This window comes from Diospyros lotus, chromosome 7 (assembly GCF_014633365.1).
Source record: "Diospyros lotus cultivar Yz01 chromosome 7, ASM1463336v1, whole genome shotgun sequence".
In the NCBI taxonomy this organism is placed as follows: domain Eukaryota; kingdom Viridiplantae; phylum Streptophyta; class Magnoliopsida; order Ericales; family Ebenaceae; genus Diospyros; species Diospyros lotus.
The window spans coordinates 17,460,689-17,604,867 of record NC_068344.1 but is presented as its reverse complement, the minus strand read 5'-3'; the positions used below and the strand labels follow the sequence as shown (position 1 = coordinate 17,604,867).

Below are 144,179 nucleotides of genomic sequence, written 5' to 3'. Positions count from 1 at the left end.
AGGAGTGCAAGGTAGCTGTGTCTGCAGCTGCCTGCAGCCCCATGGTGGCTGCCGTGGTGGCCGCCGGCAGCCCCCGCTGCATAAAAGGGAATCACGGCGGCGCCTCCTGTGCTTGGCGTACGGTGATTTCCTTCCCTAGGCCCGCCGGTGCCGATGGGTCGGCCTCCTTTGGCACTAAAAGTGGTGATTGCCATACTTCTCCGGTGGCCTAATCCATTTCCGCTGCCACGAGTAGAGCTAGTGTCTTCCTTCAAATGAGCTGCTGCTGACAAAGAACACGGGTTATTGGGACGAGTACTTCGTCATCAACTATGATAAATAGAGTTGGACAGAGCTCTAATGTAATTTAATTTTGGTTTTAATTTAAATACTCTATCCTAATTAATTACACAAAGTTTTTCTTTTGGCGATGAAAAGAGGATTAATTATATAATTTTTTAACAGTGTTTTTTATAATTAAAATTATGAAAAATACTAATTATAAGAAAAAACACACTAGAGTGTGCTATTGTGACATTAATATAAGTAATATTTTTCAAATATATATAAATAAAAAACAGAAGAAAATTGCCCTTAAAACAAATGGATTCTTTAGTTAGTAATTGGGTAAACGAATCAGTACTACCTTGCAGACAAAGGGACGTTAGTTTCTAAAATTTTCGTATCAAGAATTCTAAACAGCATATGCTACACAAACTAGTGAAAGAAGAGATACGATTATCTTTTGCTTGATTATGTATATTTATGCCATTTATCTCTATGTAAAAATAAATATATAAAGTGCATACAACTTTTCTTTTTTTTTGTTCTTTTCGAATGCCATATGGCCCATATCTGTTTAATATAGTTTATGTAAAGAGTGTCTTAACTACCGATTCATAATAATCGAATTATGATGGCTCCAAGATACATGTCAAATGATTGGGTCACGATAAGTTAAGATTCGTATCAGTAAGTCGTGAGTTTAATTCTTTGTCTTATACAATGAGATAAAGTCTCTATTGTGATTTATCGCATTTGTAAAAATTAAGGACAACAAGTGATAGAGGAGCATGAGCAGTAATCCCATGAGAATCGAATTAGGGTTTGGCTAGCTGCAACTGTGTTATGTTCAGCTTAATTTCTGGGGAGTGGAGAAGCAGCTGCAAATTAAGTGTCTACTCAATCTGGGTTTCAAGAACACAATCCATGCTTGAAGCCGGATCCCACCAAACCAAAGCATGGATTAATTTATCTCGGCAACATGGCACAGGATCATAGAGAGAAAGAAAGACATATATAGGTACAAACTGCTTTCAAATCACATCTTGAGTTGGCGAAACCTTGAGTGATCATGCTAAGCTAGTTCACTAAAGAATTCATGTTTTCCCGGGAAACAAACAACTAAAATATTTAGTCGAATCATTAATCGAGTGAAATAAAAATAAACCTGACGGCGAGCTCTCTGCCATAGAAAGAGGAGAATAGAAGTGGAAGGAAAGCATGAAGAAAATCAATATGAATTCCACAGAGCCCATTCTTGCTTCCTTCATCGTAATCCCACGCAGATTCGTTCCGGTGCTTTGTCCTGTTATGCCCCTTTCTTTGTTCTTCTATATCTGAGCCCTCACTTTCCTTTGGGAGTACATGTATCTTTGCTGATATCTCTTAGAAGGGAATATTTTATAGTGGGTAACGTCCCTAGAATTCTCATATAAGATAACAATCCTAATATATATATATATATATGTAGAACTTTAACAAAAATTAAAAATACCTGAATTATTGTGAAATAATCAAAATTAATTTGTTTAATGATCTTGTAAAAGAAAATTATAAAAAAAATTATACGTTCACCTCTTGTTTGTCCGACACTCGAATAGTAATACTGGAGACAGTATATGAACGATAAAAAACTAATTTTAATTATTTTATTTCTATTAAATTCTATATCTATTTATCGATATCACACACAAATATATATATATATATGTACAAACATATATCGTTAAAATTCAAACAAGTATGATAGATTCAAATTTGAATAACTTATTTTATCATTTTGTTAAAATTTAAATATAGATAAATTTAAATTCTAATCATTTATCTTATGAATAAGTAATTATTTGAGTGTAACCGCAATTAAAAAAATACCCATTAAAACTATTTGTGATTATAAAAATGCCAACGCCACCTTGGGAGGAGGTTATGGGATTCAAAACAACCGGCCATCCGATCTTGCAAACAGATTTTACAACTTTACTTGAAATCAAATGGCGTGGAGAGAGAACTTAAAAGTTGAGTAATCGTAGTTTGACAGTTGTACAATCGTTTCTGTCTGGGCCACGATTCTTTCTCCTTTGGTTTGAATATATATATTAGTCTTTAACTTTAAGGTTTCAAGGTTCCTTACGCCATTTATGGAAATCTGTAGATTAATTTGGACCCACATGCATGCTGCTAATCAAAAGCCGCCAAATCGATTAAACAAACTTCTGTTCAACAAAACCGACAGCCGAAAGATAAAAACTTTATGTAGAAAGTAGTACTAAAACGCGGTCTCTGTCTCCTTTAGCCTGCTTTTTCGATGGATGAGATTTGTCAGCCGACTCTACTCTCTGGAGGAATCAACTTTGTTAATTTTATGGTTCCTTTTGCATCAATAAACTGTTGGAGATTAAACTTGCACAGAATACGAAGCAGAGAAGATAAATCTGGAAGATGAAGAAGAAGACACCAAGGAAGCTCGCGAGGTCGAGTGGGGGCAGATCTTTTTTTTTTTTTTTTTTATATATATATTATTTTTATTTTAAATTTAATTTTTAAAATCAATCCAAAATTATTATATTAAATCTTTGTCCAAATAATCTAAATTCACTAACTCTTATGTCCTAATTTATTTTATTTTTAAATTTATCTTATTTTTTATTTTCTTTTATAATTCACACTTCCCTTGCTATTACTATAATTAAGAATAAATATATTTTTTACTATAAACATCAAGACTCGATCAAGACTTGATTGTGTAATAAAATTAGAAATTAATAAATGAATGATAATTTAATTACCTAAATTAAAAATTATATATTTAATAAAATCATTATATCACTTTATTAAAATATAAAAAGTGAACAATTATAAAATTTTTTATATTTTAATATTATTATTATTATCTTATTTTTAAAATTATATTTTTTATATTTAAATTCGTTTTTACTAAATCAAAAACCTAAATCTGTCGCTGTCCAAAAACTTTTAAAGCATTTTCTGAGTGCGATTTTGTTTACCCTTTTAATGGGATGACTATCACTTTTACTGATCATCTCACCTTCACTAATTTTGTGAGGATAAAAAATAATGAGACGACAATTAAATTTTACTCTCATGTCGTTCTGTTATTTTTGACCCTCATAAAATCAGTGAAGGTGCCGTCTCATTATTTTTTACCCTCACAAAATTAGTGAAGGCTCACAAAATTAGTGAAGGTGCCATCCAAAATCAGTGAAGATGATAGTCACCCATTAAAGAGAGTGAACAAAATTATACTCACAAAATCAGTGAAGGTGTCGTTCAAAATAAGTGAGGGTGATAGTTACACCATTAAAAAGAAGGGTAAACAAAATTGCACTCGCATTTTCTATCAAAGATTTCTGACAGAAAAGAAAAGCTCTTCACCATTTATTTGGTCTTACGCACACAACACCCACACAAACTGTTGAGGAAGAGGGAAGGAGTACCTTCCAACATCTGGTATCAGAGCTCCGGAAGACCGACCCGTTGAGCCCCGGAAGACCAGACGCTGTCGAAAGAACGAAGCCGCCAGAAGCAGATACCACTGCCAACAAAGAAGACGAACAGCGTCGGAAGTGAAACAGTCAAGGCACCGGAAGCCGAACAGTAGCCGGTCAAGGAAGCTGTAACTGCCGGAAGCTTCCGTCGCCGATCATTAATAGCCGACCATTGCGTGCGGAGGAAAGAAGAAGAAAGAAGAGAAGCAGTTGCAGAAGAAAGTGGTCTGGAAAAAAAGGCGGGCGCATAGGATTGCGTGAGTTCAAGAACAAGGAAAGAAATTAAAACATAAAGAAAGGAGAAGAAAGTTGAAAAAAAGGGAGGCAGAGAGCATTTGGGAAGACAAATTGCCCACCAAGAAAAAGCCTGAAGAAGAAGAAAAGCCCACGCCACGTGAAAGTGCAGAGAAAGACACAAAATATTAAAGACAAGGCGCACATCATAACCCCAACCTCATTGGAGAGGAATGTATTAATATATATTTTTTTATTAACACATCGTCACGGTACCTTATTGTTCGGTCCCATAATTTCAGTAAAAGAGGTAAATTAAGAAATTCAATAAGCTGGTTTCGACTTCTACCACAATCACAAACGTAAAAGTGACAAATATTTTTTATTTTTCAGAATTATTTTTTGTCTACTGATCTATCTCCTGGGCAGGACTTAAACATGAAAATTGAAGATCCAAAGAGTAACACCCCATTACATTCTTACTTTACCGGTTGATCTAAAATATATATATATATATATATTAATATTAATTGAAAAACAGAAGGCGGCTTGCAGCAACTCAAAAAAGAAAGGGGGAAAATTAATTAATAAAATGGCAACAAACGTATTTGCTGCTTCAAAATTAACAAAATAAAATTACGATATTTAGTGTATCTAAATAAAAGCACCTTTGTTTCAGATGGATACGCAGAATCAGATAATATCGAATTTGAAGCCGTTCTAGCACAAGAAAAGAAATGGAGTTGAAGATAAAAAATTAATAGATAAGAAGGTTTTTTTTTTTTTTTAAATAAAAAATTTATTAACAAGAAAAAAGTATTTTTCTCTTGCTTGTGAGGTTTTTATTTTTTGTCCCTTGTCCTTCTACTTACGGAGTCCCTATATCTTGTTGTCGCTATAATGATCAGATTTTTTATGTATTATATTTTCTTAAGAAATAGTGTTGACTTCAATGGATGGTCTCTTTTAAATTTGATGTGGGCAACCTTTGCACACGAGAATTACATCCTCAAATAATAATTTCATTTGAATTAAGATACTAAAAGTCTAAAATTAATAACTTAAAGCTTATTTGATAAAGACAATTTTGTCCTTGTACCCTTATAGGAGCTTTGTTTCATTCCAAAACTACTTCAGAGTTGACTCTTATGAAAAATCAGACCCCTTTCAAGATTTCGTTGACTTTTCAGGAGTCTTCTATGATGATTCGATTTTTTAGCTTGAATCACAACTACTAAGGAAGTTTGAGGGGCTAAGTTAAGGCGAGTAAAATTTTTTGAAAAATTACAAAAGATCAGGAAAATTATTTTATGAACTGTTATAGAGAAATATTTGAGAAATAATTAGTTTAAATTTATTGAGAAAAAATAGAAAGAAATAGGAGAAAGTTATGAGAAAATAAGAAAAAATAGAATATTGATATTCTTGAATGAATATGATGGCCAGGGTATGTTGAGATTCCGAATTGAGTACGTTGGAAGCCTGACACGAGAATCAAGATGTTATGAGATACGTATGAGGTAAGTAGTTCAATCCAAAACCCAATTTTATGTAAATGATTTAATCATGTTGTCATGTCTTGATGTGAATATGTCATATAGTTTGTATTTACATACTATGATGAAATGTGCATACGTACACGATATTATTATTGGTCATGCATTGCATAGGGTTTGGGATTATGGACTGGCACCACTACTCTACCAAGAATATACCCATACACCTCGGCCTAATAAGGAGGCTGTAAAAATGGGGAGCAACAATTGGGTACGATCGACTCAAACTAGAAAGAAATGATGACATTTTGCATTCATGTACGAAATATGTTTATTGTTCCCTTACTTAGATGATTTATCATCTAACTTGATTTTTGCCCTTAGAATATTCAAACGTTCTAGATGGAGATTGTAGCAGAAACGAGAATGAATGAGGAATGAGATGGCACTTAGCAAGTGCGTGATGAATTGATTATATGTTATGTAGCCTATGTATTTAAGTTATGCTACTTTGAATTTTGAACGTTTTGAGGAATGATGATGTATAATCTTATTTATGGTTAATGATAAAGTTAAGGTTCGATTCTAACTTCTGCATTTAATGTTTATGATGATTCTCTTTCGAGATAAATGTATGAAAATTTTGGTATGAATATGAGGAATGATATGGTTTAGCATTAGTTTTGAGGGAAAAAATTTATTATCCCAAAATTGTCCTAAGTTATAACACGTCCAAAAATTGGGGTGTTAGAAGATGTGTGCGGTTAGTCTTCTATATTTTTATTTTATTTCTGCATTGCATGTTTGAGGCGATTGTGATTTTATTTCTTTTTGTAATATGAGTGTGGGTTTGTTTCTTTGTGTTTTTTAGCAGGGTCTACCCTGATGGTCTTTTGTAGACAAGAAGGTGTTGTACATCATTTATTAAGGCATTGATGAAAAATATGTTCAAATTTGTTGTCTTGGCAGAAGCCTCAAAAAAAGCATGGGACTTATTTCAAAATTCCTTTGGGATGAGTTGATTAGGTAAAGAATGTTCACCTGCAAACATTAAGATCTTAGTTTGAGACATTAAAACAAGGAAATTCGAAGTCGATGGCTGAATATTTCTCAAGAGTCATTAGAATTGTACAATAAATGAGAAGGAATGGCAAGAATATCACAGAAGTTCAAGTAATCGAAAAATATTACAGTCTCTAGTACTGAAGTATAGAATGGCTGTAATAACCATCGAGGAGTCAAAAAACTTGGAACAAGTGTTTATGGGATAACTTATGGGATCACTCCAAGCATACAAAGAAAGACTAAGGGAAGATGACTAGCCTGTTGAGCAAGCACTATAGACAAAGCTCACGATGCAATAGAAGAAGAGTGAATCCAGTTAGGGAAGTTTGCAAAGAAGTAGAGGCCACAAAAGAGGAAGAGGCAGTAGAAATTAGGGCCAAGGACAAGGAAATGAAGGTGAGGCTGAAGCATCGTCCTACCAAGGAGGGCGTAGATGCGGTCGTGGTTGAGGATGAGGTTGAGGACGACATTCAAACTGGAGGTATAACAAGTCTAAAATGCAATGCTACAATTGCAATAAGTTTGGGCACTATGCATCAAAATGCTGGTCTCGAAAGAAAGAAAACAAGGCAGATTTTATCAAAAATAAGGAAAAGACAGATAGTAGCATTTTATGATGGCCCATAGTAATTTGGAAACCAATGGTTCAAGTACATGGTACCTTGATACTGGTGCATCCAACCACGTGTGGAACAAGGTAGTTTTTCGTAGATCTCGACAAGCAATATACCAACATCATCACATTTGGTGATGTAACACAAAGACTAGTGAAAGGAAAGGGTAGAATATTGATGCAGTTGAAAAATAGAGAACAAAAGTACATTGACGACGTGTATTTTGTGCCAAATATGAGGATAATATCATAAACATGGGATAGCTATTGGAGAGATGATATGAAATTTGGGTGAAGGATGCAGCTCTTGAAATGAGAGAGAAAAACAAAGTTTTAGTGGCCTTTGTTAAAATAAAGAAGAATCGAATGTTTCCTCTGCACTTGAATGTGTACAACTCAAGGTGGTTCAAGGTCGGGATAGAAGATAAGTCTATATTGTGGCATTTAAGGTATGATCATTTAAATTATGAAGCCCTAAGGTTTTAAAGAAAATGAACATGGTGATCAAATTGCAACATTGATTAACTAAACAAAGTGTACGAGATTTGTATTATGTGAAAACAACAAAGAAGATCTTTCCCAAGCAAAGGCTCGAGGAGAACAGCTTAGAGGCTAGAATTGGTACACTCGGATGCGTACGGCCCCATTAGTCCAACTTTATTGGGAGGTAACAAGTATATCCTCTCATTCACTGACGACTTTAGTGGAAAAACATGGGTATATTTGTTAAAAGAAAAAGGAGAAGTCTTTGACAGATTCAAAGAGTTTAAAAATCTGGTTGAAAAGCAAAATGGCTACTATTTGAAGAAGTTAAGAACAAACAATGGAGGGGAATACACCTCAAAAGAGTTCGAAAGATTTTGTAGACATCATGGGATAATGCATCAGTACATTATGCCATATGCCTTGTGATGCCTCCGATCCCATCTCTGGGGTGTCACCGTAACCCACAGTTACAACCATGGCTATTGGCTGAATTTGAATATCGACTATGCCCCAACTTGTTTGGGTACCCTGGGTGGGATCCAGGTTTCATCGCATTCTCTAGTCAAGAACTCGAGTCCCAAAAGAAAAATAGGAAGCATAAGGCACTAAAAACTCGGTCAGGCTACACGCTTGGAATCTCAAAGCTGTTTCAGAGGCATGATGAGATCATGGGAGAAAAACTTACACAAAACTCGTTATTTTCCAACAAATAGACAAAATCCAACCTTTTGCTTAGGACTCGTTTACCACACACAAACTTACTACAACCCAAAAATACAGCCGTGTGACTCATGTCCCAAATGATAAAATAAACAATTATACATAACCTCAACTAGTGGTAGCTAGGTTGCTCAGAACAAGATGCCATCACGACCTTTCATTTGTGTCCAACGACGATGCATTCACCACCACTGCCTTTCCCTTGGTAGGTCCCAAACTATCTGTAAGGTTAGTTATGGGGGGAGTGAGTCCTAAGACTCAATATAAGGCAATATGTAACATAGAAAATCATAACTCATGACAAACATAGAAAAATATAAAATGATTCATGCATGCTTGTCCACCTGATCCACTGCAGACTCTTGATGCCCCATATGATTTTTCTTAGATCCTAGCACGAACTCTGTTTTGTCCCCAAAATCCATAGCCTCATGCTTAAGCACTCCCCTGTCATTATATGCAAATCATGACAATACAATTTGCACAACAAACATATTAACCCTTACTGAACTTGTTTCTAGCTTATATAATCTCCTTGATGATCCTTAAATCCTCCCAAAACAACAAGATTACTAACATCACGTCTTAAGGCTCTTGTAGCAAAATTAGGCATAATAAGACAAAAAGAGTATTTAAATAAATATTACTAAAACCATCTTCCATTTAAAATCACTTACTTTGTATGTTGCCACTTTCTTCTAATTTCAATGCTTCATACCTAGCTCTTCAATATCCATTGCTTTTACTGTATGGGGAAGATGGTTACAGGGAGGATATTCCATTAACAGATTCAAAATCAGTTGCATTTGCTCGAAGGAAAAAAGTTAGTATGAGGGAGTACTTCGCCTATAGATTGCAAGAAAGAAACTATGAATCACCACATATTCTATTCTCCATGAGGCTCTTCCAACAGTTTGTGGTTGATGCTTACACGATGGTTGAATCGTCACGCTTGGCTTATTTATGAACTCATCAAAAAAAGTTAAGGTCAGAAATGTACAATGGCTTGACAGATGCAGTATTACGAGGAGAGATCGACCCTTTAACACAGGGTAGGCGTGTGGTTTTGCCATCTTTTTTCACTGGCGGTGCACGATACATGATACAGAACTATCAGGACGCAATGGTGATATGTAGGTGGGTTGGTTATCTAGATCTGTTTATTACATTTATATGTAATCCAAAGTGGCCGGAGATGGTTCGTTTGGTTAAGAGCAAAGGATTGAGACTCGATGATCGTCCGGACATAATTTGACCACTTGATTAAAGATCTTCATCACAATAAGATTTTAAGATCAAATTAAGCCACTTGATTAAAGATCTTCTTCACAATAATATTTTCAATACAGTCATAGTAGGTATTCTATTTAAGATCAACAAAAAATGTGATTATCATTTACTATTGTTTATAGCCTAACATACAATTATTTTTCCAATTTAGCTATGTATATAGTGGAATTCCAGAAGCGTGGACTGCCACATGCTCATATTTTGATATTTTTGTCTAAAGAAGACAAGTATCCAACTGGAACTAACATTGATCGCATAATATTAGTTGAGATTCCAAACAAAGATTTTGACCCAAGCTATTATTCAGCAGTTCGCGATTTCATGGTGCATAACCCATGCAGCAATTTGAGAAACAGTTCTCCTTGCATGTCTAATGGCTAATGTACAAAACATTTTCTAAAGAAGTTCATAGAATCTACTAATGTTGACGATGATGGTTATCTAGTGTACCGAAGAAGAGATTACGGTAAAATAGTGTTGAAGAACGGTGTTGAGCTTGACAATAGATATGTTGTGCCCCATAATCACGATTTGTTGTTGAAATATGGTGCTCATTTGAATGTAGAGTGGTGTAACAAATCCAAATCTATCAAATATTTGTTCAAATATCTCAACAAAGGACATGATCGAGTTACTGCAGCTTTTTACAAAAGCAGTGAGGATGATGATGCAGGTAAAAATGTTGACGAAATAAATATGTACTATGATTGTAGGTACATTTCACCATGTGAGACAGCCTGGATAATTTTTAGGTTCGAGATCCAATACAAAGATCCTCTTGTTGAGCATTTGAGTTTTCATCTTCCAAACTAACAAAATGTTGTGTTTTCTGATTTTTATTCGATTGACCAATTGGTAAATTGACCTTCTGTGAAACAGAACATGTTCCTTGCGTGGATGGATGCTAATAAAATATACCCTAAAGCTAGAGAACTAACTTATGAAAAATTTCCCAACAAGTTTGTTTGGAAGCAATCAATCAAAGAATGGCACTCGAGGAAACGCGGATTCTCTATTGGACATATATTCTACATACCTCCCGGTTGTGGAGAAATGTATTACTTGAGAAGCCTCCTAAATATAGTTCGTAGGCCAACAAGCTTCGACGAATTGAAATGTATTTGCGGTGTTCAATACAGTTCTTATAGAGATGCTTGCTACGTACTCGAATTGCTAAATGATGACAAAGAATATGTTGATGGTATCGTCAAGGCAAGTCACTGGGGATCTTCACATTGTTTGAGAAGTCTTTCTGTGACTTTGTTGTTCTCTAATTCTCTATCTCGACCTAAAATTGTGTGGGAAAAATGTTGGCAATACCTCTTTGATGATATACTTTACAACCAACAAAACATGTTGCAACATGAAGGTATTCAATTATATTTTAATATTTGTTGCTACATGCGTAATTTAGCATTCAATTGTATTATGACAATGTTTCCAATATTTTTTAATCGTGTCCACAATATGTGGAATTGGAATTGATTGAAGAAGAAATAAAGGGTTACACTCTTGTGGAGATAGAAAATATACTGAGAAGCAGTGGAAAGTGTCTACGACATTTTCAATCAATGTCGTTCCCAGATGCAGAATATTTTTCCTGCTATCAAAATAGACTTATACAAGATGAATTACGGTACAACAGAAATGCTCTGTCCCAAAAGCACATTAAAATGGTGTCTAATCTGAATGATGAGCAACGATATGTCTATGACATTGTAATGGATGCGGTGAGGTTGAATAGAGGTGATATGTTTTTTGTATACGGATATGGAGGAACTGGCAAGACCTTTGTGTGGAAAACTCTATCCTCAGCTCTGAGATCGAAGGGAAAAATCATGTTGAATGTAGCATTGAGTGGAATAACATCTCTCCTTTTACCCGGTGGTAGGATTGCTCACTCCAGATTTGCAATTCCACTAAATTTGAATGAAGATTCAACCTGTAACATTAAACATGGAAGTTCTCTTGCAGAGTTAATAATCAGAAGCAGTCTTATCATTTGGGATGAGGCTCCTATGATTAATAAATATTGCTTTGAGGCTTTGGAGAGGAGCATGCAAGATATTCTAAAATTCAGTAACATAATGAGTTCAAAATTACCATATTGAAGGAAGGTAGTAGTCCTTGGATGGGACTTTCAACAAATATTACCTGTGATTCCAAAAGATACTAGACAAGATATCATGCTTGCAACCATCAATTCATCGTACCTACAGAGAAATTGTAAGGTATTGAGATTGACAAAGAACATGAGGCTCCAACATGTTGAATCTGATGAAGACTTAATCGACTTAAAGTCTTTTTCTGAATGGATAGCAAGCATAGGGGATGGAACAATTGGTGGTCTGAACGACAGTAATGTGGTTATTGATATATCGGATGACCTGTTGTCGAATGCATCAGATGATCCTATTGCGTCAATCGTGAACAACATGTATCCGAACTTTACTTCTAATGTCAATGAAAATGAATATCTTCAAGGTAGAGCCATACTAGCACTGACTCTTGATGTTGTGGAGACTGTCAATGAGTACATCATTTCACTTAATGTAGCTGAGGCAAAGACATACTTAAGTTCAGACACAACTTGCAGATCAAATTGCAATGTTGATCTTTTATAAGATCTTCACACACCTAAATTTTTAAATGCAATTAGGTGCTCTGGGGTGTCGAACCATGAATTGAAGCTAAAGGTTGGCACTCTGGTTATGTTGTTGAGAAACATAGATCATTCTGTGGGGTTATGCAATGGCACTAGGTTGGTTATCACAAGAACTGGAAACCACATTCTTGAGGCAAAAATTCTGACAGGCAGCAATGCTGGACATAAGATTCTTATTCCAAGGATGACATTGACCCCCATCTGACCCTAGGTTGCCTTTCAGACTACGAATGAGGTAATTCCCTCTTATTGTGTCATATGCAATGAGAATCAACAAAAGTCAAGGTCAATCACTATCTCATATTGGGTTGTACTTGAAGAAACTCGTTTTTAGTCACGAACAATTATACGTAGCTATTTCTAGAGTTACAAATCGCAAAGGATTGAAAATTTTGATTTGTGACAAAGATGGGGGCCAGACAAATTCAACGACAAATGTAGTTTTTAAAGAGGTTTTCCAAAATTTATAGTAGTTCTCTTGAGATGTATTAACTTTTTAAACAAATGTATCACATTACTATATTCACTTCTTAAGCTTTCATTATTGTCGTGTTTATTTACACATACAAAAATTATGGTTGTCAATTTTTAATAAATTCAATGCATATCAACTTTCGTGCATCGCATAGGTGATGAACTAGTTTAAATAAATATTACTAAAACCATCTTCCATTTAAAATCACTTACTTTGTACGCTGCCACTTTCTTCCAATTTCTCTCTTTTAAGCTTGCATTCCCTTATCCTCTTAATTTCTCCTTCCCTTCTACCTTTCCATTTACCTCTCATGATATATATATATATATACATACACACACACACAAACAAACCATGAAGCTTGGTAATCCCCCAAAGGCAAGTTTTCTCAATCAAAGTGCGTGGCCTAAATTCACCCACATCACTTCTTGAATTCTTGAAGCTTTTACAAGGATGAATTAAAAGATGTGTTGTAAAAACACATTTGCAACAACATGTGCATGGCGCGGCAAGGCTGCACGCATGGTGCATGCGTGACACCTCCAAACGACGTTGTATAACGCCCGAGGCTGCTACCAGAAAAATACCACGTCTACTTGCCCCAAGATTCGAATCCGCACCACTTACTTGCAAAAACCATCCTTGCGCATGCATGACCACTAGGCTGGAAGATCCACTATTTATACGTCTACAACAATTAAATTTATACCAACACAAGTCCCAATTTTTGGAATTGCATTTGGACCCCGAAAATTCCATAAACTTCCAATCACTTCCCCATTCAAAAATACAATAAATTTAATTTCTCCCATTAAAATCCTTAAACTCACAAATAACCAATAAACCATAAATAAATCATCATAGACTAAGAGATTAATTCTTTCCCAAGATACTGAGATGTTACACACCCTTCATTAGAATGGAGTATTAGAAAGAAAGAACTAAACACTCCTCAACATGGTTCGGTGTATGTTCAAAGAGAGTAAATCACCAAAAGAATTATGGGAAGAAACAGTGGTATGTGCAACCTACTTGTTAAATCGATTTCCTTAAAAAATGATTAGGGATGTCATTCCTGAAGAAGCATGGAGCTTGCAAAAGTCAATGGTGATATTTTACTCTTGTGTTTGGTTTTGATGATGAAAAACAAAATCAATTTATCCCCTAAGTTATTTGTTAAGAATATGATTTTCAAACAAAAATTAATTTCAAATGGATTGTCAAATCAAAATGATCTATGATTTTCTATATTAGTTGGAGATTAGCACAAACATGTATTAAGATTTAAAAGAATCTTCTAAATGATTTTTACAAATTAGTTTTGAATAATTGGATAAATGAAGTAAAATGTTTCAAAATCAAAAGACCATGAATGTTCTTGATAGATTAATGTTTTACCATTGCTATCACTTTAATGATAAAAATCAATTGTATTTTTTGTTGAAATTATTTTATTAATTTGGTGCTCTAATTTTTTTTTCTATGATTTATTAAGCATCAAAATAAAAATTAATCATAGAATTAAATGTAAAAAATATTGTTATAAATTTTTGATGACATTTGAAATGTTATGTCTCTATTTGATCAAATTTATTGAATAAAAAATAAATCTAATTCCAAAATATCTTGTGATAAATTTTTTAGTGGCATTTGAAATATTATGTTTATATTTGATTAAAAAAATTTAAAAATTAATTTCATCATGTGATAAATTTGTATTTGAAATATTATGATTTTTATTTGATTAAAAATGCTCCAAAAAGTTATTTTTCAAAGAGTTTAAAAAGAAAACCTGCTTGCAAACAAGGAACCACTCCAACTAGAAGCTTCTTTTTTTTTTTTTTTATGTGCGTAAACTTATATATATATATAGCAATCTATCGACTAATTCATTGATCTATCGACTATCTCACTTGCATATATCTACTAAGTCTTCTCATCTATCGACTAATTCCTTAGTTTTGTTAACTAACAGAATCAATAAAATGATTATGTTGACATTTGTATCAATCTGTCAACTAAGTCTAGTATTATTGCCTAAATCTATTGACTAATTTGTTTCTTCTGTCAACAGTTTGTTTCGCAAAAAGCTTTCAACAGCTAGTTTTTCAATTTCTAATGGCTTTAAACGGCTAGTTTTTTGTTGAAACTTGTAGGATGCCTATAAATACATATCAATAATGATCTAGAAGAGACAAATGGATGAGAATAAAGTGAAGTGAGCTTACAAATTATTTACATCTTCTCAAATTGTATTTGTGTTTTCATGACTTTTTCTAAAATACTTTGATCTTCATTTGTATTTAATTGTTTCAAACCTTGTATCTTCTTGAGAGATATTGTAACTAAGAGTGTATACTCTTAGAACCTCTCTATTAAACATTTCTTGTATTTCCTAACTTGTGTAGTTAGAGGGTCTACTTGTGTAAGTAGGAGATTGTATTTCATAGTCTTTGACTAGATAGCCTACTTGGGTTCAAGTAGGAGGTTATAATGGATTGGTTTATAAAATCCTTAGTGAGGAGTTAAGGTAGTGGATTAGACTTGATTTAAGTCAAACCACTATAAATCATTTTCGTACTTCTCTTACTTGTGTTATTTGATTTGTTTATCATTGCCAGCATTTCAATATCCTTACTTGCATTGAATTTTTATTTTCCATCAAAAGAATTTCAAGTTTCAAACAAAATTTTAAATTACCACTTGTTTATAGCACCTATCTCACACACTGTCCACCTAGAGGAACCTTGTAGTCCACCTGAAGCACTTACAATCATCCATTACTGACTTAAGCATCAGAGAGTCTACATGAGTGAAAAATCCCCGCATGCCTTCTAACTCTTGCTCGTGATTACAATTCATTAGAAGGAGTAATTGTCCTCTCGAAGCAAGTTCTTTCCACCTGGTGAGCTGTTTAGCCAGGACCAATTATTTCCATTCAGTGAGCCGTCCAGTCAAGACCCGTTCTTTCTTCCTAGAGACTTATTCCACCTAGAGCCATTTCTTGTTTCCTAAAGCCAGGAAAACACTTTACACTCATTCCCACATTACAAATTTCATTTGTTATATTTTAGTAACAACAATTTGGCGCTATATGTGGGAAACTATGACTAAAAGCCAGATACGATGTTGAGAACAACCAAATTTGTCTGCATGGGCAACCCACCCAATCACCCATAGAGAGATACCATAACTAGAACTGTAGCCATTGGAGAGTATAACCGAGGCAATCCATTGAAACTGCATATCTCGAAGGTTGATGTTAATGACGAGATTCACTCTAGGAATAACCCTCTTATAGAGGGAAACTTAATTGCTAAGATAAAGAGTATTAGGATTTGGAGTCCATCTGAGCAAGGAGAAGTGCCTCAAAGGAAATTGACGGCCCTATCATACAAGAAGTTGGAAGCTAAAGGTCACCATTGGATCGCCGCCAGTGATCCCAACACCGCTAGAAAGAAACTTGCTCAACCAGTCCTCAATTCCAAGGGGAAATCCTATTGCCATAATCAGACATCGGCCCAATGAGATTCACGAGCTTAAAGGTGACGATGAACTGGAAAAGTAGTCATGCATGAGGAAACAACAGAGAATACCCCATCTAGGAGGAACAAACGATTAAATCAAGCCCTTTTCCTGCGCCCCTCCTATAACAGAGAATACTGATCAAGAGTCATTCAAGGCTGCCGATGTTAAGCGATTGATCGAGAAAGTTTTGAAATAGAAGAAGGTAGTAACAACCCACAAAGAGACGACTAAGAAATTTGATACACAAATTAGCTTAAGTGGAGGATGAATTAAGCTTTCTCACCCTTGTTGAGAAATGAACTTGAATAAATAGAAATAAAATAACAGGAGCAGAACACATGATATAAAGTGGTTTAATGTCAACTGCCTAATCCACTATCTTGGTTCACAACCAAGGATTTTGTAAACACACATACAGGTGTTTTATATTACCTTGTAGTTTTTACAGGCTCAAGTACAAATTTACACAATTGGCTTTTTACAAATAGGCTCAGCCACGACCACTTCCTTTTCACAAGATCAGGCGTAACCATTACAGGTTGGCTTTTAATAAATAGGCTAAGCCACAACCACTACCTTTCACAGGATCAAGCATAACCTTTACAAGAGTTTCACAAAAGATGTGAAAGATTTCTCGAGAGAAAATATGAATGAAATAATAAGCTCGAAAGTTTTTCTCTTGATAGAGAGAGTTACAATATTTAGAAATAAGAACTCTCTAAAGAATTTCTCACAGAAGGATTTGGATAGTAAGCTCGTGAGAAGCAAGAATAGGATTTAAAGGAAGATTTCTTGAAGCTCTAGAATATTGAACGCGTGATTAGTTTGGTGTAACCTTCTTCAAGTAGCTTCATCTCTTATTTATAGATTTCTTGCATTGAATGTTAGCTGACATGGCAAAATTCAAATTGGAATGTTTCATTTGTCTCACAACTTCCACTTTTTTGTTTCTATAAATATCAAACAACATTTATTAATTCATTCAAGAATGCGCCCAACAACTATATTTTTCAAAGTTTGGAAACAGGTACTCGACTAAGTTATAAGCTTACTTGACTAATATAGCACTTACTCAATTAGACTTTTAAAACAATCAATTATGTAGAAGCCTCACTCGAGTATGACCAAGTCATTACTCGACTAACTTATAAGCCCCAGAGACTATGCATTATTTACTCGATTATAGGGTTAGGCTTACTCGACTATAGAAACATTTGATACTCGATTAACTTTAAAATCAAAGACTTAGCTAGAGACAGCCAAAATTTCACTTGACTAACACATATAAATACTCGATTGACAAAATACATTAGTTGATTGAATGAGAAAGCTATATGCGATTAAGGAGATGCTTAGAAATTTGATATCAAAGATACTTGATTAAAAATGCTCCTTACTCAATTGATTTTGAGATACAAAGAGTTTGCATAAAGCACTCGACTAACACATACAATCACTTGATTATCCAAATACATTAGTCAATTGAAAATAGGCTTTACTTGATTGAAAAATAATACTTGATTTTCTCAAAAGTTTACTCGAGTGGTGAAGGACCATTACTCGATTATAAAAGTACCATACTCGATTTAGCTTTAAGAAATAGAGCTTTGCAAAAACATACTCGAGTATGAACTTATAATAGTGGATTGAATCACTTCAATACTTGATTATTTTGAAAGAACACTGAGCAAATACTCGATTAGATAAAAAACTTTTTTAAACTTAGATTGAAAATATTTGCAAAAGCTTTACTCGACTAATACAAAATATACTTGATTGATTTTATCAAGAGACTTTTTCACACTTAGTCGATTTGCAAAGAAATTTTCTCACAAGCTTTATACTATACTCTGACTAAGAGAAAACCATACTTGGCTATTTTGAAATATATAAGTACATGAGCATGAAGTTCTCTAATTTAAGGGATTTTATAAAATGTTTTGGAAATCATCAATAAATCAAATTTACTAAAAATATATTCTTAAAAATTATTTTCTCCATAAATCAAAATATAAATTTCTGAACAAAAGGGTTTTCACTTTCTAACGAGCTGCTCTAGTAGCTTGCACAACTTGGGTTTAAACTCCCACAGTTTCCAGTGTACTTCAGAAAGGAGGACCCAAAACAACATGTACAACAATTTGAGACTGCGACCATGTTACATGGTTGGAATGAAGTCACTAGATGTCGGGCATTTCCCCTTTCCCTGGCAGGCCAAGCGCATCAGTGGTTCACCAAACTACCAGTTGGACACATAGGGTCTTTCAACCAAATGAAAAGGAATTTGTAGAGGTATTTACAGCATATGTACCCAAAAAGAAAGATTCAACCTACTTAATGAGCATTCAACAATGGCCAAATGAATCTTTGAAGCAATACATTGGGCACTTTTGGGGCGCCACTTTAGAGGTTAAAGACTTGTTGACTAGTTTAGCAGTTATTACCCTACTTCAAGGAATGACATTTACTCCTCTAAGAGAATCCCCAGCATTTACTCATCCCACTTCATTAGCAAACATGTTTTCCTGAGCAAACCGGTTTGTGGTGCAAATGGAGATTTTGAAAACTTATGAAACAAAGAAGGGAGAGAGAGAGAGAGGAACAAATAGAAGGAGGGCCCATCAGATCTTGAAAAGTATCCCGTCAAGGAGAGGACCACCATAAGCTACAATTTCAGAACTTCACACCCCTCACCAAGTTAAGGGGCCGTTATCTTTTCCTCCACAGTGCACACGGGACTGATTAACTTTCCCTCTTACCCGAGTCAACCATTGGGGAAAGAACTTAACCTCTTCTGTAAGTTCCATGAATGCCCGGGACATTTCATCGAGTAGTGTAAGGAGCTACGCAATCGAATTGAGCAGTTAATGAAGCAAGGCAAGCTAGATTGTTTTCTATTGGATAAACCAAAGTAGTAACTAGACATATGGCAAGGACAGAGGCAAGAAAACAGGGAGCGACCACCCAGACCTGGGCAGGGCAATCAGAGGGGCCGAGATAACCCATGTCTTAAAGGTAGTATATAAGAAAGAAACCAGATGAGAATAATGAATTTTAGTAATTTTAATGTTAAATAATAGATCTAATTATATTATCTATTTATTTAGGTAATAGATGTAATATTTTTATAAAATTTTAATCTAATCTTTTAATTTTGATTCAATTGCAATCCTTTATTCTTGTTGTCAAACTACAACAATTAAATTTATTTGTCTTGGAATTAGCTAAAGTAGAGTCCTCCATAGAAGCCGAGGGTCTGAGATGTCACAGGCGAGGTCAATCGAGTCCGAGACAGATCCACAATCCCAGAAGGCAAAGGCTTCAGGAGCCCAGATGTGGTCCTCAAAGCCTTCGGGGATCAAAGGTTTCAGGTTGGCTCAGAAAGGTTTTCAGGGGATTGCTCCTACCTTATTCTATGAGCAAAAAAGACGTCAGAAAGGAAACGCAATCCCTCCGATGCCCAAGTCAGACAAAATTCCAAAATGTATATGCAAAAGTTTGCGAATGTATGTCTAAGGGAGTGTTCCAATGTCTCAAAAAGTAGGGTAGAGGTCTTCCAAATGAGACTTAGAGAGAGAAATAATAGTGTTTGAATGTTCCCCAAAAAAGGTCCATTTGTGTTGAAGAAGGCAAATATTTACAGACGCTAAGTGAGACCCACAGTCAAGTCCTTAGACTTTTCCTGGGGATGCATCGAGAAAGGCCAGTGAGCCTGGAGATGTCTTTGGGGCTGAAACACCCCGATAGTTATCTTCGGGTGGTCCCAAAGAGGACTTCGAGGTCACCGGGTAACTTGCGTCCTGGAGACCCTAAAGGTGTCTCTAGACTTATGCAAAATGAGAAGCTTAGACCATCGTGGGGGACCCTCTATGAGGCCCAAGTGACTACAATCCAAGAGACTCTTTGAGGACTTTGGATTCATCGGGAGACTTGCTTATGACTTAGGGAATTTTTAGGGCACCCTACAACAATAGCTCCTTACTCTTGCCTTGGGTTGAAAAGCAAATGGAAGAGTATAAAAAAGGTGGGTGTCAAGTATGACTCATTAGGGGAGAGTCTTCGAGGGGAATTGGCGACGCTTGGTCTATCAAGGAGTTAGACTATAAATATGAAGTGGTCCCCCATGGGCCATATTTCCCCCAAAGAGCCAAAGTCATTTGGAGTTCTTGAAGACTCTTGATCATCCCGGAGACTCCTTGCTACTCTTGGCCCCAGAAATCCTGATCCTTTGAAAGATTCCTTCTTACTAAAAAACTATCTCCATAAGGTAAAATGGCTTCTTCACAACCCCTTACTGAAATTACTATCTCCCCAAGAATGAAACCCTTAGTTTTAAGAGGTAAAATTACCAAAGACTTTGCACAGTCTTATTGCATTCCTCAGTCATGGGACCCGGGGGTCCTTAAAGACAAAGAGCTTACTACTACTGTTGGAGGAGGAGGGGAAGCGATTCATTTAGATAGCCTACAAGCATGTCTTAGGATTCCACTACACCCTTTTCAGGATGCAATTTTTGAAAAAGGAAATACTAGTGCTGGCCCAATTACATCCAAATAAATGGGCTGTGCTAACTGGATTTTTTATTTTGGGCAAGGAGCGTGGGGTGGAGCCCACCATGTCCTTATTGTGTTATTTTTATCACGTCCAAACCATAAGAGGAGAAAAAGAATTTGTGTCCGTCCAAAGGATGCCCATTAAGGTTAAGCTATTTAGGGGAGGTCCTCAAAAGATAGATGATTTTGAAACTAGGTGGCTAGTGGTCACACCGCCCGTAGGATGTTGGAGGTCATTACGATTTTAGTGCACTAAGGGAATGAGGAGCGCGAGGCGTGAATGGCCGGACATTGATTCTCTGGTAAGGGAACACCAGGATAAGATTAATAATCTGACCCGAGGGGGTCCAGTGGTTTTGTTTGATTTAATAAACGATGGGCACCTTATTGTGGCTGGATGGATGCTTGTTGGAGGGGGCGATGATGTTGTTCCTTTAGAACCAATTGAGTCCCAGGCCATGTCCCCGTCATCGTCCTCGTTGGATGATACCAAAAGAGAAAATGAAGACGTTAATGAAGAGTTGGATATCATAGGGGATGAGGATGTGGCCAGTGAAGAGGAAAAGGAAGGGTGTGAAGGGGAGACGGACCTCGAGAGTCCTCACCTGGACCTTTTTCTTTTTTACTTTGCATTTTACTGCTTTTGCTATAAATATTTTGATAATTGCATTCATGATTTATTGTTTTTGGGTGTGCAGAGATAAGGCAGGTCTAGATGTAAAGGCCCGCCTCCCGGAGCCTCTGCGCGTATAGAGGATCCGTGGGAGGGTCATTACTAAGATGATACCGAACAATAACACAACTACAACTCCCAAACAACCCCTATTTAAATCATAATCTTTTTTTTTTATATAGCTTCTCATAATTGTCATTACATAGCTGATTACTATGAGCCCATTTGGCTTACAAAATACACATATATCTCAAACATAAAGCATTAACCTGTACAATGACACCCAGGATCTAATTTCGAGAGAACTCTACACTTGCTACCATGACATGACGGCCTGGACCCAAACCCCACTGAACGTACCTTCTATCACAGGCGTTTCTCTTACCTGGAATGATGGAAAGCAAACGTGAGTCGCAAGACTCAGCAAGCTCTAAAAAGAAAGGCTTTAGGTTTAAGATATGACTTTTCCCATGACACCCCAAGCAATTCATGCCAATGCAGCTATACCATGTCATGATCCATAAGTGCCTTACTTCTAAATGCATAACATAAAGTTAACTGCACATAAAGGAACTAGGGGCCCACATAAGCCACACATTGGCACCCAAGTCCTGCATACAAACCTGTTGCAGCCTAAAATAGGCTACCACCATACTATTTCCCTTACATGTCCATTTCTGTTGCTCACAACATAATCTGTTGTTATGGGTCTCACCCCAAGGTTTTTATGTTGCCGTGGGTCTCACCCTAGGGTCTTACTATAGCCGTGGGTCTCACCCCAAGGTCTTTCTGTGGGCCACGCCGTTGTGGGTCTCACTCCCAAGGTCTTACCGTGAGCCACGCCTACCACCCATACTCATCACCTATAGCCACACATTCTCACCATGCAATGCAACAAATAGGAAATGCAATGGCTTTTGTAGCATAAACGTGATGACAAGGCCCCAATAAACCAAACATCAGGCCATGCTACGCCTACATAAGAATTCACACATGCGATATGCTTCTAAATGCACCGGCTCACCTAAAGAACCCAAGTTAGCTCTTAGACAAACCGAGTCATGCAGATGCTCACACTTCCCATCACACACAAAGCATGTCCCCAAGTGAATGCAACCCAAGCCCTATGCAGCACACACATCATGATATGCACAAGCCAATGCGGGAATCTGGTAGTACCATCTCTTCTGGCCCGTCTAGCGCTTATCATAACAACCGATAACTGACGTCCATACATCCAGCCATCAACTGCCACGACCAACGGTTGACAGTCAGTGACTTTGTACCCCATACCCTTAAGACACACATAGACACTATTAACTTCATATCTTCCCAACTTAACTTTACACAATATTTCTCCATAACTCTTCATATACATAACCGCATAACATCGTGATACCATTCTTATTCCTTCTCATTCACATAAAACCATCTCAACATACATAATAAATTATTAATATAACCCTATTTAACCATAATCAACTTTTCTAAGAACCTAGCCCAATGGGTACGACATCATTCCCAAGGAAAGCGGAGCGATACGAAGCTCTGTTACGGTCGAAATGAAAGACACCCATACATCATTACTTAGCTCATTCCATTAACAGTAATCCAATTAATAAATATATAAGTCATAGGGTGGTTACCACGCGGATTACTATTATTAATGCGTAGAACCTGAATCACTGTGAGGGAGAGAATAAAATAAGAAAAACTATGAAGACTTTCATGGGAAATAAAGAACACGAGTAGAGCTTTAGGAGCTTGCCTGTAATCAACTGATTCCTGTTTCCTTTGTGCTCCCAATGCGAAGTAAAGCTTTCTATATAAAATAGCAAGTTAACGGCTCAAATTAATTAAATTTAACTACATATTCGACATAATCTAACCGTATAAATTCTATAAGTTAAACATATAACATTTATGCTAATTTTACTCACTTATCAGGAAATTTTTGGATATTAAATAGCCTCAAAATCTCCTATTTTCTCCCATTTTTCTTCTCTTTTCTTTCTATTTTCGCTGCTGAAGTCGAGCCCCCTTCTCCCTCCCTTATTTCTCTCTTTTTCCTCACTGTTTGGGCTCCAAAATGGCCAGATTTTTTGCTTTAAATAGCAAAAATGGAGGATGTTTGGCGGCCAAGGCAGAAGAAGCTCTCAGCGCGCGCCATATGGCGCCACTGCAGCCGCACACAACTGCCACCGCCCCAGCTCAAAACGACGTCGTTTCGGGCTAGCCTTGCTGATTAAAATCAACCTCTCCCTTTCCCATCGCGCACATGTAGAGCCTCGAACCCGCGTCTCCCCCGCCTTCCTCGCGCCCGCGTGCCACTCGGCCAGCCACTTCTTCTTTACATATATACACACTTTATTAAACTTAAATTAAACCGACTTCCACAAATCACATTTAAACCCTCAACTTCTAAAATCTTCCACATATTACACTTATACCCCGAACTTTCTAGAAAATCCCAAATTCGCCCAAATTAATAATTTCATAATACTCCCAAGTAAAATAATTAATTACCCTAATTTCTTATTTTCTCAAAACAACATAAATAAATATTTTCTCCTAAATTTCCAAATACCCAAATAAATTAAAATTGCCTTTTAACCAACAAATATTCAATAATCACCACAAGTACAATAATTAATAATTATTAACCATTTCCAAATAATTTAATTAATTATCTTTAAATCCTTATTTTCCTCAAAACCACATAAATAAATACTTCCTCTTAATTTCTCAAATATTCAATAATGTCCTCAAACACCGGTTTGAATAATTATTATTTATTTTCAAATTTCAGGATATTACACTAGAGGATAACATTAGACAGGTAGGAGGAATTGAAGCAAAAAAAATAAGGGGACCCACCAGGGAAAGCAACCAACAATTGCACCGATCCTACCTTTTTTTTGAAGAGGTTGAAGAGTGACAGATTTTACTGGCTCGGAGGAACAAAAAGAGCCAGAATAGATGGCGAGCAGCCAAGCACAATGGAGGTGACTATGGACCCACTTTCGGATGACTTTTTCAATTTTCCTTTATTAGATCTTCTGCCATCTCCTCCACTTATAGGTGGGCATATTGAAGAGAGAGATATTCCACCGCCATCGCCACTGAGTCCTTCGACTCAGGTTGTTATAAAAGAGGCCGAGGCTCAAGCTAAATTGGAGAGGCATCACGATTGAATCTAGACCATTAGCAACTTACCTTTTTCACAACTGGCGGAGAGCCCTAAGAAGGAACTGGCCATCGAGTCCAGGGGACACCCACCCATATTTCTAGATTTGGGCCTTATTCACCAAGGAGTGGTGCCAGCAGGGGACCAATAGTTGAGAGGGCATGAATTTTTTGTACGCCAAGGCTTCTGGATAGAAACTCTATTATAAAGCTAGGTGTCATAGCAAGGCTGATGTATGCCACGATAATGTTGCATGATGAACCGAGGTACTCAAGGAGCACTCAGAGCCAATTGGACATAGTCGAGCAGTATTTGTGTGAGGACCTACGAAAATCTCACTAGTTTAGGAGTTCTGAGAGGAAGTCCCTGCAAAATGGATACAAATACAATTCCAAAAATATAAACATTCCCAAACTTGCTCAGATAACAACATGAGACAAAATAAACATTTACATTATCATCTATATAATATGAACTCAGGCTTAATTGCTCGTACATTTTCCAAAATAAAAAGGAGCAATGGAATTATAGATACAAAATAAGACACTTTTTCTTCATGCCCCAAAAATGAACCCTTTAGGACCATTTGGTTGGGAGAGCCCTGTACACATTTATAAACCCCAAGATACTCAAGCTCTACTCGACCTAGCCCATTCCTTAGCCTTACCTTTATCTGGAATGATGCAAAAGAAGCAAAGTGAGCCACAATGCTCAGCAAGTAATATATAAAGCAAGTATGAAGCATTATGCATGGAGGCATGAACGATAAGCAACAAAATAAATTAGATCTTTTCCCCCTCCCACAATTACATAAACAGTTACCATGCCTTACCACAATATATGTATATACTACACAAAAATGTGAATCCAAATCAAATCATCACTTTGTGGACCATTGTCCACCCATGCTCTAATTTTATACCAGGCGAGCATTATGAGTTGAAGCTCCCACAGTCAAGTGCCCACTAAACTTGTGTTGGATATCCTTTCTCCCACACGGCATAATTGTAATGCAAAATAATAGGTGACCTAATTTTTAAAATATAAACATCAAACAATTAACCCCCCATTAGATTAACCCAACCTCTTTAAATATTTCCATCAGGGTTGGTTGATAGCAAAGAAAAATGGGCGACCATTTCGTGTTTTGAAGAGGAACGGTTGACAACCAACAAAGGTCGATCACTACAAAAAATTCGTAATTTAGTGATGGATTTAGAGACGGAATTTTTTCGTCGCTAATTAGAAATGGAAATTTGGATTTGGGACGGAATATTCCGTCGCCAAATTTTTTATTTTTTTAAAATTTAGCGACGGAATATTCCATCGCTAAATTTTGTATTTTTATTTAATTTATTTTTTATTTTTTAGCAACGGGAGTTGCCCCATCATTGAATTTTTGATTTCGATTTTTATTTTTATTTTTTAGCGACAAGTGTGCCCCGTCGCTAAATTTGTATTTTTTATTTTTTAGCGATGGGTGTGCCCCCGTCGCTAAGTTTGCATTTTTTATTTTTATTTTTTAGCGACAGGTGTTGCCCCGTCGCTGAATATTCGATTTTTATTTTTTCATTTTTTATTTTTTAGCAACAGGGCTGTCCCGTGGCTAAATTTGGTATTTTTTATTTAATTTATTTTTATCTTTTAGCGACAGGGTTTTTTCGTCGCTAAATTTTATATTTGTTATTTAATTAAATTAAATATATTTAGCAACGAAATATTCCATCGCTAATTAATAAAAAATTAAATAAATAATAAAAAATAAATTTAAATTAAATATAAAATTGTTAAATATTTTAAAAAATTAAATTAATAATTATATAATTTAGCCTGTCGTTACAAATGAAAAAAATAAATTAAAATAAATAAAATTTATTTATTATGTATTAAACAAAGATTAAATAAATATTAAAATGTATTAAATTCATATTTTATGTATGTTATTTACAAACCAAAAAAAATGTAAATTGATATGATATTGTAAAATTTATAATAACAAATATGGTATTAAACTAATTTTTAATCAAATAAAACTTAAATATTAAAGAGATAAATTAATTACAACATTTAAATGGTATATTAGTTGAGTTAAAATTTACAATATTTATTTTTCTAAGTATTAATTTATGAATTTAAAAGATTTAAAATTTAAAAACTTAATTAAAATAAAATTAAAATGTTGTAATTTTAGTTGGGTATAGTATATAGTTAATATGTGCAGTGTATATCATAAGGAAGCTCGTAGCTCGGACGGTTGCGTGCACGTGCACGGACCAGGTATCGAAACTGAGGAAGGGAAAAAGGAATTCACTGGGAAATTATCCCAGTGCTACACGTGGTGATTCAAGGCGGCGCTACAAGGTAGCGCGCGCATCCTTCCGGCGCAAGTTACTATTATTTTTTTTTAATTAAAGTTAGTGACAGAAACAATTCCGTCACTAATTAGCGACGGAATTGTTTTCGTCGCTAATTATAATTTATTTTAATTTTTTAAATATTCTAATTTTTATTGTGAACTTTCTGTCGCTATTCAGCGACGAAACGATTTTCGTCGCTAAAATAATATTTAATTTTTTAAATAAATTTTATTTTTTATTTTTTAATAAGTGACGAAAATTTCCGTCGCTGATCCCGTCGCTAAATTTTAGCGACAAGAAGATGCCCGTCACAAAATCCGTCGCTAAAATTTTTAGCGACGGATTTTTCCGTCACTAAATTCTGTTTTTCTTGTAGTGGATCAACAGTTCCAACCCCAAATGCTAGGAACGTTTGACAGCCTCTGTTAAACGATCAACAGCCCGAATATCACCCTCTTGGTTGCCAACAGTCGACAACTGCTGGAACAAAGCGGTCGACAGAAGCCAAGCAAATGGTCAACAGGACCCGAAAAACAAGCAATAGATAGCAATGAAAATGACCTGCTTGAAGCTAAAATACATACAAGTTACACAAAACTCTTGTATGCAATTAACTCTAACAATAAACACGCCATTCCTTTATAAAGATGGGGTGAATCAAACCCCATTTAGACCTTTAATGCAATTTACCAAGAATTTCAAAAAAAAACTACACAAGTTACAAGCAACTACGTTGAAACCCTCTTTACTAAGAATACTAGGGGTTTCATGAACAAAATCACAAACATGGATGATCCATGATCACCGAAACAAAGAAGAAGATCAAGATTTTCATCAGAAGGAAATAAAAGAAGGAAACCTGATATGGAAAAAGAACAAAAGGAACTTGCCCTTAGTGATTTTGATAGCCAAATCTAAAGAGGAAGAACCCACGAACTAAGACCACTTGAAATGAAGAACAAGGGTGTTGGAGTTGCAATCTTCCAACTCCAAGGGTTTCAAAGATCAAGAAGAGAAGACAAGAAAATGAAAGAATAAGAAAATAAGACATGAGGAGGAGGAAGAAGATAGAGTGAAGAGAACAAGGGAATATGGCTTGCATGCCAAGTTCCCCCTCTCTCCCATTTATATTTTCGACTTTCCTTTTCCTTTTCCTTTTCCTTTTATTTAAATTCACATACATATCCATTAATCTCCCCTTTTCCATTCATTTAAATAACACAAAAAGCGCGTGCACACATAATTTGACAGCCATTTCTTCCCATTTCCTCCTTAATTTTTGACTTTTCTACTAACAACCCATTTGACTTTTCAACCATTTCACAATCTCACTTCATTGGACTTTTCCACCCCTTTTTTCTTTTGACTTTTTCCCATACACATAAATTTCATTCATTTTGGGCTTTTCACAACACATTAATTTGTTCCAACAATGCCAAAGTATAACACACATAAAAATATTAGCAAGATAACTTAGATCCATTAACGAGTTATTACAATTTAGCTGAGGTATGAGAGACCTCGAATTTCTTTCTAATGCTTCTCTTTTATTTATTTTGATCCCTAACATTTGGATTTTTATTTGGTTGACAACGGATGTAACATCAAGCATTGGGAACGACTAATGCTTAGGCGAATTTGGCCAAAGTTGAGGCGGACAGAGCTAGGATGATCTGCGACTTCCTCCACCAAAGAGACAAGACGAGGCGCTTGGAGCATGAGGTTAGGGACCCCAGGGAATACAAGAATCAGGCCCTCCATCATAAGCATGAGGCCGAGGAGGCCAAGAAGGAGAGAGACTTCCTAAAAAGCGATGTTCAATGGCTGGGGCAGGGGGGAGAGGAGCGAATGAAACATCAGGATACTGAAGCAGCACTCACGAGAGCCAATTCTTCCATGACTACTGAACTCGATTAGGTCTTGGAGGATAGGGATAGCACATGCATCTAATTTTAGGAGAGTAGAGGCAAATTGAGGAGTTGTCTAACCAACTCAAGGAGGTCAGCATTGACGCCATCTGAGTGGAGGCAGTAAAAGAATATCGATTGTCTCGAATATTCCACGAGGATAGGGAGAGGTATGCCTTGAGCTTTGCTAAATATGGATTTTACTTAGCCAGAGGGTGTCTAGAGAGAACATGCCCGAACACCTATTTTTATGATGTCATTTTTACGACGGAGAAGATCAGAGAGGGCATCCGCAATTGGCGGGAATATTGGGATCCTGATCCTAAGGCACCAGAAGAGTATTTGAATGTCAAGGTGAGGCATCTTCCCAACCCGGTAGGCCCATGGAGCCCGTACGTATTAGAACTGGACTCCTATCCTCCAACACCAGGCGACTACAGAGCTCCCTAGGGAACATAGGTGATTGATGCCTTAGCTGACATAGAGTTCACATATTTGGACTTCAAGGAAGGGGTCCCCACTCTGGAGGACAGATTTCCTAGGGCTTTGATTTAGAATAGGCTTCTTCCTGCCCCTTTTTGACTTTTTGGCTCATCAGACATTTTGTATTTTGGGAATTTAACAGACATAAATAGAATGAGCATTCTTTTATGGGATGAATTAGTGTTTGGGCTGCTAGGAGTAGGTCTGACACATGCATGGATTTCATGAATGCAAGTAGCATAAATATGAATGTAGCCAAAATGTAAAGTGATTAAATGTACTATTACCAATAGTGATGTGCCTTGGCTCCAAGTAAAGGCTACATTTTTCCTAAGTACCTAGGTTCCTGTGCATTCATGGGAACGCCAAAAGAATATAGTCCCCCAAGGAAATAGGGATGCTGGCCTCCTTCAACTCATGGAGGATAAGCCAATTGTATATATAAACTTATGGAAAGAGTTAAGTGATTTCAGGGGTATCGATGTACCTGATAGGACATTATGAAATATCCATCCCTGAGATACATAATATAGAATTCCAATTTAAAGAGCCAGGAATCCAAAATGAAATATATAAAACATCTTGCATCTAGCATCAATAGGAAGTACCACTGCCGCCACTTGCAACTAGGGGTGAGACACGTGCCCGAGTCCTCTGATCTCCTTAGACCCCCCCGATCTCATTCGTAGCTGGAATGTCACCACTATGCCTCGAGCCCATGAAAAAAGGAGGGCATTGACCCATAGAGTCCTTTTGTAGAAAGGTCTGGCCACGATGAGCAATAGACGGTCCTAGGCACCCTAGTGTAGTGGAAGGGGTGAATACTAGTGGACCTGCATGAAATAATGTTTACTATACTCTGTTCCTTCCATCAATTGGTGCATGAATGTTTAGGGAAATAGGAGCAATCATTAAAGGGGGCGACCCTAGTCTTTGCATCCAAAGACAATAGAACTATCTCGTAGGGGGGTGCCCTAAGCCCAAATGAAAGAGAATGCCAGGTGGAAAGGATAGGGGCCCTAATGGCATGGAGCATGCCTAAAGGCATTCTATTTTTTTGTTGTGGTTCGATAATCTACGTCCGCAGAACTATTTTGTTTCAACGATTCGGTGGCCTAATGCCACATCTACATCCATAATCAGAATATCAATAGTTTGTCAAGGCGATTTAGCAGAGTGCCTACTTCCACAATCATAAATTTTTATCGAAAAGGTTCAGTGGAGCTCCTACTTCCGCAATCTAGTGAGAAGATAAATGTTTTAATTGTGGCCCATGATGGAAATGCTTTTATTATAATTGTTTGGTAGAACACCTTTGATTGTGATCACAGCTTTGGTGTAGTTGAATATTTTTGTTTTGGCAATTCGGCCTTTTATCTATGTCTGCCCATAGAAACTATCCTTGTAGAATGATTCTTTAACGTGTGGATGTCCTCATATTAGAATACCAAATAATTTGTGGTGTTTCTTGTTGGAATACTTTCGTCTGAAATCTCATTTATTCATAACTGTCCAACTTTGAATTCGAGATTACAAGAGCTTAATATGGGCCGAGTTTAAGGGTTATCACCCTTAGCTCCACAATGTAGACCATGTCAGGTTCTCAGTCTTTCTCCCAATTGCTGCAAAATAGAGTACACACATATATATGTTACCTTATACCTTATTCTTACATTATAGGGACATTTTGTTTGTGTAATTCGGTATAAGCACCTGCATCCACGATTTACAAGGAATTAGTTTGAAGTTAGCAATGTCTTAGCTTTACACCTTCTGCTTGCAAGCTAGCGACTTTTGATATGTGATTTGAAATAACTTGGTTCTGCATCTTTGGGTGTGGTGTTCCTAAAGCGATCAATATAACACTGCCAGGCAACCCCATCAATCCCGTGCCTTTAAAATATCCATGGCTAGGGTCACGAGAAACTCTCATCACAACTGATCGCATGGCTTGAGTAAGCTAGTGTGGAACGCCAAACTCCTTCTGGCAAAGGGGCTGGAGACTACAACATGAGTGGTTGCAAAAAAAAAAAAAAAAATTGCTAGATAGAGTTCTCTTCTTGAATCGATAGCTTAGATGCTTCATAGCTAGCTGTTGCAAAAAGTGCTGATAATTAATCTCCTCTGCTCAGCACTTTGCGTAGCTTCCTAACTGCTACCTTCACTTGAGTTGGTAGGCCACCCTCTACTTTTTAATTCCTTTGGGCTTGGAGAAGGTGTATCTGAGGAAGCTGGGAAGCCCAAGGTACTCTCTCCTGGGTTCATAGAATCCTTTGGCAGACACATCCCATAAGGAGTTTTCCCAAGGAAGAGGACTTCATAATTCCATTCTTTGGGGCAGCACTCTTCCCGTAGAGGCCGACATTGCTAAGGAGAACAACCCTATCGTCAAATACAAGTCCAGGAAATGACAAATTCCCGAACTTGGCCTTCATCAATAGGGGGCCCAATCTCCTCACTTCCTACTTTCCTTGGTTGGTTCCCTGCTTTGAAGAATAATATGGACGCACAACAAGGATACAAGGTGGGGAGGTGCGCTTTTCTCCTGAGGGCTAACATAATAATAGGAAAGGCTCATAATAGAAGGAGAAAAACCTCGCAAAAATCTCCCCAGTGCCTCTGGAGGATTCGAAGCATGGCTTATTATGAGGCACTGCGGGCTAGAATAGAAGAACTGATGCAACATCTTCACACCAGTGGCCCTCATGGTGGCTACAAAGCGTGATAACTTTCTGTTGGTTTCCCATAAAATGGTGCCAAATTGTTGTTTTTAAACTATAATAATTAAATTTATTTATCTTGGGATCAGTCAAAGTAGAGTCTTTCACAGAAGCTAAGGGTCTGAGATATCGCAAGTGATGTCAACTGGGTCCGAGTCGGATCCACAATCCCAAAAGGCAAAGGCTTAAAGAGCCTGGATGGGGTCTTCGGGGCCTCCAGGGTCGCTAGCTTGGAAAGGTCTTTAAGGATCAAAGGTTTCAGGCTGGCCTAAAAGGGTCTTCGAGGGACTACTCCTGTCTTAGTTTGTGAGCACAAAGGATGTCAGAAAAGCACGAGGAAGACTCCCCCACATAGGTCCTTCGATGCCTAAGCCAAACAAAAGTCCAAAATGTATATGCAAAAATTTGTGAATGTATGTTTAATGTATGTCTAAGTGAGTGTTCCAATGTCCCGAAAAGTAGGGTAGAGGTCTTCCAAATGAATCTTAGAAAGAGAAAGAGTAATGTTCGAATGTTCCCCCAAAAAGGTCCATTTGTGTTGGAGGAGGCAAATATTTATAAATGCTAAATGGGGCCCACAGTCAAGCCCTCAGACTCTTCCGGGGGATGCATTTGGAAAGGTCGGAAGGCCTAAAATGTCTTTAAGGTCGAAGTGCCTCGATGGCTATCTCTGGGTGGTCCCAAAGAGAACTTCGGGGCCACTGAGTGTCCAAGAAATTCTGAAGATGTCTCTGAACTTATGCAAAATGAGATGGCCAGATCATCTTGGGAGACCCCCGGATGACTATAGTCTCAGAAACACTTCAGAATTCATTGAGAGATTTACTTATGACTTAGAAAATCTTTAAAGCATCCCAAAACAATTCCCTTTATGCTCTCCCCCTCCTGTCTAATTGGTGAAACCAAAATACTTTAAAATATGTAATTTTAAAACCAGAAAAATGAAAACACAAAAACCAGGACGAGGACCAGAACCAGAGATGCCTTAATTTTTGCAATATATATATATATATATATATAAACCTATATGTACAAGCAACCCTTGGCCGTTGTGTTCTTGCTGGGTGCGCTGTAAACCCTGCAAAGTCGTCTGCTTAGATCTCATGGTAGAATAAATCTCCACTCTCTACTTCCCATCTTTCGTTTTTCTTTTCCTTGTTTTTAGTTTCAGAAAGCATTTTCTTTCTTGTCTTCAGGCGCCGAAGAAGGACAAGGCTCCTCCTCCGTCATCGAAGCCCGCCAAATCAGGTGGTGGAAAGCAGAAAAAGAAGGTCAGAAGGATCTTTGATGAACTTTTAAGTGTTTTTGTTTATGAAGTTTGAAGTTTGAAGTATTTTAGTGTTTATGAACTTTAATTTGTCTAACAACTGCCATCTAGGGTTTAGTAGGCGTGATATATAGCTACTTGAGTTGTTGATTGATTGGTAATAGTGTCATTTTAGCTGTGGTTCTTCTTGAGTGTGCATTGGCATGAATTCTCTGTATATTCTGGATTGGGCTTCTTTGTTGCAAAAATTGATTGTTATATTGAGATAGCTTATAGTAATTTTCGGGAATGTGATTGGTTGGAATCTTTGACCGCTGGTAGATAGGCTTCCTGTTTGGGTCTTCTAGGTACTATCCCTCTAGTTTTGCTAGTCAAGCCTGTAAAAATTGTTTCTGTTCATTGATAATGTGAGAGTTTCCAACAGATTAGGGATTAGTTAGGGACAGGAAACCTAGTTTCTGATGTGGTGAATGGTTCAGTTATCAGCATCTTTTACACTTGGAATGTTGAGTGCCGAATAGATGAAACCCCTTTAGGTAGCATTTGGGGCTTAACTTCATCAAGTAAGGTGTTAATGGTGGTCTATTCCCAATCTAGACTGGGGATCATCTGAATCAGATTGGAGCTCTATTGAGTTGCCATTGTCTATATTGAAAAATCTGAAAATATCCTGGTGTTAGGTTTTGTGCTTATAATGTTAGTTTTCCCTCTTAATTAGGACGTTGTGCCTTCTTTTGTATCTCTTAATGAAAACACCCCTGGCCGCACTTGGTTAGGCAGTAGGGGTGAATATCCAAGGTGGTTATTGTAACCTGGATGTCATTATTTTCATTTTTTATGCCTTGGCTACTTGTGAAGTCCCCTGAATTGGTATTAATTTGTTATAATGATTGATGTGAATGGTAAAGAAACCAAGGCAAGGATTGTTCAAGAGTATGTAAGTTTTGGGCCAACTACTCGTTCAAGAGCTAAATAATTTCAAAAGGGATTTGAGTTATTTATTGAGAAAACTCCAGCCCCATTTAGAAGAGTTAAAATTCAAAGTAAATGAATTAAAACTCAAATTAATCACATTGCTTGTTTGCTTGGAAGTGCAGGATCAGAATGCAACCTAGGTACTCCATGATCAAACCCAAAGAATCATCCCATCTACCAAGCCCAAGTCTTTCCAACAAGCCCAAGTCTCATAACTGATGTCATGGATGATGTCATCCTTCATTTATCCTTTATGTTTGAGAGTTTTGTCTTTATATATCATTGTATTTTATCATCATCACGACTCCATTTGTCAAAAGTGACATGATGATATTTTTTTTTTTTATGTTTTTAGTTTGTCTTTTATCATCATTAACCCTATTTTGTCAAAAGAGACAATCATGATTCCCTTTGTCAAAAGTGGCATGATATATTTTACTTTATACTTTTGATTTGTCTTTTATCATCATTAGCCATCTTTTGTCAAAAGAGACAATGATATTGTTTGTCTTTAATTATTATGTTTGTCTTTAAGACTAGTATTTATATGTGTGATATTGTAATATTTTGGCATGGACATTTTTATGAAGAAAGTGCTGAGAACATTTTTATCATAATTCTTATCTAAGTAATTTATTTGTTTAGTGGTGAATTTACTTAATTCTTATCACTTTTCCTTCTTCTATCTTAGAGTGTGGCGAACTTTCTTATTAAATAAAGAATGCTAATATTTATTTTATTTTGTATTTTGGGCGCATCAATGATTCTGCACCTTAAGATATCATTTGGTAGTGCTGCTTATTCATGTGGATCTGAGCTTTACTACTTTACCAACCTCTCCCCCACTCTCCACTCCCTAAAAGTTAAACTAAATAAATAAATAATAGAAACGGACAAGTAAAAAAAAACAATTGGATTCAATGCATGAGGAGGACTAATAGAGAAGGCATGCCTGCTTTGTACAGTATTCCAATACTAGGTGAATATAGCTTTGTACACTTAGAATTTAGATTTTATGTGCATTGTCTTAATTCATGAAAACTTTGTACAGAAATGGAGCAAAGGCAAGCAAAAGGAGAAGGTGAACAACATGGTCCTCCTTGACAAGGCAACTTATGATAAGCTTCTTTCTGAAGTTCCAAAATACAAGCTTGTCACTCCATCAATCTTATCTGATAGGTTGAGGGTATGATTGAATTCTTCCCATCTTCATCCATTTTCTCATATGCTGGTGTTTTTAAATGGCAATCATATATGGACAAGAGTTTTATTGATCATGTTTTCCTTTTGGTTCAGATCAATGGATCGCTAGCTCGCAGGGCAATCAAGGATTTGATGGCAAGAGGTTCCATTAGAATGGTGTCTGCTCATGCCAGCCAGCAGATCTACACTAGGGCAACAAATACTCAATAGACAGAAGTTTCTTGTTTTCCCTAGCTATGGAAAGAAACCTAAAAAAAATAGTATCTTCTCATTAACATTTTGAATCTCGTGGCGATGCCTACATTTTTGCCTTGTGAGACTGATTGATATACTTCCTTTTATGAACCTCTAATTATTTTCTTTGCTTATCTTGGAATTGATGGAACCTGGCCTTTAACGTTGGTGTTGCAGGAGTAAATGACCAATTTGTTCCCTTTGGTTCTGTGCCTTTGTCTTGTGGCCCACCCTAGGGGTTGATTTGGTTTCTTCTGTTGTTGGTCAGGTCATGCTTGTGTGGGTGAATGGTTTAATTTGGTATCTCCAAACTGTGCCATATCGATCTGAAACAGATACTCAAGTGGAGCACGACCTTGATGAACAAAGAAATTGTTTCATCTCGAGAAACCAGCCATTTTGGTCCCATAGCAGAATGTTTTTCTCTTTATAAGCTACTTAGCATACCCAACTACGGCATGCAGCGTATCAAGTAAAATTTGGCCTCTTAGAAGCCTGAGGCCTAGGTTGTGTAGCATAAGGAGAAGGAAGCAAAGCATATACATAACCATGGTTGCTAGCATTTTGCCTTCAAACAAAAAAAATGGGCCACGGCAATAGCAAAATGACAATGAATTATCAAACCAGAAAAAACATAAGAGATGAAAAATTAACATCGTCCAGCAGTCTTTAAGTAATTGAGAGTAACATATCTAGCTGCAAATTTTCCACAAATCCCTTGAGCAATAGAAGAAAAGAGAGCCACGACATCATCCATCAATAAAGCTCGCTTTCCTTGTGGGTGTGAATCACACAATCAGAAGTTGGGTACGAGATACAAGTAAGCACGTACCCCTTCTGCATCTGGGTCTCATCCAGGAACGATCCATCCGACTGGTCGACCGATCCAGAGACCATCAGCCCGGCACATGTCGAACAGGCACCGGCTCTGCACGAGTAGGGCAGCTCTATTCCTTCGTTTTCAGCCGAGTCTAGAATGTATGCATCATCTGGGGCCTCAAACTCGTTTTCTTTCCCGTCAGGTCCAATTAGCTTCACTTTGTATGTGGCCATGGCTGATACTTTGAAGGAGGAGGATTTCAAGCCAAATGCTTTGGAAACACTCTTTACAGAACCCAAAGCCCGTGGACTCTTGGTCAACATACTGGATCTGGTTATGGGTGCAGTTCTGAAGTTGCATACTGTTGGAACTGACACAGTCGACATATTTAGACCTGAACCAAAGCAAGAATGTTAGTTACTCAAGTGGGTTAACTTCCCTGTGATGAGAAATCATGACACGCAGAATACAAATGTGAAAAAATGCATGCTACAACCACGTTTAAATGAAACCAAATGCATATAAGGTGGAAATAAAACCAACTAAAGTAGCTCACAAGTAGTGAATATGTGTCATGTGTTACCACTAGCGGACTCAGGCAAACAATTTCCATCTATGGTTCTTTTCAGGGACTAAAAATAAGACTGCCATAACTCAAAGTTGATGCACTCCGCATATGTCATGTCTTTAATATTTAACTGAGATATTACTAGTGGAGTAAAATACGAAGATATTATGCATATGCAATACAGTTCTATAATTTATCTACATAAAATGAACTTTAAGGTGAATTTCACATGAAAGTACAACAGAATTGGGGCCTTTAAGATTCAAGACAACTAACATACACAAGCAAAAAGTTGCAAGGAGCAGGGGGAAAGAAATGCCCAGTGTTAATTAAGTATTCACCAATTACTTTTGGGCGCCAAGAGAGTATATACTACAAAAAAATTTCAGGAGCACAATATGTTCTATTTCTCTCTGTTTTTCCCTTCAACACAATGGCAAATGGAATAGACATAGAACAGAGAGAAGAAAGAATGGAATGTATGTCCAACCCCAGGCTTAGCAGTGTGTGCTAGAGCTTGCATGAGGGAGAGAGAGAGAGAGAGCGAGAGAGTCAAGGGATCTGCTAGATTTTGCCAGAAAATATTAGTAGTGTAGTGAATTTGCATTTTAAGTATCCCTACCAACTTTAAAGAAGATAAATTTATCAGTTCAAAACAGTTTTTCATACTTCTTATTTTGATATTAAGAAGAAGAAATACAAAAACTGATGAACTTGAATTGAATCTCGCAACTAATAAGGAACAGTTTCCTACGAGGAGAATGGGAAACAAAAGAGTAAATTTAATTATGACAAACTAGGCTCTATGTTTTAAGCAACTGACAGAAAATAGAACAGTGAGATAAACTGCAATTGTGACCTTTTAAGCACTTGATACTTAAAAGAATAGCACAGCCATAATCACACACAATCATACAATGTTGTCAAGTGCTAGTGAAAGAAGATTGATAAAAGAAAACAAATGCTTTCACAGAGAATAAGTTATGAATTTGATATCCAGATGAAACATACTAAGGCGATGTTGGAAGTAAAGAGAGAGAGAGAGAGAGAGGGAGAGTAGAGAACGTAAGCCTATACAGAAGTAATCCAACAATAAGATAGAAATTAAGAGGATATAGCTTAGGATTTGGGCAAGTTCCACTTCCATTCTTTCATTACAAGGGTTGTTGAATTTTCTTTCTTTCTTTCACCAATGCTTGGATCATGGCTTTGTGAACTGAGAGAAAAGACTAGCAAAAATGAAAGGGAAAAAAAAATTTCATACAGCCAATTCTTTCTTTTCTTGGATTGGCAAGGAAATGATATAAAATGAACAGGCTACCAGCAAATTCACTTCCCTTACATTTACATTCCCTGAAAACAAACCCCAAGTTCGTTTCAAGAAACATGCTGTCACGGTCGCTGGGATTGCTGTCAACTTCCGCCCGGGGTGTATTAGAAGGGGCTCGGGAATGGTAGTAGAAGAGAAAGGTTCAGAGAGAAGAAGAAGAAGATTGAGGGAGAGAATAGTTTGGGAGATAGAGAGAATGCAGGGAGTAAATCCGGAATTTGTTGATTGATTCTCGATAACCATTCTTAGGAGCCGTTTGGGCTTATATAGCTATCCTAGGGGGCTGCCACAGCAGATTGCAGCTCCCATGACCAACTATTTTGTCCTATCCCAAACACCTTTACAGCTGGATATTCTCTCTAACTAACTAGCAGCTAGAATAAAAGAGAATTCTATGGAATAACAAAGAAACATAGCAAGCAATTAAAGACATAGCAGGAAAAAAAAAAAAAATCCGCAGCAAAACTTGGCATGGTCCGTGACACATGCCTGTGCAAAATCTCTCAAACACTTGAGAACCTAGATTTTGATGGCCTAGAGGGATTTAACTATTAAGCAATACCAAGAAGACAAATACAACAAAGAGAATCATTTTGGCCGCCATTCTTTCTTATTTCCTGCTTCACAGAACCCAGAGTTTAGGGTTTTATAACTCATCATCACACAATTCAACCACAAGCACATAACGAGCTTGACCAAAAAAGAAACAACTACAGTTAATGCACAGTTAAACCCTAAACCATATAACTTGACAAGAGATTATGGAATCATTTCTCTTAGAATTTATACAGGAAAATCTATATTATACACACTACCCATATCGAAAATCCTAAAATTATCTCATAAGAAACAAAATGAAACAACACTCGAGCATCAATCAGTACCTAAAGGTGAAAGAACTAATCAAACCACATATTCAAAAACATAATAAATAAATAAATAAAGAATGTGCCATCCACCAGATGTAATCGCAAAAAGGAACAATTAACAGCAATGAAATACAGATCAAGCAAAGAGGTGAAACAAATTCAAGACGAGAAAAATCGATCAAAGCAAAAATCAGGGAAAAGGGTGTGAGAAACACAAACTTGAGAGAGAATCTGAGGCGGGAAAGTTCCAGAAGAGAGAAAGAGCGAGCGAGAGAGAGAGAGAGAGAGAGGAAGCAGTAGTGCGGGTAGTGGGCGCACCTGTATGTAATATGTATATATGTATACGCAAACGCAAAGGCAAGGCGGGTCGCGGTGCGTATCAACTATCAATACATAAATTGGGCTAAGGTCCGTCCAATCAGCGATCCCAGTGGGCCATCTGGTTATGGAAATTGGTGGGTTCCGAAAGTGATGTCTTTCTTGCGTACCCCTTTCTTCATTCAAATCACTTTCGTGCTAGTTTGCGTTTCAGTCAGTAGCGTATTGATCTTGCTGACTCGCACTGGAATCATTACAAAAACAAACTTGAAATTTGTTCAAATATATAATTTTTGTTAAATTTTAAATTAATCTTATATAAATATATTTGTACTTTTTTTAATTTAAAATAAATCTACTTAAATCTGAATGTTTTCCATGAACAAAAATTTGAAAGAAATAGTCGGTACACTTCTCAAAGATTATAAAAGTATTGATAAAGTCACGAATTTTAAAAAAAATCATTTAAAAAGTTTTAGACATCAAATAAATGTTAACTAACTATGAGAGACAATTTTAGACACTTCAAACTCCTCAAATGAATTTGTTTAGGTTTGCAACCTTACGAATATCTTCATTTACATTTGAATAATGTATTGACTATTTTTGTAAAATTTTTCTCGATGAAGATTCATTACTCGAGTATATTTTTACTAAGTTAAAAATAATTCAAGAAGTTTGACAAAAAGTGTATACTATACCAAATTTCATATATATTTCGAAATTATCCCTTATTTATAAGTGGGATAGGGTGTTTGATTTTTTTTCACTACATACATGCTTGTGTGTGTGATTGTTTTGTTCTATATAAAATAGATATAACGATGATAGGGAAAAAATAAAACAATTATGTGAAGTAAAGAGAAAAGGAAACGATTCAAACTAAATTATAACGGCTCAACTTATGACTAAGATTATTTCATCTGTCATCAAATTGTAATTTGAAAGTTTCACTATGGAATCAATCTCTCTAGCTTGCTAAGTGCTAAAAAACCTTACAACTCCTATAATTTGCTAATGTTATAAAATCTTGAAAAATACTATTTGTACTTCTTGAACTACACAATATAGTTAAAATGATAAAAATATCCCTCACCCAAAGCAGTGAAGTAGCACAAGACAGTGAGATGAGGTAGCACAAGGCAGTGAGATGAGGCGGTGAGGCACAAAAGGAATTTTAATCATTTGCACTTGTGTTTGTAGCTTAAGGTGTAGTCATTGATGTACAAGTAGCATGGTCTTAAAATCTTTCTCCCAATAGCTTGCAAATGTTATAGAACCTTGCAATCCACTAGCTTCAGTGAATGTTAGTCAACCTCTCCGAGACTTTAATATGTGCTAATTAAAAAGCCTCTTAATAAGTCCTTAACTTCCAATCTATGCAATCCCTTATACACAGGGTAAAATCCAAGATACAATTTCACACATCTACATATCAATAATTACAAGAATAAAAACAAATAATATATGTTAACGAAGCATTGCTTTATTTGTCACACTTCGTACTTGAGTTTATATCTCGGAGAAGCATAGAAAGAGAGTGAGTTCCACATCTTTAAGATAAGACTAAGATAATCTAGATTAAGCGAGACTCTGGTTGGGTCTCAAGGGTATAGTTTGGGACAAATTAGTGGTCGATGAACTAAGGAATGTCCAATCGCTTGTAAGGAGTACTCTAGGGATTGGATATGCATAACAAAAGTAAAGATGTTAAAGTATGAACTAAGATGGGTCTAATGGTGATTTAGACACTTGAATCGAGGATAGTGCTTGATAATCCATAGTATTAGTTGTGAGAATTGGATTTTTGGGAAAGTCTTCAAGAATATCAACTAAGCCTCAAAGGAGGTCAAACTTTGAGTAAAAGACAACCTAGGGGTGGTTGAGATCAAAATAAAGGTCCTAGTGGGTTAGTGAGATGTGACCAAAGAACATGGATGGTTATTAATCGAAACGATTATTAATTTCTTAAGAGAACTTGGTTCACCCCTAGGAATGAATATCAAGGTTAGGATTAATGACCTGAGACTAAAGTATATGGAGTGGGGCTTGAGAAAAAAAAGTTTAAAAAACTTGAGGGTTTGATAGATTTATTAAAAGTCGGTTTCACTTTTATGGACAAATTAAATAAAAAAGGGTGATGAAAAGAAATAGCCCTTTGTAATAAAAAGAATGGAGAACCCACGACTTGGTTAGAATAACTTTGAGAGAGAAAGATAGAGTAGCGACAATGGCAACCATTGTAAGAACCCATATTTTCGTAATGTTATCACGTAATTTTGATAAGTTTAGAATACCGAAAAATTGGTTTGATAACAGTTATAAGTATTGAATCGGCTGCAGAGAATGCCTCGGAGTGAAATTGTCTAAGAAAAATTATATGGTCTTGATGAGTGTTCCGAGAAATGATTTATGATATCGAAAGAAAAATCGGATCAGGAATAGTTTTCGGTGCAGCTAAAATGTAGATACCATTTAGGCTGCAAAACCGAATCGTTGTAGGAGGTTCCCGAAAAATCAACGGAACCCTATGGGGCTCTGGTTTTACATAAGGATCAACTCTTCAGTAGTTTCGAGATGAATCGATGGCCCAGTGAGGACACTGGCGTAAAATCGTCCTTTCTAACTAAGCTTTAAATTATTAATTTTAGATTTTCAGTATCGGAATACAATCTAATTCAGTGTTGGAGGATGTAATTGCAATTAAGCAATTGTTCTAATGAATTTAAGATGAAATGTAAGGCTTAAAAGTATAATTTCTTTATTAATATAGTACAACATATATATATATCTATAGTTATATATAAGTCTGGGCGTAGCAGTGTGCCGCGTGGGAAGCCAGAGTCTCCAATTGCATCCCATTCCTCTACAAGCTTCATGGATTAAATGGTGTGATTTTCACGCAAGCATGTATGGGAAAAGTAAGGTGAGGTTGATTTTGATTTAAGTGATGTATAATATATATATATATATATATGAGCATCTGTGCACGTGTGTGCGTGAGTGGCAACTTCCATAAAGTTTTATGTTGCTGCAGGTGGGATTATTCAAATGTTTGAGTGATGGACCCTGTAACACCCAGGATTTTTACAAGAGTGATGTCTTTTAAAGAAGAATACGATGGATTTAGGATTCAAGAAGAAACAGGTAGATTTCGGGCAAAATATGATATGTTTTGGAGATTTCGGGCAAAAGCATAATTTCTCAAAAATAATTGAAGGCCATTTTGGAGTCAAGAATGGTACCTAAAAGTATAAGGAGGATTGTTAGAATCCATAGAAAGAGAAGAATAGCATTTTGAGGGCTAAAATGAGATTTCCAAAAGTTATGAGGGGTAAAAGTGCAATTTATGGAAACTGTGGGCCAAAACGATAAAAACCAAAGCTAAGCAATCATGAGAAATCATGAAATTATCAAAATATCAGCATTTGGCCAATAAGGAATGGCCAAGTGTCCCCTAAGTTGTTGAAATTTGATTGGTTGGAGGCTTTTATAAATTAAGCCTTTGGTTAAGGCTTTTGGGTGAGTTCGGGTCTAATTTTTTAGGGTTTGAGAAGTCTCTAAGGGAGAGCTAAGAGAGGTGAATCTATTCTTGAGAGATAGGGAGAAATTCTGCAAAAAGAATGAGGTAGATTGGTGAAGAAACGAAGAAGTTACGAGCCTGAACCTGAAATCTGCGCATCGCTGGAATCTGGGCCCGAATTTCCAGAAAACTTACTAGGTAAGTTTCATTTAATTTGATAATCTTGTATAGGGAAGAAAGAGGGAGGTGTAGGAAAAAACGGAGGTCAAATCGGAGTTAAAACAAAGGAGAAAAGTCAATTAAACCAAGTTGCTGCGCAACCATCGCCGGAGAAGGCACGGCGCGTGTAACACATGCGCCGCTGCTAGCTGAGAGTAGGGGCGCGTGGGACTCCTTCTAGGGGCTTTGAGAGTGCGTGAGGGCCCCTTTTGACCTGAAATTTTTACCACTTATTCCTCTTTTTATTCCCTACAATCCTATATAAAAATATTTAACTTTAGTTTTATGAAATCTTACGTTTTATGCAGAACAGCCTAACCGATGCTCGTAAACAGTACCGGGTCAAGTAAACTTGGTGGGTGACTCCTCATCTTTGGACTCCTCATCTTTGAACTCCTACATCTCTTACTTGTTGTACTTTCATTTGAGTGGTTTGCATATCATTTAATACCATTGGTTCGCATTTTTATGCACATGGACATGCATCACTACATTCATGGCTAGTGGCATTGAAATGGTTGCATATGTACGTGGTCTAGGACCACACCATCCCAAGTCAGGGAATGGCTATGATTTTATGATTGCATGATGGCCAGTGGGGGTGATTGCAACGCCCTGGCATCACTACCATCGTACTGCACGACATACTGCATAATGTATTTGCACGCACTTTCCAATACTGAGTTATCCAGTTAGATATTGCTATCTAACTTGGGTTGATGCCCTTGGAACATTCAACGTTCTAGGTACAATAAGTGTTTCAGGTACTCAGGAGCAAGCAAAGGCAAAGAGGAAACGACTACCTAATATTTACTTCATCCTGTTTACATTCCAATAAATCAAGTTGTTGTAATCAAGTTACAAAATGATCATTAATCTATTACCAATTTCCATTCAGATATCTTGAGAAATCAACTATTTATATGGTGATGCTAAGTATTTGAAGCATGGTAAGATTTTAAGCCAATCTTATAATATATCTATGTTCATATTTAAATTCCAAAGAAAAGCAATACTGAATTCCAAGTTTAATTGGCTTGCCTGTAAAGAGGAAAAATCTAGATGCAATGTTTCACATGACCATTTGTATTAACTACCATTTTGTCCTTAATTTTGGTAGTTCATTATGTTATACGTGGGACACTTACAAGTCAACCACCTAATAAATAAACACGCTTCTTTCACTTGAAGTTTAAAGATATTTAAACACCATAAGGAAATGGGATAAACGTTAACGAGTTAAATTAACGCCTCTCAACTTTTAATTTTTTTTAACCAACGGGTTAAAATCGATCCTGGGATTGGCGAGGCGTTACAGGTGGTATTAGAGCAAGGTTTTATGATTTAAGTTTTGATTTGGTTAAGTTTACTAACCTTGAGGATATTTTGGATATGTAGTGGCTTTGATTTGAGTTTGGACTGACTAATTTTGAGGATATTCTAAGATGCTCGCAGGTACTTGGATCTTGTGGCTTTCAAATAAATTGGTTCTGGTAAAGTCGATTCAACTTGTGGAACCAACAGAGACTATAAAGACTAAGGAAAATTCTTGTTTATCTATTCCATTACAAACCTTTGAAGTTATGGAACTCTTAGTAGCAAATGTTTTGTAGGCTTGTGGTGGATTTGAAGTCTCAAGGATCATAGAAGCGATTGGAGGATGAGTCCTATTTGGAGTTTAAGGAACTTATCTCAAGGATATAAATATAAGGATTCTATGCATGAACACATGTGTATTAAATAGTCTATATAAATGGAGTAGTAGGTCAAGGTGACTATATGCGTAGATAATGATCTTTACATATATTACTAAATTTTGGACTCCTTGATGACAGAACAGGTTAGGGATTTTTGATGTGATAACTAACTTTAAGGACATTTGATGGAAGGAAGGAATCCGATTGGGATAGAGATCCAGAACCGGCAAGCCATCATGAGATGGTGGAGTATATGTCTAGGACAAACGCTGCATGCGCCCAGGAGATACAATAGGAGAATTTTTGGACTTGGTCACCCCTGTTCTGCACACACTTCCACCCAATGTCACAGTTCCTCGCATAGTGGATTTACAAATAGCTTATTTGATTTCCTTGTTAATAGAAGAATTGCAAGGAGTTGGGGATGAGCTGCACATTCAAAGACCTTATGATGACCTCATGACTTTTACCACTCACCTACGTGAAATTGAAGGATTTATGGGCACAACAGACCTATTCCCAGGAGGGGTAACACCAGAAAAAGGACATGAAGAATAAACCCCGATACCCCCGCCAGGATCCAAAACCTAGGAGAATGATTTTAATTTTCAAGGGGTACACACATGTACAAATATGTGAGATGGTAACAAGGTAGTAAGATGTATATGTACTAGTAGAGAAAAAATGGTGGTATGTGGTGGTTATGACACCTAGCTGATATTACTAACCTTTAAAGTATCTTGATGACAAGAAGAATTGTATGATTATTTTTGGGGATCGTAGAAGGTAATGTCAATTTGGTGATACTAATCTTTGGGGTTTTGATGACAGGATAGGATACACGACCATTTTGGAGACATAGGCGACTGCCAACAGAACCTGATGAGTAGGTAGGATGATAGTGGACACAAGTAAGTATTTCTGTATGTCGGACCTAGCCAAAAATTTGGGTAACCCACTAAGATCTTTGGGGATTTTTTATATAAGGATTGTTGGAATCTCTTAATAGTTATGTTGCGGAAACTAAACGATTCGAGGAATTGGGAGATAACTTAGAAACCTGGATTTTGAAGATAGTTCGATTTGTGGTCCAATAAGAATTAATCAATGCCCTACAAGTATTCGAGGAATTTAGAATCTCGAGAATTTCTAATAATAAGTGCATGAGATGTCATTCTAATATTTTTGTGGTAAAGTGAGAAGCCTATATACATGTACACTTATGGAGATAAGTAGTGATATGTGGCAATTGTAGGAAATAATAAATAAGTGTTAGCAGGCTGGAAGAGTAAGTAAAATAAGATCTAATACAGGAAAGTATTTCAATTGCTTGGAGAAATTGACCCCCTAGCTATGATCTTAAATGACTTACTAGATTCTCGGGGACATCTTACCATGTAAACGATTGCTTGAGATCTTGAAAGTTTCTTATACTGGATGTAACTCATTTGAATCTTATGGTGTTTCATAGGGACTCAATAAGTTTGGAGCTTCAAGGAATATTAGGCAATACTCATGGGGAAGTTACTTTGTCTTACAGATATTGATTTTTGAGGATCTCAGATGATAAGTGTTGAAAGACTAATCTTTTTTATGCTATTTAACTGTCCTAAAGGATTTCTTTCAAGGAAACATCTCTATATATATGGGTTGCTAGAAATTCTCTTTTGGTAAGGTCAAAGTATTAAAGGATTAGTTGGATTTATTAACATCTCGTACTGACAACTATTTTGTAAAAAGGTAGAGGATTTGAAGTTTAAAGAGCTTTAGAAGACAAATGTTTGGAAGACTATTTAGCGGGTTTGATGAATCTGAAGTCTCGAGGATTCTAGACAACAATCACTTAGAGGATGCTAAAATGATAGAATTGGGTGTAAGTAAGAAGAAATTTGGAGACTTGAACACATGTAAGTAAGAAAGTAACGTTAGAATTACATAGTGACAAAACAAGCCATCCAGTGATGGCATAAGGTATTTATGATGCTTATACTTGATAGTACTAACTTTTGAGTTTATGATGGCAGGATGAGATATATATAGCAATTTGGAGGTCACGGAAGTTTTCTGTGGAATTTGGTGGGTAAGTTAAGCAAGAATTGACTCAAGTAAGTACCTTAAACATCAAGTGAGACTGAAACCCCCTTAAAGTATTGAAGGACTTACTATATGATTTAGAATTCCTTATTAACAACTGTTGTAGAAAATTTGATGGATTTGAGGATTCAGGAGACTAAATGGATTTTTGAAGAAATAGGCTATTGAATCTTGCACTAATAACTATTTTACATGAGTTTGGTAAACTTGGGATCTCAAGAGTTCAGGATGATAATCGTGGAAAAGGCATAAGGGTTACGGAGTAGGAATTGATACCAGTAAGTAAGTATTTGATCATTTGAGAGAGTTAAACCCCTAGCTAAGATTTTAGGATTCACCGGACTTTTGAAAAAATATTTCATGTGAGTTTTTAGAATTCAATTGAGGTATTTTTGGATATGGTACTAACAATGATGTTGTAGAAAATTCAAGGGGTCTTGGTATCCTAAAAGGATTCTAGGAAAGAGTCCAATTATGGTGAAAGAGTACCCATAAGGTTAGGAAACTACTTCGTTTTATAGTTATTCAATGGATTTTAAATGGTAAGTGCTTGAGAGACTATTTGGTTGCTCCCTAGGAAATGGTAGAATTTGAAAGGTTGCCATAAACAAGGTTATGAAATTTCATGATTAATTTATAGTCGAATATTTACCTTATAATTTTGAATATGATTGTTTCAGATGGAAGATACTTGACGATCTCAAAGGTCCGAAAAAGAACAAAGCTTGGAAGTTAGAGGGAAAAGTTTCAAGCTACAGGGTCGCTACCTTAGGTGTCGAAAGTTTCATTTTTGGAAGTGTTGCTACACTTGTGGAGAAAGCGATCACAAAGCTCGAAATTGCCCAAACGGATATGTGTGCTTTGGCTGTCGGCAAACTAGTCATCTCGCCAAGCACTACTCGTGGAAAAGGAAAGTTGGTCATCCAAATGAAAGAAACCAAGGATACGATTTGGGAATACAAGGACAAAATTTCAAGCGAAAATGTAATTATCTTAAGTGTCAGAAGTCCTATATTGGGAAATCTTATGAAAAGAAAAACCAAGAATGTTGTACTTGTGGGGGAAAGAGTCATTTTTCTCGAGATTGTCCATATGGGCTCGTGTGTTTCAGTTGTCGGCAGATTGGCCATCTCTTTAGGGACTGCCCTCAAAGGAGGAAAAATCCATCGAAACGAGATGAACAAAGGATGATTAGTAAATTTATGCAATTATGTATTTTTCAGATTTGGTGGTTTGAGGAAAATATCCTAGCAATTTGGTAAGATAATTTCTTAGAGCTAATGAGTCATACTGAAAGTAATGATAAGACAGAAGGTGAAATGATCGATAGTGGATTAGATAGTTAAGGCGATTGATTATGTGTAGTATTGAGTCTATGAAGATATATGTCATTCCATTTGGGATGGTTTTGTGGAACCATAGGAATCGAGGTAACTTACTATATTTAGGGACTATAGATATTCAGAAGATTTGAGGGATTATGAGGATTTGTTAATGATGATCCATAAGTCAAGGGTTAGCTAGCATAGGCTAAATGTAACTTTAATTGTGGAAATGATACATTGAGGATTTGTGATTTAGGGATTCAAACTACCAATTGAGGGTTAAAGAAAGACATGGTAGTAGGATTGCTTTTAGATTCTATTATGGTGATATCTAGTGATACTAACACACCTGTAGCTTGCATAAGTTGGATGAATAGGTGTTCAAATTATACTTGAGTTAATTTGTGGTTAATTTACTAAGTTAGTAAGGAGAATGAGCAAAGTTTGAGGATCGACTTACGGACACTATAGGAATAGCAAGCCTATGCTAACACGGATAATTTCCTTAAGTATTGTTATGTTGGGAGACAGTCAAGGAAATTTAGGAAATAAGATATTGGAAAACCTTGAACGACGGGATTTTAAAAGATTTTCTAGTAAAGCCAAATTTAATAGAACAAGGCAAGGTAAGCATAACCTTCGAAAAGAGTTAAACGACATGAGTGGCTAGTCAATCCATTTCGATTCAATCTCCAATAATACCAAAATACTTGGAAGTGATCAATAAGAGAAATGATAACGAGCTCTAACCTTGATCCGGGAAATGATTCAATAATTATGGGAATCCATACCCTTACCTCGAAATTATATTCGTATATCGAATAATAGAACTCGATACCATAACAATGTTAAAGGCATTTCAAATATGGGTATAATGATGAGTAGTAGTAGTCGAGGGTTAGATATATGGGCATCAACTTTTGGGATAAGTTGGAGGTTCTAGTATTTGATGTTCTACCCTTGTGCTTAGTTTTGATGATGAAAAACATATATTATTAAATCCCTAAGTCATGAATCAAGGTGGTGGTTTTCAACAAAATCAATTTCAAGTGCATTGTTAAAATGAAAACCAAAAAGATTTATGATTTTCTATTTTAGTTAGAGATTTGCAAAGTCAAGTTTTTAGTCTTAAAAGAATCTCCTTGAAATCGTTGGTCAAAACAATTCTAAGGCAAAAGACCAACTAGAACATGTTTTTGAAAGTGTGTTCATTTTAGAAAACTATCTCTAGGTATTTTGATATCTAATATCTCTTGGAAATGAAATGGTTTTGATAAATGTCTATATGAATGGTTTTTGATAAATGACTATATGAAAATCAATTTCTACTATGTGGATTATATGAATGAGAAAATGAATTTTTAGTATATAAGCTTTGAAGCAAGATATGAAAACTTATAGAAGAAATATTGAGTATGGTTGAGAGTGATTTGAAAAACTTGCTTGTTGAGAGTGATTTGTTTCAAAATATACTTTTGATAATCTCAACTTGCTTTCAAGATAATCAAAATGAGTTTTTAAAGAATCGAATAAGGATGTATTGAAAATTCAAGATTTTCTATAGAATAGTCGACTATCAGGATCATTCTGTCGACTATGCTTCAAAATAATCACATCTTTGGTATTGTGCAGGAGTATACAAGTTTAAAATAATTTTGGAAGGCAAGTGCTAGGAATGTGTCCTCATAAAACGTATGGCTTTTGTGAATGAAAATTTGTGAGCCATATTTATTGCTTGTGGCCTTGAGTTGACAACAAATGTGGTCGCCGAATCTGGGGCAATACCACTCATATGGAGGAAAATTGAGGTTTGGACAGATCATGGGAGCTTAAGGTACCTGGTTCCTTAGGGAGATGTGAATGTAGGGCAGCAATAGTGGATTGAGCTTTGAGGGATTACACCTGTACGATCCAGTACCACACCGGGAAAGTAAGCATGGTGGCTGACGTACTAGCCTAATTTTGATGACCGGGGGTGGGGGACTGGTAGAGGCTTTTAGCCTACTGGCAGTGGATGTGACTTATAAAGGAACGTCTATTTACGTCGTTGACTTAATGATTCGCTTTCTTTGTTTGGAAAGGGTCCGACAAGCTACATGGAAAAAGAAAATAAAGTATGTTCTTTAAGGCCATAAGAAATTTCGGGGACAAAATTTTGTTTTTGGGGGGATTGAATGTAACACCCAGGATTTTTACAAGAGTGATGTCTTTTAAAGAAGAATATGATGGATTTAGGATTCAAGAAAAAACAGGTAGATTTCAGGCAAAAGCGTAATTTCTCAAAAATAATTGAAGGCCATTTTGGAGTCAAGAATGGTACCTAAAAGTATAAGGACGATTGTTAGAATCCATAGAAAGAGAAGAATAGCATTTTGAGGGCTAAAATGAGATTTCCAAAAGTTATGAGGGGTAAAAGTGCAATTTATGGAAACTGTGGGCCAAAACGATAAAAACCAAAGCTAAGCAATCATGAGAAATCATGAAATTATCAAAATATCAGCAATTGGCCAATAAGGAATGGACAAGTGTCCCCTAAGTTGTTGAAATTTGATTGGTTGGAGGCTTTTATAAATTAAGCCTTTGGTTAAGGCTTTTGGGTGAGTTCAGGTCTAATTTTTGAGGGTTTGAGAAGTCTATAAGGGAAAGCTAAGAGAGGTGAATCTGTTCTTGAGAGATAGGGAGAAATTCTGCAAAAAGAACAAGGTAGATTGGTGAAGAAACGAAGAAGTTACGAGCCTGAACCCGAAATCTGCGCATCGTCGGAATCTAAGCCCGAATTGTCGAAAAACTGCGAGGTAAGTTTCATTTAATTTGATAATCTTGTAGAAGGAAGAAAGAGGGAGGTGTAGGAAAAAACGGAGGCCGAATTGGAGTTAAAACGAAGGAGAAAAGTCAATTAAACCAAGTTGTTGCACAACCATCGCCGGAGAAGGCACGACGCGTGTAACACATACGCCACTGCTAGCCGAGAGTGGGGGTGCATGGGACTCCTTCTAGGAGAGCTTGAGGGGGCGTGAGGGCCTCTCTTGACCTGAAATTTTTACCACTTATTCCTCTTTTTATTCCCTACAATCCTATATAAAAATATTTAACTTTAATTTTATGAAATCTTACGTTTTATGCAAAACAGCCTAACCGACCCTCGTAAACAGTATTGGGTCAGGTAAACTTGGTGGGTGACTCCTCATCTTTGAACTCTTACATCTCTTACATGTTGTACTTTCATTTTAGTGGTTTGCATATCATTTAATACCATTGGTTCATATTTTTATACACATGGACATGCATCACTACATTTATGGCTAGTGGCATTGAAATGGTTGCATCATGTACGTGGTCTAAGACCACACCATCCCAAGTCAGGGAATGGCTATGATTTTATGATTCCATGATGGCCAGCGGGGGTGATTGCAACGCCCTGACGTCACTACCATCGTACTGCACGACATACTGCATAATGTATTTGCACGCACTTTCCAATACTGAGTTATCCACTTAGATATTGCTATCTAACTTGGGTTGATGCCCCTGGAACATTCAACATTCCAGGTACAATAAGTGTTTCAGGTACTCGGGAGCTAGCAAAGGCAAAGAGGAAACGACTACCTAATATTTACTTCATCCTGTTTACATTCCAATAAATCAAGTTGTTGTAATCAATCTACAAAATGATCATTAATCTATTACCAATTTCCATTCAGATATCTTGAGAAATCAACTATTTATATGGTGATGCTAAGTATTTGAAGCATGGTAAGATTTTAAGCCAATCTTATGGTATATCTATGTTCATATTTAAATTCCAAAGAAAAGCAATACTGAATTCCAAGTTTAATTGGCTTGCCTGTAAAGAGGAAAAATCTAGATGCAACGTTCACATGACCATTTGTATTAACTACCATTTTGTCCTTAATTTTGGTAGTTCATTATGTTATACGTGGGACACTTACAAGTCAACCACCTAATAAATAAACACGCTTCTTTCACTTGAAGTTTAAAGATATTTAAATACCATAAGGAAATGGGATAAACGTTAACGAGTTAAATTAACGCCTCTCAACTTTTAATTTTTTTTTAACCAACACGTTAAAATCGATCCTGGGATTGGCGGGGTGTTACAGACCCTCTGCAAAATTTCATAGCCGAGATTTGCGCAAGAATGAAGGAGATTTCAACAGAATTTTAGGGAGGGATATGGCAGCAAGATTTCAGGAAATGGCAGTCGGATTTGAGGGATTGCATGATTGTGTGATGCGTAATATATATATATATATAAAGAGTCATGGAGAGCAAGCAGCGGCGCCTATAAATTGAGAGCAGTTGTGGCTGATTGAGAAGTAGCGATCCAAGAGATCGAGACAGAGATCAGAGAGTAGAGAGAAAGAGAGAGAGAGAGAGAGAGGCTGAGAGTGCGAGATCGAGAGAGAGGAATGGAGGCGCAGCCATGGCAGCCGCAAAGCTGCTATTTCAGCAGCCATGGCCGCCATGGAAATGGGCAGCGAGCAAGGGAGGGGTCGCGGTGGCAACTAGCAACAGGGGCAACAACTGGAGGTGGCGCGGTGTCGGCCGACGGTGGCGGCGGAGATCGTAGCAGGAATGACAGGCGGAGTAGCACCTGGGCGATGGCAGCCATGCGTGCAGGTCGCGCAAGAAGAAGGAAGGGAAGAAGGGAAGAAGAAGAAAAAAAGGAAGAAGAAAAAGAAGAAAAAAAGGAAAAAGAGAAAAGAAGAAGCATATGTGAGTTGGAGGAGGAAGAAGGGAGGAAGAAGATGAATAGGAGAAAGAGAAAAAAAAAAAAAGAAAAAGGAAAAGAAAGAAAAAAATGGAGGAAAAAATACAAAAAAATGCTAGAAAAATCCTGAAAAATAGGATTTGGGGATTTAGTAATTTTTCAGAGATTTTGGCAAGAAAAATGGTTCGAGCACATGTTTCAAGGATATAACACACATACCGAGGAAGCCAGAGATGCTAAGTTAAAGTGAGTAAAATTTTCTAGAAAATTCCAGAAATTCAAGAATATTATTTTATGAATTTTCGTAGTGAAATATTTTAAAATATTTAGTTTGAATTTATTGAGAAAAAATAGGAAAAATAGAGAGAAAAATAAAGAAAATGCAAGAAATTATGGAAAATAGGTTTTGGATGCTTATTTAAATAATTATGGTGATTAGGATGATTTGAGGTTTAAGTTGAATTGACTTGTGCAAATTTTGAGCTTGGCACGCAAATCGAGGTAATGCACGAATTTCGAGACAAAGTGCGAATATTGAGGTAGCCCGATAAGCTTGAAAAGGTAAGTGGTACTTCCCAACTAGATTTAGTTTTATGGAAAAATGGTTGGTTGTAGGTGATTTTTGTTTCAAACCTCGATTCTTGGGAATGCTTTCATCATATTGACATATTCTAATATGTATTCATCACGTAGACTACATACATGATATGCTATGAAATGCATATGTACACGATATCATTGATCATACGCATTGTGGCTGTAAGGAATACGAACTGGCACCGTTGCTTTACCAAGGGTGCACCCATACACTCCGGCTTCGAAAGAGGTGGCCGCAAAAATGGTGAGTAGCATGAAGGGTGCAGTTGACCCTTACGATGAGTAAGACATTGCATTCATGCACGAAATATGTTTTCTGTATTCTTACTTAGATGATTCATCATCTAACTTGGGATTTGCCCCTGGAATATTCAGACGTTCTAGATGGAGATTATAGCATATACGAGGATAAATGAGGCATGAAATGGCACTTAACAGAGTGCATGAGGAATGAGATGTATGTTATGTAGCCCATGTATTTAAGTTATACTACTTTGAAATCTGAACGTTTTAAGGAATGGTGATGTATAATCCTATTTAGGGTTAATGTTGAGAACTTATACTTTGTATTAAGTTATGTTGAGGTACGATGATGTAAGAATTGATTTATGATCAATGCTAAGATATCAGGTTCAATCCTTGTTTCCGTATTTGATGTGTATAATGATTGTCTTTCGAGATTAATGTATGAAAATTCTAGGACGGATTCGAGGAATGATGTGATTTAGGATTAGTTTGAAAGGAAAAAAAGTTATTATTGTCCCAGAATTGTCCCAAGTTGTAACGCCCCCGAGAAAATGGGGCATTACAGTTGGTATTAGAGCTTAAGTTTATTGGAAGCCCTAAGTGACTCGGATATAGTTGATATTAGAATTAAATCCTATTTGGAGAATTAGGAAATAACTGTTTGGAGACTTAAGATGATCCGATATTGATAAAACCAGTTAGTAGGAACCCCAAGTGGAGGCTTAGGGAAAAAAGATTAATAGTTCGTAAGATAAAATCTCTATTTGGAGATTTGGGAATTGTTAGTAAAAGGCTTAGAGGTTACTGGATTTAAGTGTTGTGTAGTGGAAGTGCATGTCTAGGAAAGTTCTAACTAAGGAAAGACTTGGTATTTAAGTGTGTTCATTTGTGACCCACCTCTCTTTCCTAGGAACTTACTTGGTATACTATTCACGAACATACACTATTCCAGTATACGGTTACTATTCTCGATGAATAGTAAAAGCCTGATAGGGACTAGTACAAGCAAAATGATCTAAGCTATTGAAGTTAGGATATGATGATATGATTCAGGTATAAGGTTTAATCAATAACCATGATTATGGATCCGAGAAATTTAGAGACTATTGATTTGAGGTCATTAGTTGAAATCCTTACAATGAAAGATAGGATAACTGTGGTTATCAAGGATAATCGAATCATGGATGATTAGTCTGATGTGATATAGCCTAGTTAAAGAGTTAGAATCAAATTATAAGTATTTTCGAGGATCATTTAATAAAAATCAGGGATCCAACAGAGTGGGTCAAGCAAGAGGTCGAAGATGGCCAAATGATGGCATATGAGTTACACCAATTGATGAGGTGACGGTGGTACAACCGATGCGACTCGCAGAAATGGGACAAGAAACCCTAATAGTGTGTGGGGTCCAAGTCCTAATGGTCTAGGGTGCAAGGTGTAGCCCTAGCTGGTTGAAAGAGGCTGGAAGCCTAGGGAATCAACCCAAAATGAGATGGATTGAATATGGACTGTATATCCTATTTAAAGAATTGCATCTCGGTTCGACAAACAATGCGAGGCTCGAGGCATAGAATATCTCGGTGTCTAGTACGGCGATAAGATCATGAGATGGTCGTGTTAACTGGATTTGAAGAACAAAATGCGAGAGTTAGTGGATTCTCGGTAAACGAGATTTCGGGTAGTAAAGCATGGCCAGTTCAAGGCCTTGACGATGAGTTGTGAGATGGCAATCTCAGTTCGAGGAAGAGATCGGGTACCTAAAAGGCAAGAGTTGCTTGGGGGTCGTATTGACCCTAAGGAAGGATGATAAGAAACCTAGGTTGTGACTATGGTTCAGTATGCCAAATAGACCTGCAGAATCAGGAAGAGTTGTCAGTGGTCAACCCGACGAGGAGAACTCGGAAGCACCATGATGAATGGTGGATTGAGAGCAATAGTTATAGGGAAATAGAAGATGATTGAAACCAGATATCGTGATCTGATTCGAGATTTTTGGAGATAAATTGGTTTAAGATTCTTGAGGAATTTTCTTGAAAGAATTGATTGGGAATCTAAGGATTTGTGATGAAACTTTAGAGTTTTCAGGAAAAAAAAAATCCAGCGAGGATTGGAGTACCATTAGTGATGTAAGTACCTGCTTGCTCTAGCTGGTAGTGTAGCTATGGATTGACGTTTCGAAAATTGTGTGAATCTTTGACAAAATCAAGTGATGTTAAATGTGCCAGGATAACGAGTCACAGTAGGAAAAGCTACAGACCTAGATTGGTTAGAAATTCGAGATTTTTGATTTTGGAGAATGGAACTTGTATGACTAGATGGTTAGTCTAGGTAGCCCTGGTAGGCAAATTGGGAGATGTATAGTTGAGTGATGTCAGTAAGTTATGAGCCAGCTAAGGTACAGTACAGGCACCTGCGATTAGTGAAAAGCTGTAAGAAAATTGAGAAATACTAGGATATATTCTCGAAAGATTTATAGGATTTATTTTTTTAATGATGAAATTGCCAATAATAGATTGAGGTTATTAGATGCTTAGCAATGAGTGGTTTGATTGAGGACGGAAATTATCGGGCTTTGAAAAAGGTGATAATTAAGAGTTAATATCTTTACCTCAAACTTGATGAATTATAAAACAGCTGCAAGAGACTATGATATTTTCTAGGATTGATGCGCGATCGAGGAGTAAAGTAGACCCTTGTAATATTAAGGTTATGTGTGACGCTCTTCATTGTGATGCTTAAGGGTAAATGGTCTCGAGATTTTGATTGGATGATAATGATGTCATAGATTGTGTGGACTAAGAGGCTAGAATAGTACGAATAAAGTTGATAGCACTATTGTCAAGACAATTAAACATTAGAGTCAAAGAACAAGTCTAGAGATTCCGAGTTGGCAAATGAACTTGTACTAAAATTGACTGGAAGTCAAAAGAACTGATGGTCAGATGTGAGGAAAGTAATTAGATGATTTCTTCATGGGATGATTTCTTCATGGTAAAGTATGATTATAGTCAATTGGCATGAGATAGTGCCTTAAGGATCGAGCATGATTAAAGTTAGTTGACATGAAACGTTATTACTCAAGGATTAATTCAAGCAAATTTAAGGATCAAATGATTAATCGTATGATATAAAATGTTATTTGAGGATCACTTCGAAAAGTGCGAGGAGTTATGGATGAATGGGTATTAGTTTGGAGACCAAGTAACAAAGGAGTAAGCGATGCAAGGATATTAGTATTACTAGACTTCGAAGACAACATTAGATTTCAGGTCGATATTAAAGGGTAAGTTACGGAAAGAAGTTTTGGAAACAGATAAAATCTATTAATAAAGATTTCTTGAGAAAATAGTTACATGACAAGATTAGAAGATGATTGTGATCAATTGGCAGAAACTTGAGATTATATTGGGAGATGAATACCTACAAGAATGGGAAAACAACAAAAATCTCGTATAGATTAGCACAAGTAAAGATTAAGCAATGACTAAGTTGGTGATGACTAAGGTGAGGCGTAGCTAGTTTCGAGGATATATGATGACGAATAATTGTGATGTTTTAGGATCAAAGGATTCATGAAATAGTTGATGACATAAGAATATTTCTTTGAGGATTCATTTGAGAGAAGTCAAGATGTACCAAGATCAAAGACTTGCGTGCTAAGGTTAGGAAAATATCAAAGCAAGAGAAATGATGTCGTGAGAAATCACTAATAGAGAAGTAATATGTATAAGGATGTAGATTGGATGATTTAGTAAAAGCAAATTGAGAATTGATGCTGTGGATATGAGAGTCGCGGGCTCGTTACGATGATGTGTGTACCAATTTGGATGGGAGCTCAGGTTGAGACTCGTAACCCAAGGACTGGGTTATGTGGTTATGAGTCTTGAAAGAGAAATTCGAAAGGCATCTGTGAATGAGTGACAAGTGTATTTGTCTATATGGATTGATGAGTGTAGTCAGCCAACAGTTCTAATTTTGAGGTGCGCAATGATAGTTTCAAGTTTTGAAGAGGATATACATGACAAAGATCTTGTGGTTAAGAGAGAATTATAGTCAATATAAATTTTCCTTGGGATATGTGAAGAGTTACAATAGGATTATTTGAAATAAGGTATTGAGGTATGTTCTTCCCTAGATATTTGATTAGTCGGATGCTAATTTCGAGGATGAAATTTTAAGATTTAGAACATGTGGTAAATTTCGAGGACGAAATTTTTATAAGGAGGGGAGAATGTAAGAACCCATATTTTCGTAAGGTTGCCACGTAATTTCGATAAGTTTAGAATACCAAAAAATTGGTTTGATAGCAGTTATAAGTACCGAATCGACTGCAGGGAATGCCTCGGAGTGAGATTGCCTAAGAAAAATTATATGGTCTTAATGAGTGTTCCGAGAAAGAATTTATGATATCGAAAGAAATTGGATCTGGAACAGTTTTCGGTACAGCTAAAATGCAACTGCCATTTAGGCTGCAAAACTGAATCGTTGTAGGAGGCTCCCAAAAAATCAACGGAACCCTAGGTGGGCTCCGATTTTACGTAAGAATCAACCCTTCAGTGGTTTCGAGATGAATCGATGGCCCGGTGAGGACACTGGGGTAAAATCGTCCTTTCAAACTAAGCTTTGAATTATTAATTTTAGATTTTCAATATCGAAATATAATCTAATTCAGTGTTGGAGGATGTAATTGCAATTAAGCAATTGTTCTAATGAATTTAAGATGAAATGTGAGGCTTAAAAGTATAATTTCTTTATTAATATAGTGCAATATATATATAGTTATATATATAAGTCTGGGCATAGCAGTGTGCCGCGTGGGAAGCCATGAGTCTCCAATTGCATCCCATTCCTCTACAAGCTTCATGGCTTAAATAGTGTGATTTTCACGCAAGCATGTATGGGATAAGTAAGGTGAGGTTGATTTTGATTTAATTCATGTATAATATATATATATATATATGAGCATCCGTGCGCGTGTGTGCATGAGTGGCAGCTTCCATAAAGCTTTATGTTGTTGCATGTGAGATTATTCAAATGTTTGAGTGATAGACCCTCTACAAAATTTCATGACCGAGATTTGCGCAAGAATGAAGGAGATTTCAGCATAATTTTAGGGAGGGATATGGCAACAAGATTTGAGGAAATGGCAGCCGAATTTGAGGGATTGCGTGATACTTAATATATATATATATACATAGCTGTGGAGAGCAAGCAACAGCGCCTATAAATTGAGAGGGGTTGTGGCTAATTGAGAAGCAGAGATCAAAGAGATCGAGACAGAGATCAGAGAGTAGAGCGAGAGAGAGGCCGAGAGTGTGAGATCGAGAGAGAGGAATGGAGGCACGGCCATGGCAGCCGTAAAGCTGTTGTTTCAGTAGCCATGACCGCCATGGAAATGGGCAGCGAGCAAGGGAGGGGTCGCAGTGGCAGCTAGCAACAAGGGCAGCAGCTGGGGGCGGCACGGTGCGGCCAGCGGTGTCAGTCGACGGTGGCAGCAGAGCTCGTAGCAGCGACGACAAGCGGAGTAGCAGTTGGGCGATGGCAGCCATGCGCGTAGGTCGTGCAAGAAGAAGCAGGGGAAAAAGGGAAGGAGAAGAAGAAAAAAAAAAGAAAAAGAAAAAGAAGAAAAAAAGAAAGAAAAAGAGAAAGAAAAAGAGAGAAGAAGAAGCATGCGTGAGTTGCAGGAGGAAAGAGGAAGGAAGAAGATGAATAGGAGAAAGAGAAAAGAAAAAAGAAAAGAAAGAAAAAATTGAGAAAAAAAATGCTAGAAAAATCCTGAAAAATAGGATTTGGGGATTTAGTAATTTTTCAGATATTTTGGCAAAAAAAATGGTTTGAGCACGCGTTTTGAGGATATGACAAATATACCGAGGAAGCTAGAGATGCTAAGTTAAGGTGAGTAAAATTTTCTAGAAAATTTTAGAAATTCAAGAATATTATTTTATGAATTTTCGTAGTGAAATATTTGAGAAAATATTTTAGAAATATTTAGTTTGGATTTATTGAGGAAAAATAGGGAAAAAAATAAAGAAAATGCAAGAAATTATGGAAAATAGGTTTTGGATGCTTATTTAAATAATTATGGTGATTAGGATGCTTTGAGGTTTAAGTTGAACTGACTTGTGCAAATTTTGAAGTTGGCACGTAAATCGAGGCGGTGCACGAATTTCAAGGCAAAGCGCGAATATTGAGGTAGCCCGATAAGCTTGAAAAGGTAAGTGGTACTTCCCAACTAGATTTAGTTTTATGGAAAAATGGTTGGTTGTAGGTGATTTATGTTTCAAACCCCGATCCTCGGGAATGCTTTCATCATATTGACATGCTCTAATATGTATCCATCACGTAGACTGCATATATGATATGCTATGAAATGCATATGTACACTTTGATATCATTGATCACCCGCATTGTGGCTGTAAGGAGTATGAACTGGCATCCCTGCTTTACCAAGGGTGCACCCATACACTCCGGCTTCGAAAGAGGTGGCCGCAAAAATGGTGAGTAGCATGAAGGGTGCAGTTGACCCTTACGATGAGTAAGACATTGCATTCATGCACGAAATATGTTTTTTGTATCTTGACTTAGATGATTCATCATCTAACTTGGGTTTTACCCCTAGAATATTCAAACGTTCCAGATGGAGATTGTAGCATATACGAGGATAAATGAGGCGTGAAATGGCACTTAGTAGAGTGCATGGGGAATGAAATGTATGTTATGTAGCCCACGTATTTAAGTTCTATTACTTTGAAATCTGAACGTTTTAAGGAATGATGATGTATAATCCTATTTAGGGTTAATGTTGAGAACTTATACTTTGTATTAAGTTATGTTGAGGTACGATGATGTAAGAATTGATTAATGATCAATACTAAGATATTATGTTCGATCCTTACTTCCGCATTTGATGTGTATAATGATTCTCTTTCGAGATTAATATATGGGAATTCTAGGATGGATTTGAGGAATGATGTGATTTAGGATTAGTTTGAAAAAAAAAAAAAATTATTATTGTCCTAGAATTGTCCCAAGTTATAACACTCTCGAGGAAACAGGGCATTACAACCACTCTTTAATAGTTTGTTCATATGCAAGGTGACCTATTTTTCTTCAATTTTCTTAAAATCTTCTCTAATTTGAATTTATAATCAAAATCATCAAGGTCTCTAATATCCAATTATTAGCTTACATGTGCTGGATGTTAAAAGACCAGGTAAAACTTTCTAGCTGAGATAGTTGTGAGTTCAAAGGTTTGGGTAAGTTATGATCTTATATCTTTGGATGATCTAAAGCTATAATCTTGTTTTTTGACATTCCTAAAGTAATAACCCATCGTTGCATGGGTAGGATTTTCCAGAATATGAGCAAAAATCAAGTTTAGGATTTTCTTAGTTGAGTGGTTAATTTGGCCAAGTGAGGTAAGTTTTGGGTAAGCCTATATTTTGGGTGCAATTTGACAATCTAAGGTTGTATTTTTGCTAATCTAACCCTTACGATTTTGAATATATGTTTGCATGTGTGGTTGGTGTTGTTGGGATTCCCATATGATTGTGTGCATATTTTGAAATTTTTTTATCATATGAAAACACAACAGAATTCAACACAAACCATATGCAACTTGAATGTTTAAGCAACACAATATTACATCACGTGTAATCAAATGAATGTGTACCTAGTTGGTTGATGTCAAGTTGGTGCATAAACTATTTCTACACTAAGACAGTATCCTTCTCAAGTTGTAGAAGGCCTAGTCCGTCCACACCAAGCAAACTTTCCAAAACCAAGTCATAGTTTTCATTGAGTTGCTAGCCAGAAAGACTCAAGCTACCAGCATCCATCATGTTCTCTATGATCTTTAAAACCAATCTTATCTTGAGCTTAAATTTGTAGCAAAAAAAAGCAGCAACAAAAGAGAAGAGAGCAACATATTCAAGTGAGGGAATCTGGGCCTTTCATCTGTGATCATTAAAACGAAGCTCAACTTGAGCTGAATCAAGTAAAAGGTTATGTATAGATTATCGTCAACTGAATCAAGTAACATTGAAGAACAAGTACCCTATTCCGCGTGTGGATGACTTACTAGATCAATTACATGGAGCCTCAATCTTTCCTGAGATAGATTTGAAATTTGGCTACCATTAGATACGGGTCAGAGAGCAAGATATTCAAAAGACAACCTTTCGTACCCGGTACGGGCATTTTGAATTTGTAGTCATGCAATTTGGGATGACTAATGCCCCAATAATCTTTATGGACTTGATGAACAGGGTTTTCAGGGAATATTTGGATTGCTTGATTATAGTATTCATTGATGACATCCTAATCTACTCACTGGGCCTTGAGGAGTATGAGGTGCATCTTAGGATAGTCTTATAGAGACTCAGGGAGAAACAACTCTATGCAAAGTTCAACAAGTGTGATTTTTGGCAAAGACACGTGGGTTTCCTTGGGTATGTGATTTTAGGTGAGGGAATCTCAGTGGATCCCAAAAAGATAAAGGCTATGATGGATTGGCCCAAACCCACTACAGTGATTGGTATTCAGAGTTTCTTGGGATTGGTGGATTATTATAGAAGATTTATAAAAGGTTTTGCTCGTTTATCCTCGCCCATGACCAAATTGACTCGGAAGGAGGTAAATTTTGAATGGAATGAAGTTGGTGAGAATTGTTTCCAAGAGTTGAAGAAGAGGTTAACTACGACCATAGTGTTAGTTATTCCAAGGAGTGAGGAAAAGTTCACCATTTATAATGATGCCTCATATATAGGGTTGGGATGTGTACTGATACGGGATAGACATGTGAATGCATATGCCTCGAGGCAATTGAAGAAATATGAGACGAATTATCCCACACATGACTTGGAGTTGGTGGCAATGGTATTCGTCCTTAAGATTTGGAGACATTATTTATATAGAAAAAGAGTGGAAATCTATATGGACTATAAGAGCTTAAAGTACATTCTCTACCAAAAGGAATTAAGCATGAGACAGCGGAGCTGGGTGGAGTTATTCAAAGACTATGACTATGAGATCTTATACTATTCGGGGAAAGCAAGTGTGGTAGCAAATGCATTGAGTCGACGTGGAGCATTCGTGGCAGCCATGATAGTCTCGGAATGGAGGTTGTTGGAACAAATAAGTGAGCTATCTATTTTTACTCTCGATGACAAGCCCATTGTATGTTGTACTTATATGAGAATTCAATCTAAGTTAGTTGATCGAATTCAGATTCAACAACTTAGTGATATGAAACTGACCCAGGTACTAGCTAATGTGGAGAAGTTCACTCCATTGGGTTGGTGATGATTTGTTGTTCTTTCAACGGAGGATATGTGTTCTAGATGATGAGGGAATAAAGTTAGAGATTTTGTCTAAAGCCCACAAGGCACACTATACTATTCACCCTAGTACTACGAAGATGTATCAAGACCTTCGGCATAAATTTTGGTGGGATGACATGAAAATAGATGTGGCGAAATTTGTATCGCAATACTTGGTGTGTCAGCAAGTCAAGGCAAAACATCAGAAACCCGCTAGCCTACTACAATCATTGTCGATTCCAGAGTCGAAATGGGATCACATATCTATGGATTTTGTGACGAGCCTGCCTATAACAGTGAGAGGTCATGATCTCATTTGGGTGATAGTTGATAGGCTGACAAAATCATCCCACTTTTTACCAATTAAGAAGACCTTCCTTATGAATAGTTTGGCGACTCTATACCTTGAGGAAATTGTGAGGCTGCATGGCATTCCGTCCACCATTGTATTGGATAGAGATCCCAGACTTCATATTTTTGGGAAGATTTACACAATGCCTTAAGAACTAATTTGAGGTTTAGTACTACATTTCATCCGCAGACTGGCAAGCAATCAAAGCGACCCATTCAGACATTGGAAGATATGTTAAGGGCATGTGCACTAGATTTTCATAGTAGCTGCGATGAGCATTTGTCACTGGTGGAATTTGCATACAATAATAGCTATAATTGTAGCATTGGGATGCCACCCTACGAGGCACTCTATGGTAGGGCTTGTAGATCACCTTTGTGCTAGGAAGAGATTGATAATAGAGCATTGTTGGGACCGAAAGTCATTGAGCAAATATCAGAAAAGATCAAAGTTATTAGGGCCCGAATAAAGATGGCCCAAGATAGACATAAAAGCTATGTGGATAGGAGACAGTGTGACTTAGAGTTTACTGTTGGAGACCGTGTGTTGCTAATAGTTATACTATGAAAAACATACACATATTTGGAGTCTTAAGGGAGCTTAGTCCCTAATATATTGGACCATTCGAAATATTAGAGCAGGTAGGGTCTTTGGCCTACCAACTAGCTCTACCTCCTCAGTTGGTAGGCATTCATAATGTTTTTCATGTATCCATGTTAAGGAAGTATGTGCCAGATCCTCAGTATATTACCTACTGAGGTAGACTCGAGAGCTTGGGGGTGGACTGACTGTGCCAAACTGACCCCCGTCCTTGTCTGATCCAGGGAATGGTAGACTGCATGGTGAGAGAGAGATCGGGATAGCCCCGAGGTCTGCTTGTCGAGGTAGACCTAGGCATTTGGGGGCGAACTAACCTCGTCCCTATCTGATCCAGGGGACGGTAGACGGCAAGGAGAAAGAGAGATCGGGATGGCCCCGAGGTCCGCCCACCTAGGTAGACTCAGGCGCTTGAGGGTGGACTAGCCGTGCCGAATTGACCCCTATCCTTGTTTCACTACAAGAAAAATAGCTTTTAGCGACGGAATAATTCCGTCACTAATTAGTGACGAAAATTTCTTCGCTAATATTTTTAAATATTTTTTTAATTTAGCGAGAGAAAGACCCGTCACTAAATTTAGCGAGAAAATTAGCAATCGAAATCCCATCACTAAAAAATAAAAAATAAAAAATGTAAAATTTAGCGCGCTAAAAAATATAAAATTTAGCGACGGGACCAAACCCATTGCAAAAAAATAAAAAAATGTAAAATTTAGTGACAGGTCAACCCCATCTCTAAAAAATAAAAAATGTAAAATTTACTGACGGGCTCACACTCGTCACTAAAAAATAATAAAAAATAAAATATAAAATTTAGCGACGGGGTCAACCCCATCCCAAAAAAATAAAAATAAATAAATAGGTAGCGTAAAATTTAGTGACGGGGTTAGCCCTGTCGCTAAAAAATAAAAAATAAATAAATTTAAAATTTAAAATTTAACGATCGACTCACACCCGATCGTTAAAAAATAAAATAAAATATGTAAAATTTAGTGACTGGGTCACACCGTCGCTAAAAAATAAAAAAAATTAAATAAAAAATTAAAATTTAGCGATTGGGTCATCCTGTCGCTAGAAAAGAAAAAAATTAAATATAAAATATAAAATTTAGTTAAAAAATAAAAAAATTAAATAAAAAACCTAAACTTTACTAACGGAGTCATACCCGTCGCTAAAAAATAAAAAATAAATAAAATTAAATTCAAAATGAGTGATGAAATATTTTAAAAATAAGTTTTAAAAATTTTTGGGGTGAAGATGTAATTCTAAAAAGTTTAAACAAAAATACTATAAAAATATTTTATGCGCTTGATAAACCAATTAGTCTTCTAGATTAGCTAGTCACAAGCGCAGGGGTGAGTTTGGAGGTCCAAGGTTTAATCCCTTGGAAAGGCATGAAAAATCCTCTCACTAGAAAATAATTCTAGTGCCACCACGTGGCTGTTGGTGGGCTTGCCAAGTGGCGAGCAAAGGTGAGGCCACGCGAAGCCCGCATAGAGTGCGAGAGTTGCTTTTATTTTTTTTCGTGGCTGATTCAGCGACGAAATGTCATTCCGTCGCTGTTTTCGTTATTAAATTGCCCCGTCACTAAAATTTAGCGACACCAATTTTAGCGACGAAATTTGAAGCTTTAGCGATGTATTTTTTCGTCACTAAATGCTTGATTTTTTATAATGTTTGATGTAGAGGACGGTAGATGGCACAACAAGAGAGATCGGGATGGCCCCGAGCACGGCTAGTTTTCTAAACATCTGATTTTGCTAACAAGAGTACCTTGGTGTAGAACCAATAAATATAAGACTTACCAACTCTTCTAACTTAATTTCATTGGTAAAACAAGAAAACATCGGTGTAAATCTGGGCAATATGCCCCGTAACAGTATTAGATGTAATATTTTCGCAGTCTAGCCGTGTTCCACAACCTTGGCAGAGACCGTCCTGAGAGTTTGGCAAGGTGGTAGGCTTCATTGCCGAGGTTATTTGTGACCCAATAAGAACCTTCCCAATTGGCACTAAGCTTCCCTTCTCCAGGTTGCTTCCTTACACCTTCTATCTTGCTCAAGACTAGGTCTCCTTCTTGAAATCTTCGAGGCCTAACGTTTTTTTTTAAATTTCCAGGTTGCCTTTTGCTTAGTAGCTTGCTCACAAATATGAGTCCAGTCTCGGATCTCCTAGATGAGATTGAGGTTGACTATTTGTTCCTTATTATTGACGTCCTCCAAAAAATATTGTCGTCTGGGACTAGGCTCCCCAACCTCTACCAAGATCGTTGCTTTAGACCTAAAGATGAGTCGAAATGGGGTCTCCATGGTTGAAGATTGTGCTATGGTTTGGTACTACCACAACACCATGGGGAGTTCTTCTAGCCATGTGCCCTTGACGTGGTCAAGTCATTTCTTGAGCCCGGCTAAGATGATTTTGTTAGTGGCCTCAGCTTGGCCTTTGGTCTGTAGGTGCTCGATCGAAGTGAAGACTTAATGGGTGCCGAGTTCTTTTTAAAATTTTTGGAGTTTGTTATTGGTGAATTAGGTACCATTGTCCAAGGAGAGCACTCCGAGTAGGCCATACTGGCAAACGATGTTTTTCCAAATAAACTTCCTGATCGTCTCAGTAGTGATAGTAGTCAACAAGGTAGTTAAAATTGGGATTTTAAATGAGATCGAAAAAGGGTTCATAAAATCGGATCGTAAAATCGTAAGATTTTAGAGACAATTAAAAATACCCTTTAATTTTTATAAATATATGCTTATAATAACATAATTTTATAAAAAATAAATTAATATCATTTAATAACCTAATTATTCCTTATTATAACTCAAAAGATGATGCTTCCAAAATATAACTCAAAACTAATATGTTGGTACAGGCAATTTAAAGGGAAAATATAGCTTAAAATTCTTTAGAGGATGATTCCAATATTCTCCATTAGATTTAAGTTGCAATTTATACTTGAAACGTAAAATCGTTTGGGGTCTCTGAAGCATAAAATCGTAAAATTGTACACCTAAAATCGAGATTTTATAGGATTTTACTCCAAATAAGATTTTACATGGGATTTGAATTGTTTGGGGGTCTCCGAAATGTAAAATCGTAAAATCGTATGAATAAAATCAAGATTTTAACAATAATGGTAGTTAAGGGCTCGGCTTCAATTCATTTGGTGAAATAATCAATTGCCACAACCATAAACTTAAGTTATCTTGAGGTGATTGGGAAGGGCCCGAGTATGTATATCCCCCAATTGTAGAACGACCATGAGCTGCTGAGGTTGTGGAGTTCTTCTGGCGGGGAATGTTGCACATTTCTGAACCTCTAGCACTTGTCGCAGTGCTTTATGTAGGCTAGGCAATCACTTTTCATTGCTGACCAATAATATCCTGCTTTCAATACTTTTGTTACCAGGGACAGACCTCCGATATGACTTGCACATACCCCTTTGTGCACCTCGGCCATGATGTATGTAGACTGGTTAGTGTCAAAGCATTTAAGGAGTAGTGTGGAAATGCCTCTTTTGTACAGTTGATCTCCAAGCAGGGCAAAAAAATAGGCTAATCTTTTAATCTTCTTGGCTTCCTTGGCTTCAACAGGAAAGATCCCATCTCACAAAAACTAGATGACGGGGGACCCCTAGAATTTTGACCCCATCTCCACGACTTGGACGTCGATTAGGTTAATAGTGGGTGAGTTCAAGACCTCCTATATGATAGATTGATTGTTTCTAATCTTTTTTATGCTAGCAAGTTTTGAGAGCAAGTCTTCCCACGAGTTTTGCTCCTTGGGGATGTATTCAATATCAAAATATTCGAAAGATTCAGCTAAAGTTCTGACCTTGTTGAGGTATCTGTCGAGCTAAGGGTCTTTTTCTTGGAAATCACCCTTGACTTGATTTGTTATCAGCTGGGAGTCACTTTTTGCTACCAACCATGTGGCTCCCATTTCAGAGACTAGGATGAGTCCAGCTATGAGAGCTTCAAACTCTGCCTGATTGATGCTTGCCTTAAAACTAAATCGGAGTAATTGTTCGATCAGTAGCCCCTCAGACCCCTCTAGAATGATGCCGGCCCCGCTTCCCTTCATATTAAATACTTCATCACCAAACAAAACCCAGGGGTTACTATCCGAGCTTTGGGTAGGAGAGGATAACTCAACACAGAAGTCAGACAGTACCTGAGATTTGATGTACTTCCAGGGTTGGTATTGAATAACGAATTCAGATAGTTCTACTAACCACGCAATCATTCTCCCAAAGAGCTCAGGCTTTTAAAGAATTTGCCAGACTAGCTAGTTAGTTTGAACTATGATCTGGTGACTATGGAAATAGGGCCTTAGTTTTCTAGCTGTTGTCACCAATGTAAGTGCCCACTTCTCTATTTTCTGGTACCAAACCTCGGGCCAGTGCAGGACTCAACTAACAAAGTGGATCAGTCGCTGTGTCTTGCCTTCTTCCCTGACTAGGACGGAGTTGAGTGCATTCTTGATTACTAAAAGGTAGAGTAGAAGCTCTTCGCACTGGCTCTGATTTTGTCTGGATCGGAGGGGTGGCCAGAAAATGTTTCAACTCCTAGAAGGCGACTTCACATTACTCCATCCAACGGAACTCTGCTGGTTTCTTGAGGTATTGAAAGAACAATAGGGCTCGATCTGCTAATTTAGACAAGAATCGAGAGAGGCCTGCAATCCTTCTGGTTATACGTTGCACTTCTTTCACCGTGTTGGGGCGCACATCTCCTAGATAGCTTGACACTTGTCAGGGTTAGCTTCTATGCCTCGGTTGGTGAGCATGAATCTAAGGAGTTTTCCTGCTTGTACCCTAAAAACACATTTCTCTGGATTAAGCCTCATATTGTGCTCTAGATTTTCCTAAAGATCTCAACCAGGTCCGAGCATAGATTTCTATCTTCTATGGTTTTTGAAACCATGTCATTGACATATACCTTGATATTTTGACCTATTTGTTTAGAAAATACCTTGTTCATTAACCGTTGGTAGGTTGTCCAGGCATTTTTCAGCCCAAAAGGTATAACCTTGTAACAAAAGTTGGCATTTTTTGTAATGAAAGCTATCTTCACTTCATTGTTTGGGTGCATCCTGATTTGATTGTAGCCCAAGTACGCATTCATAAAGCTCAGATACTTGTATCCTAAGGCTCCATCAACGAGTCTGTCAATGTTTGGCAGGGGGTATGAATCCTTCGTGTATGCTTTGTTTAGGTATGTGAAGTCAACGCACATCCTCTATTTGCCGGAAGATTTTTTAACCATCACTACATTGGCCAACCACGTGGTGTATGGTACTTCCCTGATGAACCCATCTTTTAATAGTTTGGTTGTCTCCTCAGCCACCACCTTTTGTCTTTCTTCCCCTAACTTTCTTTTCCCTTGCGCAATCGGCTTTGCACATGGGTCCAATGTTAGCTTGTGGCAGACGAAGTTGGGGTTGATCCTGAGCATGACTGTAAACGTCCAGGTGAATAGATTGGCATTATGTTGCAAGAGCTCAACTAGTTACTCTTTAAGGTCGAAAGGGAGTGTAGCGTCGATCTTGGTTATTTGCTCCACGTAGGGCCCCAAACCCACGGCAAGTAGTTCTTCCGTGGGATGGAGGCAGCTATCAGGAAGCTCACTTTAAGGATCAAGTTCGACCATGTTTACATTTTTTCAAGGAGCTTAGGAGTTGGTGTTGGGAACGCCAACACCAAGGTCTTGGCTACTATTGGGTCCCCTGTGAGGCTTAAAATTTTGAGACTTCAAGCTATTATTATAGCATTGCCAAGCTTCTTTTTTATCAACATGAACCACCTCGACTTCGATGGCCAATACCGAGAACTTCATTTCCAAGTGCGGGGTGGAGACGACCGCACCCAGGGTATTAAGAGAAGGGCAGCTGAGGAGTGCATTGTATGGAGTCCAATAGCCGATTACTAGGTACCTGACATTGATGATTTTTTGGTGAGGTACCATTCTTAATGTAGCCCTTGACGTTTACTTGTTCCCCAGAGAAACCAACCAAGCTCTCATGGAAAGGCTTAAGGCTTTCCTCAGGAATCTACAATCTCTTGAAAGTCAACAGATAAAGCCTGTAATACCCCGAAAGCCCAAGGTCAAGTCCAAGAAGGGACTCTAGAGAAGCTAGTATATATATCGAGGATAATGAGGAAGGAAACAACACCAGCTAGATACCTTTTGGACTGAATGTGGATAAAGAATTCCCGGGTTGAGCGTGCTTGAGTTAAGGTAGCTTAAGGATGGGTGACCCTTGGGAAGCTCGCGTAGACCTATTAGGGTAAGTTGTTCAGGTCCTTTCTATCGCTCGATAAGAGATGTTACAGGTGGTATCAGAGCCGACCCTTGGAGAAGGCGATCCGATGAGGACAAGGGGTGGCGCCGAGGCTCGAGGGCCTGAACAAGGAACGACTCCTGACAAGCTTCTAGGATGGCAGCCCCCAAAGAGGAGAAAATATGGGCCTAGTTGTAAGGTCATATGGTGAGGATGTCATGTGCTCAAGGGGGGATAATGTAATATCCCGAGAGCCCAAGATCAGGTCCGAGAAGGGACTCTAGAGAAGTTAGTATATATATCGAGGATAGTAAGGAAGGAAACAATACCAGCTGGATACCTTTTGAACTGAATGTGAATAAAGAACTCTGGGGTTGAGCGTGCTTGAGTTAAGGTAGCTTAAGGATGGGTGACCCCTAGAATGTTCACGTAGGCCTATCAGGGTAAGTTGATCTGGTCCTTCCTATCGCTCAATGCGGGATGTTACAAAGCCAGTCCGCTGAGCTCCCCTAGTCAATAAGGACTTTTTTAATCAAAAAATTAGTGGTGATGACCAAGACCACCATAGGATCGTCGAGGTTCTGATACATCCCTTCAAACTCTTCGTCAGTGAAGGAGATCACTGAATGATGGGCTATCCTCTTTGACTTCTTCTCGACATCACTTACCAACATCATTGCCCATATATGTCTTTTTTTGCTCAGTTTGAGCTTCCCCCGCCCACGAAACCTTTGGAGATTGTGTTGATGACCCCATCTTATATGATTAATGGGGTCTGATCGGGTATCCCGACCCTCTCTAGACCCAGGTTGGTTTCATGGGCTATGGCTTCTCCTTGGGCGCAGGACGTCACTAGGCTAGGCGCTCCATCCTCACCTCTAGTAGACATACCGCTGAAGGTGATCTTGTTTGATTAGCTTTTCAATCTGATCCTTGAGGGATGCACACTCTTCAGTTGTGTGGCCGAACATCTTGTGGTAATCACAGTGCTTACTGGTGTCTAAGTTGGGATCAAGATTAGGTTGAGCTCTTACCTCAGGGAGCGGGATGACCCTTGAATTGTAAACCTCTTGGAGGATCTGATCTCGTTGGGTTGTAAGGGGAGTGTAGTTGTCATAACCCAATCGAAATGGCTCAGGGCCTCGAGTTGGCTCTCTACGTCCCCTATGGCGGTCTTTATTTTCTCATGCTCAGCCAGAGTCTCTCTCAAGATAGCCTTGATGCTCAACAGAGTGTCCCGACAGCTAGGTCGGCGTAGGCCTAGCCTGTGGTCGAGGGTTGTTGTGCTGGGCAGCCAAGACTTCTTCCAAGTTTATATAATCCGCGGCCCGTAACCTAAGGTCGTCAGGTTGGCTGGAGGTTTTCAAGCTAGCAAGTAAGCAAGGGCCCTGGTTTAAGCCCGATCATAATAGCATGTAGGAAAATGGTGGGGTTTAGATCCTTGATTTGAATGGGCTCCTGGTTGAACCTATGCAGGAAGGCTCAGAATGACTCATTCTCTCTTTGCCTTAGATTGATGAGGCTTGCCGATGTTTTACGATGTGCCCTGACTGGTGGAGAAGTGGGCGAGGAAGCATATTGTTAGCTCGAAGAAGTCATGAATAGAGTTTGGTTCCAAGGAAAGAACTGCAGCATGGCCGACTTCTTAAGTGTGCTGGGAAACGCTCAACATATGATCGGATTTGTGCTCCTACTTAACAACATCGTGGCATTGAACATGGTTAGGTGCTCTTGGGGGTTGAAGGTTTTTTCATATGGTTCCAAGGTGTTGGGAAGGCAGAAGCCATCTGGCAAAGTCACAGACATAATGAACTCTAAGAAGGGGTGTCCTAGAGCACATAGGGATGTGGAAGGTGGAAGAACAGGAGTATGGGTAGCCTAGTATTGTTGGTGGCGGCTACCTTCTGTGTCGTCATCAACCTACTGGCTGCGTTGCTCACATTGCGAATTTTAGGTTAACTCAGCAACTTGGTTTTGGAGTTGTTAGATTGTTCGGAGGAAGACCTCCATAACGGTTGGATTTTTTGGTTGATGGTTGTTAGTATTTAGTTCTGGTTAGGGACACTTCTGGATCGCACCATGGGAAGGTGGTGGGATTGGTTTGAAAGGCTCTAGTGAGATTATGAGATAGGTAAGTTTTATCGGGTCCTACGGTGGGCACCAAATATTCCTTCCAACTTAAAGGGTTGACAAATGAGAGATTCTGAGATGTTTGAGCTAGTTTCAGTAATTGAAATGAGAGGTGGTGGCACCAGCAAAACACTCCGATGGTGAAGTGAGTAAGGGATTAAGTTAGTAGGGCGTTGGTAGGATGAAAAAAACATACCTTGGCCTGTGAGCAGGGTGGCTTATATAGAGGGAAGAAGGGGTTCCCTAACATGCGGGCATGCCCTTGAGTGTTATAGCTGGATGGGACGATATCTGGCACCGATGAGGCTTTTTGACGAAGGTGTGCGCTTAACGGAACCCTCATTAAATGTTGCATTAAATGCCGATGAAATCTATAGTAGGTGCGAGAGTGTTGCAAGTACAAAGGTGATGATGATCATTGCTGGTAGGTACAGGGTCGAGATTGGGCTGGAAATGCCAATAAAGATCTAGGGCCTCTATCGGGCCGAATTCGATTGGGCCAGTACAATCCAAACGCAATAAGAAATCCTATCCTAGTATAGTTTACCTATGTTAAGTGTGTGTGTGTGTGTGTGTGTGTGTGTGCATGGTTATGGTTGGTGATTGTGTGGCAAATACTTAGAGTTGAGACAAGTAGCCTTAATACAACAACTGAACATTATAGCAGTTGAGGGTAGCCCCAGTAAATAAAATATCAAACTCGCCTTTAGTATTTCCATGGCTAACTAGTTAGGTAGTTAGGTAATGGTGAGCTTTGATTAAGGTTACCTGTGACATGATTAGGTTTAAAAAGTACAAGACCTCACTAAGTCCCAAATGGGATTAGTCAAGAGGCTAAGAATCAATCCTCATAGGTCAAGACTAGTGGCAAGGATTAAGGTGGATAAGACCTCAACAAGACTCAAATGGGATAAGATCGATGGTTAAGAGCCAACCCTAGTAAATTGAAACTAGTGTGTGGTGAACCCCTAAGAACTAAGTACTAGGGACATGAGTGCTACCCAATAAAAGTCTATTTTAGGCAAAACAACCCCTAGCTAAGTACTAGGGAAATAAAGGACCCCAAGTTGATTATAAGTGATCTTAGAATTTAGTGGCTTACTAATAAATTCGTTAATTAAGAAGAATATGCTGATGATCTATTCGAAAGGCATATAGAGTTAAAGATAGGTAGGATTCATAAGGTGTCAAAGAAGTATAATTTACTAAAGGGGTGTTTGTTAATCAAGATAAGAGGGAGAAAATGTCAGATATGAGAAGCATTCCAGATATTTGGTCTTTTCAACGTGTTTGTTAAGTTTATCTGACCATTTCCAGAATACCTCACGTGATCTCTTATCTCTCATTTTCAAGATAAATTTATCCAACCTCCCTCCTCGGATAAATTTATCTGGCTCTTTCAAGATAAGACTCAATTACTTATATACCCCTTGTAGGATAGTTAATGTCATTTAATGTATTTTAAATATTTAAATTTATTAAAAAAACTTATTTATTTAAGTCTTATAATTAATATTATTTAATACATTTTTAAATTGTTATATGTTTTAAATTGTTATACATTTTTAATACATTTATTTACTAATATAATTCCTTTCACCAATTTTTAAATTATTTTATTTAATTTTATATTTTATTATCTATTATAAAAATATGTTTTGACCATTTTTAATTATCTAGGTGGAATTATTGTAATTTTAATAATAATTATTTCTACTTTTCAATTCTTTTTAAATTTATTTTTGAACATGAATTTAGAAAGTAAAATATTAATTTTTATTTTTATTTTTATTTTTATTTTTATTTTTATTTTTTTGACAATTCATATTAATCATAAAATAGTATTTTAATCATAAATTTAATAATAAAGATATGTTGATAAAAAAAACTCTTATCTTGATACTTATCATATGCATTAACAAATACATAAAAAGAAAAAACACAAGTATCAGTGGATTCCAAAAAATTTAACAAACAATCTGATAGAAATTTTGAAATATTTTCCAGTCTTATTTTGATCATATCATATCTTGATCCGGAATGCATTCTAATCTTATCTTGATATCTCTTATTTTGCTTATTTTAACAAACATCCCCTAATATGGTAACTTAGTAGCATTTGTAAGAAGAACAAATGACCTATGAGAGGTACTTGCCAAGACAGTCAAATAGGTGGAGTCATAGTACCCAGGAAGCATTCACAAACTCCTAAGCCAACATTTAAAGACCTTCAAGAAAATAGGGTAAATCTCAAGGCGAGGCAGTGTCAATACCTAAGATGAATAACCAAGTTGAGTTGGGTATTTGGCCCCATATGCACTATGTGAGATTAAGCAAAGTAGGTGTTGATGCGAAGTGCCTTGGAATAGAGGCCAAACTGCCCTTGGTAGTTGGCGCATGTTAGCCTCAAGGGAACAATCCATGCATGATTTGATGATAACAAAAAGTTTTGGATAATTTATAATTTTGAAAACCTTTTTATGATAATTTATATTCTTTAAAAAGATCCCTTTATATTATTATTCAAAGAATAGGAGTAGTCGATTAGTGTCCTAAATTAATCAACTAAAGTTGATCAAAGACTTAAAATTGAAAAAAAAAAAAAATAAGTAGTTGACCAAAATTGGATAGAAAATCAAAACAAGGAAAGATTGTAGTTGTAGTTGACTTATTAGTCTAAATTAATCTACTAGAGTTATTTAGAAATTAAGTTCATTTTTAGCAGTCGACTAGCATCCCTTGATTAATCAACTAAAGTATGGCAGAATGTTCTCAAAAGCTTAAGTTGCCAACTAGTGATTTTTAACTAGTCAATTAAAATATGCCAGTAAATTTCTTGCCTTCTCAAATAGATTTGACTAGTAAGCTTGTCAACTAATCATAAAGTTTTGCAAAAATTTAAGCTGCCTCCTCTTTACTGTTTTTAAATTATTTTTAGTTTTTAATTTTCTAAAATAATGAAAACGTGTTCTTTTTGTTGTTTTTAAAAATATATTTTTGAAAACAAAAAAAAATTATAAAGAAAACTCAAAACAACAAAAAGTTGTTTTGATTATTTTCATCCAAAACAAATTCTAAATTTAAAACATATTTATTTATTTATTTATTCATATTTTATTATTATAACAGAAAAAATATTACAAAATTCATTAATTTTAAAATGTATATATATTTTTTAATCATATATTAACATTAAATATTTCTAATTTACTGAATAATCAAATTTATTAAATAAAATATTATTAAAAAATTATTTTCAAAATTTCAAAGAGAACGTGTTTTCTAATTTTCTGTTTTGAGAAATAATTTTTTAAAATGATAAAGAGAACGCGTTTTCAATTTTATAGAAACAGACTATCAAAATAGAAAACTAAAAATAAATTAAAAACTCAAAATTGAAAAGCGAAGAGAACGCAACCTTATTTTTACATTCTTCAAGTTAAATTTCTAAGCTTGTTTAACAATAAAAAAAAAAAAAAACATCATTCTTTTGCTACTAAGTATTTATTATCTTTGACCCATTACTGACCTTTGTTAGGCTAAAAATATGATCTTATGGTTTGATGTTCTAAGAGTCAAAATCCTATAAAGTTGAAGAAATATCTCTGAGAGTGAAAATGACGTGACACACACACCATTTTAATTTCAAATTTAACGAAGGCCCATTTCTCCAACAATCATAGAGTTTTGTTAGAAGTCTTCAAAAGCTAGTGGTTGGATCTATTGAAGATACTTACAGCATTGAATATCTGATCTCAAGCAAAGGAGTGTGTTAAGGTTTCTAGCTCCTATCAAATGCTAGGGTTAATTTAATCTTTGTTATAATGAAAGGTGTTATAAAATTGAACCCCTATACATCTCTTATTTTGTTTGTGTTTGATTTTTGATTTAACAAATTTCAAATTCAACAGAAGATTTTAAAAATCTATTAAGAACTCAAAACTTTTAAAAAATCAATCAAAACTTTAAAACCCAATTCACCCCCTTCCCCCTCTTGGGAATTTTTTATGGGCGACAATGCATATTGGGTATGTAATATTTGGTGCACACATAGGATATGGGAATAGAGAAAATGAGACACTAACACTAACAGGCATTTGCTAGAATAATAACCAATTAAGTTAGGCTTGGTGATTTGAATGTAATAGAATTAGTAATGTAATAAGTCATAAATGTACACAGTCTAAGTCTATAAAGTCAATGGTGTATATTATTCAAGTGTATGAATGTACTATTAAATGAAGTTGTACGTGTGTGACAGGTTTTCAATTATGTGGCACACTGCACAGCAATATCAATGATATAATACTCAGTTGAAATTAAGTTAGGTGTTTGAAAACTCAGGCCATGTTTTAATACTTAGTTGGTTATGTTACTTAGATAAAACATTATCTTATTTTGAAAAGAATGTTTCTCTGATAGGCTCGAAAACAAGAGTAAACCTTACCTTGAGAAATGTTTATAGTTTTCGTATGTTTAAAAATGAAGTTAACTTTTTCTTTAAAGGGGCGTTTGATATAGGAAAAATTTTAAAATTTCTGGGAATGTTAGGTTGGGAATCTGTATTCCCATGTTTGGTACAACTTTTTTATAAAAAGAATTCTGGGAAATAGGATTCCCAAGAATGATTTTTAAGTAATTTTCTCACAAAAAGATTTTCATAGGGGGGTTGGGAATCCAAGTTTCCCATGGACTTAGGAATATCTTTAACAAATAAAAAGACTAAAACACCCCTTACCCTTTTATAACCCCTTACAAACATATTATATATATTATATATATAATATATTTATATTATTTATTATAAAATATTATAAATATTAAAGTAAATATTCATATAAACATATATATTATTATGTATATATATACATACACATACATATATATACATAATGTGTAAAAAAATAACATTTTTTTATTTTCTAAAGATATTGTGGGTCCCAATATTTTATATAGTAGAAGAAATTTATCATTTTTAAATAAAAAATTAAATAAGGGTAATTTTGGAAAAAGAACATAAATTCTCAAGAATATTATATTTAAACAAAACATAGGAATGTAAGATTCTCAAAAAAGAATACTCAACATTCCAAAGAATGTTTAAATCTATCCAAACATAAAATTGCATAAATCCTAGGAATCAAATATTTCCAAGAACATTCCCAAGAATCATGAATCCTAAGAATTTAAAAATTTCTCCCGTACCAAACGCCCCCTAAGTGAAAGGTTTTGTTAATTTCAAAATAGAAGTAGAGTAATGCTATTTCTACAAGGGGATTTACAAGTGAGTTTTCTTGCGATAAATTAGAGGAATTATCTTGATAAATTGGCAATATTCTCCCATCTCCTTTCCCCTCCGCTCCTCTCTTCTCTCTTCCCTCCCCCTCTAACAATCACCTCTCGCCACTGCATCCTCCCTCTCTGTAATAGTCGGTGAGGCAACAATGTCGAGAGGAAGGCAATGAGAGGCGGTTGTTGAAGAGGAAGGGGAGAAAATGGCAAAATGGTCTTTCAATCTTCCTGTAAAACCCCCTGTACAAATAGCATTACTCATAAATATATATCATGTGTAAACCTGTGAAATAATGTCTTTTTGAAAAATATTTTGATATGAGAAGTTTGCAAAGAGATATAACTTTGATCCCAATATTTCTCATATTTAAAACTCATGAATGCTACCCTTTGATGTACTCATTGAAGATCGTCTATAAATTCTTCCTCTTTGACAGTCTTCCACTTATGTTTGTACCAATATGATTTTGCATTATCATGTTAAGCTTCTCATATCACTCAACTTAGAATCATTAGTCTATTGAGTTGTTTTGTTTGTTATTATCAAAACTTTGGTTTGCACATTTGGTTCACCTTTGTAAGGTTAAAAATTCTCTTTAATCTCCTTACTAATTAAACCTCAGCTTGTATCAATATAAAAAATGACTTTTCAATCTTCTCACTTACTAGGCCTCACCAATAACCTTGTATTAATTATTGTGTGATTAATTTCTTATCTTAATATTTCTTTACTTGCCTCCCAATCTCTCTTAGCCTTGGTTACTAGCAACTTCCCGAATTTATTGACCTTCCTATGTTCCTCCAACAAATTTGAATCAATTCTTAGGATATGTTTGATAGTATTTAGTTGAAAAAATATATATATTTTTTTCAACTTGCTTGGAAAATAAAAATCATCCCCCTACTAGATGGAATTTTTCATGAAAAAGAGGACAAATGATGTTTTAATGGTTGTACCATGGTATAACATCCCGCATCGAGCGATAGGAAGGACCGGAACAACTTATCCTGATGGACCTACGCGAACTTCCCAAGGGGGTCACCCATCTCTGGATTACCCCAGGTCAAGCACGCTTAATTTGGGAGTTCTTTGTCAACATTCAGCCCAAAAGGTATTCAGCTGGTGTTGTTTCCTTTCTTACACTATCCTCGATATATACTAACTCCTCTGGGCTCTCGGGGTATTACATTCTCCCCCCCTTAAGCACATGACGTCCTCGTCATGCGACCTTATAACCGGTCCCAGATCTCTCCCCCCTTGCATGGCTGATGTAGGATTCACCTAAGGTGCTTACACGCACCCCCATAGGGGCCTACACACACCCCTCGGGACTCAGCCTCCTCGTTGAGGTTTGCCCCACCACCGCCCCCAGAGACTCGGGGGTCGGCTTTGATACCACCTGTAACATCCCACATCGAGCGATAGGAAGAACCAGAACAACTTATCCTGATGGGCGTACGCGAACTTTCCAGTGGGTCACCCATCCCTGGATTACCCCAGGTCAAGCACGCTTAACTTGGAAGTTCTTTGCCAACATTCAGTCCAAAAGGTATCCAGTTAATGTTGTTTCCTTTCTTACACTATTCTCGATATATACTAACTCCTCTGGGCTCTCGAGGTATTACACATGAAATTTCATTCCATGAAAAATATAGTGTGTCAAACAACAAACATGAAATTCAATTTCTTGGATGGAATATTTTTCATGTATTTTTCATACTATCAAACACACGCTTAAAAAAAAATGAAATCAAATGATTTATATAATAAAACTAGACTTACTTGATTTACACAGCGAAAGTCAGATCGAATGATTGAGTTACTAGTATTAAAATGAAATCACAATAGAAGTCGTTTGTTTCCACAGCTCAAATACTTCACATACACAGAGATTTTCTTTGAACAATGAGAGTTTTTTCAGCAATTTGAGACCCGTTTTCTGCATATATTTCTACATCCTTTCTACAGTATATACAACCAATATATAAACCATGATGTACGAGCGTTTTTATCACCCATCTACCCACTTCCACCATAATTGAAAAAAATGAGATTCAACTGCAATCAACAATTGTTCCCTCACCAATTGTACCCAGTGAAGATTCGATTATAGATCTAGATCTATATTAAGGTCTAGATCTGAATTTGGAGCTAAATTCGGAGCACGTTATGAGTGGATCGACCCAAATACACAACTCGAATTTACTACACTAACTAAATACGATTGTTGCTTCAATGGCATTACTTTCCTAGTGTGTTGATAATTAAGAGAAGCATAGAAATTAAAAAGAAGTGCTAGCTTGCATGCTAACTCTTAAGGTTATGACTTCTACTTTTGGATGGAGCCTTACTTGGTCCATATGTTATGCATGAATCCGTAAGGGCTAATAGACTAAAGCCTGATTAATTTGTTTCCATTGAAATGGCCTAGAAAAAAGAAACACGAACTTATTGACAACAAGATAAGGAATACCAAATGAAAAAAAAAAAAAAGCCCCTTTACATGATGAGACCATACACAAATTTCCCTACATCTAAATGGAACAAAAAAACAATCCCTAATTGCAATACTTTGTTCTAGTTGACATGGAAAGATTAGGGAATAAATCACAGAAAGGCCTATAGCTAACACCAATTATCAAACTAGGAATGAGTCCTGGCCCATACTACCCTTAAAAACAATTATAACATTTTTGACATTTGTAATTAGAATTTGCATCATTAATGTTGTTGTTATCTTTTAAATTTTTTCATTTTTTGCTTTGCAATGGTAACACACTGAGCCTTATTCTCTTGGAGGTGATTACATGGATTTATCTTTACTTTTAATCGTATTTTTTGTAAGTCTATTATAATATATGTCATGCTTAAGAGTTTTCTATCAAACTATATTGAGATTTAAAAGGTGAAAAACAACCCATTTTCAAGGAAAAAATGCCAGAGAAGAGATGGACTCTAGAACGGAAGACCAACATAATGTTGAGTGAAATGACTTATTCTATTTGAAATATGACAAAATGGTTGTAGGAGAATTACAAAAAAAAAAATCCCAAATGAAAAACAGTCTTGGTGGTAGAATGAGGTACAAGAGAAAACAAAATTTAAGAGATCTTGCTATAAAACTTTATACAGATGTCATAACCAAGAAAATGCAGTTTTTAAAGCGAAGTTAAGGTTTATGAAGAGTTTATTTATAGAATGCAAATTCAGTAAAAATATAAGTGTGGGTGATGTTATAATAAACTTGAAAGATTAATCATTTTAAGAAAAAAAAATCAATTTAAATATTTTAAATCAATTATCTAAAAAGATTTTGTGCTATGGACATGATGCTTTAATGAATGACCTTTTGTCCTATGCAATAAAATTGGTCTTATATCTATTTATGTAGGTTTATTGTTCATATGGAGTGCATTTGAAACACTTGTGATAAATAAGATTCAGATACTTGGAAGAAAAATTGCACACTATCTATTGTTGGAGAGAACAGTAACCATTATAAGAAACATGATTTTTAAAGGTCTTCTCAAAGAGTCAATTTCTTGAACGTCTCCAAGAAGTGCTGGTATAAATCATATTAAAGTTTAAGAAACATTTGAGAACATTTTTGAGTTTTGGATCATTTTGAAAATGCAAATTTGGCTCCATATATAGCTGGGTTGTTTCCTTCTTACTGTGCTCTCAAAGGGCATTGGGACCCTTCACCTACGAATTGCATCGCACCCCTTTTGTTTTTTGCATCGTATCTCTTCGTGTTTCACTCCACCCCTTGTGTACCAGAACGCAAGATGTACAGTAGCAGTGCCCTCAACCTTGACATTGTGCCCCAAATTTTCTGCACCCCTTGGGTACCAGTGCGCAAGAGGTACGATAGCAGTGCCCTCAACCTTGACATTGTGCCCCAAATTTTCTTACTTCACTCGATAAAGAATGTGGCTATTCTGATTCTCCACTCCCTTGGTGCTTCTATTCTTGAACAGATCTGAATTTATATTTATCAATCCAAACTCTAAAGGACATTGTGGCGGTGGAGAATCCTTCAGTGAGTTGATTCACAATGTTCTTATTTCATCCCAATGTACTAAAGCTACTCTGCTAGTGAGGCTGTGCCAGAACATTGATACCAACATGCAGGTAAGATTACCAAAGTATAGTCAACCACAAAAGTGCTTGATACTCTCTGTTTTGCGAGTGTCAAGAGAGGGTCATTTTCATATGAGCCTTTACCCTTGCTTTGTAAGGAGATTGTTTTCAAACTCGATCCCATAACCTTCTAGTCACTTGTTACTACCATTGAAATCTTGGCAACATAATATGATAATGAGAGGACAACAGGATCCTCTTTCTAAATCAATTAACAAAAAACATAATGTCAACAACATGAATATATGATCCTCGTTCTGGATAAATGTCAATAAAATTCATCCTAATAGTGATAAACATGAGGATAAGAACTACTAGCAAATTGAAGTGAAAAATAGTAACTTAATATTTTCGACCTAGCTTAGCTCATTTAGATCCGGAGGCACTAGATAAAATTACAGAACTCAAACCAGTTTCTTGCTTCCTTTTTGGAGTAGATAACCGGTGCTTTGACCATTCATCCAGGGCTTTATGGTGCAGACCATTCATTCGAATGTAGGGCCGCTTTTCTCGAATTATCTTCTCGGCATTCTTCCAATCTTCTGCCACATTTAGAGATACTAACAGGGCACACATCACAGCAACACTTCGTCCATGACCTGGAGCAAGCATTTTGTGGATCAATGTAGTTGGAAGACCAAATTCACATATAAAAAACCAAAAAAAAAAAAAAAAAAAAAAGAACGAGAAAAGAACTCCAAAAACTCCCAAGTGGCTAGAAACCTTAAATAGAAAACCCAATAAATAAAATAGCAAAATTTCAAGGATAACAATTGCCTTTGCAACTCACATCCTTCTAGATCCCTGGTCAATAAAAGGTTTCCAGTTGCTCTTCGGTTAAGTGGCACTGTGGCTTTTCAATTCAAAATTTATGTCCAGGGAAATTAAAAATGAATTCAAAGGTGGTGATAGTAGTCTTGCAACAATCAGATGCTGAAATTGACACAAGTTATATGTCAAACTTTCTGAATCAGCCAGCCCAAAGGGAATTTAACATTTTTGATGACGCCAGCAGTCTACGACTCCTCTTTGGGGAAAAATTGCAGCTAACTCAGCATATTTTTGGGCTCAGTATTTGACATTTGAGTTCAAGCTCTGTCCTGCAACATCATCAGGCTGAGGCAGTTCCTACGTTACAATAACTAATCGGCCACCCAAATTGCGGCTTATTATTCCCATTAAACAAACAGTAGATAAACAATAGTCTTTGGCAGTTCAAGTTAAATATCACACTTGGTGAGAAAACTGATTCAGTGTTGCAGTGCTGTTTCTTCTAGTACACTGTATTCTAGGTTTTTGAATGAGTTATGAGCCTAACATGAATAATTTATTAGCAAAACTAAGAAAGCCACTGATTGCCGGAGTCTACAAAGGGAAATTAGCTTACTGGAGGAATGTTCTAGTAATGCAAGTTGTACTGATTCTAGAAGATTTGGAAACCATTTTTGGCGCCATATCCAAGCTAAGGCAATATAAAAAGAACTGACCCAGCCATTTGAAACTCATGGAAATAATATTGAATCAGTTCATTTCCCTCCTCAATTCTCTCTCTCTCTCTCTCTCTCTTCTCTCGGATTTTCCCGCTCAATTCTCTAATTCTCACCCTTCCCTGTCAAATTCCTGCCTAATTCTCTCTCAAATAGCAGAAAATTCCTGTCAGATATAGGATTTGACACTTTCAAGAGACACTTAGGGCGTCGGTTGAGAAAACTCTTGGAAGCATGTCGACATTGTCACAAAGGGCATCGCAGAATAGAAACTTGCATTTTCTTCTATGCACACATTTTATATAAATGTTTTATTTTTGAGGATTCTTTACTTAGGAAGTTCATCTTCTAACTTGGGTTTATCCCCTAAAATATTCAAATATTCCAGGTGAGACAAGCAGTTTAAAGGGAAATGAAGTTCTTGAAGCATAGTTTGAAAGCTTCATTATTTTATTTTACTTTTTTTTTGTGGCATGCCATATGTTGTAGATGCTATGCATGTTTTTATGTGATGAACTAGAAGCATATATAGGTTTTATTTTGGTAATATCAAAATGTATCAAGCATGCTAAACTTATTGTACAAACTAAGTTTTCATTTAAGATGTCATTTCGTTTTGGTGGAAATGGACGACTTTTATGTTCATATCTTAAATTGCAGTAACTTAAAAATTTATTATAAAGGTTTCTAAAGATTTTTGGTTGGGACACTCGAAAAGTCTCTTTTTTTCTTTTAAGTTCGATATTTCAGAACGAATAAAAAATTTAGACTCCTTACTACAAGTTACAAATAAAATTAGGTTCGGTCCATGAAAATGAGTGCACACACAAAGACCTTGCCTTGATAAACTAAACCAAGCACAAAAGTTTAGGTGGAAAGGCGAGGGCACTAGAGGTAAACCTCCTTAAGCGTCGCTTAGGAGAATAATCTCTAGTGAATTTGAGAAAAATAAATAATGAAAATTGAAGGTTGGGCGAATGCAGGTTTTGAAAGTAAGATGTAATTCGTAAGGTTGGTGAAGGGTCTTCACGAGAAACGTTTTCAAAAAAAAGAAAAGCATTTTCAAAAAAAAAATCCACAAATTATGACATGGAAATACGCTCTAAAGAGGGGTGTTTCATAATATGTTGTACACAATTTGCTTCTGTTTTGTTGTAGTTAATAAAATACAAGTAGGGTTAAATAAAGGCCTAGAACATTGAAGAGAAAAGAGTATTCTGGGTAATTACTAGTACAACTCACTATAAATAATGCAGTCCACACTAGGAAGGTTCAGAGCAGTCCATCCAAGAATCAAATCTAACACAAGACAAGCTCCCCGTACAAGGGTATAAAGAAATCTCTCTTTGTGGATGGGATCATCCTATGCAAGTAGTTTCTTTCTCTTATTCAGTCACTTACCTAGATGTCTCAAGTCCTGTCTGATTGCATGTTTTTGCCAGGTTTCCCAAGGGCAATAACAACTTTGCAGCAATAATTATATTCAAATAGAAGTATCAAAAGAGGACCCCAAAACCTTGAGGGACTCATCGACCATGAGCTCTTGACTACTAGCCCTTTTCTTGAGCAAAATCTACAATTTGTGGATCCCTGATTTGAACCAAACTATGTAACTGGGTAGTGACTATTTGTAGCTAGTTAAATTTGAGGAGCTCCATGAGCCCTACTATAGTTGCCTCTTTAGGAAAATCCCTAGTTGATTATTAACATTAATGAAGAGGAAACGCAATTACTACTTGAGATTCAAAGTCAAGAAAACAGAAGAGTTCCAGTGACATTCTTTAACAGAAAGAACTTAAATCCAACTTTAAATAAATAAAAAACAAGAGAGCATATATACAAATTCCAAGTCTTAAAAATTAATAATAATAAGAAAAGAATCCTAAAAGTTCCACCGTTTGATAGAAACCTTAAAAGATCTAAAAGCCAACAGAATAGATAGTTTCCAAAAATAATTGGTAGGATTAATTTAGCAAATTATTTAAAATGACAAGATAGTGATAAAGAGTTTCAAGGGGATAATGGTTTGTGGATTCAATACTAGTTAGATGGTTATGTGGTGATAGACCTCTCTGGCTGATGGTTTCCCAATTAACAAGAGATAAGTCAGCCAAGGTAAGCCAACTGTTTTGCTCTTTCCTTAGCTTGAATTGTTTGTCTTGCGTAACACAGACATGATTTGTAGGATTAAATCATTAACCATTACAGGATTTTATGGTATGCTCCAAAGTCATCCTTTGTCTGGGAGAAAGAGAGAGAGAGAGAGATGGGGCATAATGCCCATTAGGAGGGGAACACTTTTTCGTAGACGCATTATATGGTGCTGTGCAATACCTGAGGTATGCTTTCTTTAAAAGGTTGTAGGGAGATTGAGGGCTTCCCCAAGATGGCATTCAGTGTTTAGACTGCCTCCATGGCATTCTTACTTCTAATGAGGAGAGAAATGATGATTCACTTATGATTTATGTGCAAAAAGATGAGGGAAGCCATGGATTATCTTTTCCATCATTGCCCATAAAATGGCACAAGGTATTGGTGTAGCTGAAAAATAACACTTGTAGAATAAAACTGAGAGTAGAGCCCAGAGCCTTAGAAATAGAGAAGAACCAAGAGAGAGAGATGCACAAATATGTAAGAAGCAACGCTAGATGCAGAAAATTGAAAAAAAAAAAAAAAGAAACAAGAAAGAAAATAGCTTCAAGAAGAGTTCCAGCAAGCAATAGACAAGTAGAAGAAAGTAGAAGGGAAGTAAAGATGGTGACAAACAATATAGAACCTGTACAGGAGAAGAAAGAAAGAGAAAAGAGAGGAAAGATCTGGGCAGCAGTAGAAGGAGAAGGAAAAGGATAAGAGAAGAAAGAAGCACAAACCGGGGAAATCTAACAAGAGAAGAAAAATACAGAGAAGAAAGCATGAAGAGAGGAGGAAGAAGGGGGAGACAGAGCTCAAAGCTCTTTCAAAATATTTAACTTGCATTCGTCTTCAAAACCCTAGTCTTGGATTACATGAATAGGCCATCTTTTAAAATTCTATCAAAAACAATCTTAGTTAATATGCTTAGCAGTTAGATTTTACCATATAATCTAAGTCCTAATCACATAATCACCTAAATTCAATGACTTTATTGGCTATCTTGTAGGTAATGTTGATTTTTGTGCATTGAATGAAATTGGGATCAGTAATAAATGTTGAATATTGATTCAAAATTGCTGATTTAGTGGGTTGATTGGGTCAAAAATCTGTTTACTGATTTAGTGGATTGATTGGATCAAAATTCTGTTTATTGATTTAGTGGGTTGAGATAATTTCGTTTTTTAAATTTAAATCCAACAATAAATCTTATTTTCTTGTTATTCAATTGACATGTATTGCCTATTTAAAGGCATGATGATATGAATAAATAAAATGAGATTACAACCTTTCACATTCATGTTTTTTTTCAGCTTTTGTTCGTTAACTTGATAGCTACCAATGTCTCTAAAATTCCAACAGTGGTATCAGAGCATTCAATGATCTTAAGGGGTCTGTGAGAGAGAACCCATCAACGCCTTTTTTATTTCTATGGCTTCCACCAACACATCATCTCTTTCACTACCAGTTTTTTATGGAGAAAATTATCAAGTATGGGCGGCCAAAATGAAAGCTCATTTGAGAGGTCTCAGTTTATGGCAGTGGGTCGAAAGTGAAAGAGAGATACCTTCGCTTGGCAACAATACTACAACAATCGAAGAGGAAACGTTCTTTTAGTTGGTGAGAAGTGCACCAAGAAGAATTTTTTGGAGAGAAGTGCTCCTTGAAATTGAATTGTTTTTTTTTCAACATTTGAAGGAAGTATTGATTGTGATGAGAAGTGCATCAAGAAGTGAAGAGAAGTGCTTCACAATTGGGAGGAAATTTGGAGAGAAGTGCTCCATACAAAGTTGAAGTTTTGCAACTTTGAATCAAGGAGGAATGTTGAATATTGATTCAAAATTGCTGATTTAGTGGGTTGATTGGGTCAAAAATCTGTTTACTGATTTAGTGGATTGATTGGATCAAAATTCTGTTTATTGATTTAGTGGGTTGAGATAATTTCGTTTTTTAAATTTAAATCCAACAATAAATCTTATTTTCTTGTTATTCAATTGACATGTATTGCCTATTTAAAGGCATGATGATATGAATAAATAAAATGAGATTACAACCTTTCACATTCATGTTTTTTTTCAGCTTTGTTCGTTAACTTGATAGCTACCAATGTCTCTAAAATTCCAACAATAAACCTTCGTCCACTTTTGATCAGGCTTAGCTCGAACCTTATTATTAAAATGCATTTGGATTGCAATTTCTTTTTTGGACAATATGGAGCTTTTGGTGTGAGGTCAAGTCCTGGTAGCATTGATAAGGTTGCTTCTTTGTGAGCGGGATGTCATGGGTTTGAGTTCAGTCTTGGTAGCAATGATAAAATTGCTGCTATTTTCGTGACTGGAATGTCATAGGTTTGAGTTATGAAAACATCCTCTTGGCAAAGTAAGGTTAAGGTTGGGTACAAAGACAATCCTCCCTCCCCAACCCCCCAAAAAAAAAAAATTATAAAACAGGGACCCTCATACAATATGGACACCCCTACAGGGCATTTGGTATCAGAGAACAAGACACACAGAGAGAGAGAGAGAGAGATTTTGAAGCTGCTGGCTTTGATGCATTGGTTGAAGTGAACCATGGTTGTTTTCCTATTTTTTTTGCTTATGAGAGGAAGACCCATTTTGTATACAACCATTAATGCAAATTTTAGATGAACTATTTTTGTTGTAGATATGTAAAATATGGTTTCTATTTGCTTCCTCCTCTTTTTTATGGGGTTCACCCCTTTAAATTGATCTCTTTTTAATAATATTTAATCATAGGGGCAAGGGGGAGAAGATTGCTACCAAATAAAAGACCCCTATTGGGATAAAATTCTTGAATATCAGAGATAAACTTTGAGGGAAACTAAATAAAATAGAAATTCCTAAAATAAGGACAATTCCAGCACATTTGGCACTCCTCTAGAGACTAATTAATCCAAGATAAGAATAAAACAAGAACTCATGACCAAACAAAATTAAAATTGCATGCTGGAAACTTCTACTTTCCAAAATAGTGTTGCATTAATCTAAATTTTCTTTTTACTAGATTGTACTTGCACAAACAGAAACATCCAGTTCTTTTTAGGCTCCACACCAATGACCAAACAGATTGTACAAAATCTGCACTACCTTGATAATGTCAACTAAAAAGATATGCTTCAGGAGTAAAATTTTTGGAGCGGCAAGACTGAGACAAAACATGCCCAATGTAATTTCAAAAGTAGGAGTGACAACAAGGAATATCATAGTAAAAAGGATAGTTGATGTTTAACTGCATTAAGGGGTGAGACTCAATAAATAAAAAATGGTCTGGAATCTGGATTGCATAAAGAGGTGCCACAAGAAGATTTAAAGAGAGAAAAATTGAAGTCCATAAAACTACTCTGTGAGTTGCTATATATATTTTATAAGACACAATTCAAAGTAACAGGACAAATTTGTCTCATATTGTCCCAACATCTAGGATGCAAACAGCAAAACAGAAAAAAAAAAAAAAAAAAAAAGAGAGAGGAAGTGGCATGGCTTGGAACATTGGTAAAATGACGAACTTTGTAGAGCTGAACATACACCAGAATGTAGTAGCAATAAGATAGAACTAGCACACAAGTGTTGATCATGTGACAAAAATACCCCATGGTGCATCAAGGAATGAACTTAAACCTGAGAACACTTTATAGATAATAGGGAGGCACAAACAGTTTGGATGAAATAGTAAGGAAAGACATTTAAGTTAATAACGTAATATGGAGAAATGAGCCTGATCATGTTGGCTTTAACATTATTAGTACAATTGAAAATAGCCATGAGCACATGCCTTGGATGTGCAAATCAAAATCCCACCTGAATGACTGATTGAAACCTAACTTTGCTATTACTCAGGCCAGGGAGAACACATTCTCCCTCGAGATGTAAAAGAATTTTGTAACACAGGTGAGCTGCAACCCTAACATGACAAGCCTTTTGCACGACATTTCTAGGCAATTCTAGATCTATTGCCAAGAAAGGTTTTGGCACATTAACTTCCTCGATGTCATCCTGGTGATGACTCAGCCAGCAAGGCTACATCCCACGAAAAAACAAAGCCCCTAGTGGAAGAATGCAAAGGATCTATAGCACAAGGTTATTTGGGATCTTATGGATTGGTGGTAAGAGCTGATGACTCCTTCTCTCCTTTGCTCAAGAGACTACCCTCTAACCAAGTTGAGAGAGGAATTAAGGACACATGTCAGGCTGGTTTTGAGTGTTTTGAATTGAGGCCATAATCTCTTGAAAATCTATTCTATGATATTTTGAGTGCCTACGGTTAGCCCCATATTCCCTGAAATGTCTAGTTTATTGTTCTTGGTTGCAAACATCTTTTCTCACAGAGATAAAGACAACCTTAGAATGCTACCTCTTGTCAAATGACTTCTACTCACTCTGGATTATGGCTGGAACAAGACTTAGCAATCCCATACAACTACAAGGATAGTGGGAGACGACATGTAGTGAGATATTGTTACTCTGACCAAATTCTCTCTGCTTCCTTGGTGTTGTTTCACTCTCTACGTCTTTCCCTCCAAAGGCCTTATGTCACATTATTCACTTTGTCTATTCCCCAATTAAAAGGTACAAGGTCAGGGACAACAACCAAACTAATATGTTGCATCAAAATGCAAAGATAGATGTTCTTAACTTAAACACCCATATGATTTGATTTGAAATATACTCCTGGATTTGAACATACCAACTTCGATGCAATATTTCAGTTATGATTCACATAAAGGGCTACATTGAGAGTAGAGTGGAAGCATTTCAAGGGTAGAAAAGGGCTACCTATCGCCATATTGAAACTACTACCCCAAGAGCCGCTGAACATGCCATTTAGAATGAACTAGCCTAAGCAAAACCAAAGCAAACAGTGCTTCTGTCACTAGAGTAACAGCCAAACTAGGACAAGAAACAAGGGCTACGGCTATAGAAGCATAAGCTGTGCAACAGTGCTGATTCACAAGGCTGATTTCATGCGTTGCATCATCATCAGTCCTTAGGGTTTAATGAAGTATGCAAGAATAACCATCCAACTTTATTTAGTGATTAGACATGGACCAGATTTAGGCTTCTCCATGGCCTTCCTCAAAGGGCCAGTAATGCATTCACCTAGAGAAAAATTTTCACTGACGGATATACTACATATTACCAAATTAAATAATCTATCAAGAAATTCGGATAGAGCATATAAACACAAGGATCAGAAACAAGTACTTGAAAACCAAGTTCCCTTAAATCTTAAAACAAGAAACTAGGAGAAAGTTCAAATCATACCATATGCACAGTGACAAAAGATTGGTATCTTCTGAGCTCTCTTCCTACAAGCCCACTGAACCGCGGATTCAATTTCGCCCGGCTGCGGTGCGCCCGTATCCCAAGTAGGAATGCACAAATACGAATGCCCTCCTGATACTTCAAACTTCCTTGGCAATTCACAAGTGCAATCAATAATAGCAGGTTTACCCGGAGGCAATTTTTCAGGTGAATAAGGCCATCCTCCAACAAACAAACCCTCGTAAACTTCACTGTAAGGAGCCTCTCCACTCACCAATCTTCGCAATGCCGAGAAAAGCCGGACAAAATACAGATATGGACTGAAGATGATCAGTGACCAAATGGGAAACGTCCCGTCTGAGTTCTTAGCCAAAAGCATGGGAAGATTAATTGAAGGATGAGCAGCAATTGAAACCAACATAGACACCAAAGATGCATATAACAAGGGCAGTGGCAAGAATTTGAAGCCAAGGCTTCTGAGATAAGCAAATGCCAAGAAGAGAACTGTTGCCTTTATGCCGATCAGGGCAGATAAGCCAAAACCCATGTTGTTCTTGAAGCAAAGTACAAGATACACAGAAAGGACCTTGTTCAAACTTGATAATCGCCAAGAAGATTGCTCTGGTATGAGGAATTCGAAGCAATTCCGAGTTGGGTCTCTATTGTTCGGCCGGTGAGTCCGGTTGGGTGTCGTTAACTCTGCTGCATCTAACAATTGCTAATACTTGTACAAGAGAAACCCAAACCCCAAGATCCGGGAATTAACTAAAAATCAGAAGATCAGTGTAATCCCAAGGAGATAGCTGGATCGAACGAACTCTCTGACAGTATCATCATTTTATACAGACATATATATATATATATATATCCGTGCCTTTGTGTTTCATCGGACGTGGATTCGTTCGTTTGCTAGGATTCCCCTGGCCATCGTAGCCAAGTTTCGTATCAATAGCCAATAGCCAATTTTATCAATACTTTTATATAAAAATTTAAAGAATTTAAATTTATTATATTCTTATTATTGTCTAAAATATTTCTCATATAATAATCTTATTAAATTTTAAAAAAACATAACATAGTTAAAATATTCAAAATTATTTTACATCAAAATTTTATAAATAAACTGTATATATAAACAGTGCATATATATAAATTGTATATGTATATATGTATACATGAATTATATATATATATACAATGCTGAATTGTACGTGATATAATTTATTTCATTAAATTAATTAAACTCAAATTATTATATCTGATGATGCGGAGCCGATCACCTTCTTCTGTCTCAGACCAAGTACCTGCAAAAGGGGTAGGGATTTGCTCCCCGTGATCCCTCCGACGCTCAAGTCAGTTCATAGGGTTTTTGAGGAGTATAATAGTAATGGAAAAATAATATATGAATCCCTTCAGAGTCAGATCCCATACCTGTAGAGCCTGTCCTCTATTTATAGATGTCCCGTGGCCTTTCCCTTAGGAGATAAGATATATTTCAAAATGGGAGGTTGATCCCCTTTCCATGGGGAGAAAAGATAATCTTCCCTAATAGAGATAATTCTTGGGATATTTAAAGATATCATTGGTTGACTTAATCTTCTTCTTTATCTCTTTCCAGTTCAAAATCATAATAAAGATTATAAAGATAAGCGTAGCTCCTAAGTCTTGACACGTGGCGATCGCATATTGGTCTTTACTGGCACACATGGCTCCGAGTTAATGGTAATCTCCCAGGGGTAGTACAGTAAAATTGCCCCCTGTAAATATTCCCTCATCACTTGCCCCCCACTCCTTGAGCTGATCGAGTAAGGAGGTTGGGCAGCTGAAGGAGTAGTTGTCACTGTTTTTCTGAGCCTCTGTAAAAAAATTCTGCTAAAAATTTGGGTTAGCAGTCTCGGATGTTGAATTCGCTTCTTAAGTCTCCCGGTGCCTTTTCAGTCTTCCCATGCAAAGGGTGATTAGGTCGCTCGAGGTGATAGTGACGTTCGAGAATTTTCCTTATCTTCGAGGCCGCTGGCCGAGGCTGTGTGCCTTGTCTTCGGGGGCCACTGGCCGAGGCTATAGTGGCCGAGGCCGCGTGCCTGATCTTTGGGGGCCGCTGGCCGAGGCTGCGTGCCTCGTCTTCGGAGGCCGTTGGCTGAGGCTGTAGGGGCCGAGGCCGCTTGCCTTATCTTCGGGGCCGTTTGGCCGAAGCTGCAGTGGCCGAGGCTGCGTGCCTTTTAGTCTTCGTTTGGCGAAGGTTCGTAGCCTCCGAACTGATGCCTTTTAGTCTTCGTTTGGCGAAGGTTCGTAGCCTCCGAACTGATGCCTTTTGGTCTTCATCTGGCAGAGGTTCGTAGCCTCCGAACTGGCGCCTTAATTAGTAGGGGCGGTCCCCTTTGGTCTTCATTTGGCGGAGGTTCGTAGCCTCCGAACTGGTGCCTTAATTAGTAGGGGTGGTCCCCTTTGGTCTTCATTTGGCGGAGGTTCGTAACCTCCGAACTGATGCCTTTTGGTCTTCATTTGGCGGAGGTTCGTAGCCTCCGAACTGGTACCTTAATTAGTAGGGGTGGTCCCCTTTGGTCTTCATTTGGTGGAGTTTCATAGCCTCCGAACTGATGCCTTAATTAGTAGGGGTGGTCCCCTTTGGTCTTCATTTGGCGGAGGTTCGTAGCCTCCGAACTGGTGCCTTAATTAGTAGGGGTGGTCCCCTTTGGTCTTCATTTGGCGAAGGTTCGTAGCCTTCGAACTGGTGCCTTAATTAGTAGGGGTGGTCCCCTTTGGTCTTCGGTGGTCGAGGTTCAAAGCCTCGAAGTCGTTCCTTAATTATTAGGGGTGGTCCCCTTTGATTTTGAGTTGTCAAGAGTTCGAGGATCATAAGTGATCATTTGTTTTTGAGTGTTCGGGGGTTCGGGGCCCCCCGAGGATCATATCTGATCCTTTGTTTTTGAGCGTTCGGGGGTTCGAGGCCCCCCGAGGATCATATCTGATCCTTTGTTTTTGAGCGTTCGGGGGTTCGAGGCCCCCCGAGGATCATATCTGATCCTTTGTTTTTGAGTGTTCGGGGGTTCGAGGCCCCCCGAGAATCATATCTGATCCTTTGTTTTTGCGTTGTCGAGGCATTTCAGACTCTCGATCTTCATGTGCACATGCTGGCTTGGATTGTAGTTGATGACGGGATTTTAAAGAATATCCATATTTTATTTTCGGCGAAATGCCTACTTCCATAATCCGAAATAACATCCATATTTTGTTTTCACGGTTCGGCTTGATGCCTACGTCCGCAATCAGAGATAATGTTCATATTTCGCCTTCGCGGTTCGGTCTTGATGCCTATGTCCATATTCCGAAATAATGCTCGTATTTTGTTTTCGCTGTTCGGCGAAATGCCTACGTCCGCAATCCAAAATAATATTCATATTTTATTTTCGCGGTTCGGCGAAATGCCTACGTCCGCGATAGCCATCTCTACCGCCTTGTCATGCAAAGATGCATCCTACTAACCATTGGCCATCTCTTTGAGGGTTCGGAGCTAGCCCAATTTGGCCCTTGCTGCTGTCATGGAATAAAACCCCCATGGGTAGAAAAAGATGCTATGCTTATTCGAAAAGCCCTTTATTGACGTTGTAGCCCAAAAGATAGGCCAGAAAAATATAATGTATACAGCATGAACAAAATCAAGCTTCATCATCTTGAGGTTTTTGACCTCAACAAGTGGAATTAATAAGCAACGATGATAAACAAACACGTAGACTCAATGGATTAGAAAAATTAGCAGTACCTTGCTGCCATGAAACTTCATCCATTGATTCTGCTTGTCTTTTTTTCCTAGCCTCTAAAAGGTTTTATTTTAACATAAAGCCGCATAGGATGGCAAAATCAAGCCTCATAGGATCTATAAAATAAGATGAACATCTTATTTCTCCTGGATTACCGCTCCCAATTTCTTCTTCCATTTTTTCGGAAGCCGTTAATGAGGTCACATAAGAGCCAAGCTTATGGGAAAACAGCAAAAATTGACACATACAAAAATTGATCTTTACACACATAAATTAATAGTTGATACGCATAGTGCCTCCAGCTATTTTTTTTCTTTTTATGTAACAGTGATCGATGTATAAATATTAAACCAGGGAGCATACCGTTAATGAGGCCACATACGTGAAACCTTTTCTTTCCCACTCAATCTGATTGTGCTTCGAGTGGCTTGAGATTATACTTGGCAGACAAAAAGAAAAACGAGTGCCCCACGGTGGGCGCCAATTGATGATGCGGAGCCGATCACCTTCTTCTGTCTCAGACCAAGTACCTGCAAAAGGGGTAGGGACTTGCTCCCCGTGATCCCTCCGACGCTCAAGTCAGTTCATAGGGTTTTTGAGGAGTATAATAGTAATGGAAAAATAATATATGAATCCCTTCAGAGTCAGATCTCATACCTGTAGAGCCTGTCCTCTATTTATAGATGTCCCGTGGCCTTTCCCTTAGGAGATAAGATATATTTCAAAATGGGAGGTTGATCCCCTTTCCATGGGGAGAAAAGATAATCTTCCCTAATAGAGATAATTCTTGGGATATTTAAAGATATCATTGGTTGACTTAATCTTCTTCTTTATCTCTTTCCAGTTCAAAATCATAATAAAGATTATAAAGATAAGCGTAGCTCCTAAGTCTTGACACGTGGCGATCGCATATTGGTCTTTACTGGCACACATGGCTCCGAGTTAATGGTAATCTCCCAGGGGTAGTACAGTAAAATTGCCCCCCTGTAAATATTCCCTCATCAATATCTTATGTCAAAGAATACCTTTTATGGTTCTTATTGTTGCGTTGCAATGAAAACTCAACAATATAGACGGAGGTAACTCTTTCAACAACACAAAAAAATCCTAATTTAGTGTTAAAGATGATATAATAATATGATTAGAAATATAAAAAAAGATGAAAGACACTTTGATCTTTCAATAAATTGTGTTTTAAGTAATATAATTCATTTGCAAATTATACCAAACTTGATGGAATTTACTTTGGCTTTGATCAATTCCATTGAATTCAATTCCATAACTTTTTTTAATTCCAATCCCAAATATTTGAAATTGAAAATGAATTCCACAAAATAAATGGGGGTGTTAGGCCTTTTTTTTTAAGGATAAGATACACTAATTACTCTTAAAGTTTGATATAATTATAGATAGCACATCTAATTTGGAAAACAATAAACCTGCAATTAAATTTAAAATTTATTATGTCCAATGCCCTTCTTGCTAGCCAAAAATAGTTTAAAATTTTTAAAATGTCAAAAATACCCTCTCCATTACAAACTCTTTTCCCTTATCTCTCTCCCTTTCTTCCCAAATGTCACAATTGACGGAGTTTGTTTGATTGAACCTCAATAATGAGGCATGCACCAAGCATGAGTAGTAATTGACCCCACTATAATTTTTCTTTTTCTAAAATAACAAGAAATGAGAAGAAAAAGAGAAGGAGAAAGAAAATAAATGGGACCAAATTATATAAAATAGACATTTTACCTGTGCAATTTTTCAAATTAGAAGTAATGTTTTTATAATTATGTCAAATCTTATGGGTGATTACTACTGATATAATGACCCGATAATGGGTTGAGAATATTTTGGTATTTTAGAATTAATTTTATGTGTGGGATGCTTTGGGCATAAGTGATGTAAATGATTAAAACGTTTAATGTGTTGATCAAGTTGAAAATTTAATGAGGTACATGTGTGTTGGTATTTTGGAATTAATTTTATGTGTGGGATGCCTGGGGCATAAATGATGTAAATGATTAAAACGTATAATGTGTTGATCAAGTTGAAAATTTAATGAGGTACATGTGTGTTGGTATTTTGGAATTAATTTTATGTGTGGGATGCCTGGGGCATAAATGATGTAAATGATTAAAACGTATAATGTGTTGATCAAGTTGAAAATTTAATGAGGTACATGTGTGTTGGTATTTTGGAATTAATTTTATGTGTGGGATGCCTGGGGCATAAATGATGTAAATGATTAAAACGTTTAATGTGTTGATCAAGTTGAAAATTTAATGAGGTACATGTGTGTTGGTATTTTGGAATTAATTTTATGTGTGGGATGCCTGGGGCATAAATGATGTAAATGATTAAAATGTTTAATGTGTTGATCAAGTTGAAAATTTAATGAGGTACATGTGTGTTGGCATTTTGGAATTAATTTTATGTGTGGGATGCCTGGGGCATAAATGATGTAAATGATTAAAATGTTTAATGTGTTGATCAAGTTGAAAATTTAATGAGGTACATGTGTGTTGGTATTTTGGAATTAATTTTATGTGTGGGATGCCTGGGACATAAATGATGTAAATGATTAAAATGTTTAATGTGTTGATCAAGTTGAAAATTTAATGAGGTACATGTGTGTTGGTATTTTGGAATTAATTTTATGTGTGGGATGCCTGGGGCATAAATGATGTAAATGATTAAAACGTTTAATGTGTTGATCAAGTTGAAAATTTAATGAGGTACATGTGTGTTGGTATTTTGGAATTAATTTTATGTGTGGGATGCCTGGGGCATAAATGATGTAAATGATTAAAATGTTTAATGTGTTGATCAAGTTGAAAATTTAATGAGGTACATGTGTGTTGGTATTTTGGAATTAATTTTATGTGTGGGATGCCTGGGACATAAATGATGTAAATGATTAAAACGTTTAATGTGTTGATCAAGTTGAAAATTTAATGAGGTAGATATGTGTGTGTGGGAAAATTCTAAGTCAAATAGGTGGAAATAAGGTGTAATGAAGAAGTCAAAGGTAAAAAAGTTGAAAAGTCAAGCTGTGTGTGTATGTCTAAAAGTCAACATTTGTGGGTTGAATAGGGATAGGAAATGGGGCTGCCAATTGGGTTTTGTGTGTGGGTATATATGTATTTTTTATTTATTTAAATAAAGAAAAAGAGAAAAAAGGTATGTGGGCATTTGCATATTTGTGTTTGGGCAAAATGGAAAAAAAAAAGTGGTTATATAAGCATGCCTTGTGTGAATTTCTTCATTATTCTTCTCTTGTTCTTCTCATCTTGCTCTTCTTTTGCCTACTCAGTCTTTTATCTTGGATTTGAAATTTTTGAAAGTGAGATTGATGGTTCTAACAACTTTGGTTCTTATTCCAACCATCAAGAAGCTTTTAAAGGCAAGTTCTTTGCCCTCTCTCCTTATTTGGTGCAACTTTTCATTGTATCTCTTATTCATGTCAAGCTTCTTTTTGGTCTCATGTTGGTGCAAGTCTTGGTCTTTCCCTTCTATTGATGACCTTGGTTCATTCATTTTCAGGTTTGAAATTCATGAAACCCTTCGTTTGAAAAAGGGTTTTTTGTATAAATCTGGTTGATTGCGTCTTGTGTTGTTTTTCTCGAATTTTTGGTTAATCGTATGTATCATCTAAATAGAGACTTGTTTCACTCCATATTTTTAAAAAAATGGCATGTTTATTGATAGGGTGTAGTTGGGTGTAAGAATTTGGTGTATCTTGCATGTATATTTTTGTTGTTCGTATGTTAATTCTCGTGTTTAGGGGTTCATCTATCGACAAAATTGGTCGAGTTAGTCGATAGAAGGCTTTTGGGTATTTTGTTAGTCGACTAATACCTTAATAAGTTGATAGATTGGGTGAAAAAGCCATTGTTAGTTGACAGTTGCATCTCATCTGTCGACTAACTTGGGCTCTTGACAACTTACGCATGCTCTACTTTTTTTGGCATAATTTTTTGTAAAATTATTGGATTTGTGAACCATTTGTTTTGTGTTATAAACTAAACTCGATAGACTTCATTTTGGTATAGATTTCAACTGATTTGGACAAGATTTGAGTGGTCTAATCTTGTTTCCAAAATAGGTCTAGGTGTTTTTAACCAATGCTTGGGCATTTGTTGATGTGTTTATGCATGGGGAACTTTAGGGTGCATTGAACATATCAAAGCATATTAGAGGGGGATTCTATCATGAAAATATCCTTGGCTAATATGGGGGTTAATAACATTTTGAGAATGCATTATTCCACGTGGTCGGTAGTAAGGATACATAGTATATGGTGGCATACATGTGTGCACTCTAAATTATTTTGTATGGCATTAAATGTGCATGTGAACAAAAGATATCCTAGTAATGCCGACAGGCTTGTGCCTGACTATGGAAGGCTTCACCCATAATGTCGCCTTGTGTTAAACTAGCGAGTGGGTGGATGACGATCCACAAGGATATGGAATGTCGTCTAGTACGAACCAGAGCATGGGTGGATGAAGATCCACATCATTTATGCATCTTGCATGGGCTTACATATACATTGACATAGGACGTGGCATTGGGCATAATGATTAATAATTACCCATGGTGGAAACTTCTCAACCTAATATTGTTTACCTTGTTTCCATTGTTAGTCCCTCATGGTAAGAGAGTCTCTTATGCTTGAGGTTGTGATATCATGTTTTGTTTATCTTGCTTCATTAATTATGCATTTATTTGCTATATGAACTTGCTGAGCCTTGTAGCTCATATTGCTTCTTTGCATCATTCTAGATAAAGACAAAGGAAAAGTAAAGGAGGGTGATGAGTTTAGCCGCGCTTGAGTCAAGTTAGATTGGTGTAAAGAGTCATCCCCAAACTTGAAGATCCTTAGGGGTTATTTTGAGAGCAAGTAATGATAGTTATTTTGATGTAACTTATCTTTCTTATTTTGTAGCTTGTACTGTATGGGTGAATAAGTTCACGATGAATAAAATACATGTAATGATGTTTGTGTATATATATATAAGTTGTTGAGGTTTAATTTATTGAATTTTGTTTATGTATCTCCCTTGTGATGACTCTCTCACATATCATCTATGCTAGTGGATGCTCCAGGAGGCGGGCCGTTATAATTGATGTGTCATAGGTCAAGGGCCATAAGAGTGGAAGGTACAAAAAGGCTCAAATAAGACAAAGCCCAAGAAAAGGAAAGATGAATACACCATTAAGCCTGGAAAATAGTGTAGTACCCAAGAACTTTGAGTTATTATTTTAAAGGAAAATTAGAAATTCGGGAAAATTAAGTACTTGAAAAGCCCGAAAAATTTACCGAATCAGCCGAAGGGAGTACCCTAAGGCTTAAATGTTTAAGGAAATAGGAACGCCTCTAGCAAGCATCTCGAGGCATGATTTTTGGGACCGAAAGAAATGCAATCGGGAACAATTTTTTGTACAGTAAAAATGCAGTTGCTATTTAAGCTGCAAAATCGAATTCTCGCAGGAGACTCCCGAAATGATGACGGAAGCTATGGGAAGTTTCGATTTATCGAGTAGAACAACCCTTTAGAGGATTCAGGAAGAAACGAGTAGGTTTAAAGCCAACACGAAGAAACGGAGCTAAGTGTAATTTTCCAAAGTTGCCCAATAAGGGTCAAAATGACATTTTTTGCAAAAGTTTCAAAGAGGAAATGGAAATATTGGAACTTAAGGGGCTCAATGGCAATTAAGGAAAGAGTAGGGGTTGTGAGGAAATGGGCCAAAATGGGAAAAACCAAAACTGAATGGCCAAAGTGAAAAAAAAAAAGAAATTTCGGCCATGACTTCTGACAGTAGCGCACGATCGCTGGCCGGTCGTTTCAGGCAATGGGCTAGCACGATGGATGGTCGGGGATCTCATGGGAGTCATCATGAGTTGCCATCGGGCATCGGGGTGGCCAAAATTTTGAAAAATTTCGGCCAGATTGCAGGCAACAATGGTGCGACCTATAACTCGATATTTTTGTCAGGTGGGGTCGAATCTAGGTCCATCCGGGGGAGGGGGAGACGCCAAAGGTGTTGGGTAAGAGTTGCCTATAAATAGAGCTCTCGGTGGCCAAAAATTTTAGAACTTGGAGCTTCAAATCGACGCCTATTTTGAATGAATTGAGAGGAAATATGTAATACCCCAAGAGCCCAGAGAGATTAGTATATATTGAGGATAGTGTAAGAAAGGAAACAACACCAACTGGATACCTTTTGAGCTGAATGTTGGCAAAGAACTCCCAAGTTAAGCGTGCTTAACCTGGGGTAACCAGGGATGAGTGACCCCCCTGGGAAGTTCGCGTAGGCCCATCAGGATAAGTTGTTCTGGTCCTTCCTATCGCTCGAACGGGATGTTACAGGTGGTATCAGAGCCGACCTGGGCCGTGTGTTGGGACCGTGTACTAGCCAAAGGCTGGGGGTACTGGACTGGGGACCGTATACTAGCCCAAGGCTGGGGACACTGGACCGAGGAGAGCTGGGACCAGTTGTAAGGTCGCATGACGAGGACGTCATGTGCTTAAGGAGGGGAGAATGTAATATCCCGAGAGCCCAGAGAGATTAGTATATATCGAGGATAGTGTAAGAAAGGAAACAATACTAGCTGGATACCTTTTGGGCTGAATGTTGGCAAAGAACTCCCAAGTTAAGCGTGCTTGACCTGGGGTAATCCAGGGATGGGTGACCCCCCTAGGAAGTTTGCGTAAGCCCATCAGGATAAGTTTTTCCGGTCCTTCCTATCGCTCGAATGAGATGTTACAAAAGGATAGAGGGCTTTTGTTGCCCATAGCTTATAGGTCATATCTGGAGAATTTGGTGAGCAACGAAGCAGAAACGAAAGCGAATCGAAGCCTCGCCGGAGCCTTAGGCGGACTGTCTGGCCGAGACTTCAAGGCCTTCGTTGATCGGCTTCTAGACCTCCTTTCAAGCCATATCAAGTACCCCTAGGATCGACTTTGCATAAGCTTTCATTTGGTATAAGTTTTGAAATTTTTCGGCAAGCCGTGGCTGGAGAAGATGACTGGCGCATGGGCCCCACGCGCCAGTCTCACTCGCCCTAGCACGCACCAGCGCATGTGGGCGCGTGCGGGCTTATTTTTTTGTGAAATTTTTTTTAAATAGCTTAGAAAAATATCCTAGAATTTCCTATGTAAAAATATTTGGAGAAAATAGGTGTAGGTATTTATTTTGGAAAATTAGTAAGGAAAAATTGAGGAAAAGTAGTTGTTATTAATTATTTAAATAAATATCTTGCCTAGAGTGCTTTGGGAAATAAGGTGAAACATTTGGTGCGAATTTCAAGGTTGGCACGCAAATTGAGGCAGTTAGCACATTTTTCGAGGTATCCCGATAATTGTGAAAGGTGAGTGGTTTTGTCCCTATAACTCATATATGATATGATTTCCTTTCTATGCATGATATTTTTCATACGTTATGATCATTTTCGTTCATATACTATTGCACGGGAAAACGTGATATATGCACGACACGATATTTTTGGTCATATTGAAACTCGTGCATGGGGTTGGGATGTTACCCTAAGAGTGTAGCCGTAATTCCCCTAGGGCAATTAATGGAACAACGTTAGGCTTATCCTGCAGAGATTCGGGATTCTGCCTAGGGTTCCGTGCCAGGCTGGTGGGCTTGGGAAGTTACATTATGGGTATATGTTTATAAATGTCCATGCATCATGCTTCATTCATTCATATTTACCTAACCCTCACTTAGAAGATTTCATCTTCTGATATTGGATTATGTCCCTGGAATATTCCACGTTCCAGGCGAGGCAAGCAGCCGGAAGGGCAAGGAAGTAATCGAGCCTTGATCGTGTTGGAAATTTTGTGGGTCCCATATAGGACTAGGACCATCTATTTTATTCGGATGTATTGTTTAGATTTTAGTATCGTTTATTATGTTATGTTGGGTGAACGATATGTATGTACCCACATATGTTATGTTTTTGAGGTTTCTTACAGGTTCTGATCTTACTTCCGCTTATGTTTAAAGTGTATCATTCATTTACTATGTTTGGGAGTGTTACTAAGTAAAAGTTATGTTGAGGATTTATTACCAGTTTATGTTTGATGTAAAAAAAAAAAAAAATCCTAACATATATTAATACCTAGAAGGTGGAGTGTTACAAATAGTCTCTTGAAGACCTTTGGGAGACTATCTCAAAATCTATCAATAATTCCTAAAAACTATCAAAAATTCCAACAAACTGGGTTCTCTCGGCAATGATTTATGACTATATCAGGAAAAATATAATAGGAAAGGCTTCGAAAGACTAGAAGGTCTCTCAAAAACCTCTCCTTTTGTGAGAAAGTTCAACAAACGCACAAAAATAATGCCAAAAATCCATCCAGAAAACTCATAATGAATAAACCTTATATGTAAGAAGTCCTAATCATACTAAAATTCTAAATACCAAGGATAATTATCCTCAAACCCCAAGCTTCTCTATAAATAGAAAAGCCCACATTCATAAAAGATACTTTACTAATACTAATTCAAGAACTCTATAATTTTTTAAGCATTCTCAATAATCTAACTTAAGCATCCAAGTGTTCGCACATGAACTACTATATGCTCTTTGATTGTGTTCTTCATTGCATGAATTTACTAGCTTGAAGATGATTCCTTAACATATAAATTCTATTATTGTATTTAGGCAACAACAATTGGCGTTGTTTGTGAAAATCAAATCAAAAGTCCTAAGGAATTATAAACATTTTATGTGAGGTCTCAGACAGAAGGAAATCACCATGGTGAGAAGGATATTGATGTTGACAGCCCTTTTGATCCAAGACTCCGGGAGATCATTCCTTCCGAGGCTCCCAAGACTTCAAAGACAACTCAAATTGTTCCTCTAAGCGAATGTGAAGCCTTGAAAAGACTTCAAGAGGAAAACACTAAAGCTTTTCGGGAGATGGCCACCTTCATATATACCGTTCTTTTGCATACTCCACTTCCTCCTATTCTACAAGGTTATGCATTACCACCACACCAACAAGCACCTCTCTAGGAGACTATCACTGAAATAGGCTCGCAAGAAATTGCTCATGAACCTCTCTAGGAAAAAGGTCTCCTGGAGAAATTCCTAGAAGGGCAAGCCCTTCTCCAGGGAACATCACATGAAAGAGGGCTTTGGAACACTATCTTGCAAGAAATGGTTGATAGTTTCGAAGAACTGTTGACAGTTCCTAGAGTTTGTTCCGCGAGACTAGTTAGATCAACCATGAGTAGCCCCAATCTAGAAAGAATGAGTCATTCCAGCCCCTCGAGGAAAAATCTCATGAAGTTGAAAATATTATAGTTAGAAATATGAGAAGAATAGTTGAACAAGTTTTGGAACAAAAGGAACTAGTAACTGTGGAGAAAGACTCATGTTGAGCCAACATGCTCACATTAATTAAATTTTGATTATTAACAAAAATAGTATTTTCAATATACAAATTATAGTGTTTTGACGATTAACAAAAATAGTACTTTTCTTAAATATATTAATTGTGATACTAAACTATTTTAGATTAATTTATAAAATATTGTTACATAATATATGTATTACCAAAAATCTTATTTTTTACTAAAATTATTTTTTCAATAATTTTTTAGAAGCATAAAATCATTTTTTCCAAAATCTGGATCAAAAAGTCGACCCTTAATGCCCTGAAAGTTGACTCTTAGTATTCACGAAAGTTGACCCTTGAAGCCAAGAAAGTCGACCCTTTGTGTGTTGAAGGTCGACCCTTGGTATATGGAAACTTGACTTTCGGCCCAACGGTTGAATTTTTTATCGTTGCAAATTCAAATAAAGGTCAACTCTCAGTTTAATGGTCAAAAAACCATTCGAAATAATGCCCCAAACGCCTATAAATACCCCCAAACTCATTTTTTTTTTTTATCATTCATTGCACATATTGCATATTCAAAGCATCCAAAAGATCTCAATCGCTCTCAATCTAACGTCCAAGGAATTCAAAACTCTCGAAGCATTATTACACATCAACCGAAGAGCCACAAGCAAAAGAAGAAAAATATTTTTTAGTCTACTTCGAATTTCTCCATCATATTTGAGGTCACCAATTTATTTATTTATTTAAATATTATTATCTTGTATAATTTGTTCTTAATTGCTTATTTATTTGTGTTTAAGTATGGATAATTATTTGTAATTATTTAAATTATTGTTATGGATTGTATAGGTTTCCTAGAATCGTTAAATTTTAGATGAATTTAGTTTTCAAGATAAGGTAGAGTGGAAACCTTAGTGTAGTGGTTGTTTAGAACCCGTTGTAATCTAGATGTGTATCTAGTTTCTAATGTGAGCTAATATGAAAACCTTAGTGAAATTGGTTTAATGGAACCTCAAAGGTGGTTAGATATTGGGAGAGTGAACTAGATATGTGTAGAGATATCGAACCATTTAAAATTGTCTATTATCTCATTTCATTTAATTTTACTATATCTTGTGGCTTGCATTTATTATTTATCTCAAATATCATTTATTATATTTATCAAATATATATTATTCAATAAAATCATTAATCAATAATATTTATTAAAATTATAAAAAAATTTAATAACTCAATTCACCCCTCTTCATGAATGACCATACCTTAAGGGACCAACAACCCATACAAAAGAAAAATTCCTTTTACTACAGAAATCATAGAGAAAACTCTTCCCCCCAAGTTCAAAGTGTCTCAGATCAACTCTTACTCAAAGAAAGAACGACCTCGTGACCACATACAAAACTATGAGTTTGTAATAATGTTGCATGATTGGGAAGACGTTATTATATGCCGAGCCTTCTCCTTAACTTTAACAGATCATGATTGTATATGGTTTAATAACTTAACAAAAAGGTCTATCTCCTTCTTCAATCAATTAATGAGGGAACTCATTAAGGCATTCATCATTAATTGTCATTCAAAAAAGATATTTATACATACCTACTTCATATTTGCGAAGGAAGTAAAGAAACACTTCGACAATACGTAAACTGTTTCAGAAATGTTACATTAGAAATTCAAAATTTACATGTAAGCATGGTAGTCATGGCAATGCTTCAATGGATAAGATTAGAACCTCTGTAAGAATTCCTTGCCTTAAAACAACCAGCATCATTAGCTAACTTAGTTGTACGAGTTAATGAGAACATACTACAGCCAAGATAATGCAAATAGTCAATGAACAAGAAAGAAGAGATAAAAAACGGATAGGAAAAGATCCCAACGATGAGGAGAGTAAAAAGGAGAAAAAATCTAGAAAATCTAACAGTCCTCCACAACTCCAATTCCAAAACTATAATCCGCTTATAGAGCCCTTATCTGTTATATTAATGGCCATTGAAGGATCAATACTTATTAAATTCTCTAAGAAAATTGACAAACCTCTAGGAAAGAAAATGGATGCTTTCTATCAGTTCCACAACACTCATGGGCAGTCCACGGACAAATGTTGTGAGTTGAGGAATCAAATAGAGGTTTTGATCAATGAGGGAGAACTGGAAGAATTCGTGGACATATAAGCTTAAAGGGATGAACAAACAAATTACTTTGGAAGCAAAGGGCATTATGTAAGGTAAAAAAGCAAGAAGAGAATAGAAGTTCTTATTAATCCAATGAAAAAGGATCCAAGAAGCATGTTTCACCACTCGAATGCCTAAATCCCTCAAAAGAAATTAGAACAATTGTATACACTACAGAGAAGTATCATAGGCAAGATTAAGAAAGTTAAACGTTATATTTGTCATTCAATAAATAATGCCTGAATAAAATGATTTTTACCCTATTGCAGTTTTTTTTTTTTTGTGTGTACTTTGTTTCGTAGGGCAATGAATGCATGAAAAAAAACCAAAAACCTTAGCAAACAAGCAAAACTAGCATTAGAAATGCAAAAGCATGAGAATGATCTAGAATAAAAAATGTAAAAGGTGTGATAATGATTCATAATTAGTAACGTAGAAAGAATGAGAAAGATCTAGGACAAAATTAGTATTAGAAACATAAAAGGATGAGAATAATCTAGGACAAAACTAGTATCAGAAATGCCGAAATCTTGATAATGATAGAGGGAAAACCTAGCATCAAGAGCACAATATGTGTGAGACTAGATTGAAAATCGAAAGCAAAAAAAGCCTGAGAACGATCTAGGATAGTCCAAAATCAAATGTGATAAATGCATGAGAATGATTTAGAATAACCAATTGTTAGAAGTGCAAAATACATGAGATCAAAATAAAATCAAAAATGCAAAAAAGCAAGGATGGTCTAGGACCCATCATCGACAAAGGATTGAGGCCAAACATAATACCCTTATCTTGAGGAAAAATCAAAATGGAAACACAAAAACTAGCATTAGAAGCACAAGATAGTTGCATGAATGATAAAGAGACAACTTAGCATCAAAGGCACAACAACGTGAGAATAGATTAAAATTGAAATGCAAAAGGAGTGAAAATGATTGGAGATAACCAAAAAATAGAAGTGATAAAAGCACAATAAATATCTAGAATAATAAATACCAGCTAAGATGCATAAGGGTCACTTGTGAATCAAGGATTTGCCCAAGGCACACATGGATGAAAAAGAAATGAAAGTCTTGTGTGAAAAGATATACTAGATAGGAAACATTGACAAAAAGCACAAAAGACACCCTAATAGAGTCTTCTCAAAAAAGGTAAGCCATAACATAATCTACTTTTCTCTCTGAAAAATTTGAATGAAAGAGTGAGCAGTAATTGATGTGTCATAGGTCAACAGCCACAGGAGTAAAGGTCTAAAGAAGCACAAAGAAGACAAATCTTAAGAAAAGGAAAGATGAATACACCATTAAGCCCAGGAGATCACTAAGACTGTTGACAATCTCTTAGAGACTATTAACAGTCTCTTGAAGACCTCTAGAAGACTGTCTCGAAAACTATAACAGTTCTTAAAGATTTTCGACACTTCTGGCAGACTAGGTTCTTTGGACAATAATCTACGATAATCTCTAAAAAAATGTGACATAAAAGGCTCCGAGAGACTAGAAGATCTCCAAGAGGCCTCCTTCTCTTGCCAGAAAATTCCAACTAATGCACGAAACATGATGCCAAAAATCCTTTTGGAAAACTTATAACAGATAAACTTATTCGTAATAAGTCATGATCCTACTAAAATTCTAAATACCAAGGATATTTATCCTCAAACCTCAAACTCCTCTACAAATAGAAAAGCTCACATTTGGAAAAAGTATGCCACTAATATTAATTCAAGAGTTATGCAACTTTTTTAAGTATTCTCAAGAATTTAACTTAAGTATCGAAGTGTTCGCACAAGAAATACCTTGCACTCTTCGATTGTGATATTTTTTGTAAAAATTTATCGACTTGAAGATGATTCTTTAACATATAAATTTTATTATTGTATCTAGACAATAACAATTATAATTTATCCTTTTACAATGAAACTAATGGTTTGTTTGTTTGACATCGCTATAAAATTTATGTTGTTATGAAAATTGCTTTTGTAAAAAAAAAAATGCTTTAACAAAAAGCACTTACAATTTAATGATTGACTAAATTATCCAAAAGCGTTTTTAATATTGTTATATATATTTGACTAGTAACTTAAAAAAAAATATTTTTGACAATTAAATTACCAAAAGGAATATTAGTTAATTGTTAAAAAAACACCTTTGTCTTGCACCTTCATGCTATAGAACATTAGTAGAGAGTATTATCGCCAAGTGAAATCCTTTGTAATCCCATTTGATTAGTAAATGTTCAAAAGGTTTCTTCAAATTGTTGTGTCCTTATTATTGCATTCTGTGTGTGTGATCCAATGGTCAAAATTAACAGCATGATTGCTCAAAATTAACGATGTCTTGTAGTCCGATGACACTAATTATATAGTATGGATAGTGTTATTTGGGACAATCCACCTAATCAACCTGAATAGCATTATCCATAGAACATAATAAAACTAGAGTCGTGCTACATACTCGAAAAAAGTTGACGTATGAATTTATCGAAAAATTATCGGGTGGACTTTATAGCAGATGAAATTCGCCTATGCTGAGATAAAATTCGCTAGACGGAGTTGAAGTCCGTCCAATTCACTTCAGGCGGATTTCATCTATGATGAAATTTGCCCGAATTTTATTTAAACGTGTGTACGGTGTTTTCGAGGCGAGGCGGCAATTTCAAGATAATGATATTTTTTATATTTGATATCTTTAGTAAAATGACCATTTAAATTTATTTTAATGAAAAATACTACAATTTGCTTCCGACGGGTAATACAGTGGAAGCAAGCAAGCAGAAGCAGCCGGCCGCGCCTCATCGTAGATAGTGATTCCCAATCGGAAGCAAAGAGAATCCACAGAGCAATGGAATTCCAGAAGGGCGTCCAGAGATGGCTAGTTGACATTTCTCAGTGGAATCCCTCATCCTGCGAGTTCTCCTATGCCATGTCTTTTCTACCTCTGCACGAGCACCCTTCCATCACCAGGTCACTGCCCCCATTATGCATACCCTTTTAATGATGGTTCATTATGAAACGAACCCATGACATAATCCAATAATCTTTTTCTGGGTCGAAGTTAGTTTCTCTTGCACAGGGGTGAAATGATATGATAATTCACCTTTTTGTTCAGATATTTTATTTTTCTCCTGCGGTTCCCTTTTGATGGCTAGTGATTATATTCAATTCACCTTTTGGTGTTAGGTATCTGAAATTGGTGGATCGAAAACGGGCACTCGTGAGCAGGCTGCTTCAGTACGCACTTGTGCATGAGGTGTTTGGCATCCCGTTTGATGAAATTATTATTAAGCGAACTGTTGAGGGCAAGCCCTATCTGGTATGATTCCCACCTTAACCTGCCCTTAGTATTTGTAGCTATTTCAATGGATTTGATAAAAGAATAGAAATTCACTTATTTCAATGGTATAGATCCATTTAATGATGTTTATAGTTAGTTGAGACTATTAATGAAATGAAATAGACCTAAAATTGGAAAGTAATAAGAGGAACAGACAAATAGGTTTCATAAAATTTTCAACTAAGGTAGTTCAGGCTTGTTATTGCTGGGTAGGATGGTAAAAGTTTGTTTGCTTCTACTTACTGTTTTTGTAGACAATATACTTTGCACCTTCCTAGCATCTTTTATTATCCTCCCAGAAATGGTTTCAAGTTGCACAAAGGTATTTGTGATAACTAAGGATTTCTTGAAGCTTACTTGTTTGTTGGTGGCATACCCTCAAGCTCATGTAGGCATTATGGTGTTATTCAATTCTACGTAAAAGTATACACGTGGTTTCTCATCCACTCCCCAAACTTACTTTCTATCTCGTTTGCAAGTCAGTGGATGTGCGTACACATATGGTTTACGATGTTTTGAAGTGTCTATTTCTTGTATGGTTTAGTATTGTTGTAATATTGTTGATTAAACAAGGGAATTTCTTAGTGAAATTTTTGGTTTGCTCTAGAAATCAATTCAATTAACAATGAGATTTTTTTTTTTTTTAATTTTAAACATGTTATTTTTAATTTAACTAAGTTCTCAATTTCGTTAGTTATATTGTTCTAGTGATTATTGTAGAGCAAGTTTCTGTTCTAAGATGGCAAGGTTGTTTTCACTAGAATTGGCTAGGACAAATGATGCACATAACTTATCTCAATCATCCCAGCCTTAGCAACTAATCCTGTCAACAACATTGACATATGGAAAAAGCTTTTGATACATGGACAAAACCTAATATATTTTCCTGCTTCTCCTTTGTCAACACCCTCCTGTTATTAAACGATGGGAGAGCCTCAGTAGCAATGGTAAAGTTGCTGATTTGTGACTAGAAGGGTCTGTTTTGAGTTATGGAAGCACCCTCTTTGCAACACACATGGGTAAAACAATTCTCTCCTTAACCTCACAATGTGGGGAGCCTCATGCACTGGGGAATGCCCTTTAGGTTCATGACATGCATGAATGTTCACCACATTAATCTAAGTGTCATTTTTTTCTTCTTTCTTTTTCTTTTTTTTCTTAAGTTTGACTTTCACTAAAAAATGAATCTGAACTAGTTGCTGTTTACTCTGGCTGAAGGGGATTGCTGCAGCATAGAAATGGTTTGCCAATGACAGATATTTAACCATTAGTATCTTGAGTTTTTCTTTTTTTCCTAAATAAAAATGTGATGTCGTTTTATTAGGAATCCTTTTCATTTTAGTGATATGAATTATATCCTTGTGCTGTGAAGGAGTCTTAGGTAAAGCTTTACTTGTTGTGTGTTGCAGTAAAATGGTTTTAGGCCCCTTGAGATGAAGGAACTTCAGATTGACTATGTGGGTCTCTCTTCCATTGCTCATTTCTCCTCATCTCCTGGAGCTTGTTCATTACTCTCTTTTTTTAATTCTTTGGCTTATTTTGATATCTCTCTTGTTGCTTATATCTCTCTCCTTTACTAGAATTTCAGTTATTCCCCTGCTTCTTCAATTCTCTTCTTGTTATGATCTCTTTCTTTGGTCTGTATCTTCCCTCTTCCTCTATTCTCTAATCTTGCTCTTGGTTTGCTCAATTTCCGGGTCTCCTCTTTGTTCCCCATTTTTTTTTTTTTTTATTTCTTTTATCTTATCAGTTCTCTAAAATCCTAGACGCAGTCAAGTCAAAAGCTTGCTATTTTTATAACTTGAAGAAACTAAGAACTCTGAGGAAATGCAACAATCAAATTAGAGGCAATTTTATGTGAACTGTAGTTTTTCCATCTCAAGCAGATTCCAGAGACTAGCTTGCAATATTTGAAAAATGCACTTCATTGAATGTTTAGCTAGAAAAAAAAAAGAAAAAAGAAAACAAGAAGAAAATTGAACTGCATAATAATTAGTCTAGGATGAACAGACATTTCTACTCAAGTTTTTGCCTCTGTCAGTCTAGGAATAGGAACAGACTTCTAATCATTTGCAGATTGGGCATTTAAAGGAAGTGGATAGCTTAAAATTTTATTGATTGGAATTGATGTATGAGTTGAATTTATGTTAAACTACCTTGCAATGACCTTTGCCATTATAATCATATCTGAGTTGTTATGTATGTTTTACTTGTTTAATAGGAAGGTTATAAACTGGATCCAGAATTCCCAAATTTCAATTACAACACATCCCATCATGGTGACTTCGTGGCTATAGCTTCAGAACCAATATGCATTGTGGGCTTGGATATTGTTTCTCACACTGTTCCCGAAAAAGAGACAATTCCAGAATTCATCCAAAACTTCTCATCATACTTTTCCAGACTTGAATGGGATAATATTGTTAAAGCTGGCAGTTGTGATGAAATGTTAAATGAGTTTTACAGGTATGTCTTCTCTTATATTGTTTTTAGAGGGGCATCAATAAGTCAACTGCAGGTTTTTGTTTTAGTGGATTTTTTATTTGATTAATAATGTTTTCCCATTATGATTCTTATAAATTTCACTGCCATAACTTCCTAGGCCATCCTATTAGAAGAGGGATTTGCTTAAATCACTTATGCTCCCTTTGTGTACCCAAAAAGAGAGTCAATGAATTAGAGAATTATTGAACAAAGGTTCCAGTCTCATCTTGTTATGCCTGTCAAATTTTTATTTTTTTAAACTATTATCTGTTGCTTTGACTGTGTTACATTTTCTTATATTTTTCTACTTCAGTTGACAATCTTAACTCAATTTCCTATTTTTCCAGTCTACATGCATACAAATACAAATCTAGTGTACATGAAAGTGGATATCAATGAGGGAGTGTATCTATGCAATTGTCAGATTTCATACTTCTTAAATATCTTTTTCATTTGCTAAGGTTAAACTGGTGTTTACAATCTGACATTGAGCCTTTTAGTATAGAGAAGGTTGTTTTTACAGAAATTCCTGCATTTGAATTTTGAACATATTTGTTGAGTGCATGTCTAATAAAACATCAAACCAAGGTTGTTAAAATTGAGATTTTAAGTTGTTAGTTCCAAATGATGGCAAATATATCCCAAGAGGGGGGGTGAATTGGGATTAGGGTAAACTTTTCGATAGATTAAAGATTTATTGTTTACAGGACACTATGTTTTGAAATATCAAAGAGTTTGTTTCGAAACCAACCTTTCTATTAAGTATATTTCGAAACCTAAGAGAGTATGTTTCAAAACTAACCTTTCTGTTAAGTATGTTTCGAAACCTAAGAGAGTATGTTTCGAAACTTTCCTCTCTGTTTTTCTTATTTTGAGACTTTTAGTTTTTGAAAACGTTTCTTTTGAAAATATGAACAATGATAATAGGTAAGTAAAATAGTAAAGCCAATGCACACAAGATTTATAGTGGTTCGGCACCCGCCTACTCCACTACCTTCAAGCTTACCCACTTGAAGGATTTTCAAATACAATCATTTTCACTAATGATCAACCAGAACAAGGGTTTTACCATGGTTTACCCTAAAACCTTGTACACGATGAGTTTTTATGGCTCAACTCAAACCTTAACACTACAATGAGTTTTATGGCTAAACTCAAACCTTACAATCAATAACAAGATAAATAAAACTTATCTTTTACAACCCAATAGTTTTAATGTAATGAAAACCTTACCAAATGATTGTACAAACCTCTTGGTATGAGGTGAGGAGAGCTTAGAATGGATGAGACGTCGGTTTCAGTTTGCTTCTCCTTTTCACACCACAATGCACATCAAGGATTGTTGAATGGATCTTCTTTGAGAGCTTGTCACAAAGATTTTGGTTCACTTGTGTTTGTGTATGTATTAATGTCTCTTGTATGTGTGTTCTCGTATGAATGCTTGTAAGTGGTACTTCTTGTCTTCAAAGAACTGATATATATATATAAAAGAGATAGAGTTTTGGCTAATTATAACCGTTCGAGATAAGATGATAAAGTAGGTTTCGAAACATCTCACTTTTACACTGAGGTTTTGAAACATACATCTCATGTTTCGAAACATCCAACCTTTACAATTGGTAATGCACTAAGAGACAGAATGAGTAAGAGATAATGCTTTTAAAAACAAAATGATTATGTTTTATTCTTCACTTTCAAAATATTTGAAATTGAAACATCAAGGTACAGAGTCAAATGTTTCGAAACATGTTATGAAGGTTTCGAAACATACTTCAAAAACATATATCAAAAGATATGCAACACATTTTTTTAAATGTTCTGCTGATAGAAATGACAGAGGTTTCAAAACATACTATATAGGTTTCGAAACATATGCTTAGATTTCAAATAGGTTTCGAAATATAGCATATAAACTTAGCAAACATAGAAACCTAAACAAAAGACATTTTGAAACATGTAAAGAAACATGGCATAATGATATTTCGAAACATGGAAACTTAGTTTCGAAACATGATGCATGAGATTTGGATTTTTCAAACATTTGATCATTCGCACCAAACATTATTCAAGTATGTTTCGAAATACGAAAACTTTATTTTGAAATATGAGATTCACATAAAGATTTTCATTCTAAGATAGGTTTTTCAACAAACACATTTTCTTATATATAAAAAAATATGATATAACATAAGCGGGATCAAATGAGGGACCATAAAATCGAATCGTAAACTTAGATCGTAAAATTGTAAGATTTTGAAGATAATTAAAAATATCTTTTAATCTATGTAAATATAAGTTTATAATGACGTAATTTTATAAAAAAATGAATTAATATTGCCTAATAACATGATTTTTTCAACCTTATTCATTATTATAAATGAAATACATGTTACCTATTTTAAAATAACTTCATCTATTAATTTCGAAAATACTAAATAATATGAAATTTCTAAATATTAAGTCCATTTATCATCATTCATCCATCCATAATAAAAATTTTGAATATTAGTTCATATGAGTCATAATCTAATATAAATAAAAATAATACACATCGGTAAACTTCTACATTACAAGTAATAACTATAATAAAAGCTCCAATAAGCATTCAATTCTTTAAGGAAACCAACAATAATTCACTTTCAAATTAAGAAAACCAACAATAATCAAATCAATGAAGGCAGACGAAGAAGAAACAGATGAAACTGTGGTGGACAGGTATCACCGAATCAAACTAGGAAATTGCAAAAGAAGAAACAAACGAACTTGTATACCCCTTCAAGCTGAATCGACGGCGGCACCAAGCAATCAGAGTTGTGAATTGATTCGTGTTGCACGGAAATGGTTGCACTGAGTAAGCAAGCGAAACATCAATTTGTGTTTGTGAATCGAATAGGGCCACTGTAATCAACTGTAGTTGTTGTTGCTGCAACCACCACTGACTAGGCCAGCCAACCGTCATCACCGACCCTAGACGCCGTTGCCAAACGCCGTCACTACAAGAAACGCAGCTACAACCAAACCCACCAATCCAGCCATTCACCGTCGCCATCCACCACCGATTGAAAATCTAATTTGGTCTCATGGCAGACATCCCTCCATTGCCGACCAATCTGGAGCTTGCGGATACCTCCTCCAATCACATCCCCAACCCTAATCCCACCATCCCAACAAGGTTTATTCCATCTGCTTTGAGTTTCCAGATCACTGACTTTAATCCCTCCATTCAAATCACCCAACACAAACTCAACGGGTTGAACTTTCGTGAGTGGTTTCAGTCAGTTATTTTAGTAATCAAGGGGAAGGGGGAGATGGGTTATTTAACAGGTGAAACTACTTCTCCACCTGCGGCAAATCCTGGAAATTCTAGTGTCATGGCGTGGCTGATTAAATCCATGGAATTAAAAATCGGGAGGGTGTACCTATTCTACAACACATCCCATGAGATTTGACAACGGTGCAAGAAATGTACTCTGATCTCCAAAATTCTGCCCAATGCTTCAAAATCCATTATGCCCTCCATTCCACCTTTGCTGCAAATGTCGTGCAAAAAGGTAACACTTAGTCATCCTTTTTTATCAAAACAAAAAAATAGTAGTGAATGGATTGTTGATTCAAGAGCATCCGACCACGTGACTGGGTCATCCACCTTCTTTTCTTCATATAGACAGTGTGATAGAGAGGGAAAAATTGTTGTGGCTGACGGGAGCTCTTTGATTGTTACTAAAATTGGAAATCTAAACTTATCCGGGTTACAATTAAAATATGTCCTTCATGTTCGAAGCTTGCAGTATAATCTCATATCTATGAGTAAGTTAACTAAAGATCACAATTGTATGGTAACCTTCTTTCCTACTCATTGTGAATTTCAAGATTTGTCTATGGGGATGATGATTGGCAATGCTGAGGAACAGAATGGCCTCTGCTATTTCTTTGCTTCTCCTTCAAGATCATGTACACTCAGAAAATTCTCTTTTTCTAATGTTTTCAATTCTGATGTTTTTCTTTGGCATAATCATCTTGGTCATCCCAATTTTAATTATTTGAAGTATTTGTACCTGGATCTATTTCTCAATAAAGATGCTTCTTCTTTTAATTGTGAGCATTGTATCTTTGCTACACAAATTTGCAAACATCATCCAAACCACTCTCATCATGCATCCAAACCCTTTCATCTCATTCATAGTGACATTTGGGGACCGACTCGTGTGCCAAATATTACTAAAGCTCTATGGTTCATCACCTTCATAGATGACCACCGTGTGTGCTGGATTTACCTTCTAAAAGAAAAATCCAAAACCAGCACCATTTTCAAGCAATTTCATAAACTTGTCACCAATTTATTTCAATCATCTATTTAGATTCTTCGTTCTGACAGTGACAAGGAGTACTTCTCCCATGAATTCAATAACTACCTTACTGAACATGGTATTCTTCATCAAAGCTCCTGTCCCTATACTCCTCAATAGAATGGTATTGCTGAGCAAAAAAATTGTGATATTCTTGAAGTTGCATGCTCTCTCATGTTCACTACCAATGTTCCAAATCAATTTTGGGGAGAAGCGGTTCTTACTACCTATCTTATCAACCGTCTACCTTCCAAAACCCTTCAATTTCAAATTCCCCTCCATCGTTTAAACCAAGAGTTTCCATTTGTCCAGCTTTTTGATTCCCTTCTACCTAGAATTTTTGGGTGCACGGTCTTTATTCATAATTCTAGTCCTACTTGGGGCAAACTTGATTCTAAGGCCTATAAATGCATCTTTCTTGGCTACTCTTCTACTAAAAAAAGGTACAAGTTCTACTGCTCAACTTCTAGACGTTTCTATATTTCTTATTGTTGTTGCCAAAAGATAATAATGAATTTGTAATGTGGGAACGGTGATCTTGATAGTTCTGTGCGATGATGATCAAGAGACCCGGGGGCCTGGAGGTCTTGTTGCAATGATCAAATGCCTTGATGAATGGGTGACCTTTGATGAATGGGAGACTCCTGATGATCGAGAGGCTCTTGATGACCAAGTGACCTGTCGAAACGAACAATTGGTTAGGGGCGCGGGTAGATGTCCTCGTGCAAACCCTCCGATGGTTAAGTTAGTTTTTGAGTGGTTGAGCACAAGAACTGGAGTCGAAGTGGCAGAGTGAACTTACCTGAGAGAGGAGGTGGTCCTCTTATTTATAGAGGAGGGAGAGGGGGACACGTGGCAGCCATCCCGGGTTTCTTGGGTGGCATATTTCTGGCATATTCTTGGCATATTTCGTGGAATATCAGAATATTCTTGTGGGGTCCTAGGGAGGGTCTTAGAAAGAGGCTCCCGGGTTTGATTTGAGGAACGCTCCAAGAGGGTTTGTCAGTTACAAGAGAGGCTCTCGAGGCATCAGATGGATGGCATGTTGCCACTTGGTCATAGCCGAGTGTTGGGACTTCCTTGCTTTCCTTTGGCTTTTTGCTCTTCGTTCTTCATTTAATGGACCGTCTTCATTGCATTGATCTTCATGACCGAGTGGGGGTACCCCACTCAGTTTTGTTTTGATTTTCTTTTGATTTGTTCCTTCTTTGTTTCCTTTGCTTTTGGGTTATGTATTTTGGCCCATTTAGGCACACTTGACCCAGATGCTCATTTGCGGGTTTGACCTAGATCTGCTTCTTGGATCTGACCGATGTTTGAATTATCTACTATCTGTTGGGATTATCAATTGCTCCTACTCTTTTGACTGGGAGACCTGGACGAAAGAGTATCTTGCCATGCAAATCTTACTTGTGCCTTCCTTTCAATTTTTTTGCTATTCTTCCCATTTTTCTGACTTTATCGGTACTACGTTCTTGGATTTTCTGTATTGTGCACGAACTCCCGTGCTTTTCAGCTTCTTTGGACCACTATAAATAGGGGCCTTGGGGGTTTATTTTTTCTTTCACTTCTTCCCTTGAAGCTCTCCTCAAGGTGGCGATTTTCTGGTCTCTCGGTCTTCTTTGGGCTCTTAGTTATTTCCTTTCTTTTGGTCTTCTTTTACTCTTGGTCATTTGCCATCTCTCGGTCTTCTTTGGGCTCTTAGTCATTTGCCATCTCTTAGTCTTCTTCGGCCTTGCAGTCACTTATAGTCTTCCAATCACTTCAACTCTTAAGGTCACTTCGCCTCTTCAAGCTTGCTTTAAGTCTTTTATGCCATTGTTTCTCATGGGTGATCCATTTTGACAAATGGGTGATAACCCATTCAGTCATGCTCTATGTGGATTAGACTATTATTTTCTTGCTAGGATAAATGCTTTGACCGGTAGAATATGTGATTGGGAGGATGCACAATCGAGTGGGTGTTATGACCGAGAGGGTCTTTTGGCCGAATGTCTCTTCTTCGAGATTCTTCTCCACTTCTATCTTTTTTGTTGTTCATGTGATTCTTCATTTTTGTGTTGCTCCCATTTCTCTTTGCAGCTTTCATTATTTACCTGCCATGTTAATCTTTTCTTTTTTCGCGGGTTTTGCAGGAGTCTTCGAGCGTGCCATTGTGTCTGTTCCTTTGCTTTTGTTCGTGCCATTTAATTTAAAGGTAATTTCTTCATGTTGCGAAGAAAGAATGTCGAGCCCCCCAACCTTTTTCAAGTTCCTGACAATACTAGCTCCAGACTAGACTTTGTGTGAGGGACTTCACTAAGGCCTGGACGACAATTTCTTCTTAGTTGGATTTGCTTGTCAGATGTCCTAGGATAGATGAACCAGATCCCTCTCAGGTGGATGAAGGATGTCTAGGAATCCACTTTGCCTCTTTCGAAGCGTGACTTCGATTTACGATGCCGGACTTCATTATGGAGTGGCTTCGACATTATCAGATCGTGCATGCCTAATTTCATCCCAATGGTTGGGCCCAGTTGGTGGGTTTATTGGTTCTTTCCCATTAAGGGGGGGTGGCTCCCTCGCTCTTCCTTCTAATCTACTTCTATGGACTAAGGAAGGCTAGCAGGCAAAAGCGATTGTATACTCTCTAGAAAGTGTTGGGGCCGGAACTACCGTGATACCACTTTTTTGGAAAATCAACCCTTCTTTCCTAATGCTGCTCTTTAGGGGGAGATATCAATCATAGACCATCATTAGGATCCATCTATTTCCCTTCCAATCTCTTTTCCACTTCCTAATCCATCGCCCAAGACCTTCCTGTCCAACACTTTGAACCTGAACCCAGATTGGTGACTGGTCAAGGGGGAGAAGTCGAGAAAACATCTCAAGAGGAGATTATAGTCTACTCTAGAAGACCACGAGTTCCTCAGCAAAGTAAACCATCTGACCTGGAGCCAAATCTAGTGGAAGACACAGTTTGGGGAAGGTAAGTGTACAATTGATGGTCTATATATGCCTATTTCCCTAAGGAAATGAGTAAGGTCCTGCACCCATTATCCTATATCTAGCTATCTTACTTACTCTAAGTGGTCCCCAATGTATAGGACATTCACCTCAAAACTTGACCATGTAAAGATTCCTAACAATGTGTATGAAGCTTTTCATAATCAAAAGTGGAAGGCAGCTGTAATGGAAGAAATGAGAACACTTAATGAGAACAAGACTTGGGATATTGTTCCTCTACCCGAAGGAAAGAAAGTTGTTGGGTGTAAGTGGATATTTACCACAAAACTGAATGCTGATGGAAACATAGACAAATACAAGGCAAGACTGATTGCTCAGGGGTACCACTCAAACCTATGGTATAGACTAGAAGGAAACTTTTTCTCCTGTTGTCAAGTTGAATTCCAATAAAGTGCTTATTTCTCTTGCTGCCAATCTGGACTAGGATTACATTAGATGGATGTAAAGAACACATTCCTGAATGGGAACTTAGAAGAAGAGGTGTATATGAAACTTCCTCCCGGGTTCGAAGAAGGCAGAGCAGGCATGGTATGGATTGAGGCAATCCCTCAGAGTGTGATTTTCTCGATTCAATACATCTATGAAGCAATTCAATTACTCTAAAGTCAGGCCAACCATACCTTCTTTGTGAAAAAGTGTTAGGATGGGGAAAGGACTATACTTATAGACTATGTAGATGATATGGTGATTACCAGGGGATGACACACAAGAAATTATCATATTAAAAGGTCAATTGCAAGCACCTACAATATTTTCTTGAAATGGAAATTGCTAGGAGTAATAAGGGAATCTTTATTTCTCAAATGAAGTTCATTCTTGATCTACTGAAAGAGAGGGAAACTGGGATGCAAGCTTGCAGGGACTCCCCTAGATCGAAATTGGAAGCACAAAATTACCGAAGAAGATCCACTAGTTGAGAGAGAGAGATATTAACACTTTGGGGGGAAACTGATCTACCTATCTTTCACCAGACCCAATATTGCTTACAACGCCAATGTGGTAAGTCAATTCATGCATACCCCCATGAAGAGACATTTAGAAGCAATGATTCAGATTCTTTGCTATCTGAAGAGTACTCCCAGGGACATTCACCTTGCACTATATACTAACAAGGCTGCAGGAAGTTGATCTTCTTACAAAAGCCCTAATAAAGCCAGACTTTGAGTCAAATGTTAGCAAGCTAGGAATAACAAATATCTATTTACCAGCTGGAGGGGGAGTGTTGGAAGATTCATATCAGTTCTGGAGGATTTTTTTGTTTCCTTTTTGTAATATTTCCTTTCATAGTTTGATTCCTCTTTTCAATCTTTTCCTAGTTTAGAGATTGTGTAGTTATTAGCTTCCTCAATTTGTGCTTTCCTCTGCCTATATATTGTTCAAAAACCCATGGTTGTATAAGTAGAAATCATTATGTTCAATATACATACTGTTTTCACTAACAGACCATGCCTTATTGATACTTATGCAGGTATTGGTGTCTGAAAGAAGCATTTGTCAAGGCTATAGGAACAGGAGTTGGATATAGACTAGACTTCGTGGAATTTCATCACACTAACTGGGCCAACATTTTTGTTAAAGTTGATGAAAAAGAATTGAAAGAGTGGAGATTTTGGCTTTATGAGCTGGGAAGGATGCATATGGTAAGTTTTTTCAATGAATTCTCTCTTTCGTTTTGCCTCCTCCTTTCAATGAGCTCTTAGAGTCATGATGAAGAGTTATAATGCTGTTTGATTAGACAGTATGATGATAGTCATTTTATGCTTCTATACTGTTGCAATGCTACACAAATATGAGATCTTTGAAAGGCGCTCGAGGAAAAACGTTTCCAGAGGGAGAAAGTAACCATTTCCTCTGATTTTGGAGGAATTGAGAGTTTGAAATAGGAATATATAAATGTGCTTTTAGTTAGAAACAAGGATCAAAATATCATTATTATTGGGGACAAGTATTAGCATAGATCATTGTCATTGGGAAGGGGAGGTCCCGTAGGACTTTGATGTGTTAGCCTCCAAAATTGGTTGTAAGGGGGAAGGCCTTCCCCCACTATCTCTTTGTGTTTACCTTTAGTTTCTTCATTTAAGCTAACGCTATTTCAAATAGGGTAATCAAGAGGTTCAGAAAAAGATTAGTTTCTTAGAAGAGGCAATGCCTTTCAAAAGGGACAAGCATACACTTACACAACATGTCTCCTCTAGCCTTCTACATATACCTTCTTGTTATTATGTTCTAGTTTCAATAAATTAAGAGATTCCAGAACTTCGAAAGAGGCTTTTGTGGGGTGGTATTGGTAATGAGTTCAAGTATCACTTGGTTAATTGGTTAATTGGGACAAAGTTTTGTTAGATATAAGCCCTTAAGACCAGTTCTAGTGACACAATAGGGCTTAATCTTGTAATTCTTTAAACCTTATTTAATGGCAAGTTTTATGTTTAATTTAATTTGCAATATGATTTGAATTGAACATATAAATATCCTTTAGTATAATAAGGAGTGGATACCATTCTTAATTGTTAAGAATAATCGAGACGGATAATCCACAATACGTTATACTATAAATATGTTCCTGGCCATAGAGTTCCTAACTTGAATAATTAGTAACTCGCAAAGGCTGGCACATCGTCTTCCTCCTTGTTCGGTATAAGATACCGAAAGACAAGATTGGTGGGTCTCGTACCACTCTGTATAAGATACAGAAGGAAGACGAGTGGGTGCTCGTTATAGGAACAAGTTCACTGAACGGGACTATTAATATTGAATCACATGGGTTTTATCTCACGGGTCAATGATTCAATATTAACTACGGATTTACATTAGTCCTTAGACTTGAGATGACATGGATATCTGTGTGTTAGTGGATTAGGATATCAGCGATATTATATGGCTGTCCTAATCAGGGATAGTCGTACGTATCTATGTGCCTAGTTCAGTGACACACGAGGTACGTGTGCATCAGACATGGAATCTATCACCTCGAGATATACGAGGAGGATATCCTATGCGATCCAATGGTCACTTGACGATAAATCCTTGGCCAAGGTAATATGACGACAGAATTTGGATTCCGTAGAGGGTGTCATATTAGTCAAGTGTGATTATTGGATTTGGTCATACGACGAGATCGAGAGATTTGACCTATTGACCGTGATCTCATATCTCGTCGGGATATAGTATGATAGAGGGACTGTATTGCAGGGCACCGTAGTGTAAGGTTCACACTCCCGCTTCACATTAAATTGGGTAATTATGACATATTGCTAGATGTTACTCGTGATTTACGAGAATTAATAATTGATTAATTCTCGTTGCCAATTTAATTGTGAACCCAGAAAGTCCCACCCAATAGAAATCGTTTTAAAAGAAAAATGGGGCAAATTTAGTAATTATGGAATTACTAAATTATAAGTGCAATTATTTAAGAAATAAGAACAATTAAATAAGTAATATGATTATTTATTTAATTATTTTGGATTGGGCTTTTTGCTAACACCTAAAGTCCGGCCCAATTAGCACTTAGGGTTTTAGGGTTTCTTGTCTATAAATATAACATTAAATCCAGAATCCGATCAATCAATTCGTTGGATCAAAAACGGAAATTTTAGAGAAAATTTTCGTGTCCCTTTTTCTCTCAAGTCTATTGAAGTCTTGACGGTTTCGGGTGGACTAACTCGGCATCTCACATGTGAGAGATATTAGGCGGGTTATCAACTACAAAATCAGATTTCGTTTCGAGGTAACTTTTCGCTTTTGTGTCTTCGATTTAACCGTAAGATTTGAAAAACGTGATACCAATAAAATCAGATTTTATTTTCCGCTGCGTATGATCAGATCGTGTTTTCTAACAAGTTTGTCCCTCACGTGGCAGGGGTGGCTTAGGTATTAAAAGACCTAAAAAATAAAAAATAAAAATGCTAGAAAAGTGGGTGTGGAGATTTGATCATGAGCATGGCAGCTTGTATATAAAGTAATGAGTTCAAGTATCACTTGGTCATTATTTGTATATGCAGTAATGAGTTGGGAGGTTGGTCTACAGGTCAGATTCCTTCTCATTATGAGGTTTGTCTTTGGCTTGTCATTGTGGTGGTTTGCAGGGCATCTTTTTAAGATTTCAGTATGAAGTAGTAAATAGGACTAGAGTCAGGGTCCGGTTAGATGGTGTGGCCACGTGCTGTTAAGTGAACAACTTTCAGTTTTGTACTCTTCTGATTGGGAAGCTGATTCTCTCTCTGATGATTTGTGTGTGTGTGTGCTTTAGGATTATCCTTTGGATGGCAAGGGGTAAAGAATTGGACACGCTGTCCATCTCATGGAAGACATCCACTATAGGTTCCTTATAGATTCCTTTTTGACGAGCAACTCTAGCTATGTGGAAGTGTTGTAGCTTATGTGGAGAGCTTCCCTTTATGTCATTCTTATGAATGCTTACCTGATCAGGCACTGGCAACTGAATCTGGATTGTTGTGCGAGTGCATAGTGAGATGGGGACCATCTTCTACTTCATTATCATCAGGTGGTGTTGGATGTCTAAGTTTTGGGGATATAATGGGTGATGTTGGCCACTGTGATTTCTTTGAGTTCTTGGGGTTGCACCAGACCTCACAGCTGTCAGAGAGAATTTTGGTTTACTTCACATATCTGTGTGTTTGTGTGTGTGTGTGTGTTTTCTGAAGGGGAAGAACAAGAGGGAACTTGAGAGTTCGGATAGCTTTGTTTTTTGTTGGAAGGAGTTCAGTTTGTCTAACCTTAATTTTATGGGTGAGGGATGATACTCCTTTTTGCTCATTATTCATTTGGCAGTTTTTAGATTATTTACCTTACATATTTTTTGTGATTTCTTGTTCATTCCTAGTTCAAAGTCGAGATAGAGAGAGAATTTGATTATTCACTGCTGAATTATAGCATCTCTTGCCAAATAGAGGGCACGAGGGTAATTAAATTTGCGTAACCAATTAATCCCTGGAGCAGGAATAGAGTCTATCTCAAGGAGGTATTCATGTCTTATGTATCTGTAAGATTATGTTGTTGTAAGAACTAAGAAATACAAAATTTACAGTCATCTCCTCAGTATTTGAAACCAGGTTTCTTGGTTTTGCTATGGGATTTCTTCTCTCCAGTCTTTGGTCATCTTTTGCTGTGTAGTTGATAAGCATTTTGTGGTACATATTGTTGAGTTTCTTGTATTCTACTTTTTCATGTTACACCCTTGCATTAAATTCTCTATTGCACCACAGGTATCAATTGCCAGGGGGCACCCGAGGTTTGCCACAGAGACTTACAAGAGAACATTAAAGAGGACTGAGTTTAACGAAGAGCAATACAATTTGGGTCTTCATCTTCCAGATGTAAGTTTTGCACTGCGAACAGTTGAACAACTGATTCCAATCTCATGTAAAGCAGGTAAAATAGCTGTTGATGTGGCACAAGAGCATAATAAATAACCACCCGAAGAAGTAGCTGAGTCATCATCATGACATATCGATTGATTGGGAAGACATATAGCATACCTGAACGGTCTTGTCTGAAACAGAGTACCTTAAACGGACATCAAACTTCCTCTCCCTTTATTTGACGAGCAGTTAAAGAAGCTCGATTACATGGGACAGTGCCATCACTCTGAATCAAAGTAAGAAGTTAACTTGTTTATTGTTGTTGCAAAGTGACAAAAGGAAGAACCCTCCTCGATGCCTGCATAAACGGATCCCACTCGTGGAGAAACTTACAGTTATTTTGCTAGATGGTTCAGGTGTAATGTTAGTTCAATACTAACCACAGCACAAATTATATCAGAGCTGTGGCACGTTTATACGGAAGGTGCTTTCGCTTGTATCAACTTAGACAAAAGCACTACACAAAATTCTCAGCAATCTGGTAAATCCTTGTGGCATTGGCCGATCCCATCTGTACTTAAGCACAGAGCTAATATGGCTCCAATGCAAATTCTGAAGGCTTGTTTTTATCAGGCAAACATGGCAATCAGAGGAACCTCTTGTGCACAAAAGCAGCATCCAAGCAATGAGGAAAATCTTCTAGTCTTGGTTCATCATGTTCAATAACTGCTTTGGAGCAATATGTGCCAGAATGGCATGCAACAACACAGTGTGCTTGCATGCTCCAACGTCATCTTTATACTTTTCTCCTTTCTTTCCCTGCTTTGATACGTCTTTGTCTTTGGCCATATAATGCGAGTACTGAGTCCTTTGTAATCAATGAGACATTTCTCACCAGACAGCATCCTTACCACATATTCAAATTTGAGAACCCATCGAAGGATATCTTTTCTATATACTTTTTTTTTGGTCAAGTGTTGATATTCCTTGTTGAAATGTTGTGTTAGTCCTAGTACTTGCACAACTGTACCTATAACTCACTTTGGTTCTCACTGTCTTTCCGTAAGTTAAAAAGGAGGAAAATAGATGCCGAGGTTGCCTAATAGCCACAATCAAAAAGGTACTGAGTCACAGACTTTAGATATAATTGCAGCTTCTGGAAGGGAAGGATCGTTTATATTCATATTCACATAGCCTAGCTAGAAAAATAAAAAATAAAAATACTGACAAAATAAGAAAATAAAGAGAGCGGGTGGGTTGAAAGGAAATGGCAATTCATTACAAGAAGAAATTCCCCATAAACAATGAGAAAACTTTCAATTACTGTAGTTAATATTATAAGTATCCAAAGAATAATGGCCATAATTACACATGCGCCAATTGGCCTGAGATGAGATAGTAGATAAAAAGCCGCGCCCCCCCTTCCACCCAAACCCGAAGAAATCCCCAAAATAAAAAAAAAAAGAACTAAGAAGATGACGACGACGAAGAAGAAAAAGAAAAAGAAATCAGTAAACAGGAAGGAAACAGCTATTCTCCATCTAAACAGTTGAATCAACAACAAGAATGTACAGTTATTGTCGTCATCAAAACATATTCAACTCCGACAGGTCATCCATGGGGATTTCGAGGCCAGCCGAATCGTGGTCTTGCAAACCAATGTCATCAAAGTTCAGCCAACCAAGATCAGTGCCTATTCCTAGTTCATCTATATTGTCTAATTCCGACAACGGCATGTTCGTAATTTCCAAGATTTCCTTGCTCTCCTTTGATGGATCGCGATGAATGGTGCTGGGTGGCATCATACCACCTTCTCTCTTGTTGTTGCTACCATTTGTGGCCACCCGTGGGTAGACCGGATGACTACTGGTTTCAGTAAATTTGTCATTAAATCCATTTCCAGAGGTTGATAGTTGAGCTGTCTTCTGCTTGGGCTTCGATTTCAATTTTCGCTCACCTCTAGGGTTACTCAATGAGGGACGCCCAGCTTTAGCAACAGTATTTCTACTTGAGACGTCTTTGTCCCTCTCCCTCTCACTTCTCTTCCCCTTTGCTCCACCCAGAAGAGTAGTAGCTAGAGTTGATGTGGTTCTCAAGGCAGCAGTGCCACCAACGTCATCAAGTAAAATTTCTTTCTTCTTCCCTCTATTTGATATTGGTCCATTTTTGGCAAAGGCCTGATCAGATTGAAGAGTGAAACTTTGTAATGCATCTAATGAACCCCTTTGCGGATCATGCTGCTCAGCACCGCTGTAGGATCCTGTAAGAAGAGCAAAACCCACTCAATACCACAATTGGCTGACGGAGTAGACTAAAATAAACATCTCGGTCACTAGTGTTTGGAGGCATCATATAGAAACAAATAACAGATTTATGCATTTCTGCCAATTTAAAACAACCCCTAACCAAACTCCCCTGTGTCCAAGAAAAATTTGGAGTAAAAGGGAAAGCAATCAAGATTAAAGGTAATGAGGGAATTTGTGGGAGTAAAACAATTTTAACTTAGGAATGGCAGAATGCATGCTCTGAGGTAAAGCATGGGATTAAGAGAATTTGGAAGCTTACTATTTCCAACTCCGACACAATCACCAGTTGAAGGTTCTGCCTCATTTGCCAAAGGGGGTGCAAAAATAACACTTCTAAGTGCAGGTTCATTAAAGCAACCTGTTCCTGAATCTTCAAAAGCCTGGCACCTCACAAGAGTTCTCTTTGCAAAGGCCAATGCAACTTGCTTCGACACCTTTGCAATTCCATATTTTGAAGCAATACTTCCTCGAGTGGCCTGTTAATTTTTTCAAATAGAAATTTCATAGTTACTTCTGCAGCAGCCAAGCTATACAAACATGTAAATACTAGAATAATGTGGCTACAAAACACTTAAAAGTAAAATTCATCACTAGCTTCTCAGATAAATTGATAGATAAATCTAGGTAGCCTCATTTAATGCGGCAGTGGCTATCAGAGACAAAATCTTTGAATGCACTAGACTACACAGTGGGTGGTGACTATATGAACTGAACTAATACTAATAGCAATGCACTCAGAGCCGAAAGAACATACTTTAATAACACAAATTACACAAATTGGTGAGTGAGCAAGTAATTAAAAAGCCCCATAAATATAAGATGTTTACATCAATATTGGGTTATGCCTCAGCTTTCACTAACATTTAGTGGCAATATTTGCATAATATGCAGCTAAACAATAAAACTTCATGAATAAGCAAATCAAGGATTGACAAAGAAATAACTGATTACCAAAAGCTTTTTGTGAGCCAACTCCACAAGCTTATCCATAGCAACCTGCTCAAGTTCCCTGGCATAATGACGATAAAAAAAATTTAAAATAAAAGTCCTAACAAGAAAAGCTAAAAAGTCTAAAATGAAAAAAATTCCAAATTATTGAGTATTACCGTGCTTCTGCCTCCTTCTTTTGCTCAACAGCTTTATGTACTTTATCCAAGTATGCCTTTTTCTTATCAATCTATAATAAAAATATCAGCGCGAGTATATGCACGGAGAAAGCTAAAATATGGATGCAACACCATTTTTCTTGGAAACATTAGGGACCATTAAGTTGTAGATACATTTTCTAATTTTACAACTAAGCATGCTCCAATATTTTTCCGTTCCAAAAACCAATTGCATCATTTTTAGAGAACATCCTTTTTTATGTTCTCCAATTCATATTATGAAGTTTAAAAATGAGAAAATTAAGTTTTCTAATTTTTAATTGGAGATTCAACAATTCAATAAAAAATTAAGAGTTGAAAAATTAGAAAATGTTTTCTATATTTGCACAGGCCCTTAACTTTCTACAAGAATATGGTTGAGAAATAGAGATGCAAATGATGCAGACTAACTTGTAGATGAAGTCCATTCTTCAGCTGAACCATTTCTTGGTCAATTGTTTCATCCTCTGTATCATCCAAATCAGGCTGCAGCAAAATTCCAGACATAATAGTGTGTGAATGGAAGGGGAAAAAATGTTAACAAGGAAGAAAACACAAAATAATAATAGATGTGGAAGACCACAGTAGCAAGATGCAAAACTAGATTGCTACTGTTTCAGGAAGATGTTCAGCAAGCAGTTGCAAATGATCCAATAACATAAACCCCCCAAAGGAGGTCGAGAAAGGAAAAAGGCAAAGAAATAAATACCCATAAACCATGATGGAAGGACACCTAGAAGGTTGTTCATCCATGTCCGTGCCCAAACACATGAACGCAAACAATATTTGGCATAGACATGGCACATGCATGAACACGAACACAGGTACAAGGATGGGTCAAGTTAATTTGAAAAAAAATGAGGAAATGGATACAAGAACACAATAAATAATATATGCATTTTATTAGCTACATCCATAAAAAAAAAAAAAAAAAAATAAGCACTAATATAAGAGACACCTAAATTCAATTATCAATAAACTATCCCAAAAAATATATGAACTAAAAGGGTCAAAACGATTATAATCCAATACATAATTACAATTTAAAAACAACAATCAATTTCAGATACTTGTTAGGGTGTCTCCAGTACACGAGTGCCCCACAAGAGATGTATTTGTACACAGCTTTCTGTTTGCTTTTATGCAAAGTGGTTGTTTCCACAACTTGGGCCCATAACTTCCAGTCAAAAGGAGCAAGCTTACAGTTGCTACCAAAGCTCACCCTTAGAAACTTCTCAAAAAATCAGGAAAAAAAAAGAAGAAGAAGAAGAAAGCAAGAAAGAAGAGAGAAGAAAACAGAATGAGCATTTCCAAACTCCAAATAATTCATCATTGATGGCATCCCATGTGGAATGCTTGACACCTGCTTCTATGTATTCCACAAGTCATCACCACTACATGTCACAGTGTTGGACACACACATATTTGACCTATCTATTGGATACAGGTACAAAGACAGATAAGCCAATGTGTGAGGAACACCAACAAGCTAGCATGGTTGAACATCACTCCTTTTTAAGTATGCCTTGTTTGCAACTACACCCAGGACAGTATAAATTTTTGTATCCATTCATCTCCAACAAGGTCATACCAACAGTTAAATGTCCTCAAATATGTGTGTATAAACTCCAATATTTCAATTCTTATTTCTTACCTTAAAAACACTTGATTTTGGTCTCCCTCATCTCATAACACTACCTTGACTTGATAATTAACTTGGTTCAAGAATACATCATGGATTTTCATTTAATTTTCAAAACCACACACATATTGGGCAGACACAAGCCACCTGTCCATTTAGACTGCACGCTAAGAAGCATGAGTAGAGACATGAATATGGTAGTGGCTGACGAAGTGTCATTGTCAAAAATGTCAAACACAATACACGGTCATAGAAATGCTCGTGCTTCTTGGCCTGGACCAAGACACATGAGACACAATCCAAAATCATTGTATGACTTCACATAAAATAAACTACTTATATCACTTTCATGGCACAAATATAAATTGATAGAAAATTTATTCCTATAATCACAGAAATGATTAATTTGTTTCATTTTAACATGAATAGATATTTGGTTTATCAACTCAATTCCAACATGTATAGATCCCCATAGTGGAAGTTGCAGTGTGATGCATGTGCAATGTTGTATGCTTAATTCTAGCAACCAAATTGGCCAGTACGCATTTTACTTAATGATGAGAAACACCATTTAGATCAATATCATGTGCCATACTAAGTAAAACTTACCACAGTTTCCAAATATATGCCAATACTTTGCAGCTCCAGTAAGAGTTTGTCTTCCACACACATTTTCTCATATTGGCTATCAAAGGGAGATATGATGAAACCATTTGTTTGTACGTTTTGTGGTCCATCTAGATCATTGCCCGTGAGCCCATCTGACACCCCAACGTCAATATGCAAAAATCCACTTCCTTCTTGCCACAGTTCATCATTCCGTGGAGAATTATGGATGACACTTCTACTAGGCATATTAGTCCCATTACAAGAAAATAACCTGTTTCCGCCACAAGTTTTCTGAGTTTGAGTGGCAAATGACTCACATTCAAATTCCATTCTATCCCTCTTTCTAGGCTCAGTACCAAAACCTAAATCATTATAAGCATATCCTCCAACACCATTTTCGTCAAATTCTTCAATTTCGTCTTCTACAATCAAAGCTGATAATACTCTTTGGTATAATGGGGTAGCCTTATTCAATCTTCCTTCTGAATCTAATTTTCCACAAAAAGTATCAAAATTGTGAAATTGATCGGTAAACTCCATCACAGCTGACTCCTTTGATTCAATCTTATTTTGCATTCTACCTATTTCTCCAGACCCAACTGTATCAGGTAGTGGTATTTCTTCATGCGAAAGATCACCCTGCAAATGCAAAGGAATGCAAGAACATTAGATGATTAGGAAAAAATATGAGCTATTCAAATTTAAAATATACTTCTCTAAAGCAAACTATTATAGTTCCTTTTCAGTTTGATGACTAGTTCCATTAAGTACAAACCATAAATGAAAATAATTCCAAGGGCATGTTGACTACACGTTCCCTTTCTCCAACTCCCCCCCCTCCTCAATAAAGAAAATGCAAGTCGAAGAAACAGTCAGGCATACCATACAACTTAGCATAAGATATATGAAAATGAGGGGGGGGGAATAATGCATTCTAAAAGTGCATCCAAATTTCGAAATAGGTAGATGATAGTTGACCTGTCCAAAAATGTTGGCCCACCATTCTTTTCAAAATTTCTCAAAACCATTGGTAAATTGGAAATTGTAAATGGAAAAGATATGGATATTCTTAAATTATCATTTCCACTTAATTGTTTAGGATGGTTTAACACAGGATTATGCCTGGAGGTCTAGAATTCATTTAGCAAACCCACCTCGTGGAATTAAGCCTCGTGATTATGTTTTTGTTGGTTGACCGCATGATTATAATTTATAATCTTTAAAGTGAGGTGACTATCAAAAACTAGTATGCTCAATTCAAGTATGAAATTGTAAACGTATTAAATCTGATTAGTTCCTAAGACAGAGAAATGGTGGATGGGAGTAAATTGCAACACATCACTGTTTGGGAAAATGATCAAGTAAACCAACAGCAGTACCATAAACAAAAGTATGTTTGATGCAACTCAAAGGTATCATTAGCCACATAATGTAAATCACTACAAGGAGCTATGTGGCCATTTACCCTTCTGGCATTGCAAATGAGCTTTCCATGCAGGTAGACCTAGTACATTAATATTGGACAACTATAAGATTACCTTTGTTGTATAGCTCAAAAAGCTGTGCAGTTAGGTACCACTATGTGCAAAATATGGGCACAAGATGTTACACTAGATGTGCATTGATGTGGTCACCAATTAAGATCCGGCCCAAGGCCGACCCGACCAAACTGAAACAGTATCACCGGAATAGTAGCGCCGGAACAATATTTTAATACTTCTTAAGTTTTAGAATTCTATTTGATTTAGAATTCTACTTCATGTTTCTACTTGATTTAGAATTCTACTTCGTGTTTGATTAGGATTTTATTTTTATTAAGATTCTAGTTAACTTTTACTTAGAATTTATTTCTATTAGGATTCTAGTTGAATTTTGTTTATAAATATTAGATGGATTTGGATTAGCCAAATACTATAAATATGCCTAGGATCTAGAGTTTGTAATCAAGTTTTTCTCAATCAAATTTCAGCAACTTATTAGGGTTTTCTTAGCAAAACAGTCTTGTTTTTGCGTCTTCTTGAAAGCCAAGCTTCGGCCATTGAAGTTTATTCTTTTAAGGGTTTATTTGGTGTGTTTTTTTTACACACGCACTACATGCTGTGTCAGGTGGTATCAAAGCGGTTAATCAACCAATCAAATGGCCGATCTTGAAGGTAACAATAGCAACCAGTCTTGTGACGGTGATCGGGGGCTGCTCGCGGTTTGGAAAGCAATCGAAGAACGGGAAATAACTCATACAATGGAGCAGCAATTGGAGTGAATCCGTAACCAATTGGGCGTTTAACAACGAGTTAAGGATAATCGGAACCGGACTAATAGCGTGAATCAAGTCGACTACGTTAAATCGAGAAGACCAATTGCAAACTCAGGTCTGATTTATGCTGCTACCATGACCTCCATCTCCTTTACAGTGTCGCAAGCCAATAAGAAAAACCACCACCATTCTTGGGTTGTGAAGCAATGCCTGAGCCCTCAGGACTGGAAAATACCCCAGTATGAGTCAATAACCTTGGAGTTTTTGTCATGTTAGCAACATAAATCAGACCTGAATTTGCAAATGTTGAGGTTGCTGGGACAACATAATCTTCAAAATCAAGCTCCAAACTCATTGAAAAGCCGTTCTTTACTTTATACTCATCGTTTTCCCAATGGTTGTGTTGCTGCACATTCCTCCTAACCTCTTTACCACTAGGGTTGGCGATCATGCGACCAAGATCATTCTCATCATTGCTATCATCCATCATTGGTCTTCCCAGTTTAACGTAGCCGACTGGATTCACGCCATTAGTCCGGTTTCAATTATCCTTAACTCGTTGTAAAAAGCCCAATTGGTTGCGGATTCGCTCCAATTGTTGCTCCATTGTATGAGTTATTTCCCGTTGCTTTTTTTTACACACGCACTACACGCTGCGTCAGGTGGTATCAGAGCGGTTAATCAACTAATTAGATGACCAATCTTGAACGTAACGATAGCAACCAACCTCGCGACGGTGATCGAGGGCTGCCGTCTAATTTATGCTGCTAACATGACAAAAACTTCAAGGTTATTGACTCATACTGGGGTATTTTCTAGTCCCGAGGGCTCAAGCATTGCTTCACAACCTAAGGATGGTGGTGGTTCTTTTGATCGGCTTGCGACTGTAAAGGAGATGGAGGTCATGGTAGCGAATTCTTCTACAGTTTATTCAGGCTCTGACATAGTTGAATCGAAGGCAATAGGAACATATTCACCTTCGCAATTGCAAAAGCAACATGGTCACATGGGTCTCTTTGTGAATAGGGGTGTTGGATCTCTCAGACTAGTTAACTCGGGTAGTGCAACTGCTTTTGATATTAATCTAAAATTAGATTCCGAAACTAAGAATGATATAACAACTGCTGCTATAGCTGATCAAGTGCTTAGACTAGAGGAGGATTCAAGCATCAATACTTTAAGTGATGGAGAGACTGCTGGTAGTCATGGAATAAGCCTTTATTCGAAACAGTTGCAAAAGAATGCTTATTCAGGCAAGAAAAATCTACAGATGAATTCGAAGGAATCAAAATCAAGAAAACTGATGAAAGGAGGACCTATGATAAGATCTATCAGATTAGAGAAGCGCTCAAGATGGAATGTTCAACGTCCTCAATCTAACAGTAATAATACAATGGACGTAGAGGGCAACAAACATGGCGATGGTTGGACCCATGCCAACGAAGATAAGGCCAAGAGGGGGAGGAATGTCTTTGCTCATGTTCTCTTAGCAAAAAAGTTCAAGTGGTTCAAGAAGATGTCAAGCAAAAGTTGCACAAATAAGAAGTACAAGGCAACAACTGACAAGCATAAGAAGCACAAGGTATTTGAGGCTGGAGATGAAATCACGATATTTTTGAAAAATGAACGGATTCCAGGAGGAAAGTAGAACAAGTTCAAGCCAAAGAAGTATGGTCCTAATAAGATTCCAAAGAAGACCAATGATAATGCTTATATTGTGGATTTGCCTAATCATATGGGTATTTCTAAACATTCAATGTGGCTAATCTCTCTTTGTACTTGCCGAATGTGGATTTGTCCTACTCGGATCAAAATTCGAGGTTGAATTTTTTCTCAAGTGGAGGTGAATGATGCGGTCACTAATCAAGACCCGGCCCAAGGCCGACCCGACCAAACCGAAACAGTATCACCGGAATAGTAGCACCGGAACAATATTTTAATACTTCTTAAGTTTTAAAATTCTACTTGATTTAGGATTCTACTTCATGTTTCTACTTAATTTAGGATTCTACTTCATGATTCTACTTGATTTAGGATTCTACTTCATTTTTCTACTTGATTTAGGATTCTACTTCATGTTTGATTAGGATTTTATTTTTATTAGGATTCTAGTTAACTTTTACTTATAATTTATTTCTATTAGGATTCTAGTTGAATTTTGTTTATAAATATCAGATGGATTTGGATTAGCCAAATACTATAAATATGCCTAGGATCTAGAATTTGTAATCAAGTTTTTTTCAATCAAATTTCAGCAGCCTATTTGGGTTTTCTTAGCAAAACAGTCTTGTTTTTGCGTTTTCTTGAAAGCCAAGCTTCGACCATTGAAGTTTGTTCTTTCAAGGGTTTATTTGGTGTGTGTTTTTTATACACGCGCTACACGCTGCGTCATGCATCCATACAAGAAAGAAAATATAGAATTATAAACAATACAATACATAATAAGGTTAGGAGGTGCCTATGGAAGATAAAATGGACAAGACACAGTTGAAATAGTTTGTAAATGCAAGAGAAAGACTAGTAAATGGAGGTAAGCGGGTGAAATGGAAGAAGTTTGAAGCAAAATAGATGAAGACAAAGAAAGCTTGGCGAAAAACTCTTAAACATGACATAGGATATAATGGTCTTATAGAGCATATAACCATGGATAGAGTAGGGTGAAGAGCCAGAATATCCCACCTAATAGGAGAGAAAAATGCAATCATTGTTGATGCATTATAAAAGAGTTAAGACCTCTGGCCCAATTGAGAACAAAACAGAATAGGTTAAGCAAGACCACCACATTAATCACATGAGAAGATATGGACATTAGCACCAAAATAGATTTAACAAGAGAAAAAATCAACAAAACAACTGATTTCATCTAAAAGAATTGCTGGAATATTTTAACACATGTTCCTTCCAATAACAAATAAAGCTGGAAAAGTGTGCAATTATCTGCCTGTAGAGAAACAAAAACAAAAACAAAACCTTCTTGCTGAAGTGGAACATCTGGGACAAGCTTTCATGAAGCTCCTCTGCCCTCTTTACCTTATCCAAAAGAACAAGACACAAATATGTAAAGAATCAACACCACCATGTAAAAGAAGCAAGGAAATAAAAAAACTGAATAAAATAGATTAGGTAGCATTAACACTGCAGATTCTAGTCACACCTGTTGCGTGAAGTAGGAAGTGTCCTGTAAGCTGGCAGGGGCAAAAATTGGTTCAACTTTTTTCCAGAATAGACCAGAACATGCGTTATCTGCAGAAGCAAGCAAATACAGGTAAAGATATACACCCATATAGGAGTCATTATAAAACCTTCTGCACATGTATAAATACATATATATGTGTGTGTGTGTGTATTGGTCACATACAACTAGCATTACGGGCAAGATTTGCAGCCGTCAAGAGTTCTTCGTGATCGTCATCTGATTCTCCTGGAACATCATGTACAAAAGCAAGGTCATAACCAGACATTTTTATAAGAAACAAAAACCACGATGGACAGTGACAACAGAGCAATAGGACATTAAGAAAGGCAAAAGCTTCAACTTGAAGTAGCACATTAGACAGAGAATGTTTCACCAAATATACAAATTCCGATTGGTAATTAATTGTATAATATCACTAAAAACCTAAAAGTGAAAAGATTATTAACAAGATAACACTGAAAATTGAAGTTCATATTTTTCTTTCTGAAAAAACTGATATAAGTGAAGAGACTTTGGAAAACATAACAGATAATAACTACCAACATAAAATGTACGCATCCATGTATGAAAGGTCAGTGTAAACTGATACCAGTGAAATCTGGAGAGCTACTATGTGGAATCTGCCCACGACGTGAAAAGCCTTTACGGTCTATCAGTTTTTTCAAAGGACGGCCAGTTTTGCTGCAATAAATAAGTAAAACACTTTATCAATATTCAAAATCATAAGAAAAGGTGAATGGAATATTTAAATTTCATTATATCTAAGGAAAAATCAGTACCTTCCACTCTTATCAGAACCAGGTTTTGTAGTTCTAAGGGGCTTAGTTGTGGCAGTATTATCCAACTTCTCCCTTACTGGTGAGATGTTAGCCACAGGAAACGAAGATGCCCTTCCAGTTCGTCCTTGTCTCCGCACACCATCACCAATTTCTTCCTTAGAAACTGATTTATTCTTCTTAGCATGAAAAAAAGATGACAGCCCAGTATTCTGAACAGCATTAACTTTTTCCTCCACTTCACCACCAGCCATAACTTTCTCCCTCAACCTATTGTCACCAGCACCAGATTCTTCACTTTCAGAAAACCTGGCAGGGGATGAAACATTTTCAAGTTTCACTTTAATCTGCTGGTTGCCATTAGCCATGCCGTGAAAAAGAAGAGGGCCATTCATTGAACGGGAATTGATTTTATTATAATCAGAAGGAGAACACCCTTCAGATGACATCTGCATTTCCTCATGATTTGAGACTGGCGATAACAGATTAGCTCTCCTGGTGCGTTTTTGTGGTCTTTGACCACCCCATTGAGCCATGGGTGACGAAGATGATCCTGAGGGCATAGCACGTTTGCGATTGTTAGGCCCGCCAGATGAATGAAATTTGCTTCCACTTGAGGGCTGTTCCCAGCTCTCAGGTAATCCAGTTCCACGGGGAATGCTAGATGACAAGTTTGGAGCTGCTACAGGACCACTTCGTGGTGTCCTAGAAGCCTTTCCTTTTGTCAATGGACTGGGACTAATGTGACTGTCCTCGCATATATTCAACCTACAACACAGGACACAATTGCAATGTCAAAAACTTAATTGGAAGAATATCTTATGCAGCATAAAGAGAAAAACAAAAAAACAAGGCAAAATCAAGCTTGCCTTTTACAAAACACACAAGTTATGACAAAGTCTGACACATATTTTGAGCAGAACAAGTCTAAATTCCAGTACATACTTATTACTCCCTTTTGCAAGAAGTTTTTCCTTATTTGAAACAGTAGGGAGTTCCCTCATAAGGGTAGACTTCTCTTGATCATGCTTGGCTGTTGCTCGAGCAAAAGAACTGCCAGGTGAAGAACTGGCATCTAACTTGTTAGTGCCACTAATTCCATTGGTAGGTCCTGATCTGTGGAATGTGAGGAGTTTCAAGAACAAAATAATCAATGTTTGAGTACAACGTAAAAAACAAGAGCGACCAATGAGTGAATACAGAACAGATAAATTCAAAATAGAAGTCAATAAAACGTCCCAAAAATTATGTAATGCACAATTAATCATGAAAATGTTCGCTAATAAATGCATTACCAGTGATGCCACGTCACAGCAAAGGAATATGAGCATAAGCATTCGTATCGCCAAACAACAAAAAGATTAAATTTAATATCTAATCTTTTAAATTATTGTGTCCAGCAATATTGGGCCGAATGGGAGCTAACCCTCCTCCTAACCACTTCTAACTTCTAACTTATGTGACAAGATTTCATCCAAACTCCAAAGACTAATTATACACACCAATAGCCTTAGAAGCCCAGCTAGGTGCTAATTTTAGTTCACTTCAGTGAATTATATTGATGTGGAACCAAGGGACGAGAGATCAAATTGACAAGAGAAGAGGAGAATATAAGCGAAATAAAGGAGAAAGGGAGCATAGAAATACCAAGACATTAAGAAAGAATACACATTTTGTATATTCAATATCTTTTTTAAGTACATTTGTACATTTAATATCAATAAAAGAGGAGTATTTGCCTCATCCTATAAAAAAAATAATTCTATAGAAATTTAAAGACTATAATTCTAAAAATCTAAAACAAAATATGAAGGAAAACATAATCTTACCCCATTTTGGATAAGATAGACATATTCCTAATTTGTTTTGGATAAAATAAACCTCATCTTGCCTTAGCTAGTGTGTGTGTGTGTATATATATAGATATAGATATATGTATTTCCCCATATTTTGTGCCAAGTTATTGGTTTCAATTTTCATAAGCTTTTGACTTTGCTCCACTAATTTCCTTCTTTGCTTTTTTCTTGGCCAAAATATACCTCTTTTTCTTCGTTGCAGCATGTACATAAAGTCTTGCAGCAAGATATCTTAGTTTTGATTTTTTCTTGTAGCTCTTCATTCCATCAGCAAACTCTTTTTTGTTCAAGAATTTTCCTTTCAACTCTCCTAGAACCATTTTTGTCATAGCTAGTAGTAGTCATCCTGATCCACATTTCATTAGCCTGTCCTTCTATAGTCCAATCTCTTGTGCCACATACTTTTTCCTTTAAGATAACTTGCTATTCACCTTTTAAACCCCACCATCTAATTTTTGGGCTTCATTTTGCATTATTTTTTCTCCATTTTTTGATATGGATGTTACTTAGAAAGGAAAAAAAAAAGATATGGATGTCAAGGACCACAAGTCTATGTTAAGTGGTAAGGTATTGTCCCCATACAACCTTTCAATCCTTACATCATAAGCAATCTTCTTTTCTTTTAAGGAAGTTGTCTATATGGGCAACTAATAAGCCATTTTATATGTGACCAAGTGCTTATCTCATTTCTCATAATGAGCTCATATGTAATGGCAAATTTCAAAAAAGAAAAAAAAAAAACTTTGCCCTTTTTTGTTCTTCAAATCCTAACCTCCATGTATATCTATAAATCCATTCCCTTCTAAACTCCTATAATTATCTTATCTCCTTTGGCCATTTCTTATTCCAATCCCTCTAAATCTCCCAAAAATTGTCTTTATCTAAAATAAAATACAGAATAAACTTAATCCTACTTTATTTGGAATAAAATAAACCTGTTCCTAATTTATTTAGGATTCATGCTAATCTTCTTTTTCTCCAAAATAGATCATATATATGTTACTAAGAAATAATCTTTGAAATCACCAAACAAAGTTATAATTTTAATAATAATGGGTGTTCCTTTTTGTTCTACATGCCTCTCATTCCAATCTACTACACACTTGATTTCTTTTGAATGTTGTTCAAAAGGCAACAGCTCAATCTCCAAGCATGTTTGAGTAACTTTGTTTTTCGAAGTTACATTCAGTTTTATTATTAGAACAAAGTAAAAGGCTAGTATTGTCCATTGAGGATAAGTCAGACACTTAGGCTGCACATTCCGAATAAAGAAACCTGAGTCCTTAAGTATCAAAAAAAAACAAAAAACAAAAAGAGACCTGAGTCAAAATTAAGTTACCAACAGGAAAAGAATGAACAGTAGTGAAGCAATCCAAGAAGCTTTTGTACTTCTTGAAACAAGTGATCTGAAAATGGGATTTTTTATTTTCAGCAAAGCAATGAGAAAATAATGTGTTCTCTGCAATAAGCTTCCAAAATCATTTAAGAAAGATTGGCATCACTTTCAGGAAATTAAACGTCAAGATGGACACCAAAAGGCAGCACTAAGAGCTCTACACCAGCAGAAATATGATACATCACAAGATCCTCTTACAATAAGAATCTTACCTGAAGCCATGGCCATCAGAAGATTGCAAGCCAGATTCATTGCTAAGCTTATAATGCATGGGTTGCTTCAATTCTCCATCACTATCTAGAGGTCTTGTGAAAGCATTCCCTACTGACCGTTTTCTTTTCATTTTTTTGTCCCACCCTTCCCCTCCAGCGGGTAGCCTGCGAATCTTTTCTTCAACCAGATCAGAACCAGGACTAGCATCTTTAAGCATATCACGATCTTTTGTAATAACCAAAGACTGCCTTCCTAACCCATTGCTACGACATTCTGCCTGAAATTATATTCAGAAGAAAAAAAAATAAGTTTCTATAATCAACTGACACAGAAAACTAATGATAGCTTCAGAGAAAAAGAAAAATTAAGACATAAAGGTCAATAAGATTTAATCAAGAAAAGATGGGATATGAGATGCAAACCCAACATTTTTATCACCTTTTATTGGGTGAGTTGGTGGCCACATTACTTATTCAGGCAATGATTTGATGAGGGACCATTTAGTTAAGATTTCTGTACTTTTACTTGTGATGTTTCTTCCAAGATTTAAAACAATGAAAACTTTAAGAACATGGTTCTTTAATATAATTTTCATTTTTATATGGAAACAATTTTGAGAATCTCAAGGGATTCAAGTTATGGAAACAGCTTCCTTCCCAAGCAAGGGTATAGTTACAAACAATAATGGCCCTTCCCCAATCCTTGCAAAACTGGGAGCCTTTTGCAATGGGGATGCCCTTTTTGAGAAGCATCTAGAGTTTAAAATGGAAAAGCAATATAGGATCAAATATCCAAGAAAAAATGTTGGACCAGAAAATAGAAAGAACAAAATTATGGATTCATCAATAGCAAATTTAAGAGTTTGTGAACGTTGCTTGAAGTAACTTGCAGTATGATGTAAACAATATTATATCAATTACAAACCCTAGTTTCAGCCACTGATGTGCGCACACGCTTATTGAGAACAGCAGTCTTAGGCCGATCATCCACTCTTTGAGACACAAGATCTGTAGGGTTTCGAGGAATTTGAATTCCCATCTTCAAGTTCAATGCACCTGATCGTTCATTTGCTGACAGCTCATTCCTTTGCTGCTTTTTGGAGTTCACAACTTCAACATACTTGTTCAATTTATGAATATGTTCGTCTAACTTTTTTGCTCTTCCCCTGCAAAGAAAATTATATCTTTCAGTAAACAAGCTGCAATATGAGGAAATTTGGAAATATCCCAATTACATGAAAGGTCTACTCTCTAACCAAATCAGCAACAATAAGGAGGTTCATCCTTTTCCTTCAACCAAAAACAGACAAGACAACTGACAATGAAAGGACATTTTTTCCCAATAAATAATAGTGAAAAAAACATGGAGAATGAAACTAAAATGCAGGGAATTCAAATGCATTAACAGAAAACATAGCATATAGAATATCAAAAGGTGAATTCCAGTAACAAGTATGTACATGAAAATATAAAATAAAATACCTGGCCTTGTTATTCACATCTATAATACTTTCCTTATAACGTTTAAGTTCCTCCATGACCCCTGGAGGTGAAAGCCTAGGATGTGCAGCCCCAAAAGAATTTTCTTCCGAGGCACTACCAACAGAAAAGCCCAGAACCCTCCTTAATTCGCCTGACCGTGTACACATCTGACCGCCAAAAACAATAGGCTCTAGCATCAGACACTTTGATAAGGGAGGCAAATTCCCCACCACTGCCCCGCTCACCCTAGATGCACTAGTCACAGGTCCAAACATCCGATTTTCACCACCCTCCCGGAAGCTCCCTGATCTATCCAAACTCGGACCAGCATGATTGCCCCTTGATCCATTTGAATTGTTGCTGACAAAACTTGGGTCTGAACTACCTGAAGTTAACTCAAATCTTGAAGTTCCTGCCATAATTTACTCCCCGTGGCAAAGTTAACATGACAAAAGGATTTCTGTCAATGCCTCATTTCAGTGCATAAGTCAACTACTTCTGAAGTTATTATCTGTCAAGTTGAAATAAGATCTTTTAGTATGCACATCATGTTTTAGTAAAAGGCCAAACTAAATATCAATTATAAAAACAGTAGTTTCTGATTTTTTTTCCGAACCGATCTCAGTAATTCAGCATATTCCATTAAGGAATGGTGCTGCAAAAAAGCAAGTTTTTGCCACGGAAAGTGATATATAGGCCAACATTGTCAGCCAGATCAATGAGGCAACTGGGTGAAAGCAAGCAAGGGGCGGTCAATGTTGGTATTGAAATCCTTTTCCTTTTTCCACATAACAAACACAATACAGTGCAAACTATAATAGAAAAAGGCAATTATACCAAACGAAAACTTTTCTATAATTTAAAATCATTTAAGTGCTAAAGCATGCAAAAACACTGAAACTCAGATACTGTATGGGTGCGAATAAAAATTTCAAAAACTTGCTAACAAACTCTACGGCGCTTAAAAAATAAAAAACAAATAAGATCCTTTTTCGACCTCAGCAAGCGGTAAAAGACAATCCTAAAAGCTGCAAGTACAAGTAGACTTTTCGACGCAACAACTAAATCAACTAACAGGAAAACCAATACGAAACAATTATCAGCTCTACAGATCATAGAAACCCAAGAGGATACAAAGGACCAGATAACTCCAAACCATACAAAGTCTTCGAGCATAACAAAAACCTAAAAACAGAAAAACTCGACAAAACCAAACAAACCCCATCTCAATTCAACAAAAAACACTCGAATTACCAGTTTCGAACACGAACATTCACAGAGAAGTAAGAACACACCTCCACGAAAAAAAACCCTAACCCTAGCTGGACGACCCAGGAAAGCAATCCAGGGTTTATCAGCGGAACCCACTGGAATTCGACCATAACCCAGTTCAGAAGTCGAATTGACGGTACCTAGCGGGGCCGGAGATGCTCGGGGCGCATCGGCATTCAGCGATCGTACGGGATCGAAGAGATAGAGAGAGAAACAGACTACGAGTCAAAAAGGTGGCTCGCTCTCTAATTTAGTTTTTTTTTTGGGGGGTGTTATTATTTTGGGTTCTGCTTTTTACTTGGAAGGTGGGATTCTTCTACGCACAGAATGTACGCGTATTGTGCAGCGCCGCTATGGCTATAGTTTGGGCCCTCCCTCCCTCCGCCCGGATGGCTTTGATTGGGCTCGCTGTCTCTATCTCTCTCTCTCTCTCTCTCTCAGATAGATAGAACCCTAATTCTTAAATCTAAGAGGGTGATCTAAGCCCTCTCCTTACCTTTTTGTCATAGAATATTCTCCTTTGCCTCCTCCTCATTTGTTATCCCTTCCCCCCTTTGATGCATCTACATCCCACACATATAAATATATTATATCTACTATATACTAAATTAAAATTTAATATATATTTAGATATAATAATAATAATAATAATAATAATAATAATATATACCTAAATAAGAGGGCAAAACGGGGTGCCCACATAGTGAACTTTGCAGGCTCAAAATCCCATCTAGGAGTAAATATGACATTTCATTATGTAGCACCCATACCCTATTTCATCCTCTCATTTTGATATATTTATCGCCATCTTATAAATATATATATTTTTTAATACATAAAAATTGAATTTATAAATAATCTCTCTATTTCGATAATTATTCATATAAATATATATTTATGATTTTATGAGATAATATATATTTATATATATATGTGTCGGTATAAGGTATTTTTTTTACTTTGGTTTAGAAAGAAGTTCTAATTTTGATAGT

The 144,179-nt window shown here is 36.8% G+C and overlaps 7 protein-coding genes across 18 annotated transcripts in view; 3 read left to right on the top strand and 4 right to left on the bottom strand.

Annotated features, from left to right (window-relative positions):
• The window catches only part of LOC127806565 (glycine-rich protein DC9.1-like), a 2,002-nt gene extending 307 nt beyond the window's left edge, over positions 1-1,695 (bottom strand). The window contains exons 1-2 of one of the 3 annotated variants that reach the window (XM_052343943.1): positions 1,430-1,695; positions 1-259 (exon numbers count right to left, since the gene is read on the bottom strand). The exon at positions 1-259 is cut by the window's left edge and continues 307 nt beyond it. In XM_052343943.1, the coding sequence (XP_052199903.1) occupies positions 1-259; positions 1,430-1,532 (362 nt within the window). In that variant the 5' untranslated portion in view covers positions 1,533-1,695. Of the gene's footprint in view, positions 266-1,429 lie in introns of all 3 variants that reach the window. The other 2 variants (XM_052343941.1, XM_052343942.1) reach the window with 2 other exon arrangements.
• A 10,228-nt stretch (positions 1,696-11,923) lies between these two features.
• Positions 11,924-12,541, top strand: LOC127805583 (uncharacterized). Its single transcript, XM_052342337.1, has 2 exons — positions 11,924-12,204; positions 12,331-12,541. The coding sequence occupies exons 1-2, from the start codon at positions 11,924-11,926 to the stop codon at positions 12,539-12,541; spliced, it is 492 nt and encodes a 163-aa protein (XP_052198297.1).
• A 20,414-nt stretch (positions 12,542-32,955) lies between these two features.
• On the top strand, positions 32,956-36,024 carry LOC127806422 (40S ribosomal protein S25). The gene is made up of 4 exons (XM_052343709.1): positions 32,956-33,325; positions 33,416-33,490; positions 35,513-35,647; positions 35,758-36,024. Exons 1-4 carry the CDS (start codon positions 33,323-33,325, stop codon positions 35,872-35,874), a joined length of 330 nt encoding a protein of 109 aa, XP_052199669.1. The 5' UTR covers positions 32,956-33,322; the 3' UTR covers positions 35,875-36,024.
• Positions 36,025-36,495: 471 nt separating this feature from the next.
• On the bottom strand, positions 36,496-89,463 carry LOC127806421 (ferredoxin, root R-B2-like). 3 transcript variants are annotated; one of them, XM_052343706.1, is made up of 3 exons: positions 89,445-89,463; positions 39,705-39,775; positions 36,496-37,112 (listed from the first exon to the last, which is right to left on the bottom strand). In XM_052343706.1, the coding sequence occupies exon 3, from the start codon at positions 37,102-37,104 to the stop codon at positions 36,655-36,657; it is 450 nt and encodes a 149-aa protein (XP_052199666.1). In that variant the 5' UTR covers positions 37,105-37,112; positions 39,705-39,775; positions 89,445-89,463; the 3' UTR covers positions 36,496-36,654. The 3 variants fall into 3 exon arrangements, with proteins under 3 accessions (XP_052199666.1, XP_052199668.1, XP_052199667.1); XM_052343708.1 differs by lacking the exons at positions 39,705-39,775; positions 89,445-89,463 and adding an exon at positions 39,804-39,921; XM_052343707.1 differs by lacking the exons at positions 39,705-39,775; positions 89,445-89,463 and adding an exon at positions 38,629-39,638.
• On the bottom strand, positions 82,526-92,182 carry LOC127806420 (uncharacterized). The gene is made up of 2 exons (XM_052343705.1): positions 91,247-92,182; positions 82,526-82,946 (listed from the first exon to the last, which is right to left on the bottom strand). Exons 1-2 carry the CDS (start codon positions 91,791-91,793, stop codon positions 82,714-82,716), a joined length of 780 nt encoding a protein of 259 aa, XP_052199665.1. The 5' UTR covers positions 91,794-92,182; the 3' UTR covers positions 82,526-82,713.
• Positions 92,183-109,282: 17,100 nt separating this feature from the next.
• LOC127806015 (uncharacterized) lies at positions 109,283-126,508 on the top strand. Of its 2 annotated transcripts, XR_008024319.1 has the most exons (6): positions 109,283-109,511; positions 109,728-109,860; positions 112,103-112,347; positions 121,186-121,357; positions 124,946-125,582; positions 125,675-126,508. XR_008024319.1 is itself a non-coding variant. In XM_052342961.1 (5 exons), exons 1-5 carry the CDS (start codon positions 109,390-109,392, stop codon positions 125,150-125,152), a joined length of 879 nt encoding a protein of 292 aa, XP_052198921.1. In that variant the 5' UTR covers positions 109,283-109,389; the 3' UTR covers positions 125,153-126,508. The 2 variants fall into 2 exon arrangements, 1 of the variants encoding a protein (XP_052198921.1); XM_052342961.1 differs by having other exon boundaries at positions 124,946-126,508.
• On the bottom strand, positions 126,320-143,602 carry LOC127806014 (uncharacterized). Of its 7 annotated transcripts, none has more exons than XM_052342959.1 (16): positions 143,211-143,602; positions 141,916-142,426; positions 141,359-141,599; positions 140,434-140,711; positions 137,915-138,085; positions 136,973-137,737; positions 136,783-136,874; positions 136,368-136,418; positions 136,152-136,240; positions 135,968-136,021; positions 130,744-131,382; positions 128,904-128,978; positions 128,454-128,524; positions 128,299-128,356; positions 127,607-127,823; positions 126,320-127,301 (listed from the first exon to the last, which is right to left on the bottom strand). In XM_052342959.1, the coding sequence occupies exons 2-16, from the start codon at positions 142,332-142,334 to the stop codon at positions 126,628-126,630; spliced, it is 3,894 nt and encodes a 1,297-aa protein (XP_052198919.1). In that variant the 5' UTR covers positions 142,335-142,426; positions 143,211-143,602; the 3' UTR covers positions 126,320-126,627. The 7 variants fall into 7 exon arrangements, with proteins under 7 accessions (XP_052198919.1, XP_052198920.1, XP_052198916.1 ...); XM_052342960.1 differs by having other exon boundaries at positions 135,968-136,027; positions 136,356-136,418; positions 141,386-141,599; XM_052342956.1 differs by having other exon boundaries at positions 136,356-136,418; positions 143,211-143,601.
• Between the last annotated feature and the right edge of the window lie 577 nt (positions 143,603-144,179).

Excerpts from the sequence above, each read along its gene's own strand:
- LOC127806015 (XM_052342961.1), top strand. The coding sequence starts at position 109,390 with ATGGAATTCCAGAAGGGCGTCCAGAGATGGCTAGTTGACATTTCTCAG. Across the intron at positions 109,861-112,102 it reads TTGAGGGCAAGCCCTATCTG|GAAGGTTATAAACTGGATCC; the intron begins GTATGATTCCCA and ends CTTGTTTAATAG. Across the intron at positions 112,348-121,185 it reads ATGTTAAATGAGTTTTACAG|GTATTGGTGTCTGAAAGAAG; the intron begins GTATGTCTTCTC and ends ATACTTATGCAG.
- LOC127806421 (XM_052343707.1), bottom strand. The coding sequence starts at position 38,674 with ATGTTTCTTGAAACGAACTTGGGGTTTGTTTTCAGGGAATGTAAAT. Across the intron at positions 37,113-38,628 it reads TGTTTTCAGGGAATGTAAAT|GTCTAAATATGTCGACTGTG; the intron begins GTAAGGGAAGTG and ends GCTTTGGTTCAG.
- LOC127806014 (XM_052342954.1), bottom strand. The coding sequence starts at position 142,334 with ATGGCAGGAACTTCAAGATTTGAGTTAACTTCAGGTAGTTCAGACCCA. Across the intron at positions 136,028-136,151 it reads CTTCCTACTTCACGCAACAG|GTAAAGAGGGCAGAGGAGCT; the intron begins GTGTGACTAGAA and ends CTTTTGGATAAG. Across the intron at positions 127,302-127,606 it reads TTGTGTCGGAGTTGGAAATA|GATCCTACAGCGGTGCTGAG; the intron begins GTAAGCTTCCAA and ends CTCTTCTTACAG.
- LOC127806420 (XM_052343705.1), bottom strand. The coding sequence starts at position 91,793 with ATGGGTTTTGGCTTATCTGCCCTGATCGGCATAAAGGCAACAGTTCTC. Across the intron at positions 82,947-91,246 it reads CTTTTGTCACTGTGCATATG|GTCATGGACGAAGTGTTGCT; the intron begins GTATGATTTGAA and ends TGCTTGCTCCAG.
- LOC127806422 (XM_052343709.1), top strand. Across the intron at positions 33,491-35,512 it reads GTGGAAAGCAGAAAAAGAAG|AAATGGAGCAAAGGCAAGCA; the intron begins GTCAGAAGGATC and ends AACTTTGTACAG. Across the intron at positions 35,648-35,757 it reads TCTTATCTGATAGGTTGAGG|ATCAATGGATCGCTAGCTCG; the intron begins GTATGATTGAAT and ends CTTTTGGTTCAG.
- LOC127805583 (XM_052342337.1), top strand. The coding sequence starts at position 11,924 with ATGAGGCTCCAACATGTTGAATCTGATGAAGACTTAATCGACTTAAAG. Across the intron at positions 12,205-12,330 it reads GTTGTGGAGACTGTCAATGA|GTGCTCTGGGGTGTCGAACC; the intron begins GTACATCATTTC and ends AAATGCAATTAG.